Here is a 144,179-nt window from a genome sequence, read left to right on the forward strand (position 1 = left end):
TCCTCCTGAGAGCACAGACTCACAGCACTGATTGGCTAGCTGACCCTTAAAGCATCTGTCATCCGGTAAGAAGGAAGGGTGAATACTTTAATCCAAAGTATCTAACATGTTAAGTGTGTGTGTGTGTGTGTGTGTGTGTGTGTGTGTGTGTGTGTGTGTGTGTGTGTGTACGGCACTCATGTGTCAAACTCGATGGAGCTGTTAGCTGCCGCAGAGGTCACACTGCAGCCACCCTTCCCGCTACACATCATCGCCCCACCAACAGAGCTAATCAATATCCATCCAATGACGGCACAGGATGCCTGTGGTGTAAAGGGGAAAAAAAAGCAAGGCTGATCACCGGTTCTGCCTCTGATGCTTGAACCGACGATACGTCCGCGGAACCCCATAAACCTGCCTACTGTACATCTACATACATTTTCTTTACGCTGACAGACCAAAAAAACAACAACACCATAATGCACTGTGACTTTGTTTATGAATTACAGAAAAAAAAAATCCTGATTCATTAAGCGTCAACATGAGCTATTCTCAGAGGGACAGCTCTGCTTGCTGTGTGCGGCGCTGTCCCCGGTGCTGAATCTCAGTGGAGGAGATTGTTGGACAGAACGTCTGAACGAAGCCATGTCTTCTATTTGACATGTCTGCATAGGCTGCGGTCTATTTATGTCTTCATGTGTTTACAGGCCTACATAGAAGCAAAGTGATATGAGCCATCGCTGTAATGTGATTGAGGTGATTACTGCACTTTTTGTTTCAATACAAAGGAAACTCTGATGTGGTCCTTATCTCGCATTAGACAGTAACAGTAAAATAAAGTACAGTATGCATGAGTAAATAGAGGTTTGAGCAAAGTTTGACAGCTTGTGTTGTCTTCAAAAAATAAAATGCTCACATTTTTAAGGGTGTATTTTAAGGTGTTCCAAATATTTATGTATATTTGCAGGCGGCAACCTCCGATTCTGCAGAGTGAAGCCGATGCGGAAGTTCCTTAAACGTGCATTCTCTCTACTGACCAGCAGGGGGCGACTCCTCTGATTGTATAGAAGTCTATGAGCAAATGACTCTACTTCTCTCTTGATTTATTCCCTCAGTAAACATTGTAAACATGAGTTTATGGTCTCGATCTCTAATTTCAAGTCTTCTTCAATACAGCATGATGTTCATTTAGTAAATTATATAATTAATTAATTATATAATTAATTAATTAATTAATTAAAAATCTGAACGCCGGCTCTCATTTCAGACTCACTGTTTAATACACCTTTATGTCTTATTATAATCTAAAAATTTAAATGGCAGATTTCAACAAAATGACGGACAACGTGAAAGTCTAACTCAACCACTGATTTTGGTTGCAAATATCTGTTATCGATTACTAATAATCGGTATCAGCCCTGAAAAAAAAGCACACCGGTCGATCTCTGATTTGGACCCAAACTGCCATCCTGGGTCCAACATGCCGGCAGGTAGGGTGGAAGATAAAGGAATCTGCCCTACGGTAAGATTATTGACCGATAGATTCTAAAGATGCATCGATTGACAACCATGGATGACAACAACATAAAAAGATAACATTTAGAATGTTTTACTGTTGACTTCAGGAGGGTTGTAAATATGCCACACGGTTGCCATAGCTGTGCTCCACCCCTCTGGCAGCATGTATATTGACATTTAAAGAAAAAAAAGAAATTCTGAAAAGGTATACCGTGATAGAATGTTTTGGCCGTACCGCCCAGCAATACCGAAGCACACCCGAGACACCGCTAAAAGTGAAACACGACCAGCCGTTCATCCATTTTATACACCCAATGCTGCTTGTTCTCTATCTCTACCACTCGGGCCCACACACACACACACACACACACACACACACACACACACACACACACACCCTTGGAAGCCTCTGGGGGCAGCCCTTCAGACAAACACATTTACACCATAATCCTATTAGAGAGAGAAAGTGCTCTCCCTCTCTCTCGCTCTCTTCATCTGTCGATACTTCCTCTATGTCGCTCGCCCCTCCCCCCCCATCCACTGTCAATGCCACTGTCAATATGCTGCTATCTCCGCTCACTGTCTCCTATTCTAATTCAACCAGGCCGTGCTGCAGCCATCAGCGTCCGACGATATCGCTTCAACAGATGTGTGGGGAGTCATTCTCCGCGATGGAGGCAACACGCTGTACAACCTGTCAGTTTCCCCTCATAGCTTTGTTTCCTCTCCATCCTCTGTCCACCCCCACCCCCCCACCCCCACCCCCCTCCTCTTGGCCCTCCGCCAACACACAGACGAGCTAACGGCGAAAGAGATTAGAGCCGCAACCACTTCAGCAAATGACTGTACACTGTGACGGATGAAATGTGACGTGCGACTGGCATGTTTGAAGTATCTGCAGTGGCGTGCCGCAGCTCCACAGTGTCGGCAAATCAGCATTTAGTGAAACAGGCTTTTTTTTTAAAATGACGACTGGGTATTGGGACAGTAAAGGTCAAACATCTCCCGTATGATTCAATAACGATTCAATGGTTGAAAACTGCATTTAAAGGTTTAAATAAAAACGTTAATGTCGTCTGTGTTTTATGACGACCCCCTGATGCAGATGTGAAGGATTCCACATCGACGCAGTGACGGAACCATGAGCCATATCAGATCCGCAATATTGTCATATTGGGAATAACAGTGGAATAAGGGTGTGCAGGTATTCATTGTTAGGCTAGGAGAAAAAGTGCATGCAGGCTGTTCTGTCTGGAGGTGCAGCGACTTAAACCAAGCTGGAGTAGAAGAGCCATTAAAGAGCAGGAGGAGCTGAGACAGCATATGTCAACACATCATTTAAAATGGGTACATTGAAAAAAATAGTACCTTTAACCGGCTCGAGCTTCAGGTAATCGCGCACATCCCCAAATTCAGCTTCAACACCCGTCATGAAGGTGTTTCTGTAGCACAGACCGAGTGTGAATGCAGAGAGGTCAATAACATTGACCTCACGTGGAATGGCTCTGAGATCACTATTGGTTGAGGACGATGAAGACGGGTAGAACCGCTGACTTCCTGGTGTGTGGGTGAAGAATTAGAGGCTCAGGCTGCGGCCATGTACAAACTGCTGTCCTTCAGCGGTTTGTTCAGCGGTTTGTTTCATGAAGGGTGACGAGGGAGGGAGAAACACAACCACCCCGGGGTGCGTATCCTCATTTTATTAAGCCGACAGCCTGGTGTGCCGCCGTTCATTAAATGCCTTTTCCATACATACACATATGGGTGTTCACTGCCTCTATTAACACACACAGTTAAACAGATGTGGAGGAAATAAACTGCAGAGGACTATCCGAGGAGTGCAAAGTAACAGATGAACAGTGATGCTGGAGTCAAAAAATAAAAAGTATTCTTAAGCAACGGTTCCGTGCCTGTTTTCATAATATTTATGCTCCGGGTGTTACGATCAGGATTTTTGGGGCCGATCAATGATCGCCGGAAGCAACGTCAGCCAATCACCGATCACAGGTTCAATTTGAAGCCTTCTATTTGTCTTGTAGCGTTAATTATTTACATAACTATTCCTAACAACGTGGTATAATGAGTATTGAAATTAAAAGATGCTAAAGTATTATGGATTTACCCTTTGCTAAGTCCCGCCCCTCGAACGCAGCCTGGCCAATCAATCGTCCAGCTCCAACCAGTTTCTGAAATGTTCCGTTTCTACGGTGAAGATCTGTGGCGCTAACATTAGCAGAGCACATTGTCACATCATTAACTAGCGTTAGCACGTCTGTGCTACGCTAGCTACTGGAGGCATGCTGAAGGTATACGTGTGCTGATGATGACAGACCTTTTTGTCACAGATTTAAATCTGTTTTTTTGTTTAACCAGAAACAGCATCGCTCTCACTAAATACACAAGGCTCCTTTGACAAAAACGTGTCGAAAAACACACGACATTCAAACTCGACATGAACAAAATAAAACTCGCTTGGTTCATCTTTCCACTTCTTCAACAATCACTAACTCTGGTTTGGTCAAAAATAAACCGTAATCATTGTATTCATTCAGTCAGAGCTGGATCATACATTTCCCATAATTCCATAATGAGTCTTTTGTTTGATGTCCCATTGCGTCATATCACAGTGTTTTCAATGATAACGATAACAATGTAAAATCTCAGTAAAACATTGTATTGTCTGACGCATTGTAACTATTCCAAGTTGTGCATCAGCTTGTTACAAACTACAGGGCTGAGGGAAGAACATCGGTGTTTAGCCAGAGTACTGATGGACTTCTTCGCTCAGCGCTGCAGACAACGTGAGTGTATGTGACGGATCCGGCGGCAGCTTAGTGGCCTGAGCGTGCCGATATGAATATTTCAACCATGTGCTGCTGGCACAACACATAAGCCCGGTGCCCCACCCTTCTGCTGGGATCAAATGTCAAGCTGGCTGCCAGACGCGCAGAACACGTGCAGCGTGGGGCCGCCATGTGTGGGTCGACGGATGTTGTCGTGTGTCAACAACATGGTCTCATGTCGAGGAATTATAGGAACAGTACGATTTTTTTTTTCCCTGTTATTCTTGAGAATATAAAAAGGGACAAATATATTTCCACTACAATCACAAAGAGTTAAAGTACAATTAACGGCTCTTTAAGAGCTGTTAATTAGAGGCTTCGTTCCAACAATCATGCTGTGAAACAACTCACAGAAGAAGCGCATGTGAATTCTCCATTCACAGTCGCTCGACAGACTGGAGCACAACCACAACTCATGGTGAGTTTAGGGTTTGGGCAGCAGGTCCATTAAGACATACATTAACCTACTAGAGGCTGATTATCAGCTGTGATATCAGCATTTCTACGATTATTTAATTGTTTTGTTTTTTATCCGATTGCAGACAAAATAAATCAATTTTAAAATGTGCTACATTTGCTCTGATGCAGCCGCCTGTCTGTGTCTGTAGTCTCACTCGATGTCCCACCCACAGCACCATCTCATTGGTTACACGTCCCGAGTATTAGCCAATCAACAGAGAGCAAACGTGAGGCGGCAGATATTGCTGAAGTTAAATGTCACAGCCGTCTACGCTGAAGTTGCAAAGTTAACTTCAGTCGTTGTCGGCCTCCTTGATTACTAATAATCGGTATTGGACCTGAAATAACAGTCGATATATATGCATATTTCCAACTTGATTGCAAATAAAAAAGTTCACGGAAGATTGTTGAAATGCAGTCTGAAAATGACATCCAATAACCGAGGACCAGAAAAAGGGGAGTCGCCAAAAGTTATGAAACTTTAAGGTATTTTTGATTTAACTTCAAATGAATGTGCGTCACATCCAGGCGCCAACCTCCGGTTCTGCAGAGTGAAGGTGATGCTGAAGTGTCTTAAAACGTGCATTCTCTCTACTGACCAGCAGGGGGCGACTCCTCTGGTTGTATAGAAGTCTATGAGAAAATGACTCTACTTCTCTCTTGATTTATTCCCTCAGTAAACATTGTAAACATGAGTTTATGGTCTCAATCTCTAGTTTCAAGTCTTCTTCAATACAGAATGATGTTCATTTAGTAAATTATGGTCCATTTAGAGTCACACAGACCATAAAGCAGGGTGTGCTTTAGGGCGGGGCTTACTGTGATTGACAGGTCACTGCCGCTACCAGAGACGTATACGGCGTCTCTACGTCACTCCTCCACAATCCAAATATGGTCACTTCTGTTCATTGGAAATAAACAACGTAATCTAACATGGCAACGGCGAAAAATCGCCAAACTCGAGGCTTTAAAACAGCAGTCCACAAACCAATGGCCGACGTCACCATGACGACGTCCACTTCTTCTAAGTCTACGGTCATTTCCGCACACAACCAATCAGTGTCCCTCTGGTGCTTCTAGCAAACCAAAGATGCAAATAAGATTAGAGTTGTGAGGTTTTTTGCTACAAAACGACTCCCAAAACATCCATCTTCCCTTTAAACTAATAAAAGCATAATGGCTGTGTCTCAAACACACTGTGCTTTACCCTAAGCCACCCATCCATCGCCAGTCAATACAACAATAAATACACCCAACCTCAACCTCAACCAGCGTGGTCCAGGTCAGACCGGCTGCCCTCAGCATGCCTCCCTACTCTCTCCTCTCTCCTTGTGTGTCGCCTCCCTGCGTGAAGCAGGGGGAGTCTGCTGTGACGCTTTGATTGACACACGTGCTGCAGTTTGTGTCAACGAAGATCCCAAACAGGCTTGTCCCACAAGTCCTCATAATGCGTTCATGACGCCTTGACATCGGATCACAAGTCCAGAAAGCTCCCTCATCAGTCATCAAGTATTGCTGCGTGCACGTGAGAGTGATGATGGTGCATTTTGACCGGATCAATGGGGCCGAGTGAACTAAGCCTCTGCTAGGACTCTTGACAAACACGCCTGGATTTGCGCGGTGCTCCAAAGCCCGCGGGGCAGACCCGCAGTAGTGATTTACACGAGGCCCAGTGACCCCCCCCCCCCCCCTAGCGACACAAATTTAACAGCCATCAATTATTAACTTGGGCTTATGAGCTTGCTCGCTGCTGGGGAGGAACTGCCATTGTCTATGTTGAAGATGCGGCCCACACCCTCACTTTAAAAAGGCAACTAACGGAATAAAACAATCATCTATCGGGGTTGGAGATTTCGTTGAGTGACGCTCCATCTGCTGTAGCACCAGACTCCGTTCACATTCCGGGTGTTTCAATTGTTTTTCTCGACCCGTGGCGAGTTAACGGGCCGGGTCGCGTTATGCAACATGGGAAAAGGTTCGGCATCATCGACATATGCAATCGGATACGAAGATGATCAAATCTACAGAGCGACTCTAATCCCAGGGACGTTACAAGTTGGACTTCTCTCGCCATCAGTGGGAGGTTACAGCGAGGAGCAGCTCTGGAAAAATGGACATTATACTAATAATGGCTAATTCCCTTCATTGATGAAGTGTGGATGAATTTCCCACGGGAAACTACTGATTTAAAAACATGGCTGTAAGGCTAAGTGAAATATTTGCCAGCGCGTAAGTGTATATGGAATTGCCACCCATCAGGGCACAGACTGGTAACCCAGGACCATATTTCCGCATCTTGACAAGCACGGGGCTAAATATGACGGTGTTTCGAGAGGCAACGTTCACAGGACGGTGCCACTCTTCTCCCGTGCCCAGCGCCTCCTCTCATGGGAGGCGCCTCCATCCATCGCGAAGGAGACGGATGGATGCTGCGAGGGAGGACCCGGCTAGCCGAGCCTCAGCCCACACTGACGGGCTAGGTGTGCACGGGTGGCTCTGCTGCTAGCATCCAGGCTAGAGGAGCAGGTTAGCTGCATTCCAGCAAAGAGACGGCAATTTAGACCGACAGGTGCAACAGCATCACCACCCAGCCGTGCACAGCCTCCCTCTCCACCGCTGCTTCCACCTTGACAAATATCCAGGGGGTGGGGGGGATGTCCCCACACCAACAGCCAACAATCTGGCCAGTGGACCCGAAAACAAACCCGAATGCATATATGCGTTTTTCGTGATAGAAGAATTGTTGAATCGCGCGAGCGAATAAGTGGCGAGCTAGCTAACAGTCGCTTAAGCGCGGCGACCAAAGGAACCGCTGTTAGCCTCGTCGCTGGTCGGCTGCCTCCCGTCTTGCTCTCTGAGACGAGGCATCGAATAAAACAGCGAGTGGGAGGAAAAACACAGTGTGTGCGTGTTTGGACTCACCTCTCTGCCATTTTCCCCGACGGTTCTTTAAAATCCCTTTAGAATAAATCCCACAGCGGCTCCCATGTTGCCGAAATTGCGGTCTCCGCAGTCAACGAGTCACTCCTCCCAGACCAGTGTCGAGCTGTCGACAGTGACGAACACCTCTTCCGGTCATTACCTTCACAATAAACGCCTCTCGCCCGGCGATGCCAATGTGGCCCCTATTTTGGAAATAGAGAAGTGAAAAAATAGAAAACGGGATACAATATGTAGACATAAACGTAGGCTGTTGTTGTAATGTCAATAACTCATGGCCTGTAGTCTATATACAGGACTGGTAAAAAATAAATTAAAAAAAAGACATTATGAAAGACTTGTTGGCAAAATCACACAAAATAACATATCCTTATCTTGGAAATCCTCAATAGCATACAGATATGGCAATATCTTTAATATTGTTATACATTGAATTTCATTCTTAAAAAAGCGTATATTTACAATATCTAATACACTATTTCTTGATGTTAGTATTCTTACTTTAATGTCATCTGCACTATGAAATAATTCTGAAAAACGTCTATGAAAGTCTCAGACACTGCCATAACAAGATGTCCATACTGAGTCTGTTTTAATAAAACCACGCTACAAACCTGAATATTCATGTGAAATTATGCAAAACAACCCAAACACACATTGCAATTTGTGAACAGCCAGATTATTTTTTTATCTTGATATTTTTCCTCTCATAACCACACCATGGATGTTTTGCTAACACTGTCACGTCAGAGAGTAAATGGTCGTTTAGCAGTAGTTCAATGTTATGCACTTTTAAGGCAAGAAGGCAAACTAAACGACAAATGTTCGCATATACTATTTTATGTTGAAGTTAACATCCAATAACTTCCGGTATTAATCGTACTAATTCTGGCGAGCTTTATGGAAAAGGGAACGCGCACTGCTCGTTTTAAGAGGCGATGCATTCATGTTTAAATTAAAATGACTGTGTATGAGGGATTCTTTTAATATATGGCTCATCAAAGGTATCAGGCGGAGGGCTTCATTTGGCCACCTTTTGTCAGGGCTTCAGGGGATGGCAGCCGGTCCCAGCATGCTCTGGGGCACTAGCTGGACATGTCTTCAACGCATAGCAGGGCTACCACAGAAACAGACACTCCCATTCATACCACACTTGAGAACTACTTGGAGAGGTCGACCCATGTGACTGTGGGATGAAAGCCATGAGGACACAGAGAAAGCATGCGAACCCACAACAAACCAGGAGTCAAACAACTTCATGTATCACCTTCAAATACATTACAGTTTTATATTTAGTTGGGACTAAAGGTACTTCACTAGAAGTTAACAAATTGTATGGAACTCTGTTTGAAATAATTGAGAAAAATTACAACTTGTCAAAAGTGAAGAAAATAAATCTTGGCTGTACATGTGTATTATGCACACTGTCAGCTATAACAATCAAATACATTATTGTGCTTACCCTCATCACTGCCTGCCAGTATTACTCCAACTGTAATGTATTCAGGGTTGTATTTCCTCACCACACACTGGAGTTTCTTCTTCCGCAGAGTTGTCTTCCCCATCACTCATTCATTTCAAAAAACGATTCATTTTGTGTCACTGCATCCGAGGGAACGTTAGCTAGCTAACAGTGGCAAAAGATGTTTGTGAATGTGGATCCTTGAGCACATTTAGACATAAAAATCTAGCTTTGTCAATTACCAATAACCATAGTCTGTATATAAGAAGTGGAAGTAGTCACTGTGACATCACCCATTGGTTTGTGGACTGATGTTTTTGAAGCCTTGAGTTTGGCGATGTCACCGTCACCATCTTGGATTACAGCTCTCGCCATGTTGGGTTTTTTTGTTACCATATCTGGAATGAGAAGTGACGTAAAGACACTGGATACTCTCTGGTAGCAGCAGCGACCTTTCAATCCCAGTGAGCACAAGCTGCTTTATGGTCTGTTTGACTCTAAATGAACCATAATTTACTAAATGAACATCATGCTGTATTGAAGAAGACTTGAAACTAGAGATTGAGACCATAAACTCATGTATACAATGTTTACTGCGGGAATAAATCAAGAGAGAAGTAGAGTAATTTTGTCATAGACTCCTATACAACCAGAGGAGTCGCCCCCTGCTGGTCAGTAGAGAGAATGCAAGTTTTAAGACACTTCCGCACTGGCTTCACTCTGCAGAACCGGAGGTTGGCGCCTGTCAATAACATACATTTTTGTATTTAATCTATCTGACAGTACCTCCATGACCCGCTTGATGGTGCTCTGAGGACCACCAGTGGGCCCCAGACCAGTGGTTGAAAATAGCTCTACTATAGCAAATCATTCTTGTCATTTCAAAGAAACCCAACAGAGACCTTTTCCCCACCACAGTCGTTTTGTGATCTCAGCTTTTAAAGTGCTGGAACATGATCACTGGACAGGCCTAATAATACTCACCGCTGCCTCTCCTCTAAACCTGATCAGTTATAAAATGCCAGTAGCATCTCATCAGGTCTGGAAAGCAAGCTGTCAACCCGTACCAAACCATGATCAATGGACTAGTTTTCATGGAAAATGCAAATCCTTGTCACATTCTTATTTGTTTATCAAATGAAAGCTATTTCCAAATCATGGTATGTTTGCTTCTCACCATGTCATAGAATCATTATTCACAGATTTGTAATCTTTTTTTTCTTCATTTGGTTAGTTAGTTAATTAGTTAGTTAGTAAGTCACTCATTTAGCAAGCATCAACTTATTCCTGTGAAGGCTAATGCTAATGTCAACGCTCTCTTTATTTTATATCAGCAAGCAACACTCAAACAATAGACACAACCGTCTTCATGTTGACCATAGTTCCTGGGTGTGTGTGTGTGTGTGTGTGTGTGTGTGTGTGTGTGTGTGTGTGTGTGCTGATTGCGGCCCCAAGTGGACATTGAGTAGAACTTCAGCCACCTCTCTCAGCTCAGCATTTGATTGGAGACCATACTAGACATGGGATCCAAGTCATGTAATTTTATTCGAGCCTACAAACCAAATATATAAATGTTTCTATGACATAATAATTCACTTTATATTTGAACTGGCATTGTATTTATTTAGCTATTTACAATTTCTTGTACTTGTATTGTACAGTGCCTGGGAGTTTGACGGTTTTTTTTTACCTACATCATCAACATATAGTTTATCCTGGACTTGTTTCCTCAAATCTTCTTCAAGAGAAATGACGGCACGTTGTGTTGTACATCCTATTAGATCTGAGGTTTTAATTCCTTCATCAATACATAGATTATAGCACTAGATGTTCTTGTTCTGTTAGTCTTATAATGTTGGGATATGCTACGCTGTTGTTTTATCACCATGTGGGTTTTAAAAATCAATCTTGAAATCCCATTAAACATTAAACATTAATGACCAACCCAATTACCTTGCCCATAAATGTAGTACAAGATCCAGGGATAGTATTTTTTTGACATTGTCTTTAACTGACATATTGTTTGCATGTGTAAGATTCTCAAAGTATCAAGCAACTTGGCTGCCTGGTAGAACCTTTTATAAAGGTTCCACCTGGTAGAACCTTCTATAAAGGTTCCACCTGGTTGAACCTTCTATAAAGGTTCCACCTGGTTGAACCTTCTATAAAGGTTCCACTTGTTCCACCTGATAGACACTTCTATAAAGGTTCCACCTGTAGAACCTTCTATAAAGGCTCCACCTGGTAGAACCTTCTATAAAGGCTCCACCTGGTTGAACCTTCTATAAAGGTTCCACTTGTTCCACCTGATAGACACTTCTATAAAGGTTCCACCTGTAGAACCTTCTATAAAGGTTCCACCTGGTAGAACTTTCCATAGAGGTTCCACCAGGTAGAACCTTTTATAGGTTCCACTAGTAGATACTTCTAAAAAGGTTCCACCTGGTGATCTTTCAGAGGGTTGTACCTAGAACTCTCAAGTTTTTACCTACAACCATCTGCCAAAGGTCCAACACTGAATCTCCTATGAGGGGTTCTGAAGAGAACCCTTCTATGGTGTATTGGTTCCATCCACAACTCTCTCTGGCAGTTCTTTCCTCCTTCCAATGGTGCTTACACGGAACTCACCCAGGAGGCTCTCTAGAGAACCCTCTAAAACATTCTAAGGGTTTCATCTAGAACCTACCCCGGGTATTCTATTGAGAAAATCATATTCCAAGAGTTTCATGTAGAACCCACAAGGGTTCTTCCTATTGCTCTTTTCCTTTTAACACTTATGCTTTCAACAAGAACTCTTTCTTCCAAAAAGGGTTCTTTGGATGAAAATGGTTCTCAATTGAAGCCTTAGTCTTGCAAAGAAAAACTTGTTCTTCAGAAAAGGGTTCCTCAGAAGCAAATGGTTCTGGGTCGAACCTCAGCCCTTCAGGAAGAGCCCTTTTGGAACCCTTCTTTTCTGAGAGTGCAGGCAGAACCCCTGCTGTGTATGTTGCAGGCCTCCTTTAGATTGTGGGTATTTTCACACCTTGATGTTCGCGTTTACACGACCTCTCTCGTGGCTGGAGGATCTCAACATCCCGTCAGGTGAGCTTCACTCTTTCATCCACACATTGTTTTTGTCTGTTTTCGTTGCGCTCACCTCCACACAGTATCACACAGAATCACGGAGTATCACAGTATCACACAGTATCTTCCTCTTGCTGTCTCATTGTATGTCACTCAGCTGCCTCCTGATGGTTCCTGCGCTTCGCTACGAAGACCTGACAGTTGTCAGGACTCATGTTTTGAAAGCAGTGACAAGACAGGCCTCAACATCGTTCCCGGGCGGCAACACATTTTCTATCCTTGAACTACATGCAGTATTGTAACGACACAATGATATCCACAGTTTTGTATCCAGTCTCATGTGACAGAGAACAGGGTACTGCTGGAGTAAATGTAGATGCACTTGAGGGTCATATTAGCTGACGGTTTGTGTGGGTAGAGTTGGCACAGCTGTGCTTTTTGATTGGTGGTAAGGTGTATGTCAACAACTTCTTTTAAGTCTCTAAGTTGGATCTCTGGGCGGGCAATATTAATCTGGATGTTAAATAAAGGTTAAGTACTGCAACAATAAAAGCTTTCAATCTGCAGATAAACTCTACTTTTCATTGCTCTTGCCTAAAAATATATCATACCTGTATTATTGAGTGATATAAATCATAAATGTCATTAAATGTATATAGATAAATTGATAATAAAATTAATAATGTATTATTTTTCTACAGTCCATATTTATACCAATGTAAAGGGTATTGCTGTAGCGCTGTAATAGAACAGTGTACAGTCATGGATGGATTACTGAATGGGTCGACTGGGCACAGACCTAGGGGCCCTTAGTGCAAAAAGAGACACAAAACGACTACAAAGAGACCAAAACGACTACAGAGAGAGCACAACGAGACTCACAACAACTACAAAATGGAGCAAAACAACCGCAGACTAAGAAATAACTATCAAAAGACCAAAACAATTACAAAGTGACACAAAACAACTACAAAGAGCCTCAAGATGACCATAAAGAGACACAAAACCACAGAGGGATGCATCACAACTACAAAGAGACACAAAACAACTACAAAGTAACACAATACAACTACAAAGTAACACAATACAACTACAAAGTGACACAAAACAACTACAAAGTAACACAATACAACTACAAAGTAACACAATACAACTACAAAGTAACACAATACAACTACAAAGTGACACAAAACAACTACAAAGTAACACAATACAACTATAAAGTGACTCAAGATGACCACAAAGAGACACAAAACTACAGAGTGATGTGTCACAACCGCAGAATGACACAAAACAAGTATAAAGACACTCAAAATGACCACAGAGAGACGTGCAGTGACTAAACAACAACAAAAAGAGGCTGAACATTTAGAAAGTCTGTGTGTCTTGCTTGTGTGTAGGAGAGGTTTGTGGGGCCCTTTGCATGGGTGTGCCCAGGGGCCCATTGTCTCATAATCCGTCTGTATGAATAATGATACAGAGTAACTAGTGGCAGAAGTCATACAGTATGTCTAAATATGATCTTATACAAAGACAAACTTACCTTGGACATTAACCTTAAAAGTATCTATGTAATTTAACAAATCAGAATCTAATGTGTTGATGATTAGTTATCCATGAGAGTTTACATGCAGGGATCAGTGTCGTGTTCCCTTCTCATGGCCTGTAACACAGGTTTTGAGGCCTCTCTGTGGCCGCAGGTGGTACTGCTACTTGGGCAAACTTCTGGAGCTTCAGTATTATTTGAATAAGTTTATATTGTTAATATGATCAAATAAACAGTGTGCACTAAACTGCTGTTTTCAGATATTATTACAGATATATGCTGTAGACCCAGCATCAGCCTGTTGCTTATTATTAGCCACACATTTTAAATGTACAGGCTAATGTTACGTTTGCTGGGTATAACAATAGCTAATGGTTGCTTTCAGAACTTTGATTAAAGAACGGTCAACAGAAGACAATATGACATGCTAACCTCGCCAGCTACAGTTGAATCAAGACTTATTTTATAAGGCACATTCAAAAACAACAGGAGTTGAGCCAAGGGCTTTCTAGTAGAGGTGAATGGGTTAGGATCTGCCTCAATACAATTCTACACAATTAAAGACAGGAAAAGGTGCATAAAGGGCAACAATACGTAATGCAATACAATACATCAATAAAAGAAAAGTAAAAATGAAAAAGAAACTTTGCAGTTTGGAGAAACTGAATAAAACAAACAGCAGATTAAAAACCAGAATAAGTCAAGAGGGGAAAAAAAATGTGATTTAAAATTGTCAATGGTGACACAGGACTCCTCCCACTTAATGTGGGAGGAGAGCGTTACTTAATGAAACAAACAAATTGTTAATAAACAAATTAAAAAAGTGATGTATTTGTCAAGTCAGCAACACCGCCCTGTAGATTACTTGTCCTTACTATGGGTTCTGAAAAGTTGCAGTGCATGTGCGGTCAAAGATATTTGCTTTATTTGCTTATATTATTTGCATGTGTTTGTTTGATTCGTTTGCAGTGGGTTGAGCTCACAGCCCAGAGAAAATGCCTTTTACGCCGTCACCGCGTTTTTAAAGCACCTTACCGATGTTTCATTTTACAGTGTTTGGCTGCAGCATTACTCTCCATTCCTCATACATTACGACTTTGTGCAAAACTGCCGTGACCCGGATTCGAACCGGGGTTGCTGCGGCCACAACGCAGAGTACTAACCACTATACGATCACGGCGAGTTATCCCCCAGGATGACACACGACGTGTCAGTTGTCCAACCAAAGAGTAAACAGCCATTGAGATAATACAAAAAGTGATAAAACATACAAATGATCGATAAGGCCAATCATAAATGATGCACATGAAAACAAGAATAAAATGCGGCCATTGCATTTGAAATATTTGAAATGATTACAAATTATTTTGTTTGGTGCATTTGGGTAACTCGTATTTCAAACCACTCACCATACAAAGGGTGGCCTTTAAAAACTGTCCTCCAAAACCTTAACTAATGAATCCTGAGTCAAACTAATTATACCAGCCTTTTGAATAAAAAAAATGAATATTTTATATTCTTATAATGGCAGTAAATGCCAAACACTTGCAGTATTAGGGCCCCATTATAAAACCGATATTATCTTTTAGTCTACCAGCATACCGTCTAGCGAACGGCTTTTTACCCCTGTCGCCTGTTTTATGTTCGGATGTTGCTATTTCCAGGTAGGAAGTAATCACTCTTGTCCCCCACAGCGCCTTAATACAGCAGGAGAGCCAAGTCGCCTCGTGACTCCGCCCCTCTCCGATCCTCGTCCGACGCGAGCCGAGCCTCTCCGAAAAGTAACTCGTGGTCTCATTTCATTGGAGAGAGGCTCGTCCAATGAGACGCGGCCATCTGTGCAGTGCTTGTCACCGTTGAAATTCTCAGGTTACGTCTCCTCGAGCCTTTATTAGCCGATTTCACCCTCGAACCTGCTCACTTCTACGTCCTGGACGCCGGTCATAAGCTGCCAACATGAAGCTGCCAGCGGCGATTCTCGCAGTTTTTGCGTCGATAGCTGTCACCATTGATGCTACCGTGTACTTCAAGGAACAGTTTCTGGACGGAGGTGCGGTAACTTAACAATTCCACGTCTTCCATGTCCTCTCTGTGTGAATGCTCGTGTTGTGAAAGTGGCTGCCTCAACTGTCTTTGAACAGTGTCGGTCGGTAGTTTATATTTCTGATATCTGGCCTTTTTTTAAAAACGAAAACGTTCCTTTAAATACTCTCACTGCATTCATTTAACCCGTTACAATAGGCTAGGCCACGTTATGTCTAATAGTCAACCGAGAGGTAATGTTAGCCAAAAGAAAACTAACGTTAGCTAAAGTAACGTTAGCAATAATGTAACTGTACTGTACCGTAAATGCTGTAATATTATTGTCATAATGGAATGGGAAAACCAAATTAATGCATTAGCTCGGACCCTCTCATGCAAATCCAAATATTCTTTCACTTTTGATTTTGCTCTGAGGCGTATTGAGCTTCAGCTCAGGTCGTAGTGCTGTTTGAACGCTTTTCTGTTCAAATGAACCAAACGCTACTTAATACATCTCCTCAATGTGTTGACCCAGTTCAAATAAAAGCAGAACTTCGAAGTCAAATGTAAAAAATACATTTTAAAAAAAGAGCTGTTAGCACCTGGTATATACCTAGAATATATTTGAGTATTATAAACTATTAAAATGTGCACTAAACCAGTATTGGTTAAATTTCAGCTTTTATTGTGACGCCCCCTTCAAATTCAGTGCAGCAAGTGTGCGTCTGCAACAAGCGGTGGAATGGATGTATGTTGTAATATTGAAGTGTGTCGACTAACAGGAAGTGGCAGTCAGTAACCAGTTGAGTTGGTTTGCTGCGTTTCAGATGGATGGACGAGCCGGTGGGCCGAGTCTAAGCACAAGTCAGACTACGGCCAGTGGAAGCTGACCGCTGGGAAGTTCTACGGGGACGCAGAGGCTGATAAAGGTAATTTCTTTTTCTTTTTTATTCTTTCATTGACGCTCATCTCTGATACTGACAGATGGGGTGTTATCATGCAAATGTAGGCAAAATAGGTTTGTGTATATGACCTGCTCCAGCTACAGCCACTACAAAGAGAAGGAATCTGTTTCTACAGTATGTGCTGAGACTAGCTCCAGAACTGGAATAACCTGTCAGGGTTAGCCCCTGGGCCCCTAGTAACACCCCCGACTCTTAATACATGGGGTCCTGTTGTCTGTGCTGGAGTACTCCCCCATGTTTACTCATTGACATTTTACAAAGTAATCCTGGAACTTTTTGGGCTCCTGATGCAGGCTTGGTTATGTCCTCAAGCACAGAGTATCTGGCATATACATATTCATGATTCATCTTATTTAGAATAAAAGCATTTTTTTACAAGGAAAACCTGTTCAAGAAGAAAAACTGCAACACTGTCACAAACAAAAAGCCACGAAAAGCTTTGAGCGCTTGTCGCCAACAGCTGTTCACTCCTATTTCTCAGGTCTCCAGACCAGCCAGGACGCCCGCTTTTACGCCCTGTCGGCTCGCTTCGAGCCCTTTAGCAACGAGGGGAAGCCCCTGGTCGTCCAGTTCACCATCAAGCACGAGCAGAAGATCGACTGCGGGGGCGGCTACGTCAAGATCTTCCCCTCTGACCTCGACCAGAGCAACATGCACGGGGACTCTCAGTATTACATCATGTTCGGTGAGTCGCAACGAGGCCCCGATCAAAGAACACAACTGTTTGGGGAGAGAGAGCATTGATGCATTTTCACATTCAGCTGTTTTGAAATGTAGCTTCGACTGAGCTAATGTTGAAAAAAAAAAATATCAATAAATAACTTATTGTCTCCAGGGCCTGACATCTGTGGGTACAGCACAAAGAAGGTTCACGTGATCTTCAACTACAAGGGCCAGAACCACCTCATCAAGAAAGACATCAAATGCAAGGTAGCTACTGCTTAAAGCCCGTTTTGGAAAATGTTAGATTCCTGTGAACATGAATTTAGAGATTCTTGCTCTCTCCTAAATTCCCCCTTCACCCCCTTCTCTCCAGGATGACGAGCTGACCCACCTGTACACGCTGATCCTGAATCCGGACCAGACGTACGAGGTGAAGATCGACAACGAGAAGGTGGAGTCCGGCTCCCTGGAGGACGACTGGGACATGCTGCCTGCAAAGAAGATCAAGGACCCAGATGCCAAGAAACCCAGCGACTGGGACGACAGGGCCAAGATCGACGACCCCACCGACACCAAGTCTGAGGTAGGAGATCGGACCCCTGTTCTTTTGTGGGGGGGCCCCCGGGCGTTGCTCAAAAGTTATCCAGATAACCCAATAAATAGGATTCTTAGAACAGGCCCCTGGGTTTATTTTCAGACCCAGCTAACACTTCCCTGAGGCGGATAGAGAGATTTTACCGAAATCCAAACCAAATGATGGACCGAAAAATACAGCGTAGTCTGCTCACGTTGCTCAGGAGGTATAGCGGTATATTATGATCAGCAGGTTTCTGAGCCGATCGCCCTTTTGTTAGACAGCTTTAACAGTATTGTGTCACAAAAGTCACATTATGCACGCTCGCACTGAACGCTACTAGAGATGGATAGATGGCCCACTGTTAGGCTCATTTTCTGTAACCAGTGTAGCATCAAAGCTTGGTGGAATTAGCACCATAACTACAGCGGACGGCTGGCTACTTAGCTGCCTTGCTCATTCTGCCAGCCTTTTGCACTACAAGAAATGATCGGAACAAAGTTGTCAGTTATCTGGCGATAGCGATGTGCTTTTCCACGCTGAGACGAGAGAGTGTGGATGAAGCATTAAGTGTGCACAGTGTTATAGCATTAAGTGTGCACAGTGTTATAGCATTTCGTGTTTACAATTTCGGACTTCGGCGGTAACTCTATTTCTGCTCCCTTCCCAGGAATGGGACAAGCCGGAGACCATCCCTGACCCCGATGCCAAGAAGCCTGACGACTGGGACGAGGACATGGACGGAGAGTGGGAACCTGCCATGATCACCAACCCAGAGTACAAGGTGCGGCTTTTTACAGCGGAGGACACGGCAGGGCTGGAGCTTTTTATAGACAAAAATTATTGATCACCGTTTGAAATCTTTTTACCGGTGTTTGTGTATTTTTTTTTTTTTTTTTATTTTATTTTTTATTTTTTTATAGATTTGGGTTAAGTGAAGACATTGCTTCCATCATGGACTTGATCTAATAGCCTGTACCAATCACTAGTCCTAACCTTTTCTTGTGTCGCCTTTGCAGGGCGAGTGGAAACCCAAGCAGATTGAGAACCCCGACTACAAAGGGCCCTGGGTCCACCCTGAGATCGACAACCCGGAGTACACCCAGGACGCCACCATGTACAAGTTTGATAACATTGGAGTGCTGGGCCTGGATCTGTGGCAGGTAATGATTATTACCACCCAATGAGTTGTAATAAGGGAGTTACTGAACATGTGTGTACAGAACAACTTGTTTCATATGTGGCGTCGTTGAGGAATTAACGCTCGCATGATTGGTGTCTTTGTTCAGGTTAAATCTGGCACCATCTTTGACAACTTCCTGATCGCTGACGATGTCAAAGAGGCAGAAGAGTTCGGGCAGGAAACCTGGGGAGTTACTAAGGTAGGGCTGTATATCAATGCTGTATGTAGTGCCTACTGTACACCACACTGTGTCTTCTAGACTGAACAAAACATTTTCATTAACAATTCATCTATTGATTTTTGTTGCGTTAAATAGCTTATGTGCTTTTTTTTTTTTTTAAATGTCAAATAATGACATGCTTATAAAACAAATGACTCATCATAAGTACCCGGAGCTGTTCAGTGGAAAGTGAAGAAAAGCAGCCTTAAGTTCACGCCCACCACTGCTAGGACACTGGGCTGTGTTCCAATTCCCATACCACCATACTGCTTAGTATGCCGGGCAAAGATTTAGTTTGTCTCAATACATAGTATGTTTAATGTAGTATCTCAAAAAAATACCGGGATGTCCAACTGCAACCATCGTGCTTCTCTGGCTATATATATCCAGCAAGCAACGGGGTTAATGTTCAAGGTGCTGTTATGAGGAAGTAGTATATCCAAATGAACCAGTGCATCGCTTTTTACGGGCAGCTGCAGTATGTACTGAAAGCCTATGCAATGTAGTGTGGGTTTGATTCCCGGTAGCACTACTTCCTGCTTGGTTGGTTCTGCTCTACTAATGTGTACCTGTTGATCAAGGTTGCCTGGTAAAGCATATCATGAAGCAGCAGCAGTGATGAGGAGAGCCATGTGTATGGGACTGACATTCCAGATTTTATAAAACTCTTTTTTTTTTTTTTTTTTTTTTTTTTCCCCCCAGTCTTTACGTAACATGTTAAGCTAGTCCTAGCTCACAGGACTGGCTTAAGCCGCTAGGTGTAGGTCACAGGCTAGCTTCTAGCGGGTTAACCTCGGTCTAGCTCACTGGCTTGTTCCAAGCTGGTTTTACTAGTTTTAGCTCACAAAGTAAGCAAGGTTTAGCCTACAGGGTAGCTCTTAGAAGGTTAGCATTGGTCTAGCACACAGGCTAGCTACTTGTGGGTTAAGCTAGGTCTAGCTCACAGGCTAGATCATAGAGGGTTAAGCTAGGTCTAGACAAAATGGTATTTTTAGGTGAAAGGAGCACATAATGTTGTACATGAAGAAAATGTATATTCCTCTATTGACCACTAGACAAGTTTCCAGAGTGTGATTTGAATCAAAAGTGTTGTTGACATCAAAATACCTGCACTTGTTTTAAGAACACCCATCTAGTAGTATTGAGCATTGTCAACTGAAACAACACCTGTTGAAAACATCAAACGGCTTGTCCTCTTTGCCCACCAGGAACCAGAGAAGAAGATGAAGGACGAGCAGGAGGACATGGACAGGAAAGTGAGGGAGGAGGAGGAGAAGAGCAAGAAGAAGGACACTGACGGCGGCGACGAAGAAGAAGAGGAGGAGGAGGAGGAGGATGAGGAGGAAGACGGCGAGGATGAGGAGGAAGAGGGCGAGCACGACGAGGAGACGGACGCCCCCGGGACAGAAGGGGAGGACAGCGACGCCAAAGGGAAGGACGAGTTGTAGAGACTGCTGTGTGCTTCGAAACCAACGAAGGGAAAATCAGAGAAAGCCCTATGGACACTGGCCTTTAATACAGCAGCCTTTTATTCAGGTGTAGGGGCGGGGGAGGGGAGGAAGGTGGGGTCAGGTCAGATTTCTTTTTTTATCGATTCCCATGTTTGTTTTTTTTAGCTTTCAAATTAGAGAAGGGAGTAGGGTTTACGTGTTTGTTTCCCTCTGTTTGTGTGTCTGCTTTGGTTAAGAATGTTCTAATTTAATGCGACTCACTGAACGGTCTCACGCAGAGCCAATTCATTCTTATTATTGCCTTTGTTGGGATAAATCGAGGGTTTGTGATGTCTGGTTCATGCACTTTTATTCCTCCTGTATAATGTAGTACCATTCTTTTTCTTTTCTTTTCTTTTTTTTTTCTTTTTTAAAATGACCCCCTTCATAATTTATTCAATCATTACAGTGATTCCCTGAAAACACGTCAGTTTCTAACGCTCTGATTCGGGGCTTACGTCCTTCCTGCAACTCGGTGTGTGTGTGTGCGCGTGTGAGAGAGAGAGAGACAGAGAGACTGCATTAAACAAACTGTGATTCTTACAATCGCCATTTTCCTCATTGTTCTGAATGAGTGACTGCTCTGTGTGTGAACACTGCTCTGTATAAGTGAATAAAATTGAAGCCTCTCTACAAGCTGACTCCTGTTTTCGTGTGTGTGTGTGTGTGTGAGGGAGAGTGTGAGAGAGATATCCCACTGCCTTCCTCAGCAAGTTTACTTTGGCTCAGTTGTCGTCACTTGATCAAAGTGTTGGTCACATGATAACAGGTGGTTTTGTGTGTCTCTGCATGAAGATGGTCTCGGCCAGTGGATGCCGATGTCTTGATCTTTCTCCAGCCGTCCACCAATTCAAACTGAGAATGAAATCCCGTTAACGCTTTTAGCTCTATCAGCACTGTTTGCACTATTGGCACTGTTAACCTGGGGGGGAGACCAAAGTTTATTATGAAGCCAACAATCGAGTCACACTGGCTTGTCGAAGTTGATGACACATCGACTTAGATGAGAAAATGGATCCCTTTGCATGAATTCATTCATGTTGCAGACGCACAAAGAAGAAGCCTTTACGTACTTCAGTCTTGGGTGGTGTATTTCCTCCAGTGTCTCTTGAATGCATGGCTTTGCCGCTTAGAACACGTCTATTAGTGCTATAATCCAAGGTGGGTAGTTATAGGATTAGATTTTAACCAAAGTATCTGCTACAATGGAAACAGAAGTGGGAAAAATACTTAAATATGATATGTTTTATTAGCATCTCTGTTTACTGATATTAGAGTTATGCAGAGTCTAAGATGGTATGAATAAGGCAATATAAGTATGTCAAATTTGAATAACTGAATTTGATGCTTAAAGTGAAAGTCCATTGATTTTACACATAAAGGTCAGTTCATCAGATAGTAAATATTATGTTGGTTGAGTTCTGTGGTGTGTAGAATCCTGTGGTTTGTTTTAGATGTTTTTTTTATTTGCTCCATTAAAAAAAAGAATCCTGTGTTTGTGGAACTTGACCCATACAAGGGACTAAAAGTCAGAATATCCTTGAATACTGGTACCTCTTCTAGACAGACGTTGAAAGAAAATGGGGTCAGAAAAGCCAAGACATGAAGAGATAAAAACAAAATGCTCATTTAGTCCACCCCCCCTCAGCGTTGGGATATTTCCGACAGCACATGAAGGCAGCAGTGTGTCGTGCCTCCTATCCGGCAGTAGATGGCGCCCGTGCCCCCCAACCCCCCCAGTCTGCTCCGCGGCTCTGAGACAGCTGAGTCACAGCTACATACACTTGATTCAGTCCTGTGCGAAAAAAGAGCGGCTACAGGCGACAAATTGCCGTCAGCTCTCTCGTTTTTGACCCCAGCCGCCTCTGACACTGCGCCGCAAGATGCTGACGATAACACTGAAGACCCTCCAACAGCAGACATTCAAAGTAGAAATAGACCCAGAATTGACGGTGAGTAACGTTAGAAGTTACCGGGGCTGAAGTAAACACGGTGAGGCCGGGGGAGGCAGGCAGAGAGACTGTAGCATACGGGGGTCGTTAGCTAATATTAAGAGATAACACTAGCCGCTACAACCGTAGAGGCTGCTCAACTCTTTAAAAGAGATAGTTATTTAGCTTATTTTAAAAAGTCACGTTACTTATATGTCACACAAATATGTGGCGGTCAGAGATGTAAGCAATTCTGCGGGGTCTCACTGTAACTGAGTTCATGTGGGGTAACGTAAAGTTAGCTTGTGGAAGATCGGAACTGAGCAAGTTTCCCTTCAAAGTAAAAGCGTAACACCTGTAATCTATTGACACGCATATCAAAGCACGCCGTACACTCTCTAGAAAGACATTGTAATCAAAGTTATGTTTTTGTTAGTCAAACGGTACAGTAAAATGTATAGTCCGTATTCCACTGGTTGCCTAGACTCTTTTAATTGGTGTTCTTAGGTGATTTTAAAACGTACGAGCGGCATGGAGGGTTTATATTGAAAACACTTGCCGGAAACAATCTTTGTACTTTCTTTGAGCTTGACAGTGTTTGACTTGTTTTAGTCTCACCATGAATGACGATGCAATATTTTAACCCTCCTCTCTGTAGTTATGGTAATGCTGGTTAGTAAATCTTTTTTTGGAGAAAAGAGCGAATAGTTTTTAGAATTTGTTTTTTTATCATATAGTAAACAACATGCAGTCCTTAATGTTAGGCGTATTGAACTAATAATGTACCCTGGGAAGTGATATCACGTTACTCACAATAACCCAAAACATTACACACCGTAGAAAGTAACTAATAAACAATAATTAATTAATAATAAACAATTCCGTTAACATTAAACTGAATTATTAGGATTGCATGTTGAAACAAATTTTATATATATATATATATATATATATATATATATATATATATAGAAACAAACAAAAGAGAAAAAAATGCATACATAGTGAAAATACAAGATTAGTTAAATGGACACAAATGGACTCACAAAAAAAAAGCTTTAGTACCCAGACAAACTGATTTTAAGAAAAAAACAATATATATGTCTTAACTTAACATAACTTTTTGCCAACAGCTATGGAAATATTATTGTTTCTTCTGTTTATGTTGTTCACAGGTTGAAGCCCTGAAGGAGAAAATAGAGAAGGACAGAGGAAAGGATGCATTTCCTGCTGCAGGACAAAAACTAATCTATGCAGGTGAGCCGGAGGATGACTTTGAAAGAGATACAGACAAACAAAACATATTGAATTATCATATTCTGTGACATCACGGCCCCACAAAATGCCTGGTGTGTTCTATTGGCGAGTATTTGTTAAAATGATAAATGGGGACAACTCAAAACACATTTCTTTCAACTTTTTACTCTTTTACTTTTAACTTTCAAAAGCATTGTTCAAGGTATATACTGTATGTATTGTTACAACAGCAGCAGCTCTCAGAATCCCTGTCACTTGTGAAACTAGCCTAACCAGGCTGGTTTTCAGAAGGAGACTATAATATTCATAACTATGTTTTCATGTGTGGACAATCTCCTGAAACTAATAAACTGTTAGCATGAGTGCTTCAGATCTACATTTTTTTTTCTATCTTAGCTTCTTATTAATAAATCGTGTCCTGAATCTTTTCTAATTTGCAATTTCTCCTTGAATGTCACAGGCAAAATCCTGAACGATGACACCGCGCTGAAAGAGTACAGAATTGATGAGAAAAACTTTGTGGTGGTCATGGTTACCAAGGTTAGTGTCTCTCCTTTTTTTTTTTTTTTTAGCCATGTCATACTCTGCTGCCATGAGTTTTCTTTTAACAGAAATACTGTTTCTATTCTCTTATTATTTCCAGTATTTTTTTACTTTTAACTTTTCTATTAAGCTAACCTCAAGACTTCCTCCGTAGACATTTCACATTAAAAGCCTCCGAGCAGCTCAAAGCTGTGAACTCAAACATTCTAAATGTGTCCCAGTTTATTTCCTGTTGCGCTTCCTTGTTAGCTACTGCATTAACAAACATTTCAACAGGAAAAACAAAGGATTCCGTTCAGAATGTTGACGTTGTTGAGTTCTCTCCACTGGCTGGGCCCCACATCGCTGCATGTTTCAGTTCATTGAGCTTAACCTCTTCCCGTCCCCCACAGTCCAGCCAATGTTTGGGTTGATACCTTTTATTCCACAGATTTAGTGCTAAATTTAACCATTTTTTACCACTTTTTACCAAATTAAGACGCAGAGAACACCGTAAAAAAAGACATCATTTTTTCACAGGTCACTGTATAAGTGACGTTACATTTCACAGAACGGTCTCACTACAATGACATTGCTACTTAGGGGACTAACATCATCACACACGAATGCAATTCAAAGACTGTGCAGGGATTCCAGTACGCAGAAATATTTGAATACACCAATTTTAGAATAGGCGAAAACATTTTTTACTGCATGCAAATAACGGCAGGTTTTTTGACCAAAACTTCGTGGGATCGACATAAAGTCGCCGTGTCTGTCAGCGGGAGGCTCTATTGACCGAAGAGCTCCGTTCTCTACTGAAATGTATAATAAATACACGTAATTACAATTTGTTATCCGACCTTATAAGCGACTAGGATTTTTGTTTTATATTACTTTATATTACTTGGGAATAAACTTAAGAGCCTGGTCCAGTTGAGTGAAGTGAACAATGCAGCGCTGCCACCTTTGGTCATCACATCCGCACGACAATGATCCATTCTCAAATGTCTTGACAGCCTAAACCAGCCCCCCCTCCTCAAGCGGCCCCACAGCCAACGCCACAACCGGCTGCAGCCTCCCCCTCAACACAAGGGCCCTCCACGGCAGTGTCTTCAGTGTCTGCCCCCACGCCCGCCCCGCAGTCGGTCCCTTGCTCCGAACCCCCGCTCCCGGTCCCAGACAGCACCCCCCCGGTTTCTGTCGAAGCAACCGCAGCCCTCGACTCGAACACGACCCGAGAATCGGCCCCAGACTCGACCCCAGACTCGGCCCCGGCCTCGGCTTCGGCTGCCACTCCGGCCTCCGCCCCGGCCCCGGCTCCCGAGGCTGCCCAGACAGCCCCGGCCCCCGCGGACCCCCCCACCCCTACTACCCAGCCAGAAGAAAAGCCGAAGGATGACCCCGAGAGCGAGCCGTCCGACCCTTCAGAAGTCCTTTCCACCGCTGTCAGGTTGGAGGAAACCTATGCTTACGTCTACTGTTTTGTCTGGTAGTCCGAGAGATGGTCTAGGGTTAGCTAGAAAAGCTTGTGTTGGGATCACAGGAACCTGCTTTAGATGATTAATTTCTTTTGAACTAGTTCTAATGGGATGAAAAGACTTCAACTCTCTACAGAGAGTCAGGGTCGGTGTGTGTCTTAAACGGATATACTTTGGTTTATGACTAAATACCTGTAAAACGTATAACATCACCATCAGCCTCAGCCGTACCTTGTGTGTGATTCCAATGTAGCCAATGCTAAACAACAGCATGTGAGCACTGCCACTAGGAGTGTGTTAGCATTACCAGCCTCACCGAGCTAGCTCTTAATGGATGCTTACTGTAATTGTGTGTATGTTCTTTCTCTCAAAGCCTCGTCGATGAACTGGGTCTCCTTGAAGAAGCAGCGTCTATACTGGGTAACACATACCTGTGACTTTAAGTCCTGCTGTCTTAACAGACAACACACCTCTGTATGGGTTATGTTGTATGGGTTATGTTTTTGCTTTGCTTTTTGTTTTAAAATGGGATTGTTTTCTGTACAACCATTGTTCTGGGAAGTAGCAGCTGCTAATGCAGCACGAGCTTTCATGCTACAAATTCACCAAAATGTTAACTGATGGTGATTAAACAAACAGAGCTAAAGTGAACTCACCGTTTGCACAGCCTTGTGGGAAATGTAGTGCCACGACATAGGTTTTCTAACTGATTGGTCGCTGCCCCTCCCTCTCCCGTGGTTTCCACAGTGACGGGTCCAGCCTATGAGAACCTGGTCTCGGAGATCATGTCCATGGGTTACGAGCGGGAGCAGGTCGTCGCCTCGCTCAGAGCCAGTTACAACAACCCAGACCGAGCAGTGGAGTATCTGCTCACGGTGAGGATGGAACCAGCCCGGGCTGGGGGGCTGGGGGTCTGGGGGTCTAGAGGTCTGGGGGTTCCATTCTCGCTGTATTCCGGAATGTGAAGTCAATGTTTATGCACTGCAGGGTATTCCAGCCGAGGCCAGTGATCCGCCACCTCGGGAGCCAGTCGGACCCAGCGCTCCATCCAACCCCCTCGCTCCCGCTACGCAAGAACCCCGACAGCCCCCAGCAGCCTCAAACAGTAAGAGCACACATGTATCACCTCTATTGATGCAGATACATGACTGATTAACTTAACTTCACTCAGGAATATAATCTTTATTTGATTGACATTTTAGCTTTGTTTCCAGTGAGTTTATATGGTGACTTTGCTGTTGTCAATATTTCCGTTGCTGCTAAAGAAACACAAAAGATTTGAGTTAGAATATAAATATATTCTATTCCATTTCAGATTTTTCTTTTGTGGAAAACAACCACTAAGAGTTTTGGTAAGAGTAGTAGTATTGATCAAATCCTAACGACACCTATCCGTACTCATGGACCCCCGCTCCGGGGCTAGTACTCTCACATGGTCCAGGAACTGTTTGTAGTTCTGTATGCGGCTCACTGGTCAACAATAAACTACATTCACACAGTAAACAGCACGTTCCTTCCTTATTTAGTTAATAATGACATTATGCTCCTTTTTTTATTTAGGGTGAAAAGTACAGTAACATGGGTTGGACAATGCATGCTGTAACTGGAATAACCTTATAGTTATTAAAGAGTAGTGAACGTATTGTCGCCAACGTTACAAAGATAACATGCTAGTTACGGTACGGCTAACTTCTCTTCATCGTTAGCAAAAGACAAACAGGTTATTGAACCGACGTTAACAACACTACTTTCACACTGCGGTTGACCACATTTGTTTTTGTTCTTATTTGTAGATTTTGTAAACGGCACAAATCACATGGAATCTGATATTTTCCATTTCCTAAATCAGACACTGGTCTTTTTAACATATCGGAATTCAGTCGACGTTTTATGTCTCTCTAGATCACGATCACGGTCCCACCGCTCCCGGGTCCGACTCTGCATCCACACACACACACACACACACACACACACACACACACACACACACACACACACACACACACACACACACACACACAGACACACACACACACACATTAACGAAGACTTCCCTGGCCTCTGTCCTCGTCTTTGTTCTTTCCACATGCGGGTCAGTTCAGGACTGTGACCAGCTCACGCTGGAATCTGATATTCGCCACATCTTAAAAAAAATGTGTCAACAGTCAAACAATAAAAATGTGATCCGAGCAATAGTGGGAATTGAGCACGAAGGCTTGCAGTGTGAACGTAGAGATTTATGTTTTAATGCATATGTTAGAATCCTTGATTGCCCTGGACCAACAATATTTAGCTACCTTGATATATGGGGTTCGGGTTCGGATTATTTTGTCAGCAAACGGTCTCCGCTCTATCACACTAAACAACACCGGCAGTAACCAGCGCGTCTCCTCTCCAGCAGGGCCAGCGTCCAGCAGCCAGCCTCCCCCTGCCGGTGGAGGCTCTGTCTCCACGGGGAACCCTCTGGAGTTCCTGAGGAACCAGCCTCAGTTCCAGCAGATGAGACAGATCATCCAGCAGAACCCTGCCCTCCTACCGGCCCTTCTGCAGCAGCTAGGCAGAGACAACCCGCAGCTGCTGCAGGTACGTACCAGCACACTCACTGATATCTATTTCATTTAAATGCATAATAACCACGTGTATATTTAAATTATATTTTGCACTAAAGTACAAATTTGTTTTGAGAAAATCCTCCTTCTTCTTAAGCTTAATAAACTCTTTAAAAAGCCTCTTGGATCAGCTGGAAAATGCAATTCCACAATGGTGGAACCTTCTATGGTGTAGTGGTTCCGACCAGAACCCTCTCTGGGGGTTCTATTCAGAACCTTTCCACATTTTAAGCGTGCTACCAAGAACCCACTCAGGGGGCTCTACAGAGAACCCTTTTATATTTCAAAGATTGCATGTAGAATACACCCAGGGTTTCTATCAAGAACCTTGCTATATTCTAGGGGTTTCATCTAGAACTCACCCAGGGGTTCTACGGAGAACCCTAACAACAACAACAATCACGGTTCCCAATCACAGTTTCTGGTGGTGTGTGGGCTGGATTGTGGGCCTTTTTTTCCGTAAGAACTCTTTCTCCCAAAAAGGGTTCTTCTGGTGAAAAGGGTTCTTCGTGGAACCCTTAGTCTTACAAAGAACCTTTTCTTAAAAAAAAGAAGATCTTCAGAAGCAAGCGGTTCTGGGTGGAACCTCAACTGTTCAGGGAGAACCCGTTTGGAACTCTTATTTCTAGGAGTGTAGAGACTGGGAACCCGTATATTAGTTATTTGTAGTATTTACATTGTATGTTTGTGTGACTTACAGCAAATCACGCAGCACCAGGAGCGTTTTGTGCAGATGCTGAATGAGCCACGAGCTGGAGACACGGCAGGGGAGGGGGCCGAGGCCGAGGCCGAGGCCCAGGTGTCCCCACAGACCAACTACATCCAGGTCACCCCACAGGAGAAGGAGGCCATTGAGAGGGTCAGTTACCTCCTTCTGTTTTGGTCAAAGTGTGTGGTGTGCAGTCACCGAGCTTCGTGGAACAGAAGTGAACCGACCCTTGGGTTTTATCTGTTAAGATGTGGTGTATTCCTTTATCTTGTTGTGTCGTGTTTCCATGTTTGGAACTAGGTTGATTTTTCTGATGTTGCGCAACGCTAATGAAAGATCATCAACCAATCACGTTGTGCGGAACGGACCTACTCAAGACGTGCACTATAGTGTACAAAACAGGGAGGCTCCGTAGTCTGAACCATAGACGGTATATGTAATACATACATAGAGCATGCATAGTGGAAGCGCTCATCGTGACTCCACTCATTGGTTTGTGGATTGCGGTTTTTAAGCCTCCAGTTCAGCATTTTGGGCGTCGCCATCTTGGTTTTTTGCAACCAGTGAGCGAAAGTGACTATATTTGGACTGCGAAGGAGTGTCATAGAGACCTGTCCATCACAAGGCAGCCCCGCCCTAAAGCATACCCTGCTTAATAGTAGTAGTAGTCATGGTGACGTCACCCATTGCTTTGTGGACGGGTGTTTTGAAGCCTTGAGTTTGACGATTTCACGGTCCATTACAGTAAGCCCGCCCTAAAGCACACCCTGCTTTATGGTCTGTTTGACTTTAAATGGACCATCATTTACTAAATAAACATCATGCTGTATTGAAGAAGACTTGAAACTAGAGATTGAGACCATAAACTCATGTTTACAATGTTTACTGAGGGAATAAATCAAGAGAGAAGTAGGGTCCTTTTCTCATAGACTTCTATACAACCAGAGGAGTCGCCTCCTGCAAGTTTAATCAGAGGTTGAAGCCTGGTCTGGACATAGACAGCAAACTTTATTCCTCCTTTCAACCTTGACAAAGGCAGAGCAGACCAGATCCGCTCCTTCTGTTCTTACCTTTCACAATAAAAGCCCTAGACATATCCACTGCCTAACTCTTTACCTGAGGAAACTCAAATTCCCTCAGAAGATTTCACTGAAAGTAAACTCATTGAAGTAGTTTACAGTAGCTTTAGGTGATAAAACTGTTTACCTCAGACAGAGTGCCAGAAGCTGTCACTAGCATCCTGGTGTTTGGTCTTCTGCCTGTGCAAATCTATTCAAACCTTTTTATGAAAAAAAGTATGAATAGTTTTGAATGCGGAAATTTCCCATCATGCCCCTGGTGTGTACAGGCCTTAACATTCAGTGTGTGTGTGTGTGTGTGTGTGTGTGTGTGTGTGTGTGTATAACATGAACATGTGCGTTGTGTGTTCCAGTTAAAAGCGCTGGGCTTCCCTGAAGGCTTAGTCATCCAGGCCTACTTCGCCTGCGAGAAGAACGAGAATCTAGCCGCCAACTTCCTGCTACAGCAATCATGGGACGACGAGTAGCCAAGCATCACCTGACGCGTCGCCGCTCACCAGAGGGCCGCAGAGCAGGTGACGACACGAGGTCCACCGGGGGAGGAACGAGAGAGGACACCTGTTTTTCACGCCGTGTGACTGTGCGTCTGATGCTGTGGGTGAAGACGACGACGTGCCGTCCAAAAGGTCGCTGCGCTGCCTCCCCTCCATACAGCCGTGATGATCGTCACAGCAGCTCGGGCCGAGCTGCTCCTCACTGCTGCCACCATTACCGCCGCCGCTTGTGCCGAGTGATCACGCCGAGAGAAGTCCCGCCAGGAAACAACGCCAACGGTCTGCATCACCTTTACATAAGGGAGCCCATTTCCACCAGCAGAAAGAAAATGAGATGAAAACCTAGCCTTGATAATTAAAGTATCCCACGGTGAGTCATACTTCTGAGATACAAAGTCAAAATTGTGAGATAAAAAGTCATAATTATAATTATGAGATAGAAATGTCAAAATGATGAGATATAAAGTCATAGATTTGAGATAAGAAGTCGAAAATATCACATAAAAAGTCAAAATTATGAGATAAAAAGTTGAAATTATGATTAAAAAATGTTCTTCAAATGGCGAAAATGGGCTTCCATATTTACAGGCCAACGGGCTTTGGTTTAGAGGGTTTCCTCTGCAGTCAGCTCACACACGCTGCATGCAGAACATGTGTTGAACTCGTAGACTGCACACACACACACACACACACACACACACACACACACACACACACACACACAGTGTGTAGGCTCCAGAATGTATCTGTCGTGTATAAATACATGACAAACCCCTCCATGTTGGGTTCGCCCGAAAAATGTGATGCAAACTGTTGACTTTGCCATTTGAGAGCTAGCATTGCTTTATATTAAAGTTCAGGTCAGATCATTTCAGCTATTCTGCTTCTGTTATCCCTTGGTAAAAAAACCCCAATGTAAACGCTTAGCTGACACAAAAGCTGGTGGTGTTTTTACATTTCATTAACCATGCAGATGTGTTTCTGTGTGGTTCTATCCGAGGGAAATGACATCTGCAAGGTTACTGAATGGAGTGTTTTTATGTTTGCCGCCCATTCCTGCCACAACAAATGAAAAACAAGAGGGAATGTTAGGAATGGAAAGTCACGTGACTTTTCAAAAATACTGTCATTTTGACGTACCATCTTGTTTTTTTGTCTTCCTGTCATTATTTTTGACTTAACAGGAGGCACCCCAGGACAAAGCATTGGTTTTACATGCACTGGTCAATTTAGATATTTTGGACTATTTACTTCCATAACAGACTAGTGGAAAGAAAACAAATATTTTACTACTTTGTCTATTTGTGTCTTCAGATTTCTCCTAAATTCACCAAAAGTTACCATTAGATAATTCCTAATTTTCATATTCAAACATTTCAGACAACTTCAAAAATACTTAATAATAACTGGGGAAGTTTTGTGTTGATATCTCATAGTTACATTGTTTTAACCTATTCATTTGTAGGGTGTCTCCCGAAAAAACCCCAAAAAGAAAGAGAAAAAGTTGATTGGTATATATATTGAGTTTGACTTAAGTCAGTATTTCACTTTGTGTCTTGTTTTGCTTTAATATGAGTAAAGCAAAACAAAACATTTGACGTGGTCTTTAACAATTTTGAAGTAGTATTTAATAATTTTTACTTAGTATGACTGAAAATAAAGTATTTTATTTCATTATTTTTTGACTCACCTCGAGTATATATAAATAAATATATATATATATATATATATATTTTATTCTCAAGTTATTTGTTGATCTTTACAAAAAGAAATGGCAGAAATGGGTTTCTAAATGCAAATACATTCAACGTTTGGTCAAAAACACCTTGCACTCTATTTTGAACTTCCAATGACTTGTGCAGTCACACACCATGTGTCCTGACCTCTCATTAAGATTCTGTGTGCTGTGGTGTTCTGTTTGGTAGAAGAGGACTCATGTCATCATGGTCTTTCACTGTGGAGGGTCCGTCTGTTACGTTATTCTGCAGATGAAAGAATTTGAAGTGCCACATAGCATGCTTTGTCAGCTGAATATTTGACTTTTAAAACAAAAATCAAGATTGTTTTTCCTTTATTATTTCATTAGCTTGAACGATCAAACACTTCAGAGATCCGTTTCTGTTCCATTGGTCTCATGTCGCGTCTTCTATGCATCTCAAAGCTGTCAGGATTTGAGCCGCTGCTCCTTCATGCCTTATGATTGTCAAAGACTTGAACGCTTTTCATTTCACAAATGGAGTTATAGTTTACAATAAAGTGTTTTGGGATATTTCACAGACCAGTGTCAAAGGATCGGTGATGATCACCATTACTGTTTAAATTATTGATAGTTATTTAAGGTGGTTTAAAGGTAATTTGAATAAGTGCTTGAAGCCAAATATATCTATTTTTTTCAGCTTTTAGCATGTACTTTGCTGTCTCTTCTTTTATTGTGTTTGAACTGGAAATGACTGGAAGTTTTGTATTATAATGTAAATGTGTATACACACTTAGGGGTGAAAAAGGGCACTTTACTGTGATAAATGCTGTTCTTTAGCTGTGAGGGGTATTTGGTTGCATGCATGTGTTACGGAGTTATTAATAGCATGACAGCGGGTTGGAATGATGGAACCACCAGTGTGGTGTTGCTCTGGTATTTTACTCATTTTTTTCTTTTGGATTTATAAAAAAACATATATTACAACTTTAAATACACCAGTTAAAGTTTTGCTGAATTGTTGTGAAAAACTTTTGTTAAAGCACTGTATAAAAATAAATGGCTTTTAGAAAGTGGGTGATAAATTGTGGTGTTTTATCATGACTAAGTGAATGCAAACCTCACATATTTCACTGTTGGGTGCACATATAAGGTTAGTTTAAAAAAGAGAGTGTCTGGTTTACTGCTGTATTAGTTTACATGCAACAGTGTGTATCATAAACATCACACATCTTCACAGCAGTCTTACACGCCATGAATACACGTTTTTTAAAGTTAATTCTACAAATGATCTTCCTTTCTTGACAACTCTTGCAACTTTTTTATTTATTCTACTTATTATCATATATTAGTATTATTATTTAAAATAATATAACTGCACGATTTATTTTTTACAGCCACCACACATCAGCGCCAGACATAAGAATGTGTGACTCTACAGACCCCGATGTGATTCCAGCGCAACTTAAATTAAATATAAACCAATTTAAGCTGCGATTGCTTGATTGTTTCTATGCAACTATATCTGCCTAGTTAAAAAGTCACATTTATTGGTTGAAGAAATTCACAATTTTGCAGAACAACGTAGGCAACGTAAAATGAGCAGTTGTTGAGCGGAGTTTCGACAGCATTCTCCTCCCGTATTGTGAGGCATGGGTTTGTCCGCTAAGGGGAGTGTTGCCTTGGAGAGAGAGAGGGAGGCTGCGTGATAGAGGGAGGGTGGGCGCGTTCCCGCAGCAACAGGGAAGATGGCAGCTCTCACATCTCTCACCCAGGTAAAGATGCAGCGATTTACGGTTCCACACCTCATCTCAAGGCTAAGCTATTTAATAGCACGGCACAGTGTGCCTTATACGTGACATTGTGGTTTTTAATATGAGTTTGAACGCAACACCAACTCGCTTTGAAATGCAGCTGGAAATAAGGCAGCCAGCCGGTCGATTAAGGCCTATTTGAAGTACCGTTAGGTAGCGGGCTTGTTAGCCTCAGCTAGAGGGAAGCTAGCCGTGTAGCTATTTACATACGACGTAACATCCAATTAACTCACTAATTATACATTTAAACTTAACAAGCACCGTGTACACTGTATGCAAAGTTAGGGACAGGCTGGCACGCGCGCGTATATTTAAGAAAGCACTGGAAACTATTAAAACGCTCAGTCCTTTCGCTAGCGAACCCTTAGCTAGCCTAGCCTTGATGCCAAGCAGTGTGAGGATGGAGATAAACACGCTCGTGAGCTTCTTATACACAGTCTATGCTCGTGAGGCTAGAAGGCAGGCTATACAGTAGGCTAACCCCAGCTAACCCGGGCTAAGCCTCGATTAATGCCGCTGCGGTGAGTTGGCTGTCTAGTCTCCATGTTCACCGGGGACCCACGTTCATGTTGAGGCTGAAGAGCACCCACGGTAGCGATTCTTGTCATCTGTGGTTGCGCAACAGTCACATAACATGGTAATGCAGCTGTGTTGTGATGCCTTCTTATGAACTGCGGGTTTGGGCGCTTTCAGCAGAGCCGACATTAGCGTTAAAGGAGTATTTGAATAAGAGCTATAACGTTAGGCTTGGCTAGACGTTTGAGTCGGTGTTTTGGTGAACGAGGCGGGTTATTTTAAGCTAACATGCTCTCAGTGCTTCTAGAAGGAACTTCACTCGTGGAGAGAAGTGCATGGGGGATGATTTCTAGTGCAATGACATTCTTTCTCTGTCACAGCTGTCGAGTGGGAACCCTGTATATGAGAACTATTACAGACAGGTACGTTCCTTTATTGGTAATTACGACATGGAAGCATGAATGATGCAAATATTCTAATACACTCAAACTGTGTGTGTTTGCTCCAAGGTGGACCCTGGGAATACAGGGAGAGTGGGACCAACGGAAGCTGCCTTGTTCTTAAAGAAGTCTGGACTCCCTGACATTACATTGGGAAAGGTAGGTAGTGGCAAAAGTTAATGGCTGATGATGGTTTTGTTATTTCACATAGAGCTGGATAGGTGCGTTTGTTTCATACACATACATGCTGTGTTCATAGTGGACTGAAGGGTCAACCTCTGGTCTGTGGCTATGCCAGTCTGCTGCCATCATTGTTTTAAACTGTCCAGAAGTTTTAAAAAAAAGTGACCGTACCAATTAAAGCATTTTATTCACAAACTGTTAATGCCGAAAAGGGCTGTGTGGCTATTTTTACAAAGCTCATCATTTATTTGCAGACCGTAAATTGTATCAGACTAATCATATTTTTGGAACACTGAGCGATTTGTAATCATAAGCGATGATTTGAAGCTGCATCAGTATTTCTACATGAATAATAGATCAACTTTTTTGAGATCAACGAGTTTGTGTTTTACAGCTTGTTCTGCTGCCTCAAGTGGCAAAATATTCAGTTATTGCAGCTTTGAAATGGTAGAAAACTACAAACTATATATATATATATATATATATATATATATATATATATATGTATATGTATATGTATATTTTTTGCTGTAGTCCTCTGCTTTGTTACCCCCTGCTGCCCAGCCAGACTGGCCTCATTCAAATCAATGAGGGGCCTGCGTTTTTTCACACTAAATTTGGTCTGAACCAGGCCAGTGTATCGGCCTATTAATTGGCCTTCTTGTTCTTTTCCTGCTCCAACTTATCGTTATTATATCAGCCTTTAAAAAAAAAAATCCAATCTGGGTTGACCTTTACTGGTTAGGCTTTTAAATCTAAGCCAGATAAATGAGTAGATAAAACAAAATCAACACTGACCGTATAGTGTGTAAATGTGTGTATGTATTGCACATTTGTTACTCATTGACCTATTGGTGACGTTAGACTGTAAAATGATACATGCAGTATGTAAGCATAGATTTGTACAGAAATCCAATAGTGGTTCAGTGTTCACACCTGAAATCCAATAGTGGTTCAGTGTTCACACCTGTCACCCACTGTGTAAAGCGGTCATGATTGAGAGAGAGAGAGAGAGAGAGAGAGAGAGAGAGAGAGAGAGAGAGAGAGAGAGAGAGAGAGAGAGAGAGAGAGAGAGAGAGAGACTCTTCCTCACCCTCACCGCTTACCTCTGGACGGAATTAAGTTTGTTGTGTTACTGCTGCTCTTCACTTGAGATGACGGAGTTGACATGCAGCAGCTTTAGTCACTTTAACTGTGAAAACAGTGGTAGACCTTGGATTTAATCTGAGTGGGAGCTGTTTGAATATTAATGTATGCATCATCACTTTTATTCTTTATCTTCAGTCCTGTATGCCTGTAAACTAAGGTTCCAGCTGTGCATTTTCTCCGTTGTTTTGCTCTCTTTGGACGGACCTGTGTTGCATCTTGGGACAGATTTCATAACTAGTCTCTCACATGCTTTGGTTTGTAACGGCTATGAGCGCTAGCTCCTGCGTTTGTTTTTGTTGATTGCTCTGGGGAGAAGATTAACAGATTAATGTTGATGCAATTACAGTGACATTGTTACCAATGGACGGTACAGGGCTCCACAGTGAGGGTTAACTTGCCAATAGTGGTGCAACGCAACCATTTTTAGAAATTGGCAACCAATTCTTGGCCTTGGTTTGCCATCAGTGGCAACCACTTTTTAAACATAAAAAATATGGACAGTGAACCGTGCACCCGGAGATCAATATTTTTTGGATATCTGTGATATTTTTTTTATTTTTGCATCACTTTTTGAGACCATGGCAGAGCACAAACCGGTTGTCTTTTGGGTGAAATGCTTGATCCTATAAAACATAAGACAATAGTGAGAAATGGCCACACATTAATAAAGGGCACACGGCGATGTCATCAGATGTTTTGTCCGACCAACACTCCCAAAACCTTCAAATGTTCCACTTACTATAATTTAATGGGAACATTTCACATCTGAGAAACTGGACATCATGGCAGTCCTGCCACATTGATGGATTTCAGTCTTCCTCTCTTTCAATCGCAAATTTTTTCCTCTTAGTGAGCATTACTGCCTTCAGATTTTCTGCTGTATCTGTAAAAAATTACACTCAAATTGATAAAACCGTGGGAAATCAGAGTATGACATGATTATTTCAGACAATTGTAAAACGCTTTTCTTTTTTAAAGATGGGTTAAAGAGTGCCTCACCATGGTCGGTCAGTGGGCTTAAAGATGGATAAAGATAAATGCTCCACAGGAAACTTGCTTCATTAGCCAAGTCAGCATGACATCTTACTATTCCACATGCACACACTCACACGCACAGCACCAGGGAACCAGGAACCAGGAAACGATGACGGCATGTGCTTCCGTCCAGTTTATTTTTTGATTGATTGACACTTTTCCACTCTTTAATGTATTTTCATGGGGCTGCACAGTGCGCCTCACAGCCAGAGGGGTTGGATCCCGGGCTGGATGGCCCTTCTGTGTGGAGCTTGCATGTTCTCTGCACGTTCTCCTCGTGTCAGCGCGGGTCTCTCCAGGTTCTCCGTCTTCCTCCCACAGTCCAAAGACACCAGCGTGAATGGTTGTCTGTATACGTGGAATTCAGGGCGCTCCTGCCTTTGTAGCCTTTGACACTGTGGATCTCCTGCCACACGTCTTTAGTGTTGTTGGTGTTGAGGTCTCTCTCCAGTCTCTCCTCACGCCTCCACTATTCCCCCTTGATGCCAGCATTCAGGCTGCCCTGGCGATGCTGTATATGCTTCCTTGTCACCTGACTTAAAGGCAGATTTTTTTTGGCTCTGGATAAAGCGCCCTCAACCCTCCATTTATTCAAGCTTTCTGATCGAGTAATGATTTTATCTTGTCTTTGTGATCGCCACATCATCACCACATCTGCTGATGTCACTGTTGACAAAAGAGGCATTTTGATATGAAAATACTCAAAAATGATTTGTGGACATATTTAGCTTAAAAAACGATAGAATATCAATAAACACAGGGTTGGATCTCATTTAGTCTTAAATGCTGTGTGTGTGTGTGTGTGTGTGTGTGTGTGTGTGTGTGTGTGTGTGTGTGTTTCTTGTGTTTCAGATCTGGGATTTGGCCGATCCCGATGGTAAAGGCTATCTGGACAAACAGGTAGGGATTGGAACAGTGCTCTCTCTTTGATGATGTGCTGAATGTACTATCAGAGAAAAGGGGAAATTACTGTCCCTGCAATGATGCAAAAGTACTTAAAGTAACCAAATCTCTACAAGTTGATCTTATAAGCTAACTCCAGTTGTAATAATGCCCCAAAATGTTCAAAGCCCTTTTGAACTGCAGAAGGGTAAACCATAAAACATGAGCCTCTCCAGGCAGAGATAGATATTTATTTATGTAAACATTGCCCGATATATTCTTCTTCTAGTTTCTCAGTAATGGTATCAATGTATGACAGGAGATGCATGCCTTCGTGGCGCTACGTCAGCGTTCCTGATCTCATGTAGAGGATGACACTGAGTGTTTTCTGTCTCAGGGGTTTTACGTAGCTCTGCGGCTGGTGGCCTGTGCTCAGAGCGGTCAGGAAGTTAGTCTGTCCAGCCTCAACCTCACGATCCCGCCCCCCAAGTTTGTGAGTATGACTTCATCATGAAAGCTCAAACCCACAAATTATTTGTGTAACATTTTTGTTTTTCAGAATATTGACGTTTACATGGAATTAATATCAAACCTGGAGATATTTTTTGTATAAAACATTATGTTACAATGTTGTTAAACTTTTCAGAAGGACAGCAGCAGTCCGTCTCTAAGCAACACAGCATCCGCCTCCGGAGAATTACACTGGGCTGTCAGGGTGTGTTGAAACACACACACACACACACACACACACACACACACACACACACACACACAGTATGATGAAGCAGTCATTAGAGATGTTTCTCATTGACTCAGAAAGACAAAGGAGAAATAAATTGAATTTCCCAAGATCTGTTTATTTTTGAGAGTCCAAAAGACTGGAAAGTATTGACTGGATACTTTCAGATGACATCGGCCATTGATATTTTGTATTAATTAAAATACGAATATATGCACTCCCCATGACATCATATAAACATAGATATTGCATCGATTTTTACACTGTAAAATGTCCCGCTCACTGCATGAAATGTTTTTAACTCTCAACTATCGGTATTGCCTCAAATATCTGGTGTTGTTGGGACTCCCAGATTGCAGTTGAGTCAACCATTCAGTTTGTGAATGAGCTTGAGCTTTGAGGTCAAAAGACAGAGTCGGGCTCAGACAGTCTAACATGTTCAAATCAGGCTTCTTACATAACTACTGTGTGTTTCTCTGTGTAGCACGAGGAGAAGAGTAAATTTGATGGGATTTTTGAGAGTTTGGCTCCAGTCAATGGCCTGCTGTCGGGAGAGAAGGTCAAACCAGTCCTCATCAACTCCAAGCTACCTCTGGATGTCCTCGGGAAGGTATCGACTTCAAGTTTGGTCGCTTGTATTAGGTTTACATTAGGCTTGTTGGTCCCATGATTGATGATTAAACTACTCAAGTCAGAAAGAAATGTGTTCTGTTTCACATGCATAAGAAGAGACATGAATGAAAGGGTGTCAGTTATATTTAGCCATGGATTGTCAAACATGGGTTTGTGGTCATGGAATAAAATGTGTAATAGTTTAGTCACTCCTTTCAGTTCTATGACTGGCCTCATGTGTGTTTCTTGCTGTTAGGTTTGGGACCTGAGTGACATCGATAAAGATGGCCACCTGGACAGAGATGAGTTTGCAGTGGTGAGTGTTCTCTTCTTCTTCCTTGTTACCGTATGTCTTTTTTGATTCTCTGTAGCCTGAAATAACTGTTTCCAGTTTATTACATACACCATCTTAACACTGGGTAGGACCCCGCCCCCCCACACTTTTGTCCCCAGAACATCCTGTCTTGTTTGATGCATGGATTTCACAAGGTACTAGAAACATACACCGCAGTTTTCGATTCACGGTTCGGATAGTTTTTCAGATCAGCAAAGAAAAAGGGGGGGCGGACAGATATAACTTTGCTTTCCATTTATTAATTAAAGAACTTCAAGAACACTTAAATCAAATAACTTTGGGCTGTAGTCTTCCATGAAAACCACAATATTTAAGATATTTATTTTCAGAAAGATGAGAATATTTACATTGACTGGGGAAAGGGTAGTGTGTCTGTGTGACTCTCACAGAGGGAGCGTGTTTGCAGCACCGGACTTTAAATCTCCACTCCGCCGTAATGAGTGAGCTGTCACAGTCTTCCTTTTCATAGAGTTCTGGAACGATCTTCATACTGAAGTGGGTGTGTGAGGGGATGTCCACCACCCTTATCCCGTCATTATAAGTTACAGGGAAGACAAAATGCTCCCAAACCTGCGACTTAAATGATGCCGGTGGCTTCCTCCGCTCGCCAGGACTTTCACCGCTAAATGCTAAAAACACGCTCCGTTGACGTGAACACACCACTGCTTTATGTGTGTTCACTGCAACTTTGCATTGATATTCGGGGACTTGTTACTTGAAAAGGAACAGCAGCGTTACAACTTTATTACACACTATGATGATTAAACTGTAAAAAAATAATTTAAAAAAATCAATTAATCCGCGGTTCACAAGTGTGCCGAACTGTGAGGAGTGATCTGATCTGTGATCGGTTACACCACTAATACACAGATCACCAGCAGCAGCCTCAACGTTGACACAAGGCAGGCTGGATCCATGGATTCATGTTGTTGACGTCATTCTCTGAAGCTGCAGTCTGCCTGTGACAGCAGACATTGAGATTTGCCAGACGAGGAAACGTTTATCCAAACTGCCCCTTCAGTTTCCTGTCCTTAGCCAACCGGAGTGGCTAAGAAGACAGTGTGGTCTGCTGTTGCTGTAGCTCAGACAAGTTGAGGTTTGACGGGTTGTGTGTTGGAGATACGGCCACCTGGACTGTGGCGGAGAAGGTAGAGCGAGTCGGCCTTCAATTTACAAGATCGGCGCTTCGAGTCCCTGTCATTGCAAGACAAATTGTCCCCCAAATTGCTCCCGAAGGTGTGATTGGGTGTGAAGGATTATTTAGTTCTGATGGGCAGGTGTATTAATGGGTGTGAATGGGTGAATGACATGTAGCGTAAAAGTGCTTTGAGTGGTCGGAAGACTAAAAAGGCTATACAAGTATAAGTCCATTCACCATTTTACAAGGGTGTCGGTTGTAGGACATGAAAAACCCAATGACTCCAGGAACTCTAAGAAGATGTACTAAAGAACAGGAAACAATAGGCAAAAATACAAATAGATAAAATATTAGATTGGTGTCAGTGCTCAGTATTATAACTTGTGTCTGAACTTGTTGGGGACATGCTCTGTTTTCTAAAGGCTAGACAGTATATGCAGCCAGAGAGCGTGCATTAACAGCAGTGTGCTCCCCTAGGCCATGCACCTGGTGTACCGCGCCCTGGAGAAGGAGCCTGTTCCCGCACTCCTCCCCTCGGCCCTCATCCCTCCGTCTAAGAGGAAGAAGAGTCTGGGCTCGGTGGCCGGCTCTATGCCCGGACTCCCCGCGAGCCCCCCCCCACCAAAAGACTCGCTACGCTCCACACCCTCCCACGGCAGCATGAACTCCCTCAACAGCACCGGCAGCCTGTCGCCCAAACACACACTCAAGTCTGGACAGGTAATGCACTACGCTGACATGCTACACCTCAATCAGTAAAAACTAGTGCTGAGCAACGATTACAATTTTGAATCGCATTGTTAGTGTGGACAGATAAGACGCACTATAGCTGGAAGGTGTCAAAGAACTCTTGATTGAACTGGCTTTTAACATTGTGGGTAAAATAACAAATAGAGAACATTTGATTTGATTGATTGATCCAAATATTAGTACTAAACTGAACCGATAAAGACAGTGCCATCTACCGAGTAACCTTGATTAGTTAGTTGTACTGATTTTTTATTAAATTAATTGCTTCATTGCTCCCCAGGCCTATTTGACTTTCACAGTAAAAATAATGTGTTAACGGTTGTTGAAAATGTCGACACACAATGATTTCCTGTAGGGGAGCTCTCTAGGAGGTTTATTCCTCTGGGGTGTGATAATAACCTGGGAAAGGATCTCCTGAGAAGAACCTTATTGACTCGTAAAGCAATAGATCTCTGTAGAAGTAACCTTTTGTAGAACACTAGCACCAAACGCACGCCTCTGCCTCTGTCTCAGCACTCGTTGAACTGGGTGGTCCCAGTGTCAGACCGCGGTCGCTATGATGACATCTTCCTGAAGACCGACGCTGATCTGGACGGGTTTGTCAGCGGGCATGAAGTGAAGGAGATCTTCATGCACTCTGGACTCTCTCAGAACCTCCTGGCCCACATATGGTACGCTCCAACTCATGTTCCATGTTCCATGCTCGACAGTTCATGCTGTTTATTTCTCGGCTAAGCTTATCATTGGATCGGTACCGCTCTCTAATAAGTCAGTCTTTATTTAGAGCTCATCGTTTGTGATTAATGGCTTTATTAGTGGGTGATAAATCATCAGTTATAAACCAATAATGACAACAAATTTGCACTATACCGAAAGTAAGTGGCCATTTGGTCTCGTCAGTGGAGGGGATTTTCACAACCTGGCAACCCAAAAGTTGGCTTACGACAGATCTATAGAACTTATAAAATCATTAACCATTGATAAAGCTGTTGGTTTTAAAGGGTGCCTATTTAAAAAGTGGTACCTTTTAGAACTACCAGTGTCAGAAATGCTTCACTAAAGAAAAAAAAAAATACAGCATACTCATTCAAATACAAGTCAGCAACAGTTGTGGTCATATTTCAGCCACAAACTGTCTGCTTGTTTTATTAGATTTCTTGAGGCGAGCGGAGGCTTGATTCACTTCTTCTTCTTCTTCTTCTTCTTTTTCTCTGCTGAACGTCTGCTCCTCCCTGCAGGGCTCTGGCCGACACCAGGCAGATAGGCAAGCTGACCAGGGAGCAGTTCGCCCTCGCCATGTATTTCATCCAGCAGAAAGTCAGCAAGGGCGTGGACCCCCCACAGGCCCTGACCGCCGACATGATCCCCCCCTCAGAGAGAAGCACTCCTGTACCTGTAGGTCCCTCACACACACTTCATGGTTACTACAGCTGAGTGGGACGCCTGTTTCTATTCATTCCACGGGGCGTCAAATGCAACCATTTCTGCAGGCAGATACGACTATTTACTGTATATATTATATATTGTAGTTAAAGGCAGAATCACAGAAAACCCATAATTCTAATCATGTGGAGTGACGTGAACCATAAATGCAGCTATCTGCACTACTAATGATCCGTTCTGAAAATGTCAAATGTCCAGTGAAAATACCAATATTCATCGTCAAAATGTTACTATCCCTTTGTGGTGATGGTTTAAATACAGCCACACTCATTAGATATCTGCCCTCTGCTGTATTCAATAGCTCCTCTTAGGGATGCCCCCCAGGAACCGGTTCTAAACGAGCAAAACCCGGAGTATTGATGCGGTCCAGAGTTAAAGGTTCTGCTGTCGGTATTTTAGAAGTTCTAGAGTGAGATGTCCTCGTGTCAAACCTCCTCTCTCTGTCTTTGTGCTTCCCTCTGACACACACACACACACACACACACACACACACACACACACACACACACACACACACACACACTTCGGCTCAGTACAGCGTGAGACTCACATGGTGGCAGAGAGAACAGAAAGATCCAAAGTGAGGCTACATTTGACTCCAGTAGATGCTGAGAACTCTGGTTGTCTCAAACACAGTAAAACCCTCACAAGTGAGCGAGGAACCAGCAGCAGTTCATCACAACATGTGACCAACAAGAGAACATCAATGTGCAGAAATAATCACTCTTCTACTGTTTGTGGAGCAGCCGTCCACTGCAGGTAACGTTAGCGATGATATACAGAGCTTGATCAGAAGAACAAGCTAATCACTGAGCTAATCATCTCACAAAATACTCCAAAAGTATTTTTATGGTCTTTATTTCAGACAATGCGATCCACCCTCTGCTATAAATCACAGCCTGAAATCCTGGATTTTTTTGTATTTCCTGTGAAGTTTGAAAAAAAAGCTGCATAAAGACAGCAAGGTGGTTGAGTTCTCCAGTTACCCTCTTATCATCCAGGGCTCCTTAGACATGTTAGTCTACCTTTTTCCCTTGTTGTCAGTGTGACTGTATGATCATTGTGTTTGTCTTCACAGCATGCATAATACTGATATTAGATAACAGAAAAAGAACAAGGAACTTGCTTAGTGCTGGCGGCTTTTTCTCTCTCTAAATGTTCAGTCTCTGTTGACGTGAATGGAAACAGTTTTTTTTACCATCGTTGTCATTGACTAAGTGATTTCTCTCTCAGAGCTTGTCAGGATACATGACCCCGGTGGGATCCGAGATGGCCGCTCTGTCTGAGATGAGACGGGTGAGTCAATACTTCTCTCACATTTCTTTGTGCATAAAGCAGTTCAGATGTGTCTGCTAGACGTCCTGTTCCTTGAGCTGTACCAATTTCCCAATCTGCAAAAATCTGCGTATTTGGTGGAAGGCGACTTGAAAATGTGACCCACAAAGACATGTAAATGTAAAGATTGAGGAGAGGTGAATCAATTATACAGGGCTCTGTAAATGTGTTCTCCCGCTAGGTGTTTTTACAGTTTTATTCTTAAATTCAAATTGATGGGATTTATAATTTAAATGGATTTTTATTTTATGTAATATGTGAAGACAATTTTTTCTTCTTCAAGAAATGAAAAACTGAAAAGTGGTGCATGTGTATATATATATATATATATATATATATATATATATATATATATATATATATTGTATTTTTTAAAGACATGTTTGTTTGTTTTCACTTCACCTATTTTGAGCAGGTCCATCGCATAAAATCCAAATAAAAATCCATTTAAATTCCACAGGAAGAACCCCAAAAGGGAGGAAAAACAATTGCAAGCGACTGTATCAAAGATATTTACGCCCACTGTTCTTCTCTTATCCCAACTGTTTCTTACTGCTGATGTGTCTAACTTCCCCCTCTTCCTCCTCTCTCAGGCCTTAATGTTGAAGTTGTGGGTAGGTAACATGGACCTACGCTGTATTAAACTGGAAATGCTTTCAGTAACTGGCCGATCAGGCTGATTATTGGAAAGCATTTGACTTTTCTCTCCATTCCAGTGCAGTGACATTGTCTCACCCTGTCAACTGTCTGCTGATCAAGGGAAGATTCAAGATCGCTCGCTTGTAGATGGCAACCGAGAATCTTTTAAAATCGTAACAGTTTGTGTTTGATAACGGGAATAGCTTGTAGGTTTTGTTTTTTTTTGTCTCCACACTCTTGGTCAATAACAAATGCACATGGACAAAATACTAGAACTTTGTTGAAAACCACCTTCATGAAAACTTTTTCAATATTCTCAGAGGGCTTCATTTTATACATAAAATAGCAAAATCCGGAATCTTTCCTTTCCTCGGCAGTTTGTCAGTGGTGGTGACGCCTCCCCCCTCCACATGTTGGTGACTGACCCCGCCCACTGACTCCACCTCTGTGCTGCTCCTCTTATCGAGCGCCGGTTTCTCTCCTATCCTCTCTTCTCCTCCTCTTCCTCCTCCTCACCTTCGGCCTGGTTCTGCCATGGCTCCGTTGGTACCATTTCACTATCCCACTTCACTTCTCCCACCAAAATAAAGTTCACTTTACTGACCGTTTCTTTTGTCTTCCCTCTCTCCGTTCCTCTCTCTCTGTCTACAGGACAGCTCCAGTTCAGTGGGTTCAGGGGAGTTCACTGGCATCAAGGAGCTGGACGACATCAGCCAGGAGATAGCACAGCTGCAGAGGTAACCAACAATACCGCCGCCACCGACATCCCATTAAGCCGATATTTATTGCAGTAACCACAGCAACAGCGTAGGCCTTTGCATGTTTTTTATCAAGTAGCAATTGCCTCGACATTTACAAGATGCAGTTTCCTTGTTGTTTCGCTACGATGAATGCTCTCGGTCATGGTCTGTGTCAAAGCTTTGAGTTCTGCCAAAACTGTCACGCTTCAGCAGCCCAACCTGTTAACCTCTAACATGAGCTTCTCTCTCATCCATCGTCTTCATCCGCATCCAGGCTTCTCTTCTCACGTTCCATAGTATCAATAAGACACAGCTGTTTACCTGGGGGGGGGGGGGGGGGGGGTAAACACTGTACGAGAGCAGTGCAGTGCAGCGGCTCTGCTCAGGAAAACATTACTCCACTATATGTTTACATATATATTATATTAATGCTCTGATTAATATATATAATATATATGTTGTTCTTAAAGCTACTCCATATAAGGAAGGTTAGTTCACCTTAGTATTTGATATTCCTATATCCCAAACTACAGGGCACACTTATTATTCTGCCTGTGTGCTGTATACTATCCGTGTTTTCTTTATTCTTTTAGAATATAGTTCACTGGTTTCATAAAAACTATCACAGCACTATTTGTTTTTTTACTTTTAGTACTTTTTTATGCTGACATAAGAATCCTACCAAAGTCGACCACTAAGGTTGGCGGACACAAAGTGCCACTGTGGTTGAAGAGCCGTTTGTGTGTTTATTTAGTCGCCTTTTTTAAATTGACCATCATTGTTATGTTTTGTAAAAGGAAAGCTTCTCATGTGACGTTACATCTCCAAGACTAAAAAGCTAGATGTCACTGCCAGTCCTTAACTCCAGAGTTAACTTCAGTGTCTCAGCATCTTTGAATTCCTTTGAAATCTCATTAACTCATTAACACACAGAACACTTAACCCACTCGTTACACCCGTCCAGCTGTTGGCGGCATTGCACCTGTAAGCTGGCTGTACGACTGACAAAAAGAAGACACGAAGAAGACATGTTGGCTTCAGCCTTAATCTGAACACACACATTGTTTTCAGGATTAGCTGCTTGAGATGCACCATCTCAATGTCATGTTATTATGTCCAAACTCAATGCAATTAAGGCCAGAGATTTCAAATCTGTCTCTTCTCGAAGAGACAGAAAAAGATAAAACAGCATGGTCAAAATAGATCATTCAATATCGTATTGTGTCATGCTGCTTTTATGCACAGGAGGCCTGCCTGCTTCTAGAAGACTTGATCTAATTGCTTTAATAATTGTGTTACTCCTTTCGTCCATAAATGGCATTTCATTTTACTGTAATGCAGTTTTTTCTCACGTAGAAATCAAACCAACCAATCATCTGAGCTCCACTGAGCCATGTATGAGCACGAGCCGTGGGATGGTATCATTAACCGAGCACGTCCCAGTGCGTCTTCAGTGAAACCCTCAGTGTCTGTTACACTGATGAGACTGACGGGTTAGTGTTTGCGTTGAAGGGGAATGTCCCTTTACAAAAGGGTGTTGACATGCAAAGATGGTGGACACAGCTGCAGAAGTTACTCTGTATGAACCATGGTCCAACCCTTTTTCTGTGATAAAATGCACACTTGAAAAGGAAACATGCGGTATCAAACGCTGATGATGGTTTTTAGCGCACACGCACACACACACACACACACACACACACACACACACACACACACACACACACACACACACACACACACACATGAACTACGTCACTCCCACACATAGACTGTATATAAGACAACTGAATCACATGACATTTAGATCATGGTGCAGGCGCTTCCTTCCAAAAGACATGCAGTGTCTAAACCTCATTTTCATTCTTATTTGGAGCCAATAAACACATCTGTTCTTTTTAAATATGTATTTTCTTTCTTAAGATATGTTCCCTTACATTGCCAATAGAGTGAAAATTGATGGAAAATTCCGTGATATAACACCGTCACCGCAAAAATAAATAAAAATAATAATGCAACATATTTGAAGTCATATCGCTCACCCCATGTATGAGCTTCACTTCTCATCTTTGGCTTTGTCTCATCCTACTGCTCCCTTCCTCCATCACTCCTTCACTCCATCACTCCATGCAGCCAGCCGTCCACTCTTCTTTTGATGTGTGTATTTTATCAACTTTTTGTTTGTTCACCACTTATTCTCCATGCTGCGTCAGCACTCTTGCCTTTACCCAGTGGAATACTCTCAGGTAAACACCCCGGCTGCTGGGCTGGCCTTCTGTCTAATCTACTGTGACACACACTCAGAAGGAGCACAGGCTCCGCCTCCTTCTTTTTTGACCCGCCGTCATCAGCGGGATTCACATATGTTCAGATTTGCTTATTAGTAGATCAGTTTGCAAATCAATTTTAATGTAAGCGATGGGGGACAAAATCTACAGTCCTTAAATGAACATCCCTCAGTTTATTTGAATAATAATTATTTGAATTAATATGAGGCTTTGGCAGTCTGTGTTAGACTAATCATGTCTAACAGAGTTTGGTACAAAATTCCCTTTTTGTGATTATTCCTCTACTGCAGGAAAGCAAAGGGGGTCATTTGTACTAAAACAACTGTAACTTCAGATTCATTTTGGAATGTGTCTTTGCACAGAAGGAGGATTATGGATTATCGTCCCCTCCCATCACTGACATTAAAAGTCTTTTAATGGCCAATATAAGAAAGGAGCAGCAATAATTACAGCACGCAAATCCTGTTTCAATATGCATTTGAGCACATGACTATTTTTAGTCTTTAGACAAACTTCGAAACTTTCCTAAAATAAATGTGTCTGACACCCCAAAAACACAATTTAATCTAGCTTTAATGTGTGTAGAGGATAGATGGATCTTAGGTCATCTCACTGAGTCATACCAAAATGATATTGTGCTGCTATATATTTCTATATAAGGACACACACACACACACACACACACACACACACACACACACACACACACACACACACACACCACACACACGTGACATTGTGGATTTGATAGAAACTCAGCCCAGTGTCTCGTCACTCTTGACATGTCCATGTGTGTACACAGCAGGGGGCTGGCTGTTCATGATTCTTTCTCTGTTGTGTGTGTGTGTGTGTGTGTGTGTGTGTGTGTCTGTGTCTGTGTGTCTGTGTGTGTGTGTCTGTGTGTGTGTGTCTCAGGGAGAAGTACACTCTGGAGCAGGACATCAGGGAGACAGAGGAGGCCATCAGACACAAGAGTGCAGAGGTGCAGGTGAGGGCACCTTGCTCACTGGTCAATCATAGCTTTGGCACATGATACTTGTTTGTCACTCATAGGTTGTTGTTGTTGTTTTTTTGTCCCCTCAGGAGATGCAGAATGACCTGGACAGAGAGACAGCCAGCCTGCAGGAGCTGGAGGCTCAGAAACAAGATGCCCAGGACCGCCTGGAGGAGATGGACCAGCAGAAACACAAACTAGAGGACATGCTGAACGAAGTCCGGATAAAGTGCCAGGAGGAGTCTCAGATGGTGAGCGACGGGCCCGAACGACTTCTTATCATTATTAATTAATAATGTATTTATTTAATGTAAATGCCATCCTCTGGGAAAACCCCTTAAGTACTGCGGCTACAGAAAAAACAGTTATGTTTACTGGCTCCTCCAGAATCAAAACGTAGGCGTCTTTGACTACGATCTGCTACGCGTTCAGCTCTAAAAGCGCCTGAGAGATGAGACTTGGTGATGTGAGAGAAAATGAAATCAAGGCAGAAGTTTCCAGTCGTGTGTCACATCGCGGTAGCTACGCTACAGTGTGGTGTGTGCGGTTTCAATAGGTCACCAGATGCAGAAGGGATTTCACTGGGCCACTGTCACTCGTTCATTTCGCTCTCCTCCGCCTCCAGATCTCGACCCTCCAGAGTCAGATCCACTCGCAGGAGTCGGATCTGCAGAGCCAGGAGGAGGAGCTGAGCCGGGCGAAGGCCGACCTGGGCCGGCTGCAGCAGGAGGAGAACCAGCTGGAGCAGAGCCTGGCCGCCGGCAAGATCCAACTGGAGACCATCATCAAGTCTCTGAAGGCCACGCAGGATGAGATCAACCAGGTAGGAAACCGGGCCTGTGTGTGAGAAGTGTCAGCAGGGGGCATCGTTGCACTGTATAATCTACTGCTGTGTTACCACTGGAGCCAGTATTGGTCCTCCTTGTACCACTAGAGGAGCTGGAGTTTCATTTAACCTCATCTTATCATGTGTTCTCTGCCGCTGCTCCCTACTCGAGTCAGAAGGTCACACGGAGAGTTGAGGAGTCTCAGCAGTTGATCAATTCCTCACGCTGCCCTGCAATAATACCCAGTTATTAATGACACAGTCCCTTTAAACCTTTTTATTTTTCATAAAACCCCACATACAGGGAAGTACCAGCAGTTCATGTCATATCCCAAAAACATCATTTATGCTCATTCATCAGTTCAGAGTGAGTTGTGCATGTTCAAAATGTCCTGTGTTTTGTTGTGTAAGCCACTGGCTGAAGCAGTAAACACAAAACAGGCGATTAAAAAGCATTGTGTCTCCCAAATGACTAAAACAACTTCCTCTAGTGGAGTCTGTCCGTGTAGATAGTTATGGATTTATTTGTCCAGGTTTTGAGATATTTCTGCCTCCACTTCCAATGCAAATGAAGCTGAATGAGAATTAATATGTGGTGCTCACAGAACTAAAACCGTGTTGCTGTTTTTTTTTTTTCCCCAGACACATTATCCTCATTACTCAGGATAATCTACAGAACACACTGTCAACAGTTTCAATATGGACAATTGTTTTCCTGTAGGAAGCAGTTTTGAATTTACGGCTAAGAGAACAATCTTTCCAAAAACGGGACGGTGTGCCTGTTAGAGGTGAATGACAGAATCGTTAAATTACCAAATGAGTTTTTATTTTAAGGCGAGACTCTACAGTCACACAATTTAGAAATGTTGGGCTATTCTGCTTCAATAACATGTCTTCTTACGGATAAGTTAAGATAAAACATCACATTTACTACTTTGTCTACTTGATCTGCAGATTTCTTCACAATGAAGACCATGCAGCGTGGTATCCAAACGTCCCGCTGTCACTGAACTCTCTCTGTGTGTGTGTGTGTGTGTGTGTGTGTGTGTGTGTGTCCGTGTCCCGCAGGCTCGTAGCAAGTTGTCCCAGATTCAGGACAGCCAACAGGAAGTGTCCAAAAGCATCGAGCAGTACAACAGCACCTTGAACGGAACCCACGGAGGCAGCATGACCAACCTAGCCGACATGAGCGAGGGCTTCAGCGACCGAGAGAACGGAGGCTTCCCGGCCATGGTGAGACAGGTCAGGATCTCCAGCGGAGCTCTGCGTGGTCCGATGACACATTTGAAGTTCTACACAAAAGGGCCTCGGACTGACGCGCTTTCCACAGTTACATTTAATAGCATCTATCTACGGTGTCGTGATTCCTGCAGCGTTGCCCTGTGAAAAAGGAGTCTCACGAGTCACGTTGTGTGTGTGTGTGTGTGTGCGCGCGTGCGCGTGCGCGTGCGCGGTGAATTCTCCTCTCCCTGAAGCGTTGTGAAGAAGAGCTGTAAAAAAACGTCACAGTTAACGGACATTCCAGCCTCATATCCCCCAACAAATAGACTGGAATCTGCAGTGTGGGAGCATTTTTGGGAATATATAAAATGACCAGGGAGTCGTCATAGAAATTTAGCAAAGCGTGCCACCAAAAAGTGACTGTGAGGGGTAGTGGTGTAACGGATCGTAGCTGATCCATAAACCGTACTTGAATACAGGTCACAGCAATATAAAATATATTTAAAAAACAAAGAATTATGACCTGTTTTAACTTCCTAACACTAGCTCTAAGCCGAATATAACTAGAACTTTATTTTAGTCCATCAAACTATATATTTCAGCCAACAGTGTTAGTTTACTTATAATGCTAATGAGGTAAAATGTCCTTTTCCAGGCTTCTTTAAGGGGTTCCACTATTCCTCTCTCCTCCTGCTCTTTATCCAGGCCTATTATCATCTAGACTAGAGATTAGCAGCAGTCTGCCCAGATCTCGGCAGTCATTTCTGTCATTTGAACCGTGTTTTTGCTAAAACCTCGGTTATTATTTTCTCTCCACTGTGTTCCCTGGAGACCGCACTGATCCAATCCCACAATCCATTCACTTTACTCATAATAAGGCATCGACCCCGGCTCGGTCCGGCTCACAGCTGGCAGAAAGCTCTCGGGATCAACGCCGGGATCGGACTCAGGGTTACCTACGAAACGCCGGTGCAGTTTTTTTTTTTTTTTTTTTTTTTTTAATGAACCATAACAAGGTAGAGCCCGGCACAGAGTCGGGATGGCACGTGAAGAAATGTATTAAGACACACACTCACACACACACACACACACACACACACACACACACACACACACACACACTCTCTGAGGAATGTTGCAGTCCAGACTTGGGCTTCCTTTCCACAAGAAAAAGAAAACTGCCTCTGTTTTTAAAGTGAAATTTAATCCTTAGGGAAATGTGTGCGTGTGCATGTGTGCGTGCGCCCTCATGTAGTGTAATTAGGGCTCTCGCTAGACATTCTTATAAAAGAGCTCTTGAGGTTGATTCCTGCACTTCTTGCTGTAAGTGGAAAGTTATTAAAGGATAATTGTGGTTTATTACAACTTGGGTTGACTTGTAGTCGAGTCCATCTTTTTTCTACCAGTTAGGATAACATAGTATTTGCCAACTTAACTGCTGCAGTTCTGGGAACAGAAGGACATCAGTACAATAAAGCTGTGGTCGCGTCTTACTAGAAGTCTGAGAAACATGCACCCAAACAACAGTGATTTTACACTTTACTTCAATACACAAACCACAACAACCCCCCTTCTATATTGTGTTTTTGTGCATATTTTAATAATAATAATTATATTAGGGCGGCTGTTACTATACAGCGCCCAGCGAGCAGTTTGTGAGTCCGGTGCCTTGCTCAGGGGAAACCTCGGCAGTGCCCAGAAGGCGAACTGGCAGCTCTCCAGCTACCTGCTCTCGGTGCGATTGTCAACCGGGGCGGACTGTCCTCGGTGCGTCAGGGTTCTGCGGTGAAGGTGGCAACCCACCTGTCCCGTCCCGTGGAGGGGTCCGTGGGTGTAACAAGAGCACAGAGTACTTCTCTACACATCTAGCCTCTGGATTTTGCTCTCGAAGTGCTCCAGATTGAGGCATTTATCTTTGAAATGTACAAAACCTTCTTTTGGAGGAGCATCCCCCTGGATCACCTTAGAGGGTTCAAAGTCCACATGCCACTGTCTCACAAAACCCGGTGGGAAGCACTGCTCCTTAAAAGCCCAAACTCACGCTTAATGCAGCACGCATGCGCAATATAGAGCAAGTAGTCACTAAATCGACACTGCTTGATGAAGCACATGTCTTTGAGGCAGTCTGCCTTAAAAAATGGTCCAGAAGTCTTCCAGAATCTGGCCCTGTGTGTCTGCAATGTGATCATTACTGATGTTCTGTGTATATGCGTGTTTGATAAGACTGAGTAAAATATTTTCTGCTCCACAGGAGGATCCATTCAAAGTGAAGCCATCTGTGTTCAACAGCCAGCCTCAGGAGCTCCACACTGACCCCTTCCACTCCGAAGACCCGTTCAAAACAGACCCCTTCAAAGGTGATCACTCCCCTTCAGAATGACGTCCTCTTCTCTTCCTCGACTCTCCATCCTTCATTTATTCTGCTCCGTTCTCTTTCTACTCAGCTGATATTGTGTGTAGCTTGAGTTGCTCCCCTGACTGTCTTCTATTTCTTCCTCTTTGTGTTCCTCCCGCTCTTCCGTCTCTGCTGCATTCCTCTACTGTAGGTGACCCTTTCCAAAATGACCCTTTTGCAAAGCAGCCACCAACATCTACAGGTATTTACTCAGGAGGGGGGGGAAAGGGGATTTATTGCTCGAAGACGCCGTTACCCCAGCATTTAAGAAATTACTTCATTTCAATGGCAGTCAGCCTGTTGACTCGCTTGAACAAAGTAAAGCTAGTAAGTGGCCCTTGAGTTGAGTTCAACGGTGTTGTCTGCTGCTGCAAACAGGGTTCAGTGCATAGTATGTATAATATGAGTCTGTGTATTCATACATAAAGTATTATTTCTCTGCTCTATCAATCTGCCCCTGGAGGGAGGGGGGGGGCGTCCCTCCACATATGTGAAACGGCAGCGCGTTCAACCCTGTCTTCTGTCACACTTCCCCCTTCAGCGATATTGTGGAGTTTCACTTCTCAGCTTGGTAGATGGAGATCAGTGATAGAAATCACCCTTTTTCACACAGCAGTGAAACTGCTCCACAGTATACAGCCTGTTATTGAGCGTTTGGTCCATATTTGCGCCCCCCCCCCCCCAACACAACCCACATTCAAATGAATTGGAGGACTGGCATTTTCTCTGCAACGCCTGACTTGGTGTGAACGCAGCGTACTCTCCCCCGGGTGCATGACTTACCTCTTATCATAACTGTCTGTTAGATTCAATGGAAGGGCTCCGACTGAATGCCTCATTTTGTTATGATTGCAATATTGCAAAACATATATTTTAAGACCAGATGTTGAAGGGAGGTGTGCGGACAACTGATTAATTGAACCGCTTAAGCTGTTTTAGTTCATTTTTAGTTAGAGATTCCTCTATTTCCTTTATCACCAAGACTTTCTTGAGAATTTCCAGGAGAATTACCTTCTGTTCGTTAACGTTAATAACAAATAATGTAACGTGGTGGTGCTTTACACAAAATAGAACACGGGCAATATGTGCTCAAAATACTGATGTCTCTAGAAAAGTGATTTTCAACTTGTTTCACGTCACACATTTTTTTCTTAAATGTTTTACTCTGGCCACTCAAGGTAAAAAAAGATTCTTAATTTTAATGACAAAACAAGTGCATTCCAAAGTTTTACATGTCATGATTATTATTTTTCATTTTACCGTAACAAAGAAATTGTTATTTTTTTTAATTATACAAGTTATTAAGTGCTGCTTAAGAGTTTTTAACTGGTGACTTCTCATTGGCCCATTCAATCAAATCTCCCACAATCCATAGGTGGATGTAAACTCCAGACTTTGAAAAACAATGCCTCTACATATGATCAGCAGGGTTAGCTGAGCCCATCTCAAGGTTGGGCCCAGAGCTTAGTGCAGAGGCAGAGTGTATACAAAAATGTACGTTATGTCACAAACCGCTGATCCCTCATTGGTTGCACATTTAAAATTGCACAGACAAAATCCAAGCAGTGTCAAGCGCTCAATGTAGAGCTACTGCAGTATTGATCGTGGCTCACACTGTCACAAAGCGTTTGAAAAACTGTAACCTGTCTTTTGAAATTCCTGAGCAATGCCTGGTCCTGTTCTCTGGTTAATACAAACGTTTAAGAAACACTAGAGTACAGCTGAAGTTGTCCATCACTTTCCGCTGCAGATCCTTTTGGAGGAGACCCGTTCAAAGAGACGGATCCGTTCAAGGCTTCGTCGGAAGATTTCTTCAAGAAGACCACGAAGATGGATCCCTTCTCCACACCGGACCCCTTCAGTAAAAGTGCCACATTACCTTCCAAGGTACTTGTTCAATAGCGAAGACCAGAACATGGAATTTTGACTTATATCCCCACAGATTTAAAGATGACTGCCTATTGTTGGCTTATTTGAATCACTAACAAGTTCAACTTTTTCTTTGGTTTGATGAGAATTCTGGTATTGCCTATTCTGCATTTCACTAAAAACTGTATGAAAACAAAATGGGGGTAAATTCAGATTTTACATAGATGGTAATAAAATACACACAAGACATAATTCATGAATTTATAATTAAATGTATTCAATCTTCTTATATTTCCAGCAGCAAACCAGTCACTTCACAAGCAATGACCCATTCTCTTCAAGCAACCCAAAACCCAAAGGACCAGGTATGGGTCATTTCTGTGTTCCCTCACATGTGGCTGTGGACATCATGTGTTTTCTTTGAAACTCACAAAATGAATGGAATCTGTCAGTCTTTGTGCTCTCCAATATCCTATAATAAAACTGGACACTTTCCCCAACCCTAGCTTTGAGGTTAGATAGGAGTCAGTTCTGTGACATCTTTCAGGGTGTCTCTGGCGGTGGTTTAGTTGGTTTCGTGGTGGCATAACTATCTGACGTCAGTGCATCGGAGCTCTTCAGTCAGCTGTTTGTTCCCGGCGTCAGCAGGAGAAAAGCTCTTTCATTTCCTCCAAGATATCGGTGTTGTCCGGCTTGAATGCCTCAGTGATTGGAGGTAACTGGAGCCTGTCACCACAGCGGGGCCACTGTTTGCTCAGCCTGAGGTTACCATGTTGGTTGGCCTATTAAAACGGTGTCTGGAGAGGGAAGGTGTCACGTTTGCTTACTCACTTCCTGACTCGGATCGTCCATACTACTTCAAATACAGCTACACAGCGCCACACTGGCTCCGGTTAGGTCTGGCATTTCTGACCAAAATATCTAGATGTTTGTACTTGAATGGGCTCTTATTAAAATCCAAACAGTAGCGTAGCATCTTGTTTTGTGCAGTCTGTAATCAGGCCTGTTGCTGCTTAGAAACACCATTATAACAAATGGATCCATCAATTCTTGATTCTGCTATACGCAACATTTTCTTGAAACTAATGATTAGAAACATTCTGTGAAATGCTAAAGTAAGAGCTAAATGCTAACATCAGATGCTAGAATGCTCACTATGACAATGTTAACACGCTGAGGTTTAGCAGGTTCAATGTTTACTATGTTCACCATCTTAGTTTAGTGTGTTACCATTAATATCGCTAATTCCTGAGGTGTACCAATTTAGATGGTGAGACATTTAATTCATGGACACAAATCTCAACCATTGTTCGTCATTGGAAGAAAAGTCAGGGGATCACCAAAGTCAGTAGGCTTCATTGTTGGGGAACCATTAATGTCTGTACAAAATGTTCATATCATTCAGTCGTTGAGATATTTCAGTCTGGACCAAAGTTGTGGCCCGACTGACCGAAATCACCCTCTCTGGAGTCACACCATAAGTTTGGTAAAAAAATGAACGGTTTTGAATGCCACGGCCGGAGGCATTATTTGTTTGGGTTGTCAGTCCACGTCCGTCTGCCTCGTCCACCGCAATATCTAAGGAAGGCCTGGGGGGGGGGGGGGGGATTTCCTCAACTGTGGCACGGACGTCCACTTGGACTCGAGGATGAATTGATTAGACTTTGGTGGTCAAAGGCCACTGTGACCTCACGTCCGTCCAATCCACGTGAAGTGCCTGGAGGGAACAAACGTCCACATGTCCCCCTAAATGTACTATTTACTATACTGACAGTATCTGTTTATAAGCTACTGAACCTCATTCCATCAGTCAGGTAAACAAGGCTGTTTCTATGGAACGTGCTTTTCCAAACCCCTTTTTTTGTTTTTATAAATAATATTGTGTGAATTTAAACATTTTTGAAAAAAATACAGTGAAAGTGCAAATTAGATGTTGAATTGTAGCGGACACCGTGACAGTTGGTTACACCTTTTGGTCATCTTTGCTGTAGTTTTGCATTGGTGTTGCATTGGATTGTAAGGTGTAGGCCATACTGTTGCTCCTCCGTCTATGTTAGTCAGCTTTGGTATCAAACGAAGTAGAAGAAAAGTGATCTCAACAACACTGAACATTTGAGGTTGTCTAGTAATTGTGTTCACTGCGTGTAAAAGAGCTTGTTGATGTGACTTCATTGTTACTTTTTTCAGACCTGTTTGGCACGCTGGACCCGTTCGGCAGCAGTTCGTTCAACAGCAGCAGCAACAGCTCTGCTGGGTTTGCAGACTTCAGCCTCATGTCGAAGCCCCGAGACCCTTTTGAAGGCCGGGCCGGCTGGCTGCCAGACTACCAGAAGGTACCGGAGGCCAGCACTCATCCTGAAATCACTTTTTGGTGCAGATATGTACCGTAAAATGCCGTATTAGCACAATTGGCACAGATTAGTTGAAGTGTTTCCTGATGCCATCATTTCTCCAGTTGTGTCACTGACAGATTCTAGTATATTGAAATTACAGCTGAGCGCTAATCAACGTTGATCAATGTTCATCCTTTTGCTCGTTCTTTCCAGTCGGTGTTTGTGGACGACCCATTCAGCAGGAAGAATGACACGCCAGCTCTGCCTCCGAAGAAAAGTGTTCCCCCGAGGCCCAAACCCCCCAGTGGTGAGTGTCACACTCTACAGGCTTCTCAATCTTTCTTAAATATCGGCTCTGACTGTCTTTTTTTTTATTGTGTGGTCCCCAACCTGGGGTCTGTAGCCCCAAAGATCACAGGGGGTGCTCCAGGATTTGTCTGAGGTTGTCAAAATTAGATTTGCACAAATCATAATTGGACACTGACTGGATAAATTATACAAAAGTCTGTATATCAACTATTTAAAAAGATTATTAATATTATTATTTGTTTTGTCCTCACTCTAAACTCAAAACATTTCATTCAAACCCAGTTTCTCTTCACAGTTGCAGATAGAGATCAGGCTGTACTGTTATTATTTGCATTATACTTTGTGTAGGATTACATTTGTTTCTGAAAGCTCCAAAAGCAAGACGACATCGCTTTTTTTATGTTGAGGAAACTGACGAATTATATTCATTAAAGGAAGTTGATTTAATAGAAAGAGACTAACTAATTTAATACGCTTCAAGGAAAAGAGGTTGGGAACCGCTGGTCTGTTATATTCATGGATACCCCTGTAGCTTAGAAATAGTTGAGAAAGACGAGTGATGAGAGAACATACTCTGGTCGCCCGAGGCCGGTGGAAAAGGGAAGTGGGACAACATACGTGATGGTTTTTTTTGTGCGATTACCACATCGCCATCATGCCGTAGCCACCGCCCTGCTGGGTTTTACATGCATGCTCAAGAGTGAAGAGGAAGGGGGTGTGTGTGTGTGTGTGTGTGTGTGTGTGTGTGTGTGTGTGTGTGTGTGTGTGTGTGTGTGTGTGTGTGTGTGTGTGTGTGTGTGTGTGTGTGTCTTGCAGAGTTGGTGATAATTCTCTCTCAGGGTTCATGGGTGACAATATTAAACATAGTCCTTTGAGACATTAATGTCAAAAATATTGATAAAAGCAGTTTTAAATCAAAATATGATATATTCTGCTTTCTTAGGTAGATCCATCGTCGATACATAGTGTTAAAAACATAATTTCTTTCTCACACCGTCTGAATACACCATGTGAATGGCTCCGTGTGTACTTCCTGTCAGCTGTTGTCATTCACATACACTGTAAACCGGGACACATTTACAATGTTTAGAAATGTGAAGTGGTCTACATATTGTATATAGTTGTGACGTCATTTAAAGGCCCAGTTGTCTGAATATGTACGGGGTTCATTTCTCCGTGATTTAAGCTGTTCACACTATTGGAGCACTTAGACCTGCTTTATGATTAAAAAGAAATGGAAATCTCACTTTTTACAATATGGGACCTTTTTAAAGGCACAATGACAATTGCGGTTTGTAAACGTTTGCCCCTCCTCCCCGGCTCAACGGCACCAGAAGCCACGCCCCCTGACCACTGTGCTCCTCAGCGGGTGACATCCGTTTTGAATTGAGCTTTGTCAACTTGGAATTTTGCCTCTCTATATTAGTGTTGTTTATATTTTTTGCGATTTCCTGTGTCCGCCATTTTTGCAGCTTCCTCTCGGATGCTTGCATTCCATGTGACACCTGGACGTTACGCCCAGAAACGTCCCGAACAGCAAAATGAAAAGTAAATCCAGGCAGAGGGCAGAACCTCTGTAGATACACACTTCTAATGGCTCATATTTCTATATGTACCTTGTATGTATATATTGTATATATTGTGCCTTTAATGGATACCTAGGATACCTAGTTGTTTTTTCTTTTTACCATCGTTTCTTTTCAGCAATTAAAAATACATCAAATATCTCACTATGGAAAAAAACCAGTTACCTTGAAACAAGTTTGATAACCCCATGCAAGAGGCAAGACTAAATGCATAAAAAACGATTTCATCGTGGAATAAAGGACCTTTTTGAATGGACACTTTAACGTTGTGTATAGCAGCCTTTTCTGTAACGAGAGAAAATCTTTTTTTTTTTTAAACTGCGCTCTGCTGTGTAAACAGGAAAGACTCATTGTGGGCACAGAGACGATAAAAAGCCATCGCTATCACATACTGTGTGTTATTTCTCAATTCAAACACTTAACCAGCAGCGCACTGTGGATGCCTTATTGAGGCTTTACTACCCTCTTATACTGACAATAGTGAGTCTTGTGAGTTTTGAAGTTTGCATTTCTCACAACTCTAATCATTTCATCCCCTTCACAAGTTGTCTTTAGAGAACTACATTGACTTTATTTGTCTACCTCAGTGGAAAGCCAGGTACATACAATACACATGATACAGCATACCATAAACATATAAAATACACAGTATACAAAATACAATAGTGCAAGTGGGCAGGCAGCAGCAGATATCTTTAATTATAGATACATTATTTTCATGCCTCCATGCCAGCGACATCTGGCCGTTTTTTAATTCGGTTTGGGTGGTCAAAGGTCACTGTGACCTCACAAAATGTGTTTTTGTCCAAGGCAAGAATTAATACTCTAATTGATCATTTCACCTAAATATCTTGTTTTCAAATGTTGCATTTAATGCTTCTAATTGTGCCGATTCCTTTACGAATGGATGTCATGATCACAAAGGGTCCAAAAAAGTATTTTGGGGACAGCACAACATGGCCCCTCGGGACTCGGTGCTGTGTTTTCAACCTGAACTGTGGCCACGCTTGCTGCTGTTATACTAGCCCACAAGCTTTGCTGAGTCAGTGTTGTAGAATGGAGCCAGAGAGAAGTCTGTTACAGCACCAGTTGAACTCCAGCGGCTGTCTGTCAGGTTCATCGTCACTGTGCAACGGCTCCAATTCATGTTGATTCTTTTTTCAAAAGTTTTTATATTGATTTTTATATCATGATTGTTCACAAACCGCTGCTCTGATGTTTGTGTGTAGGCACCCGTAAAGGTGATGTTGTAAGAGCAAAGATGTGCGGTTTGCTTGGCCTGTTGTTTGCAGACACACCCTAACTTGCTTCCTCTCTCTTCCCTTCGTGTGTGTGTGTGTGTGTGTGTGTGTGTGTGTGTGTGTGTGTGTGTGTGTGTGTGTGTGTGTGTGTGTGTGTGTGTGTGTGTGTGTGTGTGTGTGTGTGTGTGTGTGTGTGTGTGTGTGTTTACAAGGCTGAGTGGTTCACAGAAGGTCAGGCTGCAGGTTGTGTGCAGCAAGCGAATGCCAACATTGTAACCACTGTAACAATTGTCCTCCTCTTCCTTCATTCAATTATATTCTTCATGTCTTTTATTTCACTCTTCTTCACACACATGTGCACATACACATGCATGCTCTGTCACTTTCTCCCATCGCCTGACGAGGTGTGATTGGGTCACGGCTGCAGCGATAAACTGCTACAAGTAAACTGTCATAATTGAAGACAGCGCTGTGGCTGTATTGATTCCAGTAGCTGAAATAATGCACGTACAATCCTGTGATAGACATAGAAATTTCATGCCACTGATGTAGTGGATTATTTTAGAACAGGGTGGAGCTCGTTTGTGGTTTCTCAAGTGTGAGCGCGCGTGTGTGTGTGTGTGTGTGTGTGTGTGTGTGTGTGTGTGTGTGTGTGCGCGCAGTTTACCGAAAGAGGAAAAAACTGATTGCCAGGCATGCAGTTTTGCTCAGTGTGAAATGAACTACTCACCCCGATCGGCCGAGGTATCTGGGTAATAGAAGTAAATACGAATGTGTGCATTGTATGACAACGGGTTGGCTGGTCCTGTGGTTTTAACACCTATTCAAGCAACATGGTGTGCTCTCAACGTTCCCACGATCCTCTGCCAGGGCCAGCTAATTACACAAACTGACATCACCACGATAACGTGCTAATGCTGTGTTTTATGATCCACCGGTGGTTTTAAAGCATCACCGCGTCTGATCAACTACACAGAGTTTTCATTCGTTCTGGGAAATATTTGACTGTTAAGTCTTCAGGCAGAGCAAGGCTATTACACCTCTTCAAGTCTTCACTTATACTGACTCATTTCATGGCCTCTATAAGAGTCTTAAATGCAGATATCTGAAAATGTGACAAATGAATTCCAATTCAAGAAAATGAGCGAGTTAGTGGCTTTTCAGTTGATCTGTTTTGTCACACATACACTCTAAGAAATAAAGGTGCTGTCTAGAACCCAGAACCACCTATGAGAGGTTCTACAGACAACCCTTTCATGGTGTAATGGTTCTATCAAGAACCTTTCCACCATCTTAGGGTGCTGTCAAGAACCCACCCAGGGAGTTGAGTCGAGAACCCTTTTATATTCCAAGGGTTTCATCTGGTACCCATCCAGGGGGTTCCACTGAGAACCCTTATATATTTCATCTAGAGCTCCAAAGGGCCAGAGTTGATTCAGTGCAGGGCACAATTATCATGGTTCACTATTACAGTTTTTGTGAGGTTGTAGTCTGGATTGTGGGCGTTCTCTATTATCAACCCTGCTTTTAATAATCCTTGGAGAACTGAAGCGCTCTTTGTGAGACTTAGGGTTCCATTAAGAACCCTTTTCATCCAAAGAATATACCTCTACGCTCAAGACTTTAATTAGCTTTTTTATTTTTTACGTAATTTTTCCCTCTTGATGCAGAAAAGATAAAAAATGTTTTTTATATAGAGCTGAACCAATGAGTTTATTGACAGGAAATTAATCTGCAACTATTCTGATAATCGACCACTAAGAAAAAAAACACCAAGTGGCTCTAGATGCAGCCTCTCCTCCGGAGAATGTTCTTCTTTTTCTGTTTTGTATAATTGTAAAGTGAATATTTGGGGGTTTTAACTGTGGGTCAAACAGTTAATATAGATGATATTCTACAGACCAAACCGTGAATCGAGAAAATGATCAACAGGTGGTTAAATAAATGGTGAATTGCAGCCCTAGCATTGCAAATATAGCATTGATAACTCTATGTGGACTATTACCATGCATGTGAATGTGTAGTCTAAGCACATGAACAACAGAAGTCTATTTGTCTAGTTGGTAAACTGGTGAACCAACAGTTGGTAATGTGGGCAGAAGCCAGGAAACCGTTGAGAATGGCTCCGTGGGTCTTTTTGATTTGAGTCCTCTGGCTGTTGTCTTTCTCTGTGTGTTATTTCCTACACCAGCGGAGGATGCCAGCACCGCATGTGAAAGACGCTGCATTGGAACTTGATGTGAATTGCTTTGGTGTGTGCGGCGTGTGGAGGTGAAACTCGTGTGGCTTTCAAAATTGGTAGCTGTCTTTGAGGTGACAGCGGCGGGGAAACAGGGCGTGGGCAAAGCTGTGGGAACTAGAAAATGTGTTTTTTATCCAGAACTGATCAAATCAGATCCTGCATTATCAACATAGTTCACTGAGGTGAGAATTACTCTTGCAGGCAGCAGTGCTGAGTCATTATATCTCTCAGCTATCAGTGAACACATGCACTTTACTTCCTCCTCTTGAGATACGTGAGACCTGAAGCCTCTGATATGACATGTTTTAGTTTTTTCTCTTGTCTTCTTCTCACCACAAAGCAGATTATTTCTCTGCTATCCCAGAAGCACCTTTTCTGTGTGTCCTTATTCCCACCAATGATTTTTATTGAAGTTCATAAATTGGTATATAAAAACACATGGAAAACACCAGCAGTGCCGCTTTCATCCTTTTATCAAAGATGCTTGGGAGGTTTCGCTCTGTCACGCTTGCCGTCACCAAGCAACCAAAACCTGCGCGCTGCGATGATGATGATGAAGTTGCGGACATTTAGCTGCAAGCCTCACTGACTAAACCAAACGGAGTCAAAACAAAGATAAATGGATTTCCAGCACTCTAATTCCCTCCAGGTGGCAACCTCCGGTTCTGCAGAGTGAAGCCAATGTGGAAGTGTTGAAACCTGCATTCTCTCTACTGACCAGCAGGGGGCGACTCCTCTGGTTGTATAGAAGTCTATGAGAAAATGACTCTACTTCTCTCTTGATTTATTCCCTCAGTAAACATTGTAAACATGAGTTCATGGTCTCAATCTCTAGTTTCAAGTCTTCTTCAATACAGCATGATGTTCATTTAATAAATGATGATCCATTTAGAGTCAAACAGACCATAAAGCAGAGTATGCTTTAGAGCGGGATTACTGTGATTGACAGGTCGCTGCCGCTACCAGAGCCTTGTACGATGTCTCTTCGTCACTCCTCCACATTCCAAATATGGTAACTTCTGTTCATTGGTTGCGAAAAAACAACATGGCGACGGCAACGTAATCCAAGATGGCGACGGCGAAATCGCCAAACTCAAGGCTTCAAAACGGTGACGATGACTACGTCCACTTCTTATATACAGTCTGTGACTCCTTTGCGGTGGCTTTACTGCTCCATTTGTCTGTTGTCACTTCGGCTGACCTTTCAACCAGATGTTGTGACGTTGTTGGACGGATCGTAAAGCTCCGGGTAGCTCTGCGCTAAAATGATTAACGTCTCCTTCATACATTTACTATAGACGGATATTAACGGAAGAAAGAAAAATGTTATCTGTTGTAGTTGGTTGTTCCTCATCACATGACATGCAGTGCGCTCTGCAGCGTTCCTAAAGTTGAACATTTTGATCTCGGGATGCAGCCGTAGGAGCTTGTGAATGCTTGCAAGCCGTTACGATGTCTCTCGCACTTTTCTTGTCTTCCACGCGTCTACATTGACAACACTGGACTTTAGGGCGCAAAAAAACGCAGCATGCATCATTTCAGATTTTAGTCTTCTTTTCGATTGGTTCGTCACATGAGGGCTCTGAACCAGTTGCTGTTTTATTCAGCAAGCATTTGTCGGTATGGTTGAAAAGAAAACTTCCCCGGGACGATGCTTACCTCTTGTCTTTTATGTCTTCAGGTAAGAGCACGCCAGTGAGCACATCTGGCACAGCGGACCCTTCCAAACCGTGCGACCCCTTCCAGCCGTTCGGCGGCGACGCCATCGACCCGTTTCAGAGTAAAAAGGGCCTGGGAGACCCGTTCAGCGGCAAAGACCCCTTCGCCCCGTCCTCGGCATCAAGTAAAGACCCTAAAGAGCCCGCCTTGGGCTTTGCAGACTTCAGTTCTGTAAGTTGAGATGGGTGATACTGTCAAAACTGTCGGTGTCAAGAGGAGGCCACGCCTCTCTGCACAGTCACTAGACTTAAGTTCTGGTGAACTCAGCGTGCTGAAAGTGCTCACAGGATATATCAGAGTAGTATGACTGCTTCTGTTTTTGGGTTTGAATTTGATTACTGGTTTTACAACATCTCCCTACTTGGTGTCTGAATCAGTTAAGAAAGGCATGTTTGTTGTTGGCATATTGAGATCTGATCACAATGTGGGCATATCCACATGAGGAGAATGCTTATTAACGAATGCAGAGGGCCACGATCACATATCCACATTAAGGATGAACTATCAATTGTTTTAATTATCGATTCAAACTTATGATTAAATGCTTATTTTCTGGGACAACCAGAAAATATTCTATTTTTTGTATTACTTTAATGCCAAATAAAACTTTAGTCAAGTTAAAATAATGTATCCAGATACAGTTTGCATGTTAATACCAAGTAAACTGTATATAGTATGTTATCACTAGATGTCCAGACAGCACACATTTATTTACACAGCAACGGCTGGGTAATACCTTCATATTACTAAATATTGAGTGTTTATCAAATCATATTGTGACAATATGAATATATCATTTAATATGTTTTACAGAATTATTTTCCCTGAATTAAAGATGGCAAACAAACTGATTATAAACTATAAAATCATACGGTTTTTGTTCTACACGGATAAACTGTGTTTAATTCCGTATTCGTAACACAGCACCAGACATGAATATGTTATCTGTCGTGGTAATATAAAGCAATAAGATCACACCGCTCAGTTCACTGAGCTACAATATGAGCGTAACAGTGGAAGTACTCAATAAGGCAGGACAACACACGACTCAGACGCCCTCTGCTTCAGCTTCTCTAACCGTTATCTGTTCTCTGTGCTGTTTGTTACCCATCACAGCTCTGACACAACTGGTCCTATACTCACACAATCGTGTAGAGTATGAAAGTGGTGGTGGGGGGGTCATCTTTTATATATTTATATATAACAATATATATATATATATTTCTTGACTAACAGGCTGGTGCTGTGGCTGCGTAGTTTCCTGGAGGCTTGAAATGACCTTTTAATTATAGCTGTGTAGGTAGCAGAGCTGTTGTTGTTTCTCAGTCTTTATGAAAGTCCGGAGAAACGAACGTATGAGGGCTAATATCAGCAGAGTGTCTCTAGAACAATGCTTCTGTCTGACTGGAGCTACTCAAATCAGCTGTTAGTCTGATTTCATTTACATGAGACACATGAGCAGTATCACCACTCAACTCTCAGCTCGAGTCTGTCTGCCCTGCATGACCTTAGTGTGTGTGTGTGTGTGTGTGTGTGTGTGTGTGTGTGTGTGTGTGTGTGTGTGTGCATGCTTTAACTCTGTCTGTTCTTGTTCTGCATGTTTTATTAAGTCACTTTAGTTTGCCTTATCTCACCACCGCACTCTTAGAAATAAAGGTGCTAACTAGAACCCCATAGGGTTCTTCAACTTGAGAATGCTTTTTTTGGTTCCTAGTGGAACCTTTTTATAAAGGTCGCACCTAGAACCCTAAAATAAAGGGTTGTATCTAGAACCATCTTTGAAAGGTTTCAACCGGAACCCCATATGAAAAGTTCTCCAGAGAACCCTTCTATGGTGTAATGGTTCCGCCCAGAACCCACCGAGAACCCTTCTGTATCCCATCGATCTTTCTCCACCTTCTTTTAACACCCATGCTTTCAACAATCCTTGAAAAACTATTTATTTCAAAATGGGTTCTTTATGAAAAGAGTTCTTAATGGAACCCTTAGTAGTACAAAGAACACTTGGATGCGTTTCTTCAAAAGAGGGTTCTTTGAATGAAAAGGGTTCTTAATGGAACCCTAACTCTTACAAAATAGTCATTAAAAACCTGTTCTTCAGAAAAGTGTTCTTCAGAAGCAAGTGGTTCTGGGTAGAACCTCAGCCCTTCAGGAACAACCCTTTTGAAGCCCTTATTTCTAAGAGTGCACTCTCAAGCTTACTTCCACATCTTTAATCTGCATTCTGCTTTTCATGGGACCTCAGATACAAACGGACCGCTTTACTGGCTATAAATGAAATAATTACTCATAAAAATGCATACGCATGTCATTTAGAACATATGTCAGCCGTTCAAAGACGTCCTGGGAACCATGAAGCATTTCAAACATTCTGCGTTAAAGGTTTATGGTTGTTTCAGCTTTTACTATTATTATTTAATAATACATTTATTACATTGTACACAAGCTGCTATATTTAAGTCTACTCCCACAAAATCATCTCATTCCAGCCGTTCACACAAACATACATTTTGATTATTTTAAGCTCATGGCCTTTAACCCTCTCAATACACTGAGATTTGGTATTCTAGTTGCTTCCAGTGGAGTTGTTGTAAATTCTGTGACACTGTAAACTTTAGATCTAGGCTTCATTGTCAGTTTTTCCAATAATATTGACTGCCCCACAGTGCTAGCCCTATAATACCAGTCACACAACAATCCCACTACAGTTACATATATTTGAATAGCTTTGATGAAACAGTAACTCCATCTGCTATGAGCCCGATCTCTTGTCCTGATGACATAAGTAGGAAAACGAGACGTATCCTTGAATGGACAGATTTCTTAGGATTCCTTCATCTTGTTTTCTCTCTGCATGCCACATCTCCTGTTGCTGTGTAGCCGCTCTGTCCTTTAGCTCCCGCTGCTGTTCGTCACCACGTGAAGGGATTCACTGAATTTTCTGTTTCACCTCAGTCCGTTTGTGTCACCTGTGGCGCTTATCGGCAGCGAGTGTCTACTTCGACCTCAGTCGCGCGTTGGCATCGAAAGTCACTTCAGTTAACACCAACTGGTTCGACGCTATCACAATTACTTGCTCACAATTTAAAGAAGTCGCTAAAGACAGTGGACTGAGCAGAAGCAGAGCAGGTGTCCCCTTCACAGTGTGTGTGTGTGTGTGTGTGTGTGTGTGTGTGTGTGTGTGTGTGTGTGTGTGTGTGTGTGTGTGTGTGTGTGTGTGTGTGTGTGTGTGTGTGTGCGCGCGCGCTGAGTGTGATGTCCTGTACAGTAGCCTAGTTCAGGGACGTCTGGTTTATAATACCTCTGTTCTGTAATCCACCTCTCTGACAGGACCGGACAAAGTCAAGGTAAGAGATCGAGCACGCAGTGAACTTCACATGAAACAAACTGACGTTAATGAGAGAGCGTGAAGGCGGAGCGGTTTAGATCGGGAGGTTGAAACGTTAGTTTGATAGATGCTCCATCACGTGGAGCTGAAAAAGGAACTGTTTTCTTTCTACTGCTCGTCCTTCTTAACGACAATCAAAAGACATGACGCAAAGATATGTTAGCAATATATTTATAATCTCAATCTGTATGGATATGGGAAGTCCCATGTCTGTCCTCACTGTTGCTAGGTTATGTAAATGCTCTGGAAATCTTAATCTGTGATTCTTTTCAAGACAGAATCTTTATCTTGTTTTTTTACCACTCATGGCAGTCCACTAAGTAAAAGAAACAATGCGGTAAACATCCTTGATTTTCAACTTTAATCCATGCCGAGCAAAGTGCTTTACATAGTGGGTACTCTGACTCATTACTGTCATTGTAATGAGTCATTACATTGTTTTTTACAATTTACATTGTGTTTTTTTCACTGCAATGTCTTATTACTTATTGGCAAACATTCACTCCCTGGTCACTGAAGGTGCACCTATACAGTCTAATGCAATCCAGCACAAAAATATTCCAGTCCAGTTCAACAGCCCTGCAAACTGCAACCTCATCAATAAACATGTAGTTCAATGAATACGTCCCTCGCTGTTTAACATAGCTATCTTAGTAAAAGTAGAATATATTGCAGAACTGCTGTATTGGATTGCATTTCATTTTACAGGGGTACTTAATAAAGTGGCCACTGAGTCTATACAATTTGAAGCTACGTCCACACTAATACGTTTCCGCTTAAAACCGGGCTTTTAGAACGAGAACTATCTCCGTCCACACGTCGTTTCAGCATCGTTTTTGAAAAGATTTCCGTCCGTACTAGCGAGCCAGAAATGATTTAATCGCTCCAATAACAGCCTCTTCCTCTGCATGTCGGCAGTAGTAGCATTTTTTTTAAATGCAGAATTTAACGCACAACAGCTGCTAGTAAAGAGAACAATGTCAGCAATGTATGCCTGTAATCCGTTATCTATGTTGAATTAACCTGGTAGTCGATCGATAATCAAGGCTGTTTGTTTTTCTGCTAATAGCAGATCAAGTAGCGAGCGTCTACGTCATCGTTGTCAAAGGTCTAAGTTTCTGCCCGTCCACCCGGAGTTATCAAACTAACATATCATCAGTAGCGTTTCCAAACCCCTCCGTCTTTGGGGGGTTTAAACTTCAGAGTCGTGTGGACGCAAGGTCTAAACGTAGCAAAACGTATGCGTTTTAAAATGGAAACGTAGTGGTGTGGATGTAGCCTGAGATATATATTGATGTAGTTCTTCTACTGTGAATTACATTTTAAAATCTGTCTGACATCTGATATTTTCCTACTCACTGCTGTTCATCACTGTTGTCATTGTGGTAAGTAGGAAGCAGCTATTTAAGATCCAGTCTTAGTCTTTAGATGAAAATTTGTTAGTTTTAGCCACATTGTTTCGTCGTAGCTTCAGTCTAGTTCTAGCTGACGTTACTCAAAATGCTTTAGTCCAGTTTTAGTCAACGACAAGTCATTATGTTTTTATACAGGTATTTTTTTTTCATCTATTATTAGTCCTGTGTCAAATGTGATTTTTTTTTTTTTTTTGTCATGAAATTATATTGAATATCTAGTTTTGTCATTTTTGCCAAACTTATTTCACATACGATTTTACGTTGTCGTGATCTGTTGTCATTAGTGATGCACGGTTCACTGTCGCCCACCGGCCCCTTATGAGCACCGATCCGCACCGCCCCAGAACGCAGCGTGTGTCAATCAACCAACCTGACCGCCAACTTTCTGAATTATAATAGCACAATAGTCAGGACTGAGGTCGGAGACTAAAAGGACAGAGACGGATTTAGCGCCGCCACAGCGTGAGAGAGGGAAAAAAATGTTTAAACCAAAATTTAGTCTTGTCACGGTCGGTCTCATCATCGTCTCGGAAAAAAAGGTTGTTGGCGAACATATTTCGTTTTAGTTTTACTTAGCAAAATCAACACTGGGGGAAGGCGGTAGTGGTGCAGCGGATCACAAAACTCACGGTTCGGGTCGGATCAGCACAAAAGATTTTTTTTAGACTTTTAGAGATCACTGATCACGTTTTTTTTGCCACCGATACTAATTGCCAATCATTGATGGTCTATATTGACAGATACAGTTCTCTTTGTTGTTTTGTTTGATTATAGCAGCTGGTCTAGAAGAGTATTATTTATTTAATTTTTTTTGCCACCATCTCAAAAATAATTTTAACCGCTCTAAAGTCTGTAAACCACCAACAATTCTAGATATTTTACTTTTTTAAAAGTAATTCAAATCATAAGGAAATGAAAGATTGTATTTTTATTGATTAACAATGATTGTCATAAGTAGTTTTAATGGTGTATTATAATCTGTTTAGGTAGTGTAAACTGGTCATAATTCATCTCTAATATTTATTTATATTCATGTGAAAACATGAAGTTTTTCACCAACACTACATTTTACAAGATTACCTGTGAACACATCATTATAATTTACCTTCGCCCAACACTCATTTTCACTGAGCAGAGCCTGAACGCATCATAATGGCGGTGCTGCCACAGTTACCAGCTCTCCTGTTTATTTAAGCACAGATTGATTGTTTACAATGTAACATCATCAGAGACTAGAAAAACTAAAATTCTGAAAATATGAAATGCATATTTTACTGAATATTGACAGATAACGATCGTCAGTAACACTTAATTTCACACTGTGATGCTTAACGTTAAACTGTGTAATTAATCCACGGTTCCCATGCCTGCCGAACCGTGATGGGGGGGGGGGGGGGGGGGGGATCTGTACGGATCACGGATCCACAGTGGTCCATTACACCACTAGAAGGAGTGCTTTTTATGTGAATAAAGTCACATCAGACATTTATTTAACCGTCATATTTCTCTGTCTCTCTCTCTCTCTCTGTAGTTTGGGAACGAGGCTCAGCAGCTGGAGTGGGCGAAGCGAGAGAGCGAGCGAGCCGAGCGCGAGCGGCTGAAGAGGCTCAGGCAGCAGGAGCAGGAAGACCTGGAGCTGGCCATCGCCCTCAGCAAGGCCGAGATGTCCAACGCATGACCTGGAACCTGGAACCCCGACCGCGCACACACACACACACACACACACACACACACACACACACACACAAGCTAACATGACTGACATCTAAACATGCAGACACAAAGCAGCTCACTGGACCAAGTGTTCATACAAACTCTGATCTACACACATACACAGGAATTGCACCTCCACTATTTTACATTCCCCCTCTTGCAATGACTCGATGAATGGAACAGAAAGAACCTCCAGGCGAGTCTGGTCGATGACCCTGCATTTATAAAAAAAACAACTAAAAAAACAGACAACTCTCCTGCTGACATGAAGAGACGGAGAACTGAAGGATGACGGAGGAAGAGGGCCTTGATGGAAACAAACGGATGCACTGTGTATATGCACTAAAGTGGCTGGACAGTGATGAGACGGATCCGTTCACATCGGACTATTGCTGACAGAACACCTCGACGGTTTGAATTTCAGCGTGTTGTTTTTTTTCTCCTCCAGCTTCTCACAGGGTGGGGATATGGCTAATATCAGTAGCAACAACTCAACCAATTCAGACTGCCAGGGTGTTTTCTTAAAGGGATTTTATTTTTTCCTGATGCATAGGGCCGACGCGGTTTTATCAGCGAGCTACTGATGCTATAAACCGTGTCTGCGTTTAGTGTTGAGTTGTGTTGCTGGCATGGAAACGCTATGGAAATGCGGTGATACATAAGTATTTGTTTCTTAGAGAGAAGACTGGATTTGACACTCCTCAATTTCTCTTTTTTCTCACTTTTTTTTTTTTTCTCAGGAAATTCTGTCACTAAGCCAGACTGAGTTGAGAATGGGAAAGCTCCATGTTAGTAGAGTTTATTTTTCACTTCCGCTAGAGGCTTAACGTTACCCTCTGCTTTGTGTTAAGATAGGCTAAACTCTGTACTGGATGTAGGGAAATGATGATTGCTTTTGATCTCAGTTTTCCTTTGAATTTGATACCACACCGGGGTCTACTATTACTAGATAAGGGACTTTCACCTCAAGTCCAGACAAGGCTGGATTATCGACCAATTCCCAGGTTCACTATGTGGCACATTTGTTAAGGAATATGCTCTGCACCCACCAATATGAAGTGATATGATACATCACGTTACCTGTTAATGAGCTGATGTGCTGTAGAGCCTTACAAGACATTATACAACTTCTTCTTACAGGCTGAGAAATACTGACCGTGTTCCTCTAAGGCCTCTATTATTTACTATCATCTCCTGGCGGAGATAATGAGATTGGCCATGAGTGAGTGTGTTCGCGCCTCTCTCTGTGTCTGTCCACGGCTAATCTCGCATTCTGCTGCAGCAAACTGTGTGATAGTTTGGTTGGCAGATTATGGCTGCATGCTCAAGGACCTCTCATGGGTTGCCAATTTAATACTGCCATTAATTGGGGGGGGGACAACTTTTTTTGTTTTGGGCAGTGTGTTTGGAGGCCAGAGACACCAGTTATTATTATTCTGCAAAAAATTACGACGTAGCTGTCGCGTGAAACGGTCACGTGAAAAACACGCGTGATACACTTGCGGTCTAGACGCGGTCGAACCGTACAGCAGTGGTCATCGCAGACACACCTGGCGGAAATCCACGCTCTACTTTTCCGGTTCATATTGTGTTTACATAGCGCATATTCCTAAATAAATGTGTTGTTAATCAAATAACCATAAATCTGGGGGGGGACCCCTGAGGACCCCTAGTGGGCTAATCTGGCCCCAGAGTCCAGTGCATGTGCTTGTTCTCCTTCAGGAGAGACACTCCCTTCTCTGGCTCAGTGGCTCCTCCTCTGTGAAAACGGGAAAACTTTTAACTGACAATTTCAGTCTGGTCACATGATGGGAGGAAAGAAAAAGCAACTTCTCTTCAACTGCATATATATATATTTAAAAAAAATAAAAAAAAAAAACCTGATGAAGCTCCATTACACTGTTTCCCTCTAATGTGACAAATCCCTGACGAATGAAAATAACAGCTTCAAATGTCAACATATTGTTTTGAGTGACAGAAACAAATTGTACAGATCTATTTTCTTTGTCCGTAGTGTGAGACTACTGTGTGGAGTTTGCTGTGACGACGCTGCAGTACTCCCCCCTCTATCCAGTGTATATATATTATATTAACAGAGCTAACTATGCTGTACTCTCGATCCCGATGCTGTGATGTCACACCACATTCGACACATGAAAGACAAGATGAGGGAATCACTTTTTTTGTTTGACCTTGTTTTCTTTTTAGAGATTGAGGATTTTTGTTTTAAAAGAACATTCAAATTAATCTTTATTGTTTTGTCACCCCAGTGCTCCACAGACCAGCGAGCACAAGCTGCAGAGTGTTTGGAAAGGTTTGGATCAGGTGTCATTAGGCTGTGAATTTGAAATATTTGCTGTTTCTGATGTTTTTCTCTGAGTTGTCCCTTTTTAACTTGAAGCGGTGACTCGTGTTTGAGTGAGATGGACAGAAGTGGACTTTTAACGTTGAACAGATTCTGCTGAACTAAGTCACTGAAGACTTTCTGTCTCACTCAGAGCTTCTCTGTTGCAGTTTCAAGTATCACATTGTGTTTCATATTCATATTTATATATATATATATGCCAGTCTGTATTCGCTGTGTGTCCATGACCAATCATCGGCTTCAGTCAGTGCCCTGCAGGCGGAATCTGCTCAGAGCACATACATTCTCCTGAACGTTAACTTTAAGGGATGACATATGAAGTTTCTCATTTCTCATTACCATAACTTTTTAAAAAATAGGGAGAAAGAGGCTTTAGTTAAAGGATAGCTTTTTGAGATTGTTAGTGGTCATTGTTGAGACCAGTTGTAACCACTAGCAGTACTTTGGTCTCTGGATCGTCGTAATACAGTGCTGGATGTCTTCTGATGGAACTGGAACATTTCACTTAGTTGGACGTTTTTTCAATTTGTAAAGAGAAATGGAAGAATTTTGAAATATATACACGCACCTTAACAGCTTCTAAAGGCATCATCTGAAATTTTGTCAAATCCAACAAAAGTGTGCTCAGTGCGAATATACGGATGTTTTTTGTCCATTCTGAGCTACTGTAGAAACATGGCAGTCACCTCTGTGAAGCAGATCAAAAACGTCTCATTCTAAGCTAGCTGATCCCCCTAAATGCTCCCCTCTGTTCCTTTAAATGTGGCTGAACTGACTGCCCGATGTTCTGGGGAGTTCATCATTTCAACATTCTTCCCATAACTAACTTTATGAATGTCAAATTGACAGAAATGTCTAGGTTGTGTCAGATACCCATCCAGGACTGTGATGCGTAATATGATGGTCTTCAGGGTCAGGTTCTCTGTATGATGCTAACAAGCTGTATTTTGAATCGATCTCCAGGACAAACTAAGTCATTTTTAATCCAACAGTTGGGACTAGCACATTGGGATGAAACATAGTTTGCTGAACTACTAAAATAGTACGTCAAATTGGTCTTTGTGTTGAAGAAGGCTTTGCACTGACTGGTACGACGAGATGACCTCATGTTATTTAGTGTTACGTTTGCCTCTCCGGTCACCACATTGAACAAGATGATGGAAGGTCAATAGCATGACTGAAATATTCTCCCCTGAGATATTATACAAGTGTTGAAATGCTCTTCTGGGGGTAAAAATGTGAATTCACCCAAATTGGACAGAAATGCTCACGTTAATGTGCAGCCACCGATTCTGCCAGATAGAAATGTGAACTGCCTCTCCCCTGCCATTTTGTTTTGTCTTGTTTACATATCATGAATGTTTCCTTTGCTGTAGCTGTTACAAAGTGTGTACCTGTAGGAGAGCCGTGTCCCTGGATAGTGAGCTTCTCTAAGCTGTACACAGCTAACGCCTCCTGAGAGCTTCCTTCTACCTCTGAGCCATAGAAACGCATTGGCTTTACCTCGTTGCTGTCACACTGTCGTGAACATGTTACTCATATTGAAACGTATGCCTGTTTTCATTCCTCATTGCAACAAATGGTGCGGGATAATGGCGGACAGCAAGCTAACAGGCTAGCTTGTCGTTAGCTACTACCCATTTGTTTTGATAGGGAATGCCGAGCTAACAAGGTATTTTAGTTTATGTTACGTGCCGCCAAAAGACTGGGGTTCCAACTAGTTCATTTTTATTTTTTTAAAGGCTTTCACATCCTAAAACAGCTGGGCGCTGTAACGTAGAAAATCTATCTTTACATTACTGTAACATGCTGCTAGCTGCCAGCTAACAAGCTAGCTCGTAGCCGACTGTTAACCGTTAGTTAAATACAGATTAGCCATCGATAACGACGCCATTTTCAGTCGTCTAAACTTGTTCACAACAGTGTGACGTGCACCTTGCATGGCAAAAAAAAGAAGAAGACTAATATTCAAAAATGTCTCCTTCAAATTTGCTTTGTGTCTCTTTTGGTCACAGCCAGATGGCTCAGCTGCATTTTTGGAAGCAAACCCCTCTTGTGGAAGGTGAACAGAAATCTATAATGTAGAAACGATCTGAGTGTCACAGGATGCAATGGTACCCACTGCTCTGGGAGGAGGTGTAGGGCAAGTTTGTCTCAGCTGTGACATTCTGTGGTCATTGGTATTTCTAAATGCATAAACAGGCCGCGTTGTGCTATTTTTACACGGTACAAATGGCAACATCCAGGAAGCAGAGGGCTTCATAGAAAATGTAGCAGTCTTCATGTAAAAGTGTCAAATGCTGCCCACCTCCCAGAAGCAAAAAACAATACTTGAATATTAGAATGCTCAACACTCACTGAGAACTAGTGCTGGATGTCATTTGGACCTTTTTGATTCTAGTGGCGATAAGATACCCGAGTCTCGGTACAGACACCAAAACAATACTTGAGACAAAAGACAAAGGTCTGAAATGTCAAATCTATGTGCAAATGTAAAAAAAAAAAAAATGTTTTTATTACAAATCTGACCAGATATTTGATGCCTGCTCACGGTACTTTTTCCCCCACACTTGCACATTTCAGTTGGTACCAAAATGTATTGATACTTGACACCCAGCCTACCGTGAACTGTGACCCTCCATCTGTTCTTCATGTGTTTCTGTCCAACCTCCCCTCTGACCTCAGCCCGTCTGCAGTGTACTGCTTAGACCGGCCAAATCCAGACCGCGACCGTCATTTATACTGTCGTCTGATACCTCCATTGTGCAATAGATTATGTTTAATTTGTATTGTTGTTTTGTGTATCCTGTGAAACTTTTTTTAATTTTTTTTTTTTTTTATACCTAGCGAATGTTTTTAATATGATTATTTATGCACCAGTCACCGCCCACTCCTCTGTCCCCACTTTGTGGGGGAAGTTCCTGCTTTGATTGCAATCTACAAGCCTTTCAGTTCAAAATACTTTTTGTCTATTTTGGGGAAAGAAAATGGTAACGCAATGTTCCTTACTCAATATGTTTTAATTATCAGCAATGTTAGCAGTTAAAGGTATTTATAGAATGACGGCTAAAGAAATGTAAAAATGTACAACATAATTATTCCTCAGTTTTAATACTAATTTTATTTCATTTGGGTCAACAATCCTTTGAATTCTGTGTGACTGATGCTTAATAGTAAGCAGCACAAACAGATTTTGAGGGGACTTGTTTCATTCTCCATTCATTTTATTTTGGTGGATTTCTCTTTTTTTTCTGCCTTCAACTTCCCTTCCTCCCATGTAGGCGAACTACTCTGAGCTGTCTTTATCAAGATGCATACGATGTGTATACAGTCTGTATAGTATCATGTCTGTTATATTTGTCCTATAAAAAAAGTGAAGATGAAGAAGAAAAAGTAAACTTGATGAGGAACCATTGGGAGGATTGCTTACAGTTACACTAATAGCTGCGGAGAGAACAGACGCTGGTTTGTTTTGAACGCTGACCCTCTCTACATGGTCTGTGCTGTTTACTAGAATAAAACATTTCAGTTCGATGAGAGTGGACTGCTGCTTTATTTGTTACAGGTGACAAGTTGAAGGCTGGAGACGTGAAAGATTTTAAATTGAGTACTTCTGTAATTTAACATTGCACTTCTATAAGTTGTGGGAGTCTCATCGGGGTTATTTTCTAACATTTGACAAAGTGCCCTTTTAACCGCCCTGTAGACCTGTTTTAGCTCTAACCGTATCATGCGGCAAACTGTTGTGGCTACACAACTTCACTGCAAATACACAGAAACAAAACCAAACAAACTGTGTGTGTGTGTGTGTGTGTGTGTGTGTGTGTGTGTGTGTGTGTGTGTGTGTGTGTGTGTGTGTGTGTGTGTGTGTGTGTGTGTGTGCGTGCGCACGCATCCTGCTTATGGTGGCAAGTGTGTCCCACAGTTTAACTCTTTACTGTGGTAGTTTCCATACACTCCCCCCTGTATCTGTCCTTCCAAGAAACTCTCAAAGCTTTTGCTCCTGTTTTATGCCAGAAAGGAATCTGACAGGTTTCCCACCATCATTCCTTCGCTCCTGCACAGCATGTCTTTCTAAGTCTTGACGTGATACTGACCACAGCCCTGAAGATAACTACACTAAAAAGACCACTCTGCTGGATTTTCAGTCCTTATTGCTGGACTCGCTTGGGGGGGATGGGAGGCACGGGAGGACCAGAACCAGGACTGCGCGGGGCAGACTGTCAGACCCCTGCTGCAGTGAAATGTCATCTAAAGGGACTCTGGTGCTGGGGGAACACTACCGCCTTTGTCCACAGGGGCCGCCAACATCGACACAAAATGATAATGCCTCATAGTAGCTTTAAGTAGAAAGTTATTTGTGCATATGCATCATTAAAGAACGATATTAACTGACATGATTAGGCAAGCGGCTGGTACTTCTTGACCTGATATTTGGCACTGTGCTTACTGTGACGACCTGTAACTGTTCTCTGACAGACTCCTTGCAGACGGGGCCTTGCAAAGAGCTTAAACCCAACCTGCAGTACTCCAACTCCATCCCTCCCAGACGGCCACAATGTGCAGTGAATTACGCTCAGCTACGTTTTCAAGGATACAGCTGTGTAGTGTGAAACGAATGCTGTGCAAACACAGCGGCCATTTCTGGACATATTAGCTGAAACCCAAGCAATCTGCTATGTTAGCGAATGCTAACTGTCTCCGTATGGAATAACAGGAAATTCCTCGCTAGGTTTGTGTTTACCCTATGGTAATGGAGAGGAGGAAATGAAAAGCCTATTGGCTTTTTAACTGGGAATGTGGGTCAGAGAGAATTAAAGGATAAATGTTGGTTTTCCCCTCACAATAGTTCTGTATCTCTCCTCTGCTTCTATCCTCTCACCAGTGTGCTTTCACTTTTCGGCCTCATCAGCACTGCTACAATTTCTTGCTCCATTATTTTCAACTTGAAAACACATGCACTTTGTGAAAGGGGAATTCCTGGAAGTAGTGGGATATCCCTTACTGCCCGAGGACCATGAACATACACACACGGCTGAAAGTAATGCCAGCTGCTGAGCAGTTGTTAGTTCAGTCTGTGTTTGTCATGTCTGTCAGTATCAGCCACCAGCACTGGTGTAAGCTCACCTATTCAGTGAACCCCCGAAAAACACCTCACAGCTGACCATGAGCTCAGGTGCTGCAGTGCTGGGTGTCAAAAAGGGGTGATTATGGTACTCCCACGGCGTCCAAAGCAAACTGCATGACTTGAATCTGAAAAGAGAATAATTGATGCTGAAATGATTTGTATTTTATTGTAGTTTTGCTGCACGTGGTTCTAATTATTGTTATCTCAGCCGGGAGGATCGTGCGATCAGTCGCTCTTGGTGTTGTGAGTGAGTGTGCATCTCTGTGTCTGTCCATGGCTATTCTCGCATTCTGCTGCAGAAAACCGCATGATATTTTGGCTGCCCATTGCCTGCATTTATCGCCGCTTGTTTTAAGTTTGAATGAAGTGTGTTTTACACACTGATGCCTTCCAGGCCATTGGTGACTAGATGGAGGGTAAGCAGTAATACAGCAGTGGTCGTTGCAGACACACCTGGCGGAGATCTGCACTCTTCTGAGTGCACCTTTCTAGTGTGATCTTGTTTACCTTCAATCATTTTTATACAAGGCCAAGTTATTATTATTAATAACTTACAGAAACATTGCGTACAGTAGTCCATCTTCCCCCTTCTCTTTTCCCTCTCTCTCAGAAACACATTCAGCGACACGGGGCTAATTTCTCTCAGTAACTATCTCAGTCCAAAAGTCAAAATGTATTTAAACAAGATAGATGATCATTTCCTAAGCTTACATCATGTTTTTGTTGGTGTTTAGCCTTTCAAAAATGACAAAATTAACCTTTTTACATTATTAACAAAGAAACAGTTTGTAGACAAATATTCTAATACAAGTACTTCATTAAAAACACGTGTTTGTTAAAGGCTTTTCAGTTTTTAGAATGAGGTAACTTAGTTGATGTGTATGCGTAGTTAATGTGAAGTGGCTGGTTCCCTTTCACTTATACTCTCCTTCAAATCTTCTGCATGTTAGCATTCTGTCGTTAGGATTTACCTCACAGAGCTGCTTTGCATGGCTGCAGTCTCTTGTTCTTTCTAACACCAGTACTGCTTTTCTCTGCAAAGTCTGCGAAAATCCAAACTGGCTGTCCAAACAGAAATCAGCTGCCCAAATAGCCGATGTGTTTGAGATGTGAGACACGTGCAAATCTCACATGAAATATATCTGATTTCATCTGTTTGCACAGAAATGGAATGAGCACAATCCCGCTGTTTTTGTAACAAGAGTGTGAATAAAAACCTTCCACGCAGACAACCTGTGTGTGTGTGTGTGTGTGTGTGTGTGTGTGTGTGTGTGTGTGTGTGTGTGTGTGTGTGTGTGTGTGTGTGTGTGTGTGTGAGAGAGAGTGAGAGTGTGTGTGAGAGTGTGTGTGTGAGAATGTGTTAACCTACAGTATCAAGAAGAACCAGAACTGGCTGGAATCAACACGTCTGTTAGCAATTTAAATGCATTGAGAAACCAGTTTGTCAAGTGAGCTGAAACCAGACTAGACGGTGGTTATTCACCTGAAGTCACATACACACACACACACACACATACACACACACACACACACACACACACACACACACACACACAAATGCAACAAGAGGAAATCTTTCCTGACTTGAGCTGATTGAAAGCAGTTGGGATCGCAGCCTGAAGGATGTGATCAGCTTGAAGGGAGGGACGTCGTGAGAGGAGGATGGATATACTGACAGACAGTCAACGGAAGTGTGTGTGTGTGTGTGTGTGTGTGTGTGTGTGTGTGTGTGTGTGTGGGTGGAATTACTCTTTCCATGTGTTCTGAGCTGCTCCGCTCATTTCTGGCAATCAATATTCTGTTTCTTTACAGACTTTTTTTGACATGCGAATTGAAAGCCATACTTTTTTAAAGCAATGTTTGGTATTACCTCAAAGGATCTCAGCCTCAATCAAAGTACCAAGAAAATGCTCAAGGACTTGAACGTCTTTGATGCCTCTGTCCGTACACAAGCACACGTGCATGGGTGTCATTTGGAGACGCAGCTGATTTTTGTCCAGTTTGTCTCCCAGTGTCTGGTGCTTTTGTCACCCCTCTTGTATTCCATGTGTCCAGTTTGTCCCTTTTATCTGTGTGTGTGTGTGTGTGTGTGTGTGTGTGTGTGTGTGTGTGTGTGTCTTTCTGTCCTGCTGACAAACCTGGGCCCACTCCAACCTGCACACCAACCGTCGCCTCTCTCCGCTCCTCACACACCTGTCGGCAATCTCCGTATCGACTCCTCAGTATATCCTCCCAGTCCTGGTCCAGGCCATCGCTCAGCTGCGGCAGTTCATGGGGTCAAGCCTCTGCATTCAACAACAACAACAACAACCCATAACACCCTTCTTCTGTTATCTGTAGAGATGTTTAGTGTGGATGTTTGAGGCTGTGTTCACTAATCACAGTCTACCTAATTCTTTTCAACGAGATTACTGCGGGGTTTGTAAAAAAAAAAAAAAAAAAAACCCTGGTATGTTGCATGAAGTAATGCTTCCCAGTTCCACAATATAGCAACTGGTTTTAACACATTTAGAGCCCTGAAATAAATATTACCTTCATGAATATAGGTGTTCATTATATATTCAGTATATTCATATATACGAAACAAGACAATTCAGTGGGGTTAAAATGTTTCAAATGAGGTAATTGGCATACACAAATATTACTCTTTGTTTATTCATTTGAAAACAAAACATCTCTTACATGACATGTCTCTGGGTGCTTAATGAACTTAGCTGGGACAGAAGCCATATACATTCCTTCTGTCTGTGTTCCCTCTCCTCCATTTCACTCCTTTCTCACCCTAATGCCCTCGAAACCCTCCTCCCCAACCCCCTCAACGAGAGAGAAATGAGTAGATGACATAGAAATATCCAAAATACAACTGAACTTAACCTCTTACTTGAGAAATTGCTGCGGTCAGTAGAAGTTTAAGGAGGCGTTCAGGGACTTGGATTCCAGCAGGTGTGTCCTGCTGCTCACAGTGGTGCTGCTGTCCCAGTAGATGGCATCCTCTTCCCATAAATAACATTCCCACTTTTCTTTAGAAAGTGCCGGACACCCGTGTATCTGGGAATCTATTCAGATAAGCTACCAACAGCTGATAAAGTTCCCCGATTCACTGAATTTCACTGGAATTTCTTTTTTTTTTCTGCAATACTCACTGGCCTTTTGACCCCACAGACAGGAAAACACTGTTTATCTCCACATCTCTGGTATCAGTTTTGTCCACACGCTTATGGTTTTACGAGTGTGTTATGTTGGAGTTGGGGAAGAATATGCCATTTAACACTCTGGAGGGGAGTTCCTCTGAGATGATCTGTTGCACAAGAGCTTGAGAGCTCGTTTACAGCCTCTTGCCAACTGAAAATATTAGCATTGGACAGGGAGGTGGGTGGGAGAAACAGTCATCGGGATAGGGAGGAATGCTTCAGGAATGTCACATGTTTGAGTTTTATCCCTCAGGTTTATAGACTCGAGGCGGAGGCTGTGCTGAGCTGAGCTTTTGGTGCGTCCGTCACTGGAAGTGTGTGGAACGGTTCATGAACCAAATAAAAGCCCGTCAACCTGTTTTTTTGTGTCAGTCAAGTGGGAAAACGGTGAGGGAGCGGGTTCTAGAACTTCTATTAACTTTATAATGCGTTGGACTGGAGGCAGAAATGTCAGAGACAGATGTCTCAGAACCTGCTCATATAAACTATCTACACGGTGAGATACAACTGGAAGGTAATGACAAAATGTTTTGTGTGATTTAGATGAAACAAGTCTTTTAAATTTGCGTTATGAGTCCATTGCATTTTTCTGTTGTAAACATGATGACGTGTGTTGGGGTCTCCACTAGAGACTAGAAATCAGGTCTGACCATCAGACCAGAGTGCACTAGACTCTGTAGGAGCCGTCGTACACACACTGCCAGCTGCCAACCTGTCCACCATCTGACCCGCATCGAGTCAGAGATTCCCACGCTCTGCAGCGGCAGCCACCCTGTATACCCAGCTGAAAAAGTGAAATGAAAATGCTTGATTCTTCACTTGAGTAAATGTACTAATGATAGCTGCAGGGGGGGGGGGGGGTTCCTCTTTTTCTCAGGGCTGGCATGGGGCCACCCTGGAGATGGCTCTGAGATGTGAGGCCTTTCACAAGCCAAAAATAGACACAGGGCCTCCGACTGCTGCACTAGTGCAAGTGTGAAACGGCGAGGTGGGGGAAGAGTTTCATAAGCAGCTATCATCTTTGTGTTTGTTAGTCAACACAAATGAAATCCTCGGTGTACTTGCAAAAGGTCCAATTCCCTGTTAAAGGATCATTCGAGTTTATTACAATCAGATCTTTCCTAATTTTGACTATGATTTCTATCAGTTGAACGCTGTCTTTTTTGGTGGGATGACAGCAAAAACTATGTATCAACTTGTTGAGTGGCCGCATTTCAAGTGGAAGTGAAAAGTCAGCGTTTGATCAAACTCTGTATCGTCCCCCTTCTATTGCCTTGTCATGCTCCGCTGGAAGTCATTTTCATATAAATAATTTCCATGTGGTGGCTCTCCTGATGTAACACAACAGCGATCCAACCCACAGCCCTGATGTTATCTTCGTCATCCAAACACCTGCTTTCTAGGAGGGTGAATAAACTCTGCCGGCTCACAGGAATCAGCATGTTTCATGTCTTTTCTTTGGAATATAAAGAGTGCTTGTGGATTGAATGGACTGCTGAGCAGACAAGACAGTGTGCCACCGTGAAACTCAATCTCTCGAACTGTGACCGTTCGAATAGAGACAGGATACAAAATCCTCCTTCGCATGCAGCGACGATAACATCTCCATTCCCGGCGTTCATCCCTATACGAGCAGCCTGACAGCACTTGTCCCAGTCGGGTCTTCTCAGTTGATTTGAGACAGGGTTTTCTCTTTTCCTTTCACCCCTCCATCCCTCCCACTCATTGTGGTTCGCCTGCATTGCCTCCATCTATATCGGGCCCCTGTAATTATGTCAATGTAATGTTTGTATTTATAGGCAGCTGCCGCAGCGCTCTGGCAGCCGCTCTGTCCCAGCTGGGAAGCATCGGTCGGTCTCGGGGGGCCCCTGGATGGAAGCAGCTTCTGAGGTTGGCTTACCTGGTGCCAACCCTCTAAACCATCACCTTCAGGATTAAACCATCATTTCGTAAACACGGCACAAAACTTAGCCCACTTACATTTGGAATTAGAATTAAATAAATAAAAACATAATAATTATGGTTGATTTTACTTCCAAAGACTTGTAAAATGATTCAATTAAAACTATCAGACAGGAAAGAATCTTAAGTTGATCTGGACACAACCTACAGTAGACGTAGCTTTGTTTTAGGCATCTTGTGACCCCTATAGGTTTTGTCTTTAGGGGGTCCAGAACTTCAGGTTGGGAACCAGTTTTCAGGGAAATCTGTGCTTTGTGTACCCTGTATTCACATCAAAACCAGGTTTCTTTTTATATCATCTTTGACAATCACACTCAGGACTCAGAAATCATGTTCATTTAGTTTAATATGTACATTAAAATAAACTATTTACATTATATTAAAAAACAATTCAATTTACAAGGCAGTACATTTCTTCAAGACACAATCAAACAAGTCTTTTTGGGTTGTAATTTTTTTTTTTTTTGCTAAAGACTGGGTAGCCCTTTGTCAATCAGGTGGCGCTGAGATGGCATTGCACTTCTGTGAGACTTCCCACAGACAGACTCACAGACGCGACATCCTATTCAAGCCTTCTGGGAGGACAGAATGAACGGCAGTTTCAGAACAAAACATTGTCTCAAAGCTCATCTCACATGCGCACGCTTACACTCACGATATAACACACAGGATCACACTTTGATTGTCTTTTTAGCCAGTGGAGAATATGGCACTCGTAAGGATTTGTAATAATGTGTTATAAAAGGCACTATAGGTGAAAGTACAAAGAAAGAAAAAATATCAATGTTCTTCAAAAAGGATTGTCTGCTTCCAGTTGCTTCAGTGGCATGTGCCTGACATGTTTAGTGGAATGTTCCTTTAATGTGTCGTCTATATAAACAGCATTCCATACAAAAAATGTAGTACCAGCTACATAGTTAAAAAAAAAAAAAAAGAGTGAACAGAATTCATCTGTTTCTGTCGTATCTGGCTGTTTTTTCCTCCTTGATTTGTGGTTTGTTTGTCGTTTCTCTCAAAAATAATAACATTTAAATAAATCTTTTCACAAAAAATATAATTTCAGAGCATCTCATCTATATGCTCCTTTTGCCCCAATGGAATACAAATCACTATAATATTCCTCTAGGTATTACAGTTTAGTCATCGTGCTGTATGGCAGTGTATGCTGTGGTGGTATCACTATAGCAGATACTCCTATAGGAACCTCTATATACAGCATCCGTCTCTAGTTCATCATAGGAGGATTATAGCTCTTTGAATCGGGTCCATGCGGTGCACAGGAGTCCTTGGCTTTCCTCACATGTGCCTCTTCATGTGCAGGGCGAGGTGGTCGGAGCGGGAGAAGGCCCGCTCACACAGGTGACACTGGAACGGCCTGTGTCCGGTGTGCTTCCGGAAGTGACGCGTGAGCTCGTCGGAACGCGCGAACTTCCAGCCGCAGCCCTCCCAGCTGCAGTGGTATGGTTTCTCTCCTGTGGACAACAACAACAACAGCCGTTAGTGACGTCACAGTGTATGATTCGTGTGCACGTGCACTGTAGAGCCTACACGTTTCTGTATGTGCTGCTGCATTTTTTCCTGAATTATTTGTATAGTAAACGTTATCAATAAAACGAACAGAAGATATGTTAAACTAAAAACTAAAATCAAATAAAAATTCAACGTGCGGCTCTTACCTGTGTGAGTCCTGTGGTGCGCCTTCAGGTGGGAGCTCTTGGTATAGGTCTTCCCACAGCCAGCGAAAGTGCAGGTGTGCGTCGCAGTCCGTTTCCTCGGCCAGGACCGGCGACCCCTCTTCGGCTTGGCGTCCATCACATCCAGCGGGGAGGACGGCGGGGTGAGCAGGACCCGCTGTCCGGCCGCCGGCTGCTGCTGCTGCTGCTGCATGCCCATGGCTGAGTCCTCCCCAAACATGCCGGGGAACTGGTGGTGGTGGTGGTGGTGATGGTGGTGCGCCACGGGGAAAGGTATCTGCATCCCTGCGTGCGCTTGAGGGAATCCCCCGGACGCGCAGCGGTGGTGCGCGTGGTGGAAGCTCTGGGGGAACGTCAGCGAGGCGGAGTTGCACATCTGGGGCTGGTGGCACTCGGAGCTCATCAGGTCGTCCGGGCTCAGCGGCGGCGTCATGCTGCCCAGCGCGGCCTGAGGAGAGTTGGCCAGCCGCGGCTGCTGATCGTACGACATCATGCAGGAGACGCTGCCCTCGTGCTTGACTTTGGCGCAGCTCTGAGGCACCAGACCCATGGCGGGTCCGTACGTGTCCATGGAGGCGGGCTCCACTTTAATGTTCAGATGCTCGGGGAATAAATCCTGAGTGGTCGGGAAAGGCGCGGAGCTGATCTGGAATCTCCCGTGGATGCTGGGGCCGCTCCCGGGGAGGAAGCTGGTATCCACGTCGGAGCGAAGGAGCTCCGCCATCAGGCTGTTGTAGGGCGGCGGAGGGCTGATCATGTCTGGACCAGAGGTGTAACTGGCCGGCTGCTGGGGCATCCCGGTGTGGTGCTGCTGCTGTCCTTGCTGCTGATGATAAGCGGACACCCCGGACTCCTGGAGCCGATAGGACTCTGCCCCAGTCCCCGCGGCCGGCGCGCTGTCGGACACGGTGGTGTTAGCGAGAATAAACTCAAGATCCAAGAACTTATCCAGGTCCTCTTCGTCTTTTCTGCCGAGGCAGCTGCTGTCCATGTTGAGCGCAACGCCGCTCATGTCACACTTCCACCTCTGGAGCGAAGAGTAAAGAGAATAATTAGTTTGTTTCAAAATGTTCAACATAACTCCCCCCCACACACACCTTCAGTCATTCACCTCGATGAAGTAGCTCGGAAAACAGCCAAACAAGTGCAGAGAGAATGAGCTGAATACTACCAACTTCTACTTTTCATTTAACTTTGCAGTACCTGGAAACTTTGCATAATTCCAATATTTTAAACACGTCTCAAGGACCATCAAACACCGTGTATGATTTCTGATATGACAGACTGACACCAACAAAACAAAAATCCTGTGACTAAATAAACGTGTAAATATATAGAAAATGCGCAACTTACATCTTCCCAACATTTCTCCTTTTGGACTGCAAATGTAGAGATTGATGGTAAAATGGTCCCACTCAAGGCCATTTCCATGCGTTCTTAAAAAAAAAAAGTTTTAAAAGTCCTTAAATATTGAGAAAATGCTCTTTCACTGTTTTTAAAGTAAAACACCAGAGTCCGCTGAGTCTCCAGAAAAGAAAAGAAAAAGCTTCAGTGCGCGTTGCTTCTTCTGCGGTCCGATGAGGTGCTGCTCTCTTCACTCATGTGCAAGCTGTGCCGTCTGGAGGGAGCAGCTTTTCTTATAAGTATTGTTCACAGCACAAGTCGGACCAATGCGAGGCAGGGGGAAGGAAGCGCGTCCAGGATGAGGACGCTGCGCACCGGCCAAGCCCCCTAAATTTAGCCACGGTATAAAAGTCTGAGTTTCCCTGCGAGTCAGAGACAGAGAGGTGGCGAGAGAGTCGAGGAGGAAGAGGACTGATGCGGAATGCTCTCTCTGCTCCGCTGCGGGCAGCTACTTAACCTCCTCAGGGAAGAACCCGCCCTCCTCCCGACAAACCTGGCCAACAACTGGCAGGGCAGAGAGAACCAGACCGCCCCTAGACAATGCGCCACTAAAACACTAATGAGCAATTAACACGCCGTTGTTAAAAGAGCGACAGAGAGAACCCAGGTACTAAAAGGGCACACGGGCTTATCCACAAAGAGGATGCCACAGGTGCCATGCGTAATACGCATCGGGGTACGGAGCGCTTTTACGCACACAGAGAATGAGGCAATGTCGTGTTCTAAAACGGTTTGCTTCTACAATTTGATAACACAGACAATTTGTCGATGAACACAAATGCTGATCCTTCGATGTGACACATATTTCTGTCTCGCTTTCAGAGAGAGGGAGTGTGTTTCTGTCAGAACATGAGCAGACCGATAGAAAGAGAGAGGGGGGTTGCTGCAGGCTTCCGCCACTAGGCGCCAGCTACACCACTGCTCTTCTCCCCTCTTCTCCGGGACGCGTCAATCAAGCCTCCATTCACTCATATGTATATCTGGCAGCATGGTGAGAGTTGCTGGTTCCAATCTGAACATGAGTGACTGTTACTGCGCCCGTGGTCAACGAAAAGGGGCTGTGGCCCAAAAATATCAACCAGTACGGTGTCGATTAAACACGTGACATGACGTTGTCTTCTCGTGGTTTTCTTTGTAGTGGAAGAAGTGTTCACATTCAATTCAAACTTGAATCAGCACGATGTAAAAATACTCTTTGTCTGAAAATGTCACATGAGTGAAAGCATTATCAGCAAAGTATTGAAGTATAAAACCAGCAAAAATACAAACAAACAGGCGGTGTATTTCATGTGTCATGTAGCTTTTTGAAATCTTCCTCTGCAGTGTAAATAATGACTGCACAGCTGTCAAATACATGTGACTAGAAAGACATATTGACACCATCACACAGGTACTTCACAATTGTTGACTCATTTTATGGCCTATGTGACAGCAGGAACCCGGTTTGTCTGTGCTGCTGCAATTGTCTGTGTCCTTCAATGACTCCAACTGAGCGATGTCGAACACTTGAAATAGCGATCAGCAGCAGAGAAGAACATACTGTACTTTTACATTGTTTTGCCCACGGTTGAACATAGATTTGAGATTATCATTAAGGCTGACTAGCCTTTGATAGTCAGCCAATTACGTTTGGAGGCTTGGCACCCTTTGGTGATTTGGTGGCATTCCATTGTATTCATCAGAGTGCATGCGCAGCATACGAAGCACGTGAAGAATCATGTACCAACCAAGTCAGTCTCTGTACACACCTTTACTGTTGACATGCGTTAATGATCCCTTCAGTAGAAAGTTGTCCTTATTAAAGCTATTTAAAGAAAGGTCTGTGTTGAGCCAATGAGGAAGTGCTTTAAAATATTCTTTCTAATGGCCAGCAGGAGGCGACTCCTCTGGTTGCAAAAAGAAGTCTGGTTGTATAGAAGTCTATGAGAAAATGACTCTACTTCTCACTTGATGTATTACCTCAGTAAACATTGTGAACATTAGTCTTCTTCAATACAGCAGGGTATGCTTTAGGGCGGGGCTACCTTGTGATTGACAGGTCACTACCACTGCGTTTTCCAATCTGGGATTTTATTTTGTCTTAAAACTTTAACCCTTTCACTGTGTGTTTTAAATCCATGAAATTAAATTTGAACAATTCGGTTGCCTAAAAATGTCCTATTCAGCGTTCGGTTGTAGCTCAGCTCCACCCTCTCGTGTCACTTATGGCTGCCAAAAACCAAGATGGCCACTGCCAAAATGCCGAAATTGAGGCTGCAAAATGACAGTCCACAAACCGATGGGTGACGTCACATTGATTACATCCACTTCTTATATACATTCTATGATTGTATATTGGGTTTTTAAATATCAAATTTAGCATTATGGTTCATAAAGAAGGATGAAGTTCCTTTGTATATCACTGCCTGGCTGAAGCTGGTTACCTGCTAGCTGTTCATCAGAGGGAGGAGGCCGTGAAAACATGGATGTAATGAGAAAAAGTGAACACGGTATCTCACCTTCCTTATTCTGAATCACTGAGTCATGTTTTCCAGGATGATACTGTACATGTATGTGTAAGAGTGCATGAGCAAAGTGATGTGTGGTAGTCAGTTTGGCTGATTCTCTGACGAGATGTGTTGACTACGAGACTCCTTGTTCTGTGGTTTTCATTTCCAAATTCAGGGGGTGGTATGTAGCACCAAAGTATCTCACTACATTTACTATACGGGAAAATATAGTCATAAGTTTATTCAGTGATTCATGTTACGAGCGGCCGAGACAGAGCTTAACAAGTCACACAGTGAGGAATGTGACTGACAGCCTGCACTCCCAGTATTGTCTTGATGGTGTTGGAGAGGATGATTCAGACATGACCTTTTGATCCAGTGATCCATTCATCCCTCAGTGGGCTGATGTCCCCGTGGTGATCTGCTCTTTTCAGACCGGAGAAGCCACTGCTGGACGTTCTGTCTTATCTGTGTGTCCGTGGTTGTATTAAGTGTTTCCTAAAACATTTCTTTCAGGGGACCCGCTTTTTAAAAATGACAAACCGTCGAGACCCAATTCACAATAGGCCTTTTCTATAAATTTGAGCAAATATGAGCAAATATGAGCAAATTTGAGCATAAAAGGTAAACGCAGAGCGATGTGTCTCTTCACACACATCTTGTTGTCATATTCAGGATTTATATCTGTAGCCATTAAAGCAGATCGATAATAAGTCTATTTCCCATGTTTCTGTTTGACTAGACTGCCCGACAGAGAAAGTCCTGCTCTGCGTTTTGCCGTTTTTTTAACAGGAAGGTGCCACTTGTTCCCATCATCCCAGAAGCCACTGGAGGCCACAGCCGGCACAGCGCTCTGCTCTCACTCTGACAATGATAGCATGCTGCTACACGCTTCCACAGTTGTTCACCAGATGAAAAGCAGCGGCTCTGGCGCTCTCTTCTCAGCTGGATGCCTGTCTCTGTATTGTCCTCCACCCTACCCGTATATGACCCCTCTCCTTCCATCGCCATCTTGTGTCTCCTGTCTTCTCCGTTCTCCAGGCACACTTATTCATGGCTCAGTATTCGCCCATGGATGCTTGAAGTCACCTGTGTCCGCGGGGACAACTGAAAGAAGATTTGACGCGCACACACACACGGCGGCACTGTTTACTCCGTCACTCCCAGTTGCTTTTACACACTGTCTTAAGGCAATCTGATCCTTTAATTGAGACGAGTACATCAAACAGTGGACCTGCGCCGCTTGTTGTTTGCGCTCCCTCAGCCAGCAGTGGCAGCTGTACTCCACATGCCGAAAATATTAGATCTGACATGGAAATGTACGCACGCATTTGTGTTTGAGAGGCTGAGTCTGCGTGTGTGTGTGTGTGTGTGTGTGTGTGTGTGTGTGTGTGTGTGTGTTGGCCTGTTGTCACACCATGATGGTGTGCATTTCCATGTGGAAGTGAGTCCTGGCTGGCTGGCTGGCTGGGTGTTTCTCTGTGCGAGCCTCAGAGGTTTTCTCACATGTGCTCATCTGGCTCCGTGTCATTGTTTGGGCTGAGATCTACGTCATGGCAAAATAACGGCTGACGGGCTGCAAACACGTGACCCGTAGAGGAGTCCAAACCTCACTGTACTCGAAGATTGCGACTCTTTAAGACGCATTACCAAATGAAAACATTGACTTCCAAGTGGGCATATACTGATAGATACAGACATCTGAAAGGCTGTAGTGCATTGAGGTCTCTCATTTTTAGTGGGAAACATTGTTTATGGTTTATATAGTTTTAATCATGATTTGCTCTTACATGATATATATTGTATATACATTTCATGGATTAAGTGCCTAGTTTTGGAGATATCAGCCGTAGAGATGTCCTCCTTCTCTCCATTTCAGTCTGATGATATAGAATTTGGCTTGTGGTGCTCAAAGCGCCAAAAAAATACATTTGAAAATCTCAACACAACCGGGTCATGACTACACCAAGGTCTGTGGATTATCTTGAGTAACCAGGTCATGATTTCTGTAAAGAGACATTGCTGTTAAGTTTTTCAAATGTATTTTTTTTTTGGCACTTTGAGCACCACAACCTGAGTGCCATCAGGGATTTTAAACCTTTTAACTGTCTTTTATTTAAATTATAAACCAGCCCAGCCCTGTTACAATATAGTAGGTCACAGCCAAGCAAGTACATACTTGCCTTCTCGAAAATCATATTCTTGGATTGACAGCGTCTTGACAGTTTGACTGTATCGTCTGCCAACACACTAAATGATTGGAGCTAATAACTTTGTAATGTGATGTCAACAGGTGCTACGGGACAGGCTGTACTCCGCAATTATGGACAGGATTATGTGCTTTGACACAGTTTGTGATCAAATGGCAGAACAAACTGTATAAAGCTGTTGTAAGCGTGTGTTGCTCTGGTGTCGGGTTCTCTGGAAGCATTCTTCCAAGAAGGGCCATACACAGTTTTCAGACCTCTGTATCTCTAAAATCCTGAGTTTGCCAGAGGGCTTGGGGTCTTGCCCACCCACCAAATTTGATATTTGATTTCTCTAATTTGAATATGGCCACATTAAGATGCTTTCCAGCCTGATCTCACAGAAATACACAAAATGGCCGCGACCTCTTGACAACGCGTTATGTGGTGGGGGCAGGTAATGTGTCAAAGTTACGTCTCGGCACCCTAGAAACGACTTGACATTAGGTTTAGGCAACATTGGGGTTTACGCAACAAAAGAAACACTCAGTTAGTTTAGGAAAAGAAACAGCATGGTTGGGCTTAAAATAATGATACGAAATGAAATGTAAATAACGTAACATAAGTGTGGAAAACACATCACAAACAGAAAGTAGTTCAACAACACTTTGGCACACGAACACTTGATTTCTTGGTTGAAAGTGAGAGAGTGAGAGAGTCTGATGATGTGGATTAACAAGAAAAGGATGCCTCATGCGTCAGCATCAGACGATGGATTCAGCTGCCTAAGATCTGGTTTCATCAAGTTCTTGACTTAATCAAAGAACCACCATGTTGAGTAAGCTTTCTGCACTAACGACAAAATCATCCACTAGTCACAAAGAGCAAACAATCCATTTTCAGATTCTCTACAAATGTTCATCACATTGAGTGCAAAGCCGGTCTTGTGTGAGGGGTTAAAAACATGCTGAAGGCGGTGATACTCTGCTCAAACACCACAGAGTCCTTAAGCTTGGCTAAAACACCTTATAAACTTCATGCTGCGTACACAGCACTGTACAAATCTATTATCAGCGCGCAATCAATTCAGCCCGGCTTTCGGTGTGCTGAGGGAAAAGTATCAGTTGTCCGAGGCTTATCGGAGTAATGTGTCTCTGCCTGAGTTGCTTATTGGAAACAGACGGGACTTTCTCCCTCTGTCAAAGTTATTGCAGCCTGTTTTGCGGATAAAGTGGCTCTCCTCGGCACACATAGTTTATGTCTTTGTTAAACTTCTTGGAAACACCTGCTTTGACTTCTCCACTTTCCTCTGCACGGCAGGAAAGCCGTGATGTTCTGTGTGTGTGTGTGTGTGTGTGTGTGTGTGTGTGTGTGTGTGTGTGTGTGTGTGTGTGTGTGAGAGAGAGAGAGAAGGAAGAGAGCGGAGGCCGGCCTCTGGCTGCAGCAGAGCAGTGTTGGAACAGAGAGTGAGAGTTTGAGACGGAGAGTGGGCTCCTGCCTCGGCTTATATAGGCGGGTTATTTTTAAACCCCACACCCCCTTCCTTTATTCCTTATTACTGTACTTCCTCTCTCGCTCGCTCAGGAAGCCCACTTGGCTGAGTTTCCTGCCGGCACGCCGTGCCGACTCGGAGGGAACCAAGGGAGCGATAGCACTGAGAGGGTCAGGCACTGGGGGGGACGAGAGACGTAGAAAACAGGGAGAGAGAGAGAGAGAGGGAGAGAGAGAGAGAGAGAGAGAGAGAGAGAGAAGGGGGGGTGGGGGGTGCTGGCATTTGTTCAGAGTCTGACATGCGAAGGCCTGGGCCTCTTCCAGCCCTTGTTAAAGTGTCCCTCTGGAATACCTCAGAAAGAGAGAGGGAGAGCAAGAGAGCAATGAACACAAAGAGGGAAACACTAAGAGACAGACACAGGTCAGGTCTGAGAGAGATGTGAAACAGTGATATCTACGAAACAATGACTCGATTTATAGATTTTGGACCAACCTGCTGACATCAATGTTTCAAATCTTGTCACAGTTTTATTTTTTAAACCTGAAACATTTGAGAGAAAGTTAACATTCTGCCTCTCCACCCCCTTCCAGCCACATTCCCACATCCCCCTAACCCTTTCGTTGCCATTCCCTACCACCAGATGCCCTCAGAGTTTTCCACCTGCCCCAGTCACCTGACTCGCTCGTCCACCTGCTCACCTGTTTCCACTTTCCCTCGTCAGCCCTGCAGTATATAATTGGCCCATTTCCACTTGTTCCCCAACAAATCTTCAACTTCTCTCTTCTCTCTTCCACATTCCTGCTCTGGACTCTTTGCTCCCTCTGTTTGGACATGCCGGTAAGATTATATATGTTCATCTTTGCAATAAATCCCTAAACTGTTCCTCTCTGTCCTGCCAATTCCATTGGGGTCCTATTCCTTGTTTCCTTGTCGTCACCCCCGTGACACTGATATTATATTTGATATTAGCGTTGTTATTCAGGAAGCCATCCGCCTGTTGAACAAGAACAATTCTGGCCTATATCTGGAGCTTGGCACATGAAATAATCAAATGACTTTCTGCCATGTGGACTGTTTCGTTATTTATTCCTTTTTTATCTTGTGATTTTTTTATTATGACTTTCATTACTTTTCAAATGCAGCTGCATTATCATCTCAACTCAATCGCAAACAGCAATTTTGCTTGTAAATGCCTGATTTTACTCATGCCCAAATTCAAATTGCCTTCTTGTATTGATAAAGATGTATTGAATCTATATTTTCTTGTAGTTTACAAACCCCATGAAAAGACCATTCCTCCGTGTCATAGAGCTCAATTGATGTCCACAAATGATAAGGCACATATCAATGATCCACAGTGAAAAATGACACTGCTGCCCTGGATGTTCCTTCACTACCATAAACACACTGTATCCAAGTATTAAGAGATGGACAGACGCATTGTTGCCTTTAGTCCTTTCATGGGATTTGCTGAGAAAAATGTTTATCCTTTAATTTAAACTTGTTGTGCCTGAAGTCCAAAGTTCAATAGACATATGTCACATAGGATGGTGTCATCTGCAAAATGAGGCACAAAAGACTTCTTATGTTGCAACTCATTTGGTTTGTAAATGAGAGAAAGCTATCTGCTCATGTTGATGATTTTTACTTTGCATTTCTTTAATTATGCTATTAGAAAACTAACTATCTCTTAACTTATTCTAATGCATACCGGGGATGCTGGCTAATAGTGTCTTTAAAGGACAACAGATAGATGCTTAAATTCCACAACGTGATGAATTCAACAGATTTACAGGATTGTTATTGACAATGAGGAAAAAGCCGTCACTTTGCACTGCGCTCATACGGTGGTTACAGTTGATAACGCTGTAACGACTGACGGCGTCGTTGGAAGGTTCCTTCTCAGGTAAACAATGTTAGCTCTGTCAGCACTGTTGCGGTAGTTTTCACTGTTAGCGACGTTAACTCAGCTGTAGCCCGGTTGAGAGCCATTGGAGGCAATAGAAATGCTCTTGACCTCCACCTTTGGTTAGCTTTGCTTATGGGAGTACACATTGATTATGAAACTGTTACTTGCTTTTCCAGCAGCACTGTTCTTTGAACACATACAGTACATCCAAATGATCCACTGAGAAGCTGCTTTGTTCAACCACAGTCTTCAGGTGTGTGTGTGTGTGTGTGTGTGTGTCTTGAGCACCCTACTTGAGCTGCACTGTATGTCTCACTATTTCCTTTGAGGCAACATTGAATGTAAAGTGCATCCACGATGCACCATTAAGCAACACAGCCTTGTCATTTACCTAGTGTACACTTTTGCATCTTATTATATCGTACTTCTTGAATCACTTCAGCAGAAGGCCTGAATAACACACAATGTGTTCTGACATGCGTGAATCTGACACACATTGTTATCATTTTCACATTGTCCACCATGATTCTTATGATGATGATAAAACAGTCATAAGGGAGGATTGTAACACTTTAAGTGAGCAGAATGTCAAGTGATGAGTAAGCGTGTACTCCATAGTTGAATAGAGGAGAAAACAGAATTCAGAGGAACTGTTTGGAAAAGGAGGGGGAGGATTCCATGCATAGCTGTGGGCCAAAGTTGGACCGAGCTGCACCTCTGTTACAGTGAAAGCAGGATCTGGAGAAAACGGCACAATTAAACATAAAGAGGCATACTTTTTAACCCAAGATGTAGTTCAAAATATGTATATTGACACCATGACTTTCTGTGTTTAAACTGACTGCTGAAAACACATCAGTAACTCCTACCAGGTTCTTGCAGGAGCAGCCTAGTCTGACACACGGGATGTAGACTGTGGATATAAGCCTGCCATTGGCTGTGCTATCCATTCCGCAAGTGCACTGTCGCTGCATCCTGTGCTTAGCGCCACCCAAGCTTTCGTTATTTATTTAAAGTAAATACAAATAAGCCAGAGTGTTTTTATCCCCGAGAGCAGAAGTCTAATGTGTGCAGACAAATGGAGGACTTTCACTCAGGAGACCGCTGTTAGTGTCCCGTGTGAAACTGAAAGCCAACGTTGACTTTACGCTTGTTACATATAATTGTTCAGGCTGGTCCCACCAAGCATTCTTAGCTATACCTACAAAAAATAATGAGCCGTAATTCGTAAATGTCCCACAAAACAACCGGTGATCTTTCAGCCAGGAGACTGCTGTTCATGTGAAACAAGAAGTCAGTGTTGATTTAGTTGTCATATTTTTGGAATTAGTTACGGCACTTCCGTAGTTACTTTAATCCAAACGAGGATCTTTTCCTCAAACTAACTAAGTAGTTTCCTGCGGAAGTTTAGACTGTATGCATGTAACAAGCGGAAATTAATGCTTGTGGTAGGGTTTCAGATGAAAACTCAAGAAAAATGAGGAGTAACTTTCCGTAAGATATCATACGAACCGTTGTATGAAGATACGTTGAATTGTTACGCTTGTTTATAAAGTAACATAAGAAAGTCTGCAAAGGGCGGTTGTTATTTATCTATACACGTTACGTTGTTACGTTGTCGTTGTCACGTTATCACGTTATGTTATTACTTTATTTGAACACAAACAATTATGAATTTTCTAACCTTAACTAGATAGTTTTGTCTTCTCCTGTTTAACTGGAGAAGTCCTAAATCTAATCTTAACCAGTTTAAAACCATAACCACAATAATTCCTCTAGTTCTAAGGGACATGCATGAATGTGAATGTTGCTTCTGTTAAAGTCAATATATTTCACATGTCTGTGTTTAATGGCAGTGGGCATTCCATAAGCCAATTACAACTAACTGATAAAAGCTGTATTCCTAAACCACACTGGCTTTACTAGTTTTCAAATGTGTTGAAGTGGGAAACAAAGCAGCGAGGAACGCTTCAAAGCAACAGTGAACCTGACCTTAATACCCCTCAACTTAGTCATTATCAGTTGCTTTTGAAGCTTGAAGTCACTTAAAAAAAATTACACAAACACCTCTTGTAGCAGTCGGTGGCCATGTTAAAGGGTTGGTTTACAATATTATTTGTTTAAAAGAGTTTTTATGAGGGGAATAATGAAAGCACTTAAGGCAGTGTGAAAAGCTGTGAGGTCATTGCTACACAGCTAGTGGATAACTAGTGTGGGTGTTTGTGTAAGCAGCAGAGAGGCTCTTTGCTCTCAACCATATCTGTATATTTGCATACATTCACCAGTTGGGCAACGGGGGCAATCGGGGCCCCACACCTGAGTCCCAAGTTCGCAATATGGATCTTTTTTTTTTCTTTCTGCGAACAAGTCCAGAATACTGCAAGTTTGTGTGTAATTGAATGTTTTAATTTTTGAGTAACAACTTTCCTCTGGTTGCATGAAAACAGTGCACGTAACTAAAACAGAGCTCCGCCCTGTGGAAGAAACTTTCTCAAAGAAACAATCTTGCATTTGCCGAAATGTAATCTGGGAACCCCCAAGCGAGTCTGATGATGATTTAGCTTTTTATTGGTTTGAAATTAGCTTGTAAACTGGCTACTTGTGAAAGAAATCAGGCGGTACATGTCGTCTCTCAACTCCACCTCCGGTCTCACGTCTCAAATTGCTATTCGGACTGTAAACAAAGACACAGCACACGGAAAATGAGGTCCTGGCCCCGATATCCGCCGGATACACCGGAACCTGAGAAATATAGCCCTTTGCCACCTGAGGCTTATCTGTCATCACACCAATAGCTGATGGGTTCCAAGATTGTTTATGAACGAATTGCGAATCGGCTAAGTGACCCGGGAGTTTTTGCATCATTCTCTGCCTCCTGCACGCTCTACCCAGACGACAACATCCGGTTCTGCAGAGTGAACCCAATGCGGAAGTGTCTTAAAACCTGCATTCTCTCTACTGACCAGCAGGGGGCGACTCCTCTGGTTGTATAGAAGTCTATGAGAAAATGACTCTACTTCTCTCTTGATTTATTCCCTCAGTAAACATTGTAAACATGAGTTTATGGTCTCAATCTCTAGTTTCAAGTCTTCTTCAATACAGCATGATGTTTATTGTGTAAATTATGGTCCATTTAGAGTCAACGACACTCCTCCACATTCCAAATATGGTAACTTTCGTTCATTGGTTGCAAAAAAACCAATATGGCGACGGACGTAATCCAAGATGGCGACGTCGAAGTCGCCGAAGTCAAGGCTTCGAAACATCAGTCCACAAACCAATGGGTGACGTCACGATGACTACGTCCACTTCTTATACACAGTCTATGGCTCTACCCAAATGGACAGACAGAAAGACTTCTGCTGAACACAAAGGCGGTAACACAGGCAGTTTATACACACAGTTTCTGAGCCTGGTTCTGATTGTACCGGGCAGACCGGTGGAGTTGGAGAGCTGGAGGGAAGAGTGTCCAGAGGCTGTTAGAAGAGGTGATTATAAGGTTGAGTTGAACTTTTCTGGAGCTGAACCTCAGTTGGAAGGATTTGGGTAAACTCTAACATCCTCGAAAATCTCTCTCTCTCTCTTTCTCTTTCTTTCTCTTCCATCCTTTCTTTCCCTGTCTCTTTCCGAAATTACCAAAGCCACAGGATTGCTGTCGGGATGGCCTGCCAGAAACCCTGGCTCCCTTTTTTTTATTTTTTTTTATTGAGGAACAGGAATTGCAGAGTGAATGCTTACAATGTAGGGCTGTCTTTTTTGGCAAAGAGAAGAAGAGAGTGCGGAGAAAAAGAGGAATTGGGGAAATACAGAATGAGGAGCAATCAAACAAATCAAGATGGAGACAGACAGAGATGGCTAGGCCCACAGGATTTTCATGCGCAACTCTTAAACCACAAACTCAGTCACACTCTAACATGTCTCCTTAAACTGTGCCAGCTGTCCAAATAGTCCGTCCTGGCTGCAGGACAGGTTCGCCACTGTACTCCCACTTTGAACTCCGTGCTGTACCAACATTGTCCTTACTGCTCTCCAGAATTCTCAGACCCAGAGTATTTATATATTATACCACACATTTCTGAAGCATTCCTGGGCCGCACTTGAAATTTTGCACATTATCAATATTTTGTGAAACTATTAAGTCCTACTAAGTATTTGCGAGTCTGGCAGGTATACAAAGTGATTGTTATTGTTTGATATCTTCCATTATTTCCTCATGTGATTTCTCAGGAAGCCATGGTTCTCAGTTTCACACAGTGTGTGTGTGTGTGTGTGTGTGTGTGTGTGTGTGTGTGTGTGTGTGTGTGTGTGTGTGTGTGTGTGTGTGTGTGTGTTGACTGGGCAGAGAAAGTTTCCTTAAAGGAAAATTCCAAATGACTGTGTCATAACCTTTATCTCACTGTGTCCCGTTTTTCCTGTGCAAAACTTTCTTATAGGCCACACACATTCAGTACACACACGCCGCACTCTTTTCCCCATATAAACAACTTTTAAAAGCCGAGCCACCAATGCATGCGCACACCTGTGTTGAACATATGCTCATGGGGTTGAAAACTTTCTCTAACCTTCTAGGTACATATGATATTTTCACATATGCATATGGTGATTTGGTTATTTCCTAACACTGATACAACAAAATGGGCCTCATGCAAGAACCCCTCAAAGCTCTTTAACACTACATGTCAGCATTCACACACATTCACACACTGATGGCACTGGGTCCAAGTGTCTTGCCCAAGGACACATCGACATGGTCTTCCTCCAGAGGGGTTAAACTCCCTCGTTTGAACCAAAACCATAATGTCTTAATCTGAATATATTTGGGATTAAATATGATACAGAAATAAACTAAGATAAAATATATAACAACAGACTGTATTTAGCATCTTAACTTCATGTTAAACTATTCTCTCTTCATTTCTGTCACAGTACAGCTCTGCTATGATACCGGGTCTGTGAGCCTTTACACACTGGGGGGTTTAGCGCAATATGTTTTTGTTTTTTTTGTCATGTTCACACAGAACCAACAACAATTTAGATTATTTTTTTTCTAAGCGAATTAAGGCATCAGCCAATCGCGTTGTGCGGAATGGACATATTCAAAACTTACACTATAGTGTACAACGTCATGGAGGTCTACCTGTTCCGGACCAAGACGGCAAACTTTATTACTCATTTCAACCTTAACAAAGGCAGCGCAGACCAGATCCACTCCTTCTGTTCTTACTTGTCACAGCGAAAGAACCTCAACAGACACATACACTGTTTACCAGAGGCAAAACTCACTCAGCATTCCACGAATAGGAAACTTTACAGCTTTAGGCTGTACAACAGACGTTGTTCTGGGGGGAAAGGATCCTGGTAGTTGTTCCACTATCCTGCACAAAAAAAACAATCCAATCACGTTAAAAAACGTTGCTGAGCTACATTTTTACCTACTTCATTTTTAAGCCCATCCATGATGTATTTCCTAAACCTAACGGTAGTTTTGTAGCCTTAACCTATAATGTCAAATTGTCTCTGTGGTGTTAATTTATTACTTTTATTTATTCGCCCTACCACCGTGTAATGCGCTGTTCGGAGGTCGTGGTCGTTTCATATATTTCTACAAGATCACGTTTGAAGTAATTTGGTGAATCTGACTTGTGTGAGGAAGCCTCACAGAAAAACGAGTACTAGAGGTTTAGAATAAGAGTAACAACATGTTCTTGCAGGACACCCTTTGTTTCTAGTTCATTGACAATTGATGAAGTCTTTCACATTTGCTGTTCTAAACGGCTCGTATCGGCTTATTTTGGGAAAAGTCCTCTTGCACATGAAGCGATGTTTGAAATGAATAAAATGACTGAAATAAATGCTTGATTCAGATACAAAAATAAAATAAACTGAGATTTCCAGAGAAAAGATGCGAGCACTGATTGACAGGCGATCTCACCAAAGAGTGCTGAGCGCCAACATTTTTTACTTTGTGATGTGACAGTTACTGGTGATCTCCTCAGATGAAGGTTTGGCAGGCTTTTTTTTTTTCTTTTGTTTTAAACCTGTGTTTTTCACTTTGACTGGTGGTGAGCTTGTGGTCGGGTGCTGATCGCACTCAGGGCTGCTGGCTTCGCGGTGTGTATTCACACTTCACTAGTATGACTTTGGTTAAGAACAACAGATGAAGGCCCTATATGCATGCGTATGTGTGTGTGTGTGCGTCTCTGCATTCAGGTATTACACTGCAAGTTTCTGCACACATTTCAGAGAATTTATGTGAATGCACGTGACACGTGAGACCACGCGCAGGTTTAATTAGCACGGCTGCTGCAGGATGTGTGTGTGTGATCTGCAAACCACAGGAGAAGATTTCATCACACACTCCTCTTCTCTCAGTTAGTTCGGGTTGAAACCGCTCTGCCAAACACACACCAGCCACAAACGTAGGTGAGATCATTCACTAATAGTTACGCAGACATCATGAAGTACTTTAGCTATGGTCTTTTCATTGAATGCACTGCCCTTTTCTTATTGGATCAGTTAAATTCAGCGCAGTCATGTGCGTATTACTCCAGATCTGCGGTGGTCAATGGGACCAACTCGGGGTGGAACCATGGCAGGGAGTTTTACATGAGCCTTTACAAACAAGAGAGGCTTTCAAGACACAGACACAACCTCAGCCAGGCCACCATACCTCTGAATAACATCAACACGGGTGAGGTTTTTGTAATACTGATAAGTAGTACAGCTATTATAATCAAACATAGGAAAGAGACTTCAGGGCCTTTTTTTCCTTTATGAAAACAATGACTTATAGCATTTTAGATCGTGTCATGCACACAACGTGCTCAAGCATCACCAGTTTATAAGACATCGAAGATACAGCTGCAGTGGTCGACCATTTCATTACATTTCATTTGATTACAAAATTACGGGTTATTTCAACGCTCGGCCTTATACAAAATGTTCTGGCCTCTCCCTCGGCTCGGCAAATATAATCTGCTACGAGAAAAGTTCCCTTCCTGAAGTTTTTCATAGTCATCCAGCCAAAAGAAACCAACAGAAATGAAGGTATTTTACTAAAAAGAATACATCCCCTATGTCCTCACAGATATGACCTAATTCTCAATTTCACCTAACTTACACAACAAAGTTAAAGTTCTAAGCATAACTGCTAATACTATGGCAGCCTCGGTGTTGTGCTCTCTAGTACTTTTTCTAAATTTGATAGTTTGTGTAGTTTTCTGCCCTCCCTTCTTTTTTCATCCGACCGGAAAGTTTTACTAAGCTTTCAGTTGTTGGAGGAGCAGCAGGTCTCTATGGGTTTACCAAGAGACACAGATGGGGTAAACAGGTCGGAACGCTCGTTAAACTGCAACAGCGGCGATTGGAACTGCGTTCCCGTCAATACATCTGTCGAACATCCGCTCTCTGGCCAACAAGATGGACGAGCTGCTGCTCCTTAACAGAGGTCAATTAGTTGCACGGATGTCTCTGTATTAAGCAGACAGAACTTTGTCTTTGGTATCAGTTTATTCAGTATCTCCATTTATGGTTGTTGAGAACACCTGATCTGCGGTTTTCCATCCTTCTGAGAATTATAATCAGTTGTCAGTCACTGCTTAATAACACATTGCAAAGTTTATAACTTTTAGTCTGAATGAAAGTTTTTAAAGAATATGTAAAATACACAATATCCTTTTTTACAGTTATGTGGGTTTCTGTTGCGGACCTTTTGATAGTTTGATGATAGACCTCTCTAGAGACCCTTAACCTTAAAGTGATTGCCCTGAGAGCCGTCATTTGAAACACTCCACTGACTGTGGAGTATAATAGCTATCATATTGAAAAGATTCTCAGCTACTTGTCATCCCGAAATGTCACTTTGCATATCTTTGCAATTTTTGTTGTTTCTACAGTGGGGGAAGCATTCTGGCGGCTGCGGGGCGGCTCTGCTGAAAGCCACACCAAGGCCAGCTCAAGTTCAGTGGAGCTCGATTCATTCTCAGTGTGGTTCAGCATGCTAAGAGAAATATAGCACTGAGAGCTAACAGACATCCCCCCTAACAGATATTTAAAGAGTAATTGAGTGTTTGGTGGAATCAGAACTGTAACTCAAGGGCACAGGTTAGGAAACCTTCAATATTATAGTGGTAGAGAGGGAGAGAGAGGGAGAGCTGTAAATAGGGATTTTGCCAGGGTGGTCTTTTCCCCTACAGTCCAAACATGGGAGACAGAATTGGTTAAAGACATACCAACTGCAGCTGGGTGGCTCTAAAGCACTCACACACACACATTCAGAACCCATTAATGCATGCATAGAAAGTACACAAGCCGCGAAATATATACATTTACACACCATGAACTCATAGATATTCAGACGCACACACATTTTGAGAACATTGCAGATGAATGTGGCCAGACATAGAAACATTTACATGTCACACACACACACACACACACACACACACACACACACACACACACACACACACACACACACACACACACACACACACACACACACACACACACACACACTCTTACACAATACGGTAATTGTATGTTTTTGGTTTTGTGCCGTGGAACATTTAGGCTGACTGAGGGGCATAATGGTGGGTAGCAGGACACTGCCGCATGGAAGTCACCAGACGCTGGAAAATACCAGTTGGGATCCGTCTTTGTTTGTCTTAAGTTGGGACAAAAAAGAAAGCACGGATGGCTGTGATGCTTGTGTGTCTTGGAGGCACCACATCATTGTGGCACGAGGTGGTTGGACGTCTGTGTTTGTTTAATCTGCGCAGAAATAAGAAAAGGAAGGTAAGGGAATGTTGTGGTGTTTGGTGCCTCCGTGTCTTGGCGACTCCATGTAGCTATCTTTATGTATACACACCGAGATGTGTGTTTGTGGCGTAGGGTGATCTTATTCTGGGATTTATCATTGTTCTGATCGAGCGTAGCTTGATATGGCACCTACTGTTGCGAGTGAGGAGAATCTGCCTGCAGAAGAACAGAAAAGCTCTCAGACCGACTGGGAGCTAGAGATGTTCCAATACCATTCTTATGTTTCTGACACCATTCCAATACCTGAACTATAAATACAGAGTACTTATCCAATACCACTGCATTAAACATTTGGGCATTTAGGTGAGGAGCTAGTGGCTTTACTACATTTTACAAACATGCTAGGGTGAAAAAGTCCAGCTGATGCAGTCAATAGTGTTTCTACATTTCAGCACTGTGGATATAGATGAATAACTATGCTGACTAACTCATCACATACTAAACTACCTAAACTAGTTCGTCATGATACACAGAGAAACACACATGCACAGCGCTGAGGCTCCAGCAGCAGTCTTAAAGTGGTGGGTGTTCCCAACACACCGCTCCATTAGGCTGCCCTTCTCCTTTCATGAAGCCTCTAGACGACCTGTTTTAATGGTGGGGAGTAATTACTCACACATAAAGACCATCATGTACGTACACACACGCGGGCTGCCTTGATAGTGCTTGTAATTAGGCGGTGTTCTCTACGGGGGGGGGGGCACACGGCAGCAGCCTCTGAACTACAGAGGGAAAAAAAAAAAAAAACAGCCTTATATTAACCCACTCAACACCCAGCTCTGTTTGAAGGCTCACACACACACATCAAACAATGTTCAGGAGACTCTTTTATTTGCCTATACCATTACCACCATCATCATCGTTATTATTGGCTTCTTCCTTCCCCTGTCTGCTGTCTGTATCTAACAGCAGCTCACTGTCTGGATCCTGTAGGTGCGATGTCACTATTTGCTGAGACAGAATAGGTATTTGAATGAGAGTGAAACCACAGTGTCAGTGTGATTTCTGTCGTTCTAAGTCCTACTGTTCGGATTGAGTCTTCACAGTGCACTTTGATAATGAGGAGCTGAATGAGAACGGTACTGAACTGAAGTATTTTTTTTTTTTAAAGAAGATGGAGCTCTCAAATTCCTTCATTCCATGCTTACTGTGTCTTCTCGAGGCGTTGTGCCTGCATATAAAGTAATGAGAAAGACACAGGTGGACTAGAACAGCAGCACATTTTCTCTAGTAAGCAGCAAACATCCATCCAGCCATTATCTGTAACCGCTTATCCTTTTTTCAGGGTCTGGAGTCAATCCCAGCTGACCGTGGGCGTAGGCAGGGTTCACTCTGGACAGGTGGCCAGACTATCGCAGGGCCGACACACAGAGACAGACAACCATTCACGCTCACATTCACACCTACGGGCAATTTAGAGTCATCAGTTAACCTAGGCTGCATGTCTTTGGACCGTGGGAGGAAGCCGGAGGGAACCCACGCTGACACAGGGAGAACATGCACAGAGGACTGTCTGGCCCGGGAATTGAACCCCGGCCCCTCTAGCGGTGAGCTGACAGTGTTCGCCACTGCTGCACCACCTTGCAGCTGCAGCCCAGTAAGTAAGTAGAAACTGTTCACTTATAGCAAGACTTTACGACGGAAGGACAATAATAGATCTGAATGGGATCAAACTTATACAGCCCGTTCTCACTCCCACTGCGTTAAATAATTGTTAAGTCTCGGTCCGTGCTCTTTGACATCTGACACCGACACACGGATGCACTCTTTAGAGTCGCACTGGACTTGCAACTAACTCCAATACAAACACACCTTAGAAATTGATGTAGTATACAGTAGGTGGGCAGAATGGGAGGTGGATGGGTCAAACAAACACAGGGCATTTGTCCAGGAGGCCGTTGTTCGTGTCCCAGGTGAAAACTAAAAGTAAATGTTTTGGTCTCACTGTTGTTAGTCAGTCAATTTGACGTCAACCCGGCTCCTTTCCTATCGCCAACTAAGTGGTAACCTAACCTTATTTTGAAAAGACACCAGGCAAGCGAGCGTATGTTGACACTGGATTGCACGATCACACGTAATTATTCCTCGAGGCAAATTAATGATTTCAAAACGAGTGACATCCGTAGACAGCAATTTCCAGGAGCCTCTAGGATGAACGCTGACATACTGGGGCGTGTCCGATTGCTGCATTCCACTCGCATTATCATATATAACTCCTGCAAAGCTCATTTATGTTTACGGTGTGTGAGAACTCTGTTACAGTCATTACTTCAGATGTGTGTGGGAGGCTCTCACTGCTTTCATGTTGTTTTTTCTGAAGTTCTGACATTACTTTTTGTTTTGTCTCTCTTAAAATCGACAAACGAGCAGACTGAGACCAGATAGAAGGTGAAAACACACACACGTGCGCGCACACACACACACACACACACACACACACACACACACACAGACAAAAGAATCTTACATTGTGACATGACAATGGGTCGAAACAGAGGTAGAAAAAGACAGAAGGAGGCCGAGTCCGTGCATCGTCGTAAGAATGATCATTTCACTTGACTTGTTAGATGTATTAACATTGCAGCTCATGTATTTTAGGGCTCACAGTAGAGATGTCCTTACAGGTCCATAATGTTGGACCTTCTCTGATATGGACCCGTGGTAAACCCACCCAAACCCAATGTGCATGAATTAATTTGTAAAGAAGACCCAACCTGAACAGTTCTGAGGATACGACCCTAGCCAAAATGATGTCGACCCTAATAGTTTTCTAACCAATTTAATATCTGTGAAAAAAATAAATACAAATCATTTAGTAGTTCCTATAATATTTTCTCCGATGGTGATCATGATGGGTCACATGTTTTACTGCACAGGGTAGATTTTCTGCTCCACGGTTGAAGTCGTTGCAAGCTTCAGGGTTACTGCAACTCTAAACCGCACACTCTCTACACACTGAGATTTGAAGGAGCTACTCTTAAGACACACACGATCAGATTTGGATCTACTTAGGTATCAGACATATGAAACCTGTGACAGTAGAACCAGACCCTACCTGACCCAATTAGACTTTAGTTGGGACCTGGTTCGACTTCCGGGGGTGTCGGGTCTTGGTTATTCAGAAGAGGACCAGTGAAGACCCCTACCTCACAGGTCAGGTGCTGATTTGGCTGGTCTTTATGATGTTGTGTAACAGCAGTTTCTCTCTAAATGTGTTTAGCAAAACATGAACTAATGCAGGGACTGGATTGAATGATAATTGGGTCCTGTTTTCGTACTCTTGTTCATCATTTCTATCAATTAGCATAACGTTGTGCTCACCAACTGTTTTTTGCTGAGATTGTGGTGACATCAATAAAAATAAGTCCAACAGGTCAAGAAACCTGATCAGTCAGCCGATCAGACAGGTTGAACAGCGGTTTGTCAGAAGAAAACCGTCATTCTGTAGTGTAGTGAATTTCCGGCACAGCACTTTTATTTTGACGTACCATGTTCTGCTGCAGACAGACTATTGGTAATACCATGTGCAACTCTACATTACAAGTAGTCTACCGGCCGGCTCTGTTGGTCATGTGATCATGGTCTTGCACTGGCCCTGGTTTGAAAACAACTTTTCTTCTCTTTCTTCTTTTCAGCAAATCATCTGTTTTGTTGACCTTTTCCATCCCCCAGACCTGTTTCCATGCTGCAAAAACTGTTTTACAAGACAGAATTAGTTGTAATCTGGGGCTTATTCAGTGCTATTCATTGGGTGTTGTGCCTCCAGAGGGAGGAACTGATTGAGAGAATATTAAAATGTATTAAATTAAATGGATGTTAAGCTAGCCTATGTGCGGACTGGATGTGTGGAAAAGGTGAAACGTGGATCCTGAGGCTAGTCCAGCTGGAAACCAATCATTCACATCACTTCATATGGAGGTCAAACTGAAAGAGTGCACCTGAAAGGAAGGTCATGACACAGGAACGCTGTGTGCACAGAAATGTGGTTCAGTGCGCCAAGTACTGCAGTGCAAAGTTGTTGCAGGAAGTGGATCTGTAAACTGTGATGGATGTTTACAACGGACAGTCATTTTTACTGTTCACCTTCGTTCTCTCGTGCAAATAAGTGATTCTCGTCACGTCCAACCTATTTGTAGTGATGCCACCATGTCCGAACATCTCAGCTGTTGATTTGGAGACTACAGTGTTATCATTACTGATTGAACTGACGGCTATAACTGCAGAGAGATTCAAGTGAAAGTTAAGTGCAAAGTACAACTTTGCATTGAAAACTGCATTGCTAGGGATTCTCGCGATCAGGTATGCAGATAGGAGAGCAGATGTACATAACGTGTGCAGTTGTGCAAATCTACATTGTAAACAGATGGTGGTAGAATATAAACAGACCCTTATCCATTACATCAGTCTGCTCGTGCTGCTATTTCTTCACCATCTGCAAACACTTTTGCGCAGAGCTGCAGTCGACGGTCAGTTTCCCCAAACAGGTGATTTAGTTGGGGAAATCAAACAAGATTGATCGAGGAGAAAGGAAAGATAATAATAAATTGGACTCGTCTCTGTCTATCATCATCATCTGATCATGTAAACACTGCACATTCCTCTGCAGGCACGTCAGTTGAGACACAGTCCCCCGTTTGAGCGCACCGCCCAAAACGTTACAGCAACGACTTGAAAGCACCATCCACATGTGAAACGACAATTCGTCTCGAGATGAGTTGATGCAGCAGTCGATTCAAACCATGAAACTGCTTTGATATCAAATTTTGAGAGGAACGTGTCACTCCCCGTCATGTTTGGGTGGCTGTGATAAGCAACTGTTTTGTAACTGACAAGGCACAACGTGGTTGATCGCAGAGATGAGTAACCTGTTCGATACGTTTTTTTTGTATTTTGCTTGTTTTATGTAGATTGTATCCTAGGCCTCTACATCTGAGATTTAGAGTGATGGAAGAGATAAAAACGAAGCACTTCAAAACAGAAAGTCCTCTTAAATACATCAAAACATGCATTTCTACGAAAACCACCTTGGATTACAACCCACACCAGGAGAACAGTACTTTTCAGACTTCGGCAGCGTTTCACTGTTCTTTTAATATTATTGGATTGTCTCTTTTTTTCTTCTGCAATCTAATGACATATCACCTTCATGGCAGATGCAAACCAGGCTTACTGCCCTGAAACCAACTGCTGTTTTCGCTCAAACTCGAAGAGGTGAAAAACAAACATCAGAGGTGTTTTCCTTTACACAGGCAGAGTAAAACCACATCCTCCGTGCTGCACTTCACTCAATTGTGCATGCATGCTAGCTGCGCCTACCAGCAGGACTGCGTGCGTCGATGTGTAATCTGTTTTTCTGGGTGTTTTGTGTTAATGCTCGGGCCTACCAAACCTCTCACCAACAAAACCTAGAAAACCTCAGGCTGTATCACAAATGAGCTGCTGTGACATGCCTGACTGCAGCTGGGAGCGCAGCAACATCCAGCACCTAAAAAAAGTGCTACATTTCACTACTGCAGCTTTTACGATACTGTGATGTAGTGTTAAAGTCATCTAACTATCTACAGCAACCAAACTATTGTGTTACGTTTTCAGAGAAGGGCTGATTTCTTAACAAGGTATATGTATGATGATATGTATGATGGTCCATTTAGAGTCAAACAGACCATAAAGCCGGGTATGCTTTAGGGCGGGCTATCTTGTGATTTGGCCATGACTTTCACTGTTTAACAGCAGGGACTGGGAAAATACAATCCAAGTTTGACAAAACTGTCTTAAAGATCCCTTTTTCTAGCTTTCAATCCGATCTCATGGTTTTCGTTGATGATTGGAGTTATGGGCTCAGTTGCCATAAAGTGACCAAAGTATAGAACCTTAATGGCAGGTGGTTGTATATTTAGCGGGAGACGGTAACCCCTGTCTCTGTTCAAAGATGGCCTCTGTAGTCAGATGTCAATTTCCTTCTTGGTCTTTCTCCGGGGGTCCACTGACTCCTTGTCGATAACCTTTGACCCTTTACCCAATCTACGCTGTTTCTACAGCGTAGACTACTGACCACAGTTCCATTGTCACGTCCTTCCCCTGAAGACTGTGATATGAAATGATATTGATAATTCCTAGGTTCATAATGTACTTTAATGCTCAAGATCTAAGTTGTAATTAATTGGAATCCTACAATCTGTCTCCTTGCAGAAGTGAGATCTGGCAGTTTTCTCGTTTACCGACTTTCTTCGGAAAAACTAGAGCACAAACAAATACACACACATCCATCCCTCTGTCTGTGATCACATGTTGGGCAGATCTACCTTAAATCTACAGTTTGAGTGTGTTCTAATGTGCGCTGCTCAGAGTTCCCATGGTTAGTCCGACTTGAACGGAGTAAAATGATGCTTACAGCTGCTGAGGAAAACGGGCTTTGTGCCTTTCTGTAAAGAGATGATGCGCTCTCTTTATGAAGTTGTAACCTTAACATGAGACAGTGGCTTCTCATGAGTGTGTGTGAGTGTGTGAGTGTGTGTGTGTGTGTGTGTGTGTGTGTGTGTACGAGCGCTGCATGTCCAAACATACTATGAGAACCACTTGACTGCATATAGCCACAGGTGTTTCTCATCCGTTAGACACACGCACCCTCTGTGTGCATCCGCCGCATGTGAGCCTGTTGTGTATATAAACAAGCGAGCTCAAAGCTCGCGGGCGCATGAAAGCCTGAAACATAGTTAGATGTCAGAGGAAAAGCATCTGTGCAAAGCTGAAGATCTAAAACCAATAGAACAAACTGACGAGGGGAGAGGACGGAACGTGTTTGTGTGAGAGACAGAATACATGAGGCGTACACATGACGGGGAGGGCTCGAGTTTAATTGGGTAAAAAATGATTAATAAAAATAACAGCAAAAAAAAAAAACATCAGGACAACATTACTGCTTTTTTTTACTTTTGACTGAGCTCTTTTACATTCCATATAGGCTACATCATTCAGGCCACTATGGGACAAGGAAACTCTCCTTAAGCCCATTAAAGAATGTCTTTTGACTGCTACAATGAGAAGTGTCATTTGATGCGTGTCGATTAAAACTTGTAGCGCACACCAGATGCCCCACACAGACTGGAAAACTAGTCAAAATACAGTAGTCATAATGCATTAAATGCAGGCGGCAACCTCCGGTTCTGCCGAGTGAAGCCGATGCGGAATTATTTCTAATGTCCAGCAGGGGGCGACTCCTCTGATTGTATAGAAGTCTATGAGAAAATGACTCTACTTCTCTCTTGATTTATTCCCTCAGTAAACATTGTAAACATGAGTTTATGGTCTCAATCTCTAGTTTCAAGTCTTCTTCAATACAGCATGATGTTCATTTAGTAAATTATGGTCCATTTAGAGTCAAATAGACCATAAAGCCGGGTATGCTTTAGGGCGGGACTATCTTGTGATTGACAGGTCGCTACCGCTACCAGAACCGTATCCGGCGTCTCTACGTCACTCCTCTGTATTCCAAATATGGTAACTTCTGTCCATTGGTTGCAAAAAACAACAACATGGCAATCCAAGTAATCCGTAATCCAAGATGGCGACAGTGAAATCGCCGAATTTGAGGCTTCAAAACATCAGTCCACAAACCATTGGGTGACATCACGATGATCTACATCCACTTTCTATATACAGTCTGTGGGTAAATGTGATACAGTTGGGCACCCTGATGGTTGAGCCATGTAAATGTGCTGGTAGGTGGGTTTACATGGCGGGCTTTGTGACGTATGTCATATATGTGTGTTGCTACATAGATGACATCAGTTTGTGAGGTTTTTCTTTTTTATTATGAGCACCATCAGCACAAGCATAAGCGTTGGCTATTCCTGTTTGGGTCCTGTGTATGCAAGCAGTAACGTATGACACCGTGTTTTGGTTTTAGAAACTAAAGTAGGTTGTGTTGGGTGTGAGAACAACTATCAATCAGAGAACAAAGACATTCTGTGGCCATTTGAGAGGAACTCTTTTATTTTTTATCACTTTCCTCTTTCTCAGTTCAGTTTCCCTGTTCTGTGGTCCTTATCAAGGCTATGAAGCTGAAATTAGTCTTACCAAAGGTCTGCAAGGTTGTGCGTGAAGTGAATTTCACCTCATCTCTCCATGTCTACAAGGTGTGTAGTCCAAAGTTTATGGCTGTGCATACTGTAAATATAGCCCATATGCTTTGACTGTGTTGGGAGGTTGTAGACAGCCATGTGCTTCCTCTGACACAGTGTAGGTACATTTCACCTGCCAGCTTGAAAACGATGCTCTACGATGATACCTAAAGATCTAATTTCTGACGCTTGGTGAGGACCTTCAAAGAGTGTACAAAGTTGACGGTAGGTACAGTCCAAACTGAAAGAACCTTTTTCTAGGCTTGTGCAAGCTTCTTTTTTTTCACAGTATTGGAGGAAAGTGTGAAAGAATGAGAAAGGAGGAAGGGAAGGTAGCAAGTGATGGAGAGAGGTCATAAGGAGTGGAGGAAGAGATAGATGGGATAGGGGTTTTCTAGGGGATTGTTAGTGGCACCAGTCGAGGCTGTGGACATCTGCTTTGTGTTAAAGAGTGAATCGGGCCTCTCACATGATGAAACCCAGCCTGGCTCTCACCAGCACAATAAGATACTGCCATTGGTCTCTCCTCCTCCTCCTCCCCCCGCTAGCCAATCAGGAGCCAGCAGACCCAGAGGAGACGTAACACCAACCCCGCAATCCGTCCTCCTCCAGCCCTCCATACTTCGGTACCTCTCTCCTGCCTTAATGCTGCATTCACTTCATGTGGGAATAGCTGAACATCTTCATGAAATCCGATAAGGAAGGCGTGACACGTCATGACGCACACCTTTTCTGAAGTTTGAAACCACATTTAAATTATAGATTTGGCATTAACATTTGTAAACAACTATTTAGTTTACCAAGAAGTATTTGTTTACGGTATTATAGGTAAATAACGGGTGCTTCTTCTATGCTGGTGAAAGAAATACTCACCTAGACCAAGATCAAGATCCAATTTCTGAACTTGTGGAAAATCAAGCAAGCAGGATCTACTGCGTGAAAGCGGACTTGAACATTACTTTTTAGTGTGAACCCTGGAGCAGTATACACAATTTCCTCATAAGACTTGAATGCAACATTAGCTGGACAACAGCTGTGTGGGTTTCCCCCTCTATTGCCTTGACAACCAGAATCCCTCACAATAACAAACTGGTTACCATTTTTTTTTTTCTTCCTTGTTTTCCCTCTGCTGGATCTTACCTCACTTTCTCTACTCCTCACATTCCTTTTTGCAATGTCAATTCAGAGTTCTTGGAGAGGCATGGAATACTAAGTAACAAACTCGAAAATACGATGAGATTGTCATCCTTTAACCCTGTCAAAGCTAAGTGACTTTCTATAATGTAAAAAGTCATACAAAACAAAGAATAATGCATACTAACTTTACCATTTTTATTTGAATAAAAAGGTTTTGAGACCATTAGGACAATGGTACGCAGGGCAATAAACAGTTTCTTCATCATGGAGAGTACATCTCAGCCTATATAAGTTGTGGTATATTGTCATCTATGGCTCTGGGGAGCTTTGTGAAGTCAAATAACCCCTGATGATGTCATATTGATGTCATCATGGCTTTCTTGGCTTCGGCTACCCATAGACTGTAAATAAGAAGTTGGTTTGTAGACTGCCTTTTTGAAGCCATGAGTTAGGCTTTTTTTTCGCCATCGCCATCGCCATCTTGGATTATGGCAATTACCATCTTGACTTTTTGCAGTGACCATATTTGGACTGCGAAGAAGTGACGTAGAGACGTCGTATACGGATCTAGGTTGTTTGATGCATCTTGTTTTCCATTTTCCCCCTGAACAGGGGGTTGTTTATGGGCTGGTGATGCTAGGGGGTTAATTAGGGTTTCACAGGTGGCTACAGGTATTGTGGGTAGTCTTTAGGATGGGTGGATTATGGGTGGTTGGCATATTTATTTGCAGTCATAGGCTGCAGTTGTAGTATTAGTGGTGATCGTTTTTACGTTTGATTTAGGTAAGCTGACCAGCATTGGCAATAGACATTATTGCACTGTGCTTGCTGACTGGAATTCAATTTTATTAGCTGCAGCTGTGTCTGCTGTGCTCCACCATGCCAAAAAGCTCTGTTGAAAGTGTAGTGACATCACTTCCAATCACTTTCAACATGTTGAGCAAAATATTCAGCGCTTTTGCCAATGCAAATTTTCCTGATGGCACAAACGATGTCTTCTATTTTGTCACTTGCAGATTGCCAATGTTATTTTATGTTATGTTACTAATTATGTTATTTTCAGTTTTTTACCCAATCTGGTATGGCCAGTTCCACTTTATTGCAGTCTATGTCATTGCTATACTTATATTAACAATAATTGTAAGACTGCAGTGTGCCTTTTACAACATTGTACAAAGATTGCACCAGTGGTTATTCATGTTTTCTATAAATCATGTTTTTCATTAAGGGTGACTTCATTCCATAACATACACGTTCATGGTTTCACACAGAAATGTTTTTTACACTCCAAGCTAACATTTTTTAATGTTTAATTAGGTACAGCATTAAAATTCTACAATTGACCCTTCACTAAGCCCCACCCCCCAGTGCTACTGCATTAAGCTGTCAGAGCTACATTGGAGCCCACACTGTCACTAACTGCGCTCCCTGAAGAAATATTATCTTCATTTTTGGAAAAATTTTAAAGCGTTTCCAGAGAGAAGCAGACAGAAAGGTCTACAATATGTGTCTGAAGGATATATCCAGGATGTCGAACTGATTCATCAGCAAAAACGGGTTCAAAAGATAAATATAAAAACTAAAGCCTATGATCACAGAGTCAAAATTAACCACCACATCACCTGGTGATGAAAACTAAAGACAATGAAATTAAGGAACAACACTGTTCCTGTAAAGCTGGGTAGGTCTTTATTCACTGTTGCAATCATTAAAAATCAAAAGAAGTATGTACACGTACATTCAGTGTACCTAGTTAGCGTAGCATAGAAGTGCTAAAGCGTGTTAAGGATGTGCTAATGTTAACTTAATGGTGACTAACTTAACATGTTTTTTTTGTAAAAATGTAACGTTTTAAAAAAACCTCCTAAAAAGGTCAGAAAATGCAAGTTAATTTTGTGATTTGCTGGAAGAAAACACATGTTTTGCAAAATAGTTGGCAGCAATATAGAGTAAATTATTTGATTTGATTATAACCCAGCTGTTGGAAATTGTGTTTTGTTGCACCAAGCATCTCAGTCTTGTCATTAGCTCAGTTTATATTATCTCTATTACTTTTTCCTTTTCCTTCTTTCCCACACTTTGTGCTGCCTGGCTCTGTGTATCTCTTGCTCTCCTTGTGTGCTGTGTTACATCATTTCTGCTTTCAGTGTGCGCTCTTACTTAGGTCAGTGCAATCTCAATTTTATCAACACACACACACACACACACACACACACACACACACACACACACACACACACACACACACACACACACACACACACACAGCTGGGCCTTAGCTCATTCTCCCTAGTGGACGACACTGGGTCACTCCCTGTGACTGTGTGTGTGTGTGTGTGTGTGTGTGTGTGTGTGTGTGTGTGTGTGTATGCTATACTCCCTATGTGGTCAAAATAGTGTGATTTAGTGCAGTAATGTATTTTCCCTCAGTGACAGCGTGTTGATAGAATTCTGAGAAGGCAGCAGTTGACCAAACCTCGTGATCCTACACAAATCCAGGCTGTCCATCTTTTCGCAGCCTTTTCTGCAGTTTCACCAAGGAATGCTTGGATTTCATGAAAAAGTGCAAGGTCGGCAAAGTTGTTTCTGCTCCATTTGCTTTCAATGAAATCAACATTATTGTAAACATACCAGGGTGGGAATTTTCATTCCAAATGTCAGCTCATTTTAAATGTCAGCCGGTGACAGGAAGCTACAAACTGACGCTTGAAACTGAGCTGGTCTCAAATGTTTTCAGCGCTTCCGTGACGCGGTGAAACACAAACGATTCATATGTTGTTTTTTTTCCGTTCCATCTGAGAAATGCCATTAACCAGTTCGCAGTGCTATTTGTATGACATAACTACGTCAACGAGCGCTTGAGCAACACTTCAATGGCGACTCGCCAACAATGTAGCTGGCCACGCTTGGCTGTTTTGTTGTTTTTGTAGCTCGTAGTGTGAACACAGCATTGGCCATTGAGTGGTATGGAGCCATCTTTTCTGCAACACACATGAAGCTCTAGCGTAAGTTCAGACAGGAAGACTATACCTTTGCATGCCTAAGCCCGTAGTTTATTTCTCATACATCTGACAATCACTCCTCATGCATGCACACTCATTATTTCTTTATTGTCATTGTTCGGGGCTGTCAATCATGATATCAGCTGTTTAGATCAGCTGGTCTCTCTAGCCAATAGCACAAATAAACAATGACATCGTTCAGCCTATCATCTTGCTGCCACTGTTCATGCTTACTTGACAAAGTGGACATGAACAGTGGGGACTTGTCAAAACAGAGATGTGAAACTGATTTCCTCGGAGCACCAATATAAACATAAGACCATTTTAAAACACAAAACCGCTTTAACTCTCCGTCAAAGGAAAGTGTTTTTCTTTTAAATGAACAATTGTCATTTAGAAAGTCAAGGCGCTGCGTTGGTTGGGGCATGTTGTTATAGGTAACAGTGAAACATTAAAGTTTGAAGGTTTAAAAGATACCAAAATACTCCACAGCAGTTTCAAAACGGTACAACGTGAGGCAAGATTTTACAATTTTGTAAAGTTATCACGGTGCAAAACAGTCAAAATATGGCATTCACGTTACAAAGTCATCTACCAGGAATGTGCACTTGCAACGGTAGTTGAGTTGACACACTTTTTGCCAGAAGACCCCATTGATTTGATTGAAACTATGGAGGCTGATGAGCTACAGGTGAAGCTGACAAAGTACAGGTGAACCTAATGAACATCCATCAGCTGAGTCAGGGTATGTAGACTGAGACAAGGCGATGCCCTAAAATGGCAGTCTATGACGGTACTCAGACATACCGACACTCATATACAGAATCACTAACAAATTATTGGCCATGCTTGATTCAAACCGTGAAACAAACACAACAGGGACCAGAGATTTACAAAAAGTTCCTGAACACATCAATCTGCAAAACAACTTTTCTGTGTAGATAAACAGAAGTCAGCGCGTGTGTATTTGAGTATTGTACACGTGTGTGTGTGTGTGTGTGTGTGTGTGTACGTGGACTATGCTTCAAGCCCCAGCTGCATCTGACCACAATGGTAGGCCACACCTGCCACAGTGCTGCAACAAGCCTGGTGCCCTTTACATCGAAGTCACCCTGCGGTTTAGCAATGGGGACGTGAACCTGTGCACTGCTGCGATAGATGGCAAATAGATGGCCCACATCTGGAGCCCAAATCTGCAGATAAAGACGTGGTGATAAACATAAACACGGGCAGCTGTTGTTTATTACAAAAGGGGGAAGAAAGAATTCACATTCCCACAAAATAATCCTCAGAGGTCACGTAAAAGGTTTCTCGTGAAAAAGTTGGAAAAATAAAAATCTAGTTATATAATATCTAGTCTGTTGAAGTCACCGTTCTGTAAACGCAGGTGGGACTTTTGGCACAATGTGGTTGCCCTAATTTTAAGAGCATTTGTACTAGTTTGTGTCTAACTGGTTCACGTCTGCAAAACATCACGTGACATCTGAGTGATCTTCCATGAGGGCACTGTAGGATGAATTACTGTAAATGCAAGTGCTTTCATTTATGAGGTAAACCGATCAAAGTTATCGTGTACATCATTGATACAGCGATGATAGAGTGTGCAGTAAGTCGTTTTTTCAGTAGTGGTATGATCTTCTTTATATAAAATCTATGATGACTTCCACATGCACCCATAAACATGTGCTTCAACACGCACACACTCTCACAGGCACACTTTCCTCTCGGTTTTCTGGTACAGCTATGGGGCAAGGTAACACCACTTCCCTCGCTGCGTGTCCCTTTGCGTTTTTTTTTAGTTTTTTTTTAGACTGGGCAAGAAGAGAAAATGGCTGCAGTGCTCGTTGTTGAGTCGGTCTGATTCAGAATCCAGCTGGAATGTCCTACTGTGTTACAGTCACACGGAATTACAGTCAGTCATTTAAAAAAAAAAAAAATACACTTTGACTTCCTATCACAAGTGCTGATTCAACTTGATGTGTTCCTGTTTAACACCCTGCTCAGTAGACAGTGAGAAGGAAACCTGGGGCCGGTTTCAGAAGCACCCTGTACGTTACACTAGCCAACCGACTTCAGGATGCTCTCAGATGAGTATGTGTGACTGTTGCATGAAGACAAAATACTTCATTTTAGGCATTATGATATTGTAAATGCTGAAGCAGCTTGCATCTCTGAAGCATGAATTTCATCTGTGAATGTATACACAAGCGCCCCCATTTACATAAATTACATCAAGTAAATAATATAATGTAATATGTAATTAAATCATGCATTTCAGCATTTGCTTTGCATACATAAAGCAAGATGTTTCTTTACTGTTAGCTTGTTTGTTGCTGTACTTCGCAGTGGTCTACATATAAGCATCACTGCAGTGACACAAATCAACGCACTGCAAATTAAGACTAGAATCACGTCTCATAGTTGCATGCCTCCGCCAACCAGTGACGTTGCATTTTACACCCATTTCTATCCAAAATGTCATCATTTCATACTATTTTACATTTGTCTGAAATTGTCATAATTAACGCAAGCGCTCTTGAATTATGGCCAAAAACAAGTTTTGTGAGGTAACAGTGACCTTTGACCACCAAACTCTAAACAGCTCATCCTTAAATCCAATTGGACGTTTTGTGCCAAATTTGAAGACATTCCCGGCTTTCATGAGACATAGAGAACCGTGCTGCAACCTGGGACACTTTTGTTGTTGCCATGGCTTATGAAGTTGTTGAAGTTTTGGTTTAGTCTTCTTTTGCGGCGGTCACAGTCAGACCTTTGGACAGCCTGATGAGAATTATTTGAGCATTTTGGAGCCGATTGTTGAAGCATGGGCTCTACACGAGAGAATGTGAAAGCTTGAAATAGCGTTTTTTAAAGAGAGTGAATACTGCGCTACAAGCAACTGAAATTGACCTGTGTAATGACCAGCAGGGTCTTCACCATTAATTTGACACTTTTAAAGGAAGCCGCAAAGAGCATGTCTCTGACAGTTTGTCAGTTCTATAAAGCAGACGCACAACAAGCGAGTAATGCCAGTGGGGAGCGATCCTTCTCTAAGCTTGGCCTGTTTTAAGACTAGATTGCACTCAGCCATGCATCAGGAGAAACCATCTGCTGCTGAAGTCCATTGAGAGTGATAATCTTCAGGAACTGGACTTCAAATTAATCAGGAATTGTGTTGCTTAAACAATTATTAAGGGCAAAGCCAGCGTTTAATTTGAATGCTGCTTCTTCTTCTTATGATTAACATTATTATTAATAGTATTTAATTCTTAATAATTCTTGTCAAGTTGTCATAACAAAGAAATCTCAAACAGTGTGAACTTTGCGTTTAAAAATGACCGAATGACACTTAATGATGACCTCAGTCTTAAAATTCATGTACACTCCCTGATGTTCACAACAGGTGCTGTGTCAGTCTTATGAACACTCCTTCAAATAAAGAGTCACCAAAACGTATGTTTGCAGTGTGCAGATGATGAGCTGTAGTGCCTAATCAGCAACACGGGCGGGGAGTTTCTTTAAACCCTTTTGTTTCGAACGTGCGTTTCCACTCACCCACAGGTGCAGGAATGCAACTGTAACCCAAAAAAATACTCAAGCATGAAAATGGACTCATATGCTGCTCTTCATAAAAATCTGCCTGGGAGCTCAGAGAGAGACTGATACAAAAATGTAGTGTATTCGTCGGATTTATTAAGCTGCATGTGTACACCTGGTTCTGTTTTCTAAATCTCAATCATTGTGGCACATGCACAAGACTAATTTCCACCCCCTCACTGAAGCCATAAATAGATGTAGAAACCCCCTTAAACACCGTTTGCACATGCTTACTTGTACCCTCTGCACCACTCATTATCGCCGTGGTTTTCCAACAGCACCTCAGCAGTCGTCACCAATGACCGGTACACGGTCTGAAGCTATTTGTAGCGTTCATACCACTAACATCATCCGCTGTGATATCTCGATCCTCCTTATTCAATGTCAGGAGTGTGATCTATAGTGCTCATTCTGAAACGGACTTCATCCAAAGTGCATTGCAAGTCTGTATAAAATGATAAAATAATTTACAGGGGAATAATGGCTCAAATGTAAATAAAAAGAATGTTAAAATTCCACCTTATTGTGTCATCAGCTCAGCTAAAACTGTCTGTGCTGCTGGTCTGAAGTCTGCTTGCAGTGCTAGCATTCTCACCAAACATTCTTCTTTTATAAATACCAGTTTACACATCTTATTTTGCGTATGCGTTGTTTATTGGAAAGGGGAAGGGTGGAGCTGCATTGAACTGCAATGACATGGCGGTTTTGTTTTTGGAAAAGGGATCGAATGATGAGTCAGGTGTGTGTCCTGATTTAACTTTCCACTGAGAGCTTCACAAAGCAACGCAATCAGTCAAAGAGGCGTACAGCTTAAGCAGCTGAATCATATATCACATATCATAAGGCTGCGTGCAACTTATCTCCTGCAACAAATCATGGGGCACTGTGGTAAACCAAATCTACTGGCTTGACAGTAAAAGAGGTGGCATGCAAGTACAAAAATCACATAATCGAACACAGACAGGACTATGATTGGACCGTGTTCTTTGTTGTATGAGAAACACACTTTGTTTTTTTTTGCTTAGTTACTGTGTAAGATGTTCCACATGGACCTCGACGGTGCCCTCCTCCCGTCTCCCTCTCCTTAAGGTTCTTTCCCTACTCATGCTACTCCAACAGGTGCCATATAAAGCCTCCTGGAACATACCAAAGAGCACCCCCCCCCCCCCCCCCCCCCCTTCCCACCCACACTGCAGCTGGGCACAAAAGCTGTTTTATTGAGCGTCATTACCTCTGCACACTCTGGCAGACACACCATGGCATCCTGCCTGTGATAGAGCTTAGAAGGGGGTCAGGGGTGGTGGTGGTAGGGAGGATTGTTGGCTAGAAGAGCTTGGCAGGCCTCCATGGCTAATTCTTTAATGGAGTACTGCCACAAGGTTGTAAACAGAGGGCAACCAGGAGGCAACCTTGGGGTTTGAAAAGTGAAGCCGAAGCGGAAGTGCCTTCACCTTGCATTCTCCCTGCTGGCCAACATGGGGCGACTCACCTGGTTGCAGAGAGAATTCTAATTGTATAGAAGTCTATGAGAAAATGACTCTACTTCTCTCTTGATTTATTCCCTCAGTAAACATTGTGAACATGAGTTTATGGTCTCAACCTCTAGTTTCAAGTCTTCTTCAATACAGCATGATGTTCATTTAGTATTTGATGATCCCATGTAGATTAAAATAGACCATAAAGCAGGCTATGCTTTAGGGCGGGGCTACCTTGTAAATGACAGGGCGCTACTGCCGTATACTGTGTCTCTAAGTCACTCTACAGCAGTCCTATTGTCACTTCTGTTCACTGGTTGCTAAAAAACAAGATGGCGTCAGCCACACTTCAAGATGCAGCAGCCAAAATGACGAACTGGATGCTTTAAAACAAACAAATGGGCGAGGTCAAGACGACTACGTCCACTTCTTATCCACAGTCTATGAGGGCAACACACAGTGTAAATATACATTTTTTGTTTACACACCATGGAGAAAGTAATATACTATCGTACATTAAAGTATGAATATATTTGTCTTTGATGAAAAGATTTGCCTGAAAATTTACTCCAAACCACAACATTTCATTCCCAGTTGGATATTTGTCAGGTCAAAAACTATTGCAAGTCTAAAGTTGGATCTATACCTGATGCAAGGGGTCAACAGGAGTCTTAATTTATAAATAAATGTCTGATTCAACCTTGCATATGAAATATGAAGTTTCATATGCATCAGTAAAAAAAGCAGTCCAAGCTGACGAGTGACCTGCTGGTTGTATATGCTATAATGAAAAGTCAGAGGATTATAATTCATTCTCTTGGGACCATATATATTTTATGCCAAATTCATGGCAAAACATTCAAAAGTCGTGGATACATTTCAGTCTAGACCAAAGTAGTGGAATGACCAAATGATGCCATGCCGTTCCCAGAGCTAAACACACATCAATGAGCCACACTGTTGCACTGGGCGATGTCCTTTCATTAGCATGATACACACACTGTAGTATATTTTGAGCCAGAACCGCATACAACGTCCGGCAAACACGTTCCCATCCCAACTAGTCACAGACTGACGCTTGGATTCTAACTTTCTAACCGCACTGGGTAGCCCCACGCGTCAAGCTATGACGCTCCGCTACGGTCACAGTAAACACGTGGTTAATGTTGTGAAATCAAACAAACACACTTGCTGTAACTTAGTAAGTGAGGTTTAGAAAAAAACATTAGGTTGGGCTTGAAATAAGTAAGTAAACAAAGCAACATAGGTATGAATATATGTATATCTATATATCCAAGGAGCATAGTCCCATAAAATGTGTTGTATTTGTTACTTTAAGAAGACAATAAGGGTCATTTTTGCCAAGGTGGGTTACTGTGGCCACGACTAATTCCATACCTTATTCTTCCATGATTCCATTATTGAAATGAGAGAATAAAGTGTTATGCCAAAGAACTAGAAATAGTGAAAACTAAAAAAACAATCAAAATAAAAAAAAAATGAACCTTATATCTTGAATCTTGATCCATTTCTCGGATCAGCACCTTGAGGAAAATGACCTCACGTCACAAAAATGGCATTCTGATGGCGTAAATGTGTCTCTCACACAGCGAGCGTTGCACATGTGTCAGGACCACAGCGGAGGACAGGTAGGCCGGTGAGGATGAGCCGGTCAACCAGTTAAAATTCCTGCCGGCCAGGTGAAGCTCTATAAAGCTTTCCACTGTAGCTGACACGCATTCTGCGGCTCCCTGCACGCCGCTGGAGCCCTGCCATACAATACCAACATCCCCCTGTGTGCCCGCAAAACCCAGAAAGTGAGTTTTATACAGAGACTCAAGCCAAAACATTGAGAAATACCAGGAAATGGGTCCATATTAGGAGTGCTGCATGGTATGTAAGTATATATATATATATATATATATATATATATATATATATATATATATATATATATGTTTTCATAAGGACCTCTAAACCCCACGTTATCTTTGGCATTTCTTCCATGACCAAAAAACTCCTTTTACTTTCACAAGCTTCTCTCTCTCTCTCTCTCTCTCTCTCTCTCTCTCTCTCTCTCTCTCTCTCTCTCTCTCTCTCTCTCTCTCTCTCTCTCTCTCTCTCTCTCTCCATTCACTGTTTTGGATTGGGCCTGTAAAAATATCAGAGACTCAAGAGGGATGTGCGTATATATTTCTGGGTCGCTCACCCACTCAAATCCTTGATCGAGAAAGGTGCTTTTTATTTTGTCAGCAGTCATGGAAAAGCTTCAATTATAAACCACTGGGAACCGCACTGATGGAGGTAAACCATGGCAATGCATGCCCCCAACTGCTGCAGAATGCTATTTAAAACCAGAAACCAAGAACTTTGATCAGCTTGTGTAAAAGCTGGTAGACATACGGTATTTAATGACTGCTGTGTTGTATCAGTCATTAGTAGACAGAAGCAAAACATGACATTTTCAGTTTCATTTGGACTATGACTTAAAAATGGAGAGAACAATAAGGCAAGGCAAGTTTATTTGTATAGCAAATTTCAACAACAAGGTAATTCAAAGTGCTTCACATAAAAGCATCAAAACATAAGGCAAAAGAAAAGGAGATTTAAAAACAATTAAGAACATTCATTGAAACATTAAAAACAATCATTAAAACACTAAAAAGCTAAAAAATAGAATAATAGTTGCAGTTTAAGAAATGAAATACGGAAATGTAACATCTCTACATCCAGCCCGCACTTTTGAAGTCATTCTGCACACAATAAGAATGCTTTTTTTGCTTTATTTCGTGTCATTTACATGCCAGTATAGTTTGTACTGAGCAAATTACATTGTATACAATGTGAGAAACCAAACTCAAACACACACAGGACTTCATTGTGTTGTTGTATTTTAATGATGTATTTTCCACACTTAAGTTCAGTTGTTCAAGGTATGTATTTTTCTTAGTTCACAGACTTATTTGAAGCTCAGCTATGAGGGTTTTCCTTAACCTAACAAAGAGGTTTTATTACCTAAACGTAACCGTGGCGTTAACAATTTAACAAAAAAAACCAAAACAGTTTCTCAAACTTTACCATCTGTCGTATTAACAACACGTGAAAAGCGCAAAGCCTAAAATGAATAACGATGACGGGGACATTTCAGAAATGTGCTATTTATTATTTATACGCCTTCCTATGAGGTTGGGTTGCTATATCAAAGTCCAACAGGTCAACGAACAGGAGCAGTCGGATGTTGAAATATGTTGCTGCTTTTACCTTACTGTGAGTTGTTTTGGTCAGAAGCATCTGCTAAATGAATGTAATGCTTAACTGGAGTTCACATATATAGCAATTCCCTTTTGCCATTTCAACAGGGACATTTTTCTACAGTTTTCATTTTAACTTAGAGACATATCCCTACCAACTTCACTATGGCCCAATTCCAAATGTCCACACTCACAGACTCACAGACTTTGAGGAGTGTTCATCAAGTCTGTGAGGGCTTCAGGCTCTTCCACTGTCGGATTGTCGAGGGCCCTCTCGCAGACATTTCGAGCATTTTATGCACACTGGGATTGGGCTTAGGATACAACAGGAAGTGAGTGACTGCTCCTGTTTCTTTACCTGTTCCTACATCCCAGCTGTTAACTGTGTGACTACAATGTATTACTGCAATAAATGATGTTCCAAACTTGAAAAAACAACAAACGCTTTAATAGCTTATATTTGAGAGCATATTTTGAGAGCATTTCCTGATATTAAAAAAAGGTTGGAAAAACAAGGATAGGAGATAAAGAGGGAAGGGCATGTGAGAAAGAGGGAACTCCCACAGAGAATTCTATTTTCCAAACACCAACTCTCTTTTATAGACAGACAACAGCCTTGGTCCAGGCTGTAACAAACATGGAAAAAAAAAAAAATATCCTGCAAAAGTCTCCTCCCATAAACCATCAGTCATCTGCGAAAACAAAACCCAAACCAAAAGGACAAAGCAAAACACTCCAGGCTTGACACACACTCGATAAATTAAACACTGGATAATTACAAAATTAGGCCTCTGCCAAGACTGAGACCCCTTTTTTAAAAACACAGTTAATCGCACTCCTTTATCCAAAGTTATCTTTGTTTTGGCTCAGAGATCGTGTTTTAGGCTTTCATCACACGTGCGTCACAGCTCCCGGCGACTTTGTTAATCTATCCCTGTACTCCTGGCAGCACCCAGAGGTGCTTTTCCCTAATTTAGAACTTGGATGGCAGAGAGGGGGAAGCAGGCTGGCACTGGAACCGAATAATAAAATGACCTCACAAACTCACACATGTAACGCATACACACACACACACACACACACACACGGCTGGCACCACAGCTCCTGGATTTCCCCCCCTTTCTATAATTGCGTTCGCCTGGGACCTGCAGTGATTTCTGAGCATCAGCCACTGGAAGTAGACGAGTAATCACGGCGGGGCCGGCTGATGAGAGATGTGCACGGAGCAACGCTCCACTGTGACGCCTGCAGCTTTTAACGCTCTTGACACCGAGCCAAGCGTGGCTGGATTCCATCCAGCTCTCATTGTATTGTTAGATTACAGCGGGGCCAGCCAACGTTAGACGGCCACACAAAAAAACACACAGGAACATACGCATTTCGAAAGTAAAGAGAAAGACACGTGCGCGTACATGTGAAGAAAAAGGGGATGTGTGGAAAAAGCTTAACTCGCACAAGGCTAATGTAAGATATGCCAGAATATAGTCAACAGATTGGATCTGTGACAAAAATCTCTATGGAACAGCATTACAGAAGTACAGTATATTATTAGCTGGGCACACTAATAAGAAATAGGCTGTGAAAAGAGAGCTCACAGAAACATGGTAGTTGTGCTTCCTTACTTTCTCGTAAGTGGTACATCTGTGTGTAAACAGATTCCTTTTCGGTCATCAGAGGATGTTCAGTTTTATTTCTGACATTAATTCAAGAGAGATTTAAAAAAACAGCACACCTACTGCAAGAGAACCCCGTGCACAAATGGCTTGCATTCAGCCATAAAAATGGCAAACTGTGTGTTGCAAGACGTGTGTGAGTGTTTGTTATTCACACTCCTGTTCAGTCAGAAGTGTGAATAAGACATTCAGCAAGATTTTTTGGATCTTTCGGCGTAGGCTGAAAACTCACCACTTCAAGAAGTACTACCCTGAGCCTTCCACTTAGCACTTATTATATTCATATTAGCTTGTTGCACTTATTATATTCGTATTAGTTTGTTTCTGCACTGTACTTTTGCTCTGCTTCATGCTCTTAGATGCTCGTTTAAAAAAGGAGATGCACTTATGACTTCTGGTGATTAGTAGTTCTCTTGATTACCAATGTTGAATACACTTATTGTAAGTCGCTTTGAATGAAAGCATCTGCTAAATGACTAATGTAATGTAATTGTGTCATTGCAAATGGAATGACTCAGAATGTGAACGGTAACTGATTAAAACGACTGGATGTTTTATCAGTTTGTCTGTAACTGTAGCTCAACATCAGTGGCACGCTCTGAGCTTATTGATTGGATGTTTGCTACAGGAATGAACCTTGGGAGTTATAGTTTCACCTTTGACTTTTAATCTACAAAGCAGATATTGTACTGATGATTCAGACAGAGTGAATCATGTCGGTTTCATGCCCATCCAAACCGTGAGCTTTAACTGTCTGTGACCTTACATTGCTTTTGAAAATCAAAGAGACCTCCCACTTCAAACTCTTTAGAGTCCAACTCCAGTCAAAGTCAATGGCAGACATTGAAACCACTGCGTTTCAGCTACATTTTATACACACATAATTTCCCAGTGCTGGGATTTGAAAATCATCAAGTTTAGAATACATTTCATTGTGTGAACAGTCTTCCAGTGCAAAGTAAAGTGACTCTCTGACGGCAGGAAAAATGTTGTCATTTTATGTTTCTGCTAACCACCGCTACGTTGAAGGTGGATGTTTTTGTGTTTGAGCGGAGCAACTGACGTAGTTTATGGCGCAATAACGAGTATAAAGAGCAAAAAAGGGAAGCTGGGAGGGCTGGTGGATGGATCAAACTAACACAGGACTTTCACTCAGTGATCCGCTGGAACGTGGAGTTCACGCTCGTTACGTAACGCTAAGGGCAGTTGTTGTACATTTACGCTCGTTGCGTTGTTACAGTATTTGCTTTACATTATCTTGACACAAACCGTGATCTATTTTCTAACCTTAACCAAGTCTTTTTGTTGCCAAACCTAACCAATCATTTCACAGCGTTAACCATGTGTCGTTGTGCGTTTCTGCAACAAGGCTGATATGAAACATATTTATGAACCGTGTCTTTGGTCCAGAAACGTCGACATTCAACGTATGCTGTTGGTTTGCAGAAACGTACAACGGCTACATTTGTTTCTGCCGACTGGGTTGCGATAACACTAGAACACTAAGGCGAAATTACATCTGCTGATGAAACATTCGTCTGAAGTGGATGAGGAACGCAAGTGTGTGCAAATTCAGTTGAATCCTCTGAACACACATACTGTAATACACAGTGGAGCAGTGGTTTCATCAGTTCACACTGATATGTGTCATGCAAGCTGATAGAGAACAGTTCCTGGAATATCTGCTGCATGGACTCATAGATTACATTAAACACTTGATATGTGGGGAATAAGTATCTATGACAACAGGGCAGATGGGAATTAGAGAAGCTTTCCAGTGAAGTTCACCAATATTGCTGAAGATATGGATGGCGGTGATGGCGGGCGACTGAGTTAGAAGTGGGATAGAGTGTAAACTTATGGATAGACTTCCTGATTGAACTTCAGCGAAGCTTTGTTTAATCTGTGCACTAACCCCACCTTGAATCTAGCCCCCTCAACCACCGCTGCGCTCTCTTTCTCTATCTGGCTCGTTGAGCTGGGGCCAACTTTGAATGCTGTGTTTGTTAACACCAACCGACAAAAGTAACATATTATACCTTTAAGTGCCGGAGACTTTATCACTATTCATTTAAAAGGCTCAAAGTGCTTTACAATTTAGGATATCATTTAGATAACAGGGACATAATGTCTCAAGTGTAAATACAAAGAATGATAAAATTCCCCAAATAATCATTCAAGTTTAACTATATCAATGTGTAGACTTCCACAATAATAAGATAAGTGAAATCGACCAACAACCTAAACTGCCAGCTTATGTGTCTCACCTTATATCTTTTAAGGGGCTTGCTCAAAAGCACTTCAGTGGTAGTAATGAGGGAGGAACAACTTCGGCTCTTTCAACTCTCCCCACTTGGAAATCAGGAGATTGAAGCCGCCCGTCTGCTTTAGATGAATACTATTACAATATATTTACATGCGCACACGCAGTAGGCATTTATCTGTTTAACCAAACACGAGATCAATCTAAATATCTTTTCAAAGCTGATCAAACGCACAGTCAACATGAGTAAGTCTGGAGTTTGATCATGAACTGTGCTGCCATGCTGTTGACTAATATACAGTCTCACATTACAGCATGAAGCCATATGAACGCAGCTGTGGGGATGGCTTGTGTTAGAGGCCCTCACGGTAAAGCATGTTAGATCAGTAACGCCAGCAAAGAGACGGGAAAAAAAAACATCTTATTGTCACAATAACATTACAATGTTTTAACTGTACATGACATTTTATTTGAAAACTGAATCAGTGTTAAGAAGACAAAAGAGAAGTTGTGAGTAATTTAACTGGGACACACACACACACACACACACACACACACACACACACACACACACACACACACACACATAGAGAGACATGTCAACTCTGACCATCAGCAGAGCAGCCCCTCTCCTTTTATACCCACCCCTAAAATAAGAGCTCCCTGATTGGCCGAGACACAGTTCTCACTGAATCACACCCAACCAATTAGAGAGTAGCACTTCCTGTTCTGCAAAAGATGTTTCCTGTTGATAGTCGAATGGCGCTGTGTGAGTGTGAGTGTGTGTGTGTGTGTGTGTGTGTGTGTGTGTCTCTCTCCCTTAAGTGTGTATGTACTTGTAGGGGTCTGTGTAGTGGTGGGTTGGGGTGCTGGTGTGTGTGTTTCTGTGTGTGTGTGTTTCTGTGTGTGTGTGTGTGTGTGTGTGTGTGTGTGTGTGTGTGTGTAATCAGTGTTTTGGTTGGAAAGTAAACAGAGAAGTGAGGAGTACAGCTCATGTGCTGCAACATATCTCACTGTCCTGTAGTAACCCTGACACTGGCCTCCACATGACTGAATTATACTGAACCTGAAACTCCAAAGCCATGAGATGTCATATTTCGTAACAATATCTTTTTATCTAGTTAAGAGAGGGAAGTTTGGAATGTACTTATTAGCAAAGAAACCTGATTGACACGTGTACATTTCGGCTAAAGAAACTGGATTAATCGGACCCTATAAAGTTGCCCAAGCAAGTCCCAAGCCTCTTGGCTTGTTGAATTGTTTTTTGTTAAGTGTAACCTCATGGTTTTGGTCATGGTAAAACAAACCTTAAGCAGTCATGTCTTTTTCAAAGGCTGATAACATTTGCATGTGAACTGGAGAGCCTGGATCTTGAACGAGGAACGGAGAACTTGCCCCGTGCCCCCCCCCCCCCCCCCACTTTAACCTACAAAAAGAAGATCACGGTATTCCAAGTCAGTGTTGTTCTACGCCGCTGCTGTGTTGTGTTTTAAATCTGCCACCGCGAGTAATGTCGGTAAACTGTACTTTATTAGTTAAAGGTCATGAGCCCAGTAGCCAAACTTCAGTGTGATAAAGTTATAGTTGCTGTACTCTGCTTTGTTTTGAGTGCTTTCTTCTTCTTTTAAAACTAACCCACACACACATACGCGTTTTTCACACACGTGGCGTGTAAGCGCAGCCTCTATTGTGTGTCTTATTCCGCCGTTAACTAATTGCCGCCTCGCCGCCATTGTGGAGTATTGCGTGACGTGACTAAATCTTATGAGATTAAGTCTCGTGTGGTGTAATCACTTACAACACTACGTCCGCCATTTTTCTCTTTTTCTCTCTCCTCCCCCTCCTCTTACACGCACGCACGCACGCACGCACACACACACACACACACACACACACACACACACACACACACGTTTCTGTGATTATTCTGTGCATATGTGTTGTAATGACAGCTGAATGTAATAGTCTGTGCTCAAATTCAAACCTTCACTGTTCACTCTGAATGAGGAATAGTACTTTGACTATTGACGTTGGGAGTGAACTCCAATTTTGAGACTAAATCCACAGTTTGGTTATTGGTCCCTGATCACAGGGTGGTGCCCCGCTATTATCATATTATTGATATTAATAATTGTATTACTACCAATAACAAAATCGAACACGCTCCTGCCAGATCCCAACAAAAGTCACAGTGAAACAATAACAAGAGCATCTTTTATAATGGGACATATTTCGGAGAGAGAGAGAGACAGAAAATGCAAGAGGTGTTTAAATCAGTGAACATATAGCAACCATGAACCCTCAGGGTGGAACACAGCACGACCAAAGGCCAAAAGGGTCGACTTTACTTTGCAGTAAACTGTATTTGGATTGACAGTCTGCTTGATCTGCCCTCAGAGTGCGGGAGGTGTGGGTGGGCCGTAGTAGGACCATCCAGTGTGTTTGCACGCTCAGGAGAACCGGTGGCGTTTGGAGCGGGACATCACCCGCTGGAAACTAGAGGCCTGTTGAACTCCACCCACACCTCTCTCACCCACATTGCTAGACCATGAGGAAGAGGACAAGAGAGAAATGGAAAGTAAGACCTCAGTCACACTCTTTTAGACGTTTTTTCCAAAACACACATCTCCTACTGTTATGTTCCTCTTCGAGCTACTATGACCTAAAGCTAATGGTCAAGTGTGGTTTTGTATGATGGGAGGGGTCAGCTGGTTGCAGAATCATATATTATTCGGATAAATTTATGTATACAACTCAGAGTTCAAGACGGGTCATGGCAATTTTTTGTAATGCTTTTAAAAGGAAGAGAAAAGAAAATGTATATTTTATCAATACCAAGGGGAAACTGAACACTTAACACAGGGACACGGTAAATGAATTTGGAAAATGTAATTCATTCATGGTGATCTATTCAAATTTGGCAAATTTGGTTATGGATATAGAGTGCATGCACATGTCCATGTGGTCCCACAAAGGCAGACGGAAAGGAGGGGCCCACTTCCATAGGGAACATGGTCTTTTTAGTGAATGCCAATGCATATATATATACGTATATATGTATGTAATGTCCTGGTTGCATTAAAACAAGTTAGGATAGCAGCTGAATGACTTCAGATGTCTCATCTGTCATTTTGGACCTATATTTAAATACAGTGTGCATGCTTATTCAAGTTATTCATGTCTGTTTAACTCCTCATGAACATGAGGTTATTGTTCTGGCCTCTGTACATTGCTGCCTAATAGCTGAAAAAATGCTTTAAATATTACAATTGCTGTTTTTTTAGCACTGGTGTTGGTGTGTTGCTTCACCGTACTAAAGTTTGCCCAAAACTGCATGTCCATTAGAGAGAGAACAACACAGCAGGGGTGACCGCTTTGCTTACTGTAGTGCCTGTGCCAGCCCAGGTTCAGTTTTAATTTACAGGCAAAATATCGGAATATTGTAGGGTCTGTATTATAATCTAACATGCCTTATACTGGCTATCTCTTCACGTTCCCTGGTTGTTCTTATCCCCTGCATACACACTAACACACACTTTTCAATTTTCTCTACAAGGTCTCTATCTCTCTCTGCACACCCACATTTACACTTTTTATCTCTTTTTTTATTTTGCATAGCATAGTTACATTACAGTTACTGATTTGTATATATTACTGTATACAGTAGGCCTACAGTGGATTTTCCTCTGGATCCTCCATTTCGGGTGGTATAGCGATCAAACACAATGAGTTTCCCCTATTTGGTTTTAGTCTGAACAGGGTTCAAGTGTCAACTGAAGTACAGTCACTGAACGACTGCCTCCTCATACCTCAACAACACCCTGTTGGGTAATGACAGCATGTATTAAAAGTAGTTTCATTGTAAACGTCATAAAGGAGTTTATGTTTACACACTTACTCTGATAGTGGTCCATTGTTGATTTTTTTTTTAATTTTTGCATCCATCATAGGCTTAGAGAATAAAATTCTGCATCTATAAAATAACTTGCAGGGAGGGGCAGGAGCATTCTTTCTTTTTTGTGGAAAATTTTATTTTGCTTTTTCAAGGACAAACACGTTGACACATGGCACGTCGCCATTAAATGATAAATAACAATACAAAGTCAACAAAACAACAAAAAACAACTCAAACTTAAAATCAAATAACTATAATGACAAAAATAATGATATAACTAAACAAACATTGAGAGACACAGGGCAGCATCTCGTACCAAGAATCAAGTATTCAATCACATCCCCAATACAAGATCAAAAAAATGTCAATCAATTTGGTGCGATGGGTGATTTCAAATATAATCCAAGAAGGGTTATTCCTTAACCAGTAACTTATTTTCTCTAAAGGTATACAAATTTCAGAGAGCCACATTCCAAATAAGACAGGTACATCTGATTTCCATTTCAACACAACATATTTTTTTTAGCAATAGCCAACAACATTTCTGTGAGCTTTCTCGCATGGCTATTTTTAAGGTTGGATCTAGTAAAGTTACCCAATGAACAAGTCTCCGGGTCCAACAGAAAGTCAACACCATGAATACTGGATATGGAGCTGCATACTCCCTGTCAAAACCTCTTTAGTGAAGGGCACTGCCAAGTGGAGTGTAAAAATGTTCCCTCTTCTAGACCACATCTAAAGCAAAGGGGAGAAATATCGGAGTTGTATTTGTGCAATTTATATGGAGTGATATAGAGCTGATGGTTCATTCTTGCTATTGATGTCACCCCACCTCGATGTGTGTGCATAGTTCAGTGAAGGTGCTGAAGGTGATTACACACAAGCTGTATATAGGTTCATATATCAAATGTGGACCTTTCATAACAATAGCTTGGGGACAATAGAGAAAATATGGCAGATTTGTATTTGCTATACATAGGCATGCGTATGTCAATCCACTTAATAATAGTTGAGCGATTCAAATTCATATAACATGCCGACGCATTCGGTATCTACGATAAATAAAGGTGGGGAGATTCAAAACAGCTTATAGCAATACCTGTGCAGTGACTGATATGTGCGATAAAGGTAGGCGATACAAAGACGTATAGAGTTTAATCACTTTCCTGTGATAGTACAGTGACTCATATTGGTTCAGCAGCACGAGAGCATAATGATGCACTTTTCTTATCAGACTCATAGAAAGCCATGCAATGTACAAATTTGAAATGTGCATGTGTCAACACTGATTTCCGTGCTATTGAGTAATAATTAACTGTGTGTGTTGAAGGTGGGTGTGATTGTATGAATACTATCATATTATAATGATGTTAAAATTAGGATAAAGGATGCATAGAGTATTTGTGTGAGTCCCTTTGAGGACATTATAGAACTATCATACAGGGCCTGAAGTTCACATTATAATTGATATAGGTGTTGTCTCTTCATTAAAATCCTTGCACAATAAAAGTGGTCTGCTCTATAGTGGCCCAGGTATAGTATAGTAAGTCTAAAAAAGTCTTAGTTTAGTAAGTCTGAAAGTAAAAATAAAAAAGCCATTGTAATGTATGTTGACAGAAGTTATTAATAGTCACAGTATAGTAAGTATATAATCATATTATGGTATGTTAAAAAGTCACGAAAAAGTCATGGTATATTATGTTTAAAAAAAGTCAAAAAACATCATCAAAGAATATCATAGTATACAATGTTATGTCAAATGTCATAAGTCTAAAAAAGCTATATTATGGGCCATCAAAAAGACAAAAAAAATGCATAGTATATAATGACAAAAAAAGTCCTTGTTCAGTATGTCCAGAAAAGTCATTTTAAAGTCATCGTATAGTATGTTGAAAAATGTTTTTAAAAAGTCATAATATATTATGTCAAAAAAGTAAAAAAAGTTATATTATAGTATGTCCAAAAAAGCCATAAAAACATTATAGTAAAAAAGACATTGTATTAAAAAAGTCATTGTAGATTATTTTGAAAAACGTCATGGTAAAGTCTTTGTATAGTTATAGTACGTCATGTCTAAACATGAGTAGGAAAGTAATTGAATGGCATGAAAAAGTACTTGAGAGACAGTGTCACTGCAAACAGCTGGTGTTGGTGAACTCTAACACCAACTGCCCTTATAACCACAAGGTTTCATTTTCTATTCCCATGCATGTTTAATTAACAAGATACAATATGTAAATGAGGCAGTTTGGGAGTTGTTGGAAGGTCAATAGTTTCTTTTTGGACCGAGCTAGACTAGCAAGTTCAATCTTTGTGCTAAGCTAGGCTCAATGTGTCATACAACAGACACAACAACATGCCCCTAACTGGCTTTTGGAACACTGTTGGATATAATTCTCTCTCTTTCTCTTTCTCTTTCTTTTTCTCTCTTACTCTCACACACACACACACACACACACACACACACACTCTCTCTCTCTCTCTCTCTCTCTCTCTCTCTCTCTCTCTCTCTCTCTCTCACACACTCACACACACACTCTCACACACACACACACACACACACACACACACACACACACACACACACACACACAACAGCACAGGCAAATAGGTCATCGTGAACTCCTTTTGGCCTCAGTGGTTTTCACTGCACTTATACTCAACTCTCAACTCCACACCAAAACAACAGCATGAACCTCACTCAGTAGCACATGCACACACACACTCTTGCAATGGTAGTCACAATGACACACATACACACACACACACACACACACACACACACACACACACACACACACACACACACACACACACACACACACACACACACAGGCCAGGAAGTCGTGAACTGTTGTCTTTCCTGAACACTCTGACATCAGCAGGATGGAAATAATGACTAATGACTACACTCTGAGAACTGCATTATTGATTGCAAGGCACTGCATTCTGTTAGACCCAACCGTGGTACCGGTGGCACACTAGATGAACAATCTCTTCTTTTGAACAAGAAATACAGACCAACAAACAATATGATTCATGAAGAAATGTAATAAGCAAACTGTTCTTTAACAGTTTGATCATCATCCTAAACCTACAATACACTAAAGGAAGTCTAATGTTAGCTGAACCCAAAGTGTGAATCACCAGGTCAAACATCCAAGTAGTTTTTATGCGTATTTCTTCTCTATTTATACATATTACAGTAATAGAAACAAAGAGACATGTTGCATGCAGCATTGAGTGCCATCTAGCCGCCGTGTCTGAATGAGAGGCAGAGGCTGTTGCCAGGGTGTTCTCACTTGATACTCACAGGGTATCAAGGTAATCACCTCCGGGTTTAAAGAGTGAAGCCTATGCGGAAGTGTATTGACCTTACATTGAAATCTCCTTTGATTGCTAAAAGAAGTCAGATTGTATAGAAGAAAAACCCTACCTCTCAATTGATTTATGACCTCAGTGTACATGCGTTCATGGTCTCAATCTCTAGTTTCAAGTCTTCTTCAATACAGCACGATGTTCATTTAGTAAATTATGATCCATTTAGAATCAAATAGACCATAAAGCAGGGTATGCTTTAGGGCGGGGCTACCTTGTGATTGACAGGTCACTACATAGGCGTTGTCTGTGTTTACGTCTAAGAACTGTAACCCTTTTACAGTGTGTTTTCAGCTGATGAAAGTTAACAATAGCCATTTGGGTCACCCAAAAATCTCTCATTTAGCGTTATACTTAGCTCCACTCTTGTGTTAGTTCTGGTTGCGGGAAAAAAAAGAAAGCAACGGACAAAAGCCAAGATGGCGACGGACAAAATGCCAAACTTGAGGTTTCAAAACATCAGTCCACAAACCAATGGGGGACGTCACGATGACTACCTCCACTTCTTATATACAGTCTATGGATACCCACTTGTTCGCTCAACACTCACTGCTTTAATGAATGCCTTAACTGTCATTTTCTTTCCGTTAGGAAAAGCCATCTTCACCGTTTTTTTCTTTATCAATTTCTCTCCCTCTACATCGTTTGTCTGGTTTTCCCAACTCTCAACACCAGCAATGCATGGGACGCACAGGTCATAGAAATATGATCAAACCCCAACAGTTCTCACAGTTGAGTGCATCAGGGTGACGTGGTGTCATTGTTCTTGGAGGTAGGAGGTGAGCTCAGGCTGTGGAGTTATAACAGTCGTGAACAATACAGCTTCCTCCGTCTGCAGTGAAGTTCCCAAGAATGTATACACACAGCTCCTTTCTCTCTTTCCTTTTGCTCCAAAAATAGGCGATTGCACCAGTTATTATATTTTTGGCATTGTGTGTTCCTTCCTTTTAATTCAAGTAGCTGCATTACAGTGTGTGTTAAAACTGAGCTAATATCTGCTATTATATAGCACAGGACACCAATCCAAACACACAGGCTCTTATCTGTTCAATTTGAGGTGCCAAAGACCTCAGTAACCCAAGCGAGGAAAAATACAGAGAAATACAGGGAAAGATGTAGAATTTTCAAAAGCTCTGTATTTTTTTTACAAATGTCCACGCACAAAATACAAAAACAACCAGTATTTTATACAATGTCATTATAACAACATCAAAAAGTAAAGCTGATTGATTTACAGAATGTCACTTCAACATTTCCCCATTTTTGGAGACATCCTCCCTTGACAATTTTGTCTATCACAATTTTGTGGCTCTATTCCCCCATCAAATATAGTACAGATGTCAAGATTCAAGGATAATTTATTGTGATTATGCAACACATGGTTGCATGACAAAATGCAGTTATTGCCCATTTGTTACAAAAGAAAAAACATGACAAAGAAAACAAAACACAAACAGCAGTGCATTCATGTGGTGCATGTTTTTTTATTTTGCTTCAAAAGGAATGCAAACTGCAGCAACAACACGATTCTCTGGGTAGATAATATGGCCAAGATTAAAAATGCAACATCAGGGAAACGCGGTACTTCGACTTTGAATATGTTCGAGAACCAGGGAGTTGGGATGCTCCTCTTTTTACTTTTATTCAAACAATGGGTCAAATTACTATGCAATGTGGGTGTCGCTCAGCAGGACAAACCTGAGCATTATCACCAACTCTGCAGTTCCCTTCAGCTCTACAGAGCTTTATAGAGTCTTTAAGCTCATTGTTTTGGTTTTAAGACCCACAACTTTAGTGGTTTGGTTCAGTCTCACAGCTCTCATTAAGCTGTTTTTCAGCAACAGCAGGCAGCTGTTTTCAGTAATGAATGACAAACCCGCTGTACACTACCTGCTCAGCAACAAACAGCAGACAGATACTGTTAAGAGAAGCTGTTAAACATAGTGGAGTATTTAGTGGCTAAAGAGACAGGTGCACTTCTCTGGACTTGGTGGAGACCAAAACAGAGCGTAGATTAGAGAGAATATTGGACTTACAGTATATCCAGAAACACTTCAAATGAAGGCTTATGTCACTCTGTGTATGCTGGATGTGTTAACATGCAACATGTTAGCTGAAGCAACTATATACACAATATGTCAAACGGATTATTTTAGCCTTGTGGAGAAGTTCAGCTTCCCAAGTGGATAAAAAAACATCTGATTAATGCAGCTTTAAATATATTTAGACTTCTTTATATGTATCATTATATACCTCACCCTTTGTCATCTTAGCCCTTTGACTGATGAAGACTCAGTGCAAATAAAACGTTGCCTGCTGAGTTTAATATATACATATAAAATAAGTTTGGGTGCATACTTTACCCTATACAAATACTCTTTCCTGTAACTGGCTTGAATATAGAAATTGGATCCTATCACAAGCTGATCCAATGAAGAAAACGTCAAATCAATATGTAAATTGTAAACTGAGCTTTGTCGTCACATAAAACCATTATCTGGTAGTAGTACCATCTATTTTTCAATTACAAAATGAAATCTAAGATGACTAACACTGTAAGCGGACTGTATTTGGTATTAAAGAGGATTGTTCAGGTATAAAGCAAATCAGCAAGACCACATGTGAGGCTATATTTTTCACGTTTCCCTGCAGTGTGTATAGTGTCAGTTCATGCAATCAGCTGATGAATCACATTCAAATAAGATTCACAATTCTTGCTACAGCAAACATTGTCGGATAAATGACCTGAATCAGGAATAAGAAATGAAAGTGAAACTGTCAAGAACATTTTATCGAGCTGCATATCAATCCTGTGGGGATTGTTTTAATCGTATCTTTATTTGTCAGGAAATTCCTTCTTCGTGTTTTAACTAGCATTAATCCTGAGACAAACACTTCAAAGTCAGCCTCTTTACAGTGAATTCCCCGCTGAGGCATGTGCGCAGCACAATACAGGGATAATGGTGTGCAGCTTAAGTCCTTCATGTGTGCACAAGGCACTGCTGAAAGGCAGTTAACTACCTATGAAAATCCTATCTACTCCATCTGTCAACACACGATGATGTGGTGTGTCACTGAGACAGATCTGCAGAGGGATTTAACTACAGAGATATACGTCGGTGTAAAGACAAAGTCGGTGACCAAACACGCAGAGCAAGAATGAGCTTCAGCATTAAAGTTCAGCAGGAGTTCAGTACATGCCTTCTGACCATGGTACACCTGCTAGAGTGTCTGAGGGCAAAAATGAGCTTCTATTAAGGGACAGAATGATAACTATGGAGGTGGGGAGGGCGCTGAATATTTGAATATTTCACTTAAAAAAAACATTTTTGTTGTTGCGAGGTTGTTGTGAGGTTAGGTCATGTTTTTATAGATTTGGAAAAAAAGATCATACCAAATTTCTTCAAATCAATGTGTCAATTGTCAATGACACATTGATAGCAATTTGTTTTGGTGTGTGCTTGAGGTAGATAATAGGAAGTAACCGCACGTGTGTATATGACAACAAAACATGACAAATCAACCAAGCAACACTGCAGCGCTAGAGCACGTTTCACAACAGTCACGTGTTCGCCCACTGACCAATCACAGCGCACGCTGCGCCTTATAGCAGCGCTGACCTTAAGACTGAGCTGCACGTTAACGATGATGTACTTGTAGGCCAGCTAGCAGGCTCTGGCACGTCAAAGAATACGCCCAAAATGTCAAACTAAAGATCTGATTGGTTGAAGACTATGACAATCAACAATATCGTCCCCTTTTACTTAAACTGCAGAGGCTTTCACTTGGCAAATCTTGAACAATCATTTTTTATGTTTAATAAGCTCCCTCCTGTCATCGGGGCTCCTGCCAGTTTCCGTACTACACTGTGATATAGAATGTGAGAACACTATCACAGCTCCCTGCCCTTGATACCATAAACGTCCTGAGTTGTCTCAGAAAGAACAATGGTTGGTGGGCTTTTTTCTGCATAATATGACTAACATTGATATTCCATTTAAGAGAAGAGAATTGGTGGTATAAGTCCAACGGGCCAGGGAACATGAGCGGTCAAAACAGATATTATTGCCCAAACTGTCCGTTGCAAACATCCATTGCAATTTACAAATTGGACCTGCTGTAGTAACTGTACATTTCTTGTGCATTGACAAATTATTGGCGACATTTTAGGTGCACTCACTTTCAGTTTGATCTCAAACTAATTCACAGAATCTGAATTTGCTAGTTTCTTTCTAAATTGTTTGACCCGTTCTTCTTTTTACAAAGTTGTTTGTGTTGTGTTACCCGATCTCAGTGATTAACTGGGTGAGTATAATGTTATCTGATAAATGCTACTGTCAAAATACAACAACCATCAACAGTCACTGTTGTCTTGCCAGTCATATGCAGAGTCAGATGACAAGATGGATAGGGATTTCATCTGAGTGTGTCCTGGCAAGATTCTATGTTTAGCCTAGCTTAGCGCAAACGGTGGTTGTGAGCGTGCACAGTAAAAAAACAAAAAGACTAACACCTACTAAGCTACTTCCATTGCGTAAGTTTCCACTTAGCAGTCTAAAGTGTGGTCCGCGATGCGTTTTGTTTTTGTCAAATACCTGGACTGCAATTACAGACATTAGGGAGCTGCAATTAAAATATTTGACTTGAAGCGTCCAATGTTATTCTACACTATTTGCAAATGCAGATTTCAGAGCGTGTGTGCATATATGTGTATTTCCAAGAGCTCTCCATGCTCCTGTTTCCCCTCCTGTGTGAGGTCTGAGTAAATATATCTGACTGAAGCCTTTGTCTGCCTTTTCAGTGTTGAGCAACTCAACTCAGCTTCTATTGGAGCCGTAATTACTGTACGTTCGCAAACACACACTGACTCTGTCAATATTGACCCTGCCAGAGCGAGATCACAATTCCAGCAGATTGGGAGGTAAGAAACTGAGCTCACTTATGTTTACAGGGTGGGATGGAGGTGATGTTGGTGAAGGCATATTCTTATCTTCTTCCTAGCTGATATTCAATAGCGTTGTTGACTTTCAAAAAGCTCAAAATAAAGAAGCTTAAGGGGCGTCCTGATAGCTAAAGCGTGATTTATGCTTTCCGCATCTGCGATGGTTGCGATTGTCCGCACGGCCAAAGTGATGTCATACCTTAACGAAACTGCATGAAATATAAAATATCCAAACAATTCCCCCTCACGATTCAACGTCAACTCATGTCTGTGCAAGACGCTCTTTTTCATGGCTTTTCCACAAAAATATGTGTCCCTGTTGTGGCTAGAGGCCCCCTACGTTAGACCAACAACAAGCTGGTCAGATTTGCTGCTGGATATGACGTCTTATGAGGTTGTTGTGCCATAGAACTACCTCCAGCTAGGTGATCATACCTGCCAACGGAGTAACTGGGTGAAATTACACAATTGTGATAACCTCATATTGCGAAACTACAGCAACATGGTAGGCTACCAGCTAAGCATGCTGCTTGTTCTGTTGGTGGCTTCAAGAACCAACAGAAAAGCCTTCTTGTACTTCCATCAAGCTGTAAGTTGTGTATGTCGACCCACATAGTGGATCAATGTGGGAGTAACTAACCAGATGGTCATGCCTCACCAATAGGGTCATTAGCCTTTCTCTAAGTATAGGACTTGAGTAACTGTACATACTTCCCACCACTGGTTGCATGCCATTTCCCAGCTCCCTTTCCACTCATTTCCTGTTACTGTCTAAAATAGACAAGTAAATCAAGCGAATGGGTGCAAAGCAACAAGAGGGGCTCGGCTGGCCGGCTGGGAGGGAGGCCGGGACTCGGGCAGGAGGCTGGCAGGCTGGAGGTTAGGGTAGTTGCTGGCCAGCACACATGCACAGGAAGCAGGAGCAAAGTTAAAGTGCCTCTGACATGGCTGCTCCATTCGTCTTGATACTGGAGATGTTTGTTGCAGTAGTTAAACAGGCAGTGAATGGCGTTTTAAGCGAGTTTGTACTGTCATCTGGGTGTCAGTGAGGCGGCAACGGAGGGACCCAAATGCAGTCAAAGCAGGCCAGCAGCAACAACTCAGGGGTTTATTGCAAAGGTGAACATACGCTTATTGGCATGTGGAAACAGAAACAGTGTAGAGCCCAAAGGATAGCAGGAACGGGGAAGGGAAAAGGGTAGACAGGCAGGTACGGGGTCAGTAACAGGTTCTGGTAACAGGGTACTGGATGCGGGTCCAGGTCAGAGGCATCTGGTGGTGGGTAGAGAATGGCAATGAAGGGGCCTGGGGAAGTGTTCACCGGGGTTTGTTTCCAACCTGCCTGATCGTCATACTTGTTTCCAACGATCCGACCGTATTTCAAGAACTCAGCCATTAGTGAGTGCAATATTTGTATTACCAATAGTCATCAAACAATTTCTGACCAAAAGAAGCTTCACTGTAGGTACACTGCTATGTGCAGTAGAATGATCATCCATATTTATCTTCACATTGCTGCAGTACAGAGGCCTGTGTATACATACCCGTGTTTGAACAAGCACCTCTACGTACAAGGCTGTTGTGATTGAGCATGTGCGCATGTGTGTTGTGAAACAGTGCTATGCCATGTGACATTTCATCTCCACTGAAGCCCATCAATAAGCCTCAGGCGCAGTTACTTTTATTTCTGCTTAATCATACGAACGAGCATTTAACCGTAAGAATGAGCACACGTGATACCTTCATGGAAAGAAAGAAACAAACAAAAAAAGAACGCTGGAAAGGAGGGACACAACTCATACATATAGCGACAGGTAGAAAAACCAACTGAGATCTGGTGTAACTGATAAATATGAAATCACTCTGATTAGCTGAATATGTTTTTGACTGTGTTGCCAGCAATTTGTCAGTTGCAGGCGGTTTGTTCCTGGGGCAGTTTGTGTCATAGAGGGTTATTTTACAAGTTGACATGTTGAGTGAATGGGGGGAGAGAGACTATTACTGTACTAGCTGTGCCTTTCTGAATGTCAACATGACACGTCGTATTAACACAAAGTGTGAACACAGACATCATGACAGGCCCGGCAGGTGATTTGTTCTGCATTCTGCTCCATTGACACTTATTACCCTTCATTTACCACTCAACAATGTCCATACCTGCCTTATTTGCAGTGTACAAACCCCATGTGCTCCACTATGTATGTCTTAAAAACAAAAGTGTAGTCATTGAGGATTTCATCTGTTGATATAAATGTGCTTTCCTATGCTGTGAATGAAGCATTAAGTTGTAAAATGTACTAATTTGCTCTGCACTTCGTAACGTTTTTACTCCGCTGCTCGTTTTAGTCAACACCTCACCTCAGTGACTCCGCGACATAGTATATGGAATATACATAGTATTATCAACTTGGTGGGCCAGTGGTATAGGATGCATACCAAGTAGCTGTGGAGTCCTAATCCAGAGAAATAGTTGTCATAAGTCCCCAAAAACATAATACATTTTTTTTCTACACAACCATCAAGTGATGAAGTAAAATGTCACAGTGCTACATGACTGTGGTGAGGCTGGCACATTAATGCCAATGCTGTGGCTCTGCCCAGCTGTCAAAAGCTTTTGGATAGAGGTCACTGATATATGGCCATCTATGATAGATGTTAATCCTTATTTGTCCAGCGATCTGTTTGCTTGGAAAACAAGTGGAGAATATAGAGCAGAGGCTAACACAGCACATTACTTTGCCTCCCTATAGAAAAACTGGCAATAGTATAATATACAATATATAATAAATCCA

General features: G+C 42.4%; 5 protein-coding genes and 1 non-coding gene across 18 annotated transcripts in view; 3 read left to right on the forward strand and 3 right to left on the reverse strand.

Moving 5' to 3' along the window:
• The window catches only part of arhgap39 (Rho GTPase activating protein 39), a 73,846-nt gene extending 66,021 nt beyond the window's left edge, over positions 1-7,825 (reverse strand). Inside the window, exon 1 of the mRNA XM_068707825.1 lies at positions 7,722-7,825. Coding sequence (XP_068563926.1) covers positions 7,722-7,732 — 11 coding nt within the window. The 5' untranslated portion in view covers positions 7,733-7,825. The remainder of the gene's footprint in view (positions 1-7,721) is intronic.
• Positions 7,826-14,918: 7,093 nt separating this feature from the next.
• On the reverse strand, positions 14,919-14,990 carry trnah-gug (transfer RNA histidin (anticodon GUG)). Its single transcript has one exon. It is a non-coding gene; the product is annotated as a tRNA-His (tRNA).
• A 690-nt stretch (positions 14,991-15,680) lies between these two features.
• On the forward strand, positions 15,681-20,983 carry LOC137870479 (calreticulin-like). Its single transcript, XM_068707801.1, has 9 exons — positions 15,681-15,860; positions 16,660-16,761; positions 17,279-17,482; positions 17,633-17,727; positions 17,834-18,043; positions 18,705-18,818; positions 19,054-19,197; positions 19,324-19,416; positions 20,646-20,983. Exons 1-9 carry the CDS (start codon positions 15,767-15,769, stop codon positions 20,883-20,885), a joined length of 1,296 nt encoding a protein of 431 aa, XP_068563902.1. The 5' UTR covers positions 15,681-15,766; the 3' UTR covers positions 20,886-20,983.
• Positions 20,984-22,700: 1,717 nt separating this feature from the next.
• rad23ab (RAD23 homolog A, nucleotide excision repair protein b) lies at positions 22,701-32,691 on the forward strand. Of its 2 annotated transcripts, none has more exons than XM_068707816.1 (10): positions 22,701-22,879; positions 24,034-24,115; positions 24,576-24,655; positions 25,657-26,090; positions 26,492-26,538; positions 26,866-26,993; positions 27,106-27,223; positions 28,517-28,701; positions 29,428-29,586; positions 30,869-32,691. In XM_068707816.1, exons 1-10 carry the CDS (start codon positions 22,811-22,813, stop codon positions 30,980-30,982), a joined length of 1,416 nt encoding a protein of 471 aa, XP_068563917.1. In that variant the 5' UTR covers positions 22,701-22,810; the 3' UTR covers positions 30,983-32,691. The 2 variants fall into 2 exon arrangements, with proteins under 2 accessions (XP_068563917.1, XP_068563918.1); XM_068707817.1 differs by having other exon boundaries at positions 28,520-28,701.
• Positions 32,692-34,415: 1,724 nt separating this feature from the next.
• Positions 34,416-77,918, forward strand: LOC137870480 (epidermal growth factor receptor substrate 15-like 1). Of its 12 annotated transcripts, none has more exons than XM_068707812.1 (27): positions 34,416-34,480; positions 35,416-35,457; positions 35,545-35,634; positions 38,695-38,742; positions 39,122-39,217; positions 39,371-39,439; positions 39,948-40,073; positions 40,332-40,391; positions 42,046-42,288; positions 42,832-42,989; positions 43,557-43,713; positions 44,995-45,057; positions 46,387-46,472; positions 48,689-48,721; positions 49,679-49,751; positions 49,847-50,008; positions 50,383-50,580; positions 51,652-51,825; positions 54,056-54,161; positions 54,351-54,401; positions 55,950-56,086; positions 56,367-56,433; positions 58,256-58,401; positions 58,615-58,708; positions 65,461-65,622; positions 68,829-68,845; positions 71,833-77,918. In XM_068707812.1, exons 1-27 carry the CDS (start codon positions 34,454-34,456, stop codon positions 71,977-71,979), a joined length of 2,832 nt encoding a protein of 943 aa, XP_068563913.1. In that variant the 5' UTR covers positions 34,416-34,453; the 3' UTR covers positions 71,980-77,918. The 12 variants fall into 12 exon arrangements, with proteins under 12 accessions (XP_068563913.1, XP_068563914.1, XP_068563904.1 ...); XM_068707813.1 differs by having other exon boundaries at positions 56,370-56,433; XM_068707803.1 differs by having other exon boundaries at positions 34,440-34,480; positions 51,652-51,816.
• Positions 77,919-84,988: 7,070 nt separating this feature from the next.
• On the reverse strand, positions 84,989-88,196 carry LOC137870482 (Krueppel-like factor 2). The gene is made up of 3 exons (XM_068707818.1): positions 87,708-88,196; positions 86,337-87,381; positions 84,989-86,132 (listed from the first exon to the last, which is right to left on the reverse strand). The coding sequence occupies exons 1-3, from the start codon at positions 87,783-87,785 to the stop codon at positions 85,957-85,959; spliced, it is 1,299 nt and encodes a 432-aa protein (XP_068563919.1). The 5' UTR covers positions 87,786-88,196; the 3' UTR covers positions 84,989-85,956.
• Positions 88,197-144,179: the final 55,983 nt, after the last annotated feature.

Source organism: Cebidichthys violaceus, unplaced genomic scaffold, assembly GCF_023349555.1.
Source record: "Cebidichthys violaceus isolate CVI_PGR_0920_01 unplaced genomic scaffold, fCebVio1.0.p SCAF_13, whole genome shotgun sequence".
Lineage (NCBI taxonomy): Eukaryota > Metazoa > Chordata > Actinopteri > Perciformes > Stichaeidae > Cebidichthys > Cebidichthys violaceus.

Coding starts and splice junctions, on each gene's coding strand:
- LOC137870479 (XM_068707801.1), top strand. CDS start 15,767: ATGAAGCTGCCAGCGGCGATTCTCGCAGTTTTTGCGTCGATAGCTGTC. Junction 18,819..19,053: donor TCACCAACCCAGAGTACAAG/GTGCGGCTTTTT, acceptor TCGCCTTTGCAG/GGCGAGTGGAAACCCAAGCA. Junction 19,417..20,645: donor AAACCTGGGGAGTTACTAAG/GTAGGGCTGTAT, acceptor TTTGCCCACCAG/GAACCAGAGAAGAAGATGAA.
- rad23ab (XM_068707816.1), top strand. CDS start 22,811: ATGCTGACGATAACACTGAAGACCCTCCAACAGCAGACATTCAAAGTA. Junction 26,539..26,865: donor AGAAGCAGCGTCTATACTGG/GTAACACATACC, acceptor TGGTTTCCACAG/TGACGGGTCCAGCCTATGAG. Junction 29,587..30,868: donor AGAAGGAGGCCATTGAGAGG/GTCAGTTACCTC, acceptor TGTGTGTTCCAG/TTAAAAGCGCTGGGCTTCCC.
- LOC137870480 (XM_068707812.1), top strand. CDS start 34,454: ATGGCAGCTCTCACATCTCTCACCCAG. Junction 45,058..46,386: donor CTCTGTCTGAGATGAGACGG/GTGAGTCAATAC, acceptor CTCTGTCTACAG/GACAGCTCCAGTTCAGTGGG. Junction 56,434..58,255: donor CCCAAAACCCAAAGGACCAG/GTATGGGTCATT, acceptor TACTTTTTTCAG/ACCTGTTTGGCACGCTGGAC.
- LOC137870482 (XM_068707818.1), bottom strand. CDS start 87,785: ATGGAAATGGCCTTGAGTGGGACCATTTTACCATCAATCTCTACATTT. Junction 87,382..87,707: donor AGGAGAAATGTTGGGAAGAT/GTAAGTTGCGCA, acceptor TCTTCGCTCCAG/AGGTGGAAGTGTGACATGAG. Junction 86,133..86,336: donor GCACCACAGGACTCACACAG/GTAAGAGCCGCA, acceptor TGTTGTCCACAG/GAGAGAAACCATACCACTGC.